The following is a 119,763-nucleotide window of genomic DNA, read 5'->3' on the forward strand; positions in this document are numbered from 1 at the left end:
TTCAGAAAGAGTGGGACATCATGTCAACTGTCGACAGCTTAATCCTGACGCGTTTAATTATTGGTCTGACAAGAGAAAATAAAAACTATTCTTACTAACCCTTGCAGAGAACACACATGATCAAAATCAAATCACATCGTTGGTGTGACATCATAGAAGGACAGAGCACGCGTTAAATAGGAAGCTCACTCTGTGAAGGACACAGTACACTTTTTTTACACGTTTTATTTTGATGTTAAGGTTATAAAACTGTAATAAATAATTCCCTGTGCAACATTGTGATGTAAAATGTGCAAACTGAACTGGTGCATCAAAATATATTTTTAAAAGTTGCTAACATCATTTCAATTGTGTAATTCAGTCATGTGTGTTGTTGTACTATATCCTGTCTTTCTGTTATTAGACTGTTATTTGAGTGAATTCAGAAAAATGTCCATCTTCTGTAACCTCTTCAGACATCTATCCAACATATTTAACCAGAATGTCATACACGTATTAAATCCTCAGATGCTTCCTCATCACACAAAAAATGGAATTGTAATTGGGGTACCATTGGGACTATAATAAGGGTGTCCTAGTTTATCCAATCTGCTGTCCCAGTCTACCACATGATTTTGGCTCAGAGTGCACAAACGGGTGTGTCATGCCTCCTGTGAACATTTGTTTTTTTGTGTGTGTGTGTGATTAGGAAACATCTTAAAAATGTCAGAAATGTATCAGGTGTTGGGCTAATATGTTGGATAGATGATGAAAGAGTTTACAGAAGACATAAATGCCAAACGTGTCCCACTTATTCCAAATTCACCCTACAGAAAGTTTGGCGACTGACTATTTTAGGTCTTGGGTAAATTGTGCATATTTCAGACATACCTAACAGTGATACTTGCAAGAGCAGTGTGCGGGTTTCTCTTTTCTTTTAGATAGGCATAAACCAAACGGAATTTATACTGCAGTTGTTTTCAGATGTTTTTTTATTATTAAGTTTTGAATCTGCTTTAAAAAAGTAAGGCAACAAGAATATACGTAATATTATTAGTAGACGCAACTTTCGATGTTTTTGAGTAACAATTGTTTGAATAAATTGTTCACATAAATAAAGTAAGTCCAGGGAATTAATAATAGCCATAAAAATGTTTTCGATTTTTAAAAATTGAACCATTATTTAACTAGGCAAGTCAGTTTAGAACACATTCTTATTTATAATGAAAGCCTACCCTACTGGGTTAACTGCCTTGTTCATGGGCAGAACGACAGATTTTTACCTTGTCAACTCGGGGATTTCTTTCGGTTACTGGTCCAACGCTCTAACCACTAGGCTACCTATCGGATTTACTGATAATATGATTAAATATGAGTTGATATCACACCAATATTTAGTAAACCCAACATGAGTGTTCACGTGCTAGTCGGAAGTCAGATTTCTCAGATTTACTAACTGGATGAACGCTTTGACTAGCACGTGAACAAGTTATTATTCCACCAGCGGTAGCCTACCTGGAGGTAGAACTGCAAGCATTGCATGATGCTGAATTTGCCCGTCATTAAGAATGGTCATGGTGGGAATGGGTGGTCTCGCCAATGAACAACAATTTGTCAACGGTTTTGATATCCGTTCATCATAATCCAACATATCACAACAAGCTGCTCAATACTAATATAGAAATATAGCCTACTTTTCTTTCTTCAAAAATGCATACAACATTGTGTAAAAAAACAATTGGACCCAAAATCCTCAAAAAAACGGGCAAATTGTTGCAATATCTTAAAATTGTTAAGTTGAGAGAAATATTATTATTATTAATAATATTTACAAAATGTATTAACATTTAGTAAATTAAATCACATACTTTTCTATCTATATTTTTTGGGGTCAAATTAAATGAACAAATCATTGAAATGACCTGATCTCATTTTTATTATGTAGGCCTATATGTGGGTTGTTGTTTTTTGTTGTTGATTGTGTCAATTGACCTCATAATTGTCTTTTACAGTGTTGGTGGATGGATGCACCCTGGCTCAGAAAATGTAGGGGCTATAGACGACAGACAGCTATAATATACTCTCCGTATTTAACAAGGATTGGATATGAGCGCCAGAGATACCGCGCGTTAGGCTTGCATGTAAACCTGTATCACATGCATGGAGGCTGCGTCCATTTACCGCGTCGACATTTCCGAGGCGACTGCCTGCTCTCAACGCACCTGACAACTAATCGCATGTTAATTGAAGTGGACACTGTTATACCGTAATCTCCCCATCCCGGTTGGTCCCCGGGTCAGGATTGGAAAAAACACCAGTCTCTCGAGGCAGGATGATGGGGATCCACGACAGTTACACGAGGGCACGGTATTACATGATCCTGCCCCATGGGTTCAATACCTCTCTGATCTTATAGTATTAATCAGTGTTTAGGGGACAATAAATCCGGTTTAGAATAAGCATCTGTCTATGAATGCGGTACAACAAACACACATGAAAGGCTATGATATGTGTATAGGCTATGGGGAATTGATATGTCCAATTAGCCCATTAGGTTATAGCCTATGGCTTTTCTATTTCATTCAACAGATCTGGGTCTTTATGCACATTGCAGTTTAATTTATTACTGTTTTGTTTAGGGAGTGATGTCAATGGGTTTGTGTACAATGGTGGCTAGCATAGCCACAGGATGTAGGGGTGATAAAAAAGAAAATACCTGACAAAACATATCCCCCCAAACTACTATGATAGCTAGCCTATATGTTGGTGGAGGTGGGTTGGGATCAGTTTAGGAAGATACACATTAAAAATACATCTTGCTATTCTTGAATTGGAATTCCAATAATTCTCCTTAATTGATTGAATTGAAATGGGATTGACCCCAACCTTGCCCCGTACATTCCGAGTCTAGAGTGCCACATGCTTGCCAATCCACCACCACCAAACCAAGTTTATGGGCTTTGTATGCATATATGTTTTAAAATAGAGGTTGTACTCAAATTAAGAGGTCATGGTTTAGAATAAGGTAAATGGATTTAGTCTTGTCTAATAATCTGTCTACACAACACAAATATGGGTTTACTTATCAGACAATGCTGGCTTAGCTGGGGACATTCAGGGTGATGATTGATTATAGAATTAAGTCAACAGACAAGATATTCAGACTTTATTAAGTCATCAGACGGGTAATTCAGACTTTATGCAAAATGTAAGTGTAATAGCTGAGTTAGTAAGTAAATATGTTATTGTATTAGAAGGTTTTTGGTTTTCTTATTTTGTTTTATTGCTTACTCTTTTGTACACCTCTGAAAATAACTAGTCCAATTGAATCAATCAGTCGTGATTTATAAAGCCCTTTTAACATCAGCAGATGTCACAAAGTGTTTATACAGAAACCCAGCCAAAAAACCTCAAACAGCAAGCAATGCAGATGTAGAAGCACGGTGGCTAGGAAAAACTCCCTAGAAAGGCAGGAACCTAGCAAGAAACCTAGAGAGGAATTAGGCTCTGAGGGTTGGCCAGTGCCCTTCTAGCTGTGCCGGGAGGCGATTGTAAGAGTACAAGGCCATTAAATCCAAATCAAATCAATCAAATCAAATTTTATTTGTCACATACACATGGTTAGCAGATGTTAATGCGAGTGTAGCGAAATGCTTGTGCTTCTAGTTCCGACAATGCAGTAATAACCAACAAGTAATCTAACTAACAATTCCTAAACTACTGTCTTATACACAGTGTAAGGGGGGGATAAAGAATATGTACATAAGGATATATGAATGAGTGATGGTACAGAGCAGCATAGGCAAGATACAGTAGATGGTATCGAGTACAGTATATACATATAAGATGAGTATGTAAGCATAGTTAAAGTGGCTAGTGATACATGTATTACATAAGGATGCAGTCGATGATATAGAGTACAGTATATACGTGTGCATATGAGATGAATAATGTAGGGTAAGTAACATTATATAAGGTAGCATTGTTTAAAGTGGCTAGTGATATATTTACATCATTCCCATCAATTCCCATTATTAAAGTGGCTGGAGTTGAGTCAGTGTCAGTGTGTTGGCAGCGGCCACTCAATGTTAGTGGTGGCTGTTTAACATTCTGATGGCCTTGAGATAGAAGCTGTTTTTCAGTCTCTCGGTCCCAGCTTTGATGCACCTGTACTGACCTCGCCTTCTGGATGATAGCGGGGTGAACAGGCAGTGGCTCGGGTGGTTGATGTCCTTGATGATCTTTATGGCCTTCCTGTAACAACGGGTGGTGTAGGTGTCCTGGAGGGCAGGTAGTTTGCCCCCGGTGATGCGTTGTGCAGACCTCACTACCCTCTGGAGAGCCTTACGGTTGAGGGCGGAACAGTTGCCGTACCAGGCGGTGATACAGCCCGCCAGGATGCTCTCGATTGTGCATCTGTAGAAGTTTGTGAGTGCTTTTGGTGACAAGCCAAATTTCTTCAGACTCCTGAGGTCCACAATCATCTCTTTAGTTTTGTTGACGTTGAGTGTGAGGTTATTTTCCTGACACCACACTCCGAGGGCCCTCACCTCCTCCCTGTAGGCCGTCTCGTCGTTGATGGTAATCAAGCCTACCACTGTTGTGGGTGAACAGGGAGTACAGGAGAGGGCTCAGAACGCACCCTTGTGGGGCCCCAGTGTTGAGGATCAGAGGGGAGATGTTGTTACCTACCCTCACCACATGGGGGCGGCCCATCAGGAAGTCCAGTACCCAGTTGCACAGGGCGGGGTCGAGTCCCAGGGTCTCGAGCTTGATGACGAGCTTGGAGGGTACTATGGTGTTGAATGCCGAGCTGTAGTCGATGAACAGCATTCTCACATAGGTATTCCTCTTGTCCAGATGGGTTAGGGCAGTGTGCAGTGTGGTTGAGATTGCATCGTCTGTGGACCTATTTGGGCGGTAAGCAAATTGGAGTGGGTCTAGGGTGTCAGGTAGGGTGGAGGTGATATGGTCCTTGACTAGTCTCTCAAAGCACTTCATGATGACGGAAGTGAGTGCTACGGGGCGGTAGTCGTTTAGCTCAGTTACCTTAGCTTTCTTGGGAACAGGAACAATGGTGGCCCTCTTGAAGCATGTGGGAACAGCAGACTGGTATAGGGATAGATTGAATATGTCCGTAAACACACCGGCCAGCTGGTCTGCGCATGCTCTGAGGGCGCGGCTGGGGATGCCGTCTGGGCCTGCAGCCTTGCGAGGAAATTATTAAGGCAAGATTGGGTATTTGACCAGCAGGGTCAAATAATAATCACAGTGGTTGTAGAGGGTGCAACAGCTCAGCACCTCAGGAGTAAATGTCATTTAGGTTTTCATAGCCAAGCATTCAGAGGTTGAGACAGCAGGTGCAGTAGAGAGAGAGAGGGAGAGAGAGGAAGAGTCAAAAACAGCAGGTCTGGGACAAGGAAAAAAATATGGAATAAATCATTACATAAAAGCAGTGCTATTTTAAATAAAAAAAATACAAACAAGTAACTTCATATACATTATCTCCAGCACCATCCCAACATCAACATATGTGAAAACTGTGCATTTCTATGTTTTGTAGTAAAAAAAGATAGAGGAAGATACACTACATTCTCAAAAGTATGTGGACACCTGCTTGACGAACATCTCATTCCGAAATCATGGGCATTAATATGGAATTGGTCCCCCCTTTGCTGCTATAACAGCCTCCATTCTTCTGGGAAGGATTTCCACTATAAGTTGGAACATTGCTGCGGGGACTTGTTTCCATTCAGCCCAAAAGCATTAGTGAGGTCGGGCAATGATTTTGGGTGATTAGGCCTGGCCGCAGTTGATGTTCAAATTCATCCCAAAGGTGTTTGATGTGGTTGAGGTCAGGGCTCTGTGCAGGCCAGCCAAGTTCTTCCACATCAATCTCGAGTCAACAAACCATTTCAATATGGAACTTGCTTTGTGCACAGGGACATTGTCATGCTGAAACAGGAAAGGACCTTCCCCAAACTGTTGCCACAAAGTTGGACGCACAGAATCTTTTAGAATGTCATTGTATGCTGTAGCTGGAACTAAGGGGCCTAGCCCGAACCATGAAAAACATTATTCCTCTGCCACCAAACTTTACAGTTGGCACTATGCCAACTGACGTGAGACTACCAGATGAGCTAAATGCCATTTATGCTCGCTTCAAGGCAAGCAACACTGAAGCATGCACCAGAGCACCAGCTGTTCTGGATAACTGTGTGATAACGCTCTCTGTAACCAATGTGAGCAAGACCTTTAAACAGGTCAACATTCACAGACGGATTACCAGGACGTGTACTCAAAGCATGCGCAGACCAACTGGCGTGTGTCTTCACTGACATTTTCAACCTCTCCCTGAACGAGCCTGTAATACCTACATGTTTCAAGCAGACCACCATAGTCCCTGTGCCCAAGGCAGCGAAGGTAACCTGCATAAATGAGTACCGCCTGGTAGTACTCACGTCGGTAGCCATGAAGTGCTTTGAAAGGCTGGTCATGGCTCACATCAACAGCATCCTCCCGGGATACCCTAGACCCACTCAAATTTGCATATCACCCCAACAGATCCACAGATGACGCAATCTCAATCACATTCCACACTGCCCTTTGCCACCTGGACAAAAGGAACACCTATGTGAGAATGCTGTTCATTGACTACAGCTCAGCGTTCAATACCAAATTGCCCACGAAGCTCATCACTAAGCTAAGGACCCTGGGATTAAACACTTCCCTCTGCAACTGAATTCTGGACTTCCTGACAGGCTGCCCCCAGATGGTAAGGGTAGGCAACAACACGTCTGCCAGGCTGATCCTCAACACTGGGGCCCCTCAGGGGTGTGTACTTAGTCCCCTCTTGTACTCACTGGCATCTTCATTAAATAGTACCCGCAAAACACCAGTCTCAACGTCAACAGTGAAGAGGCGACTCCGGGATGCTGGCCTTCTAGGCAGAGTTGCAAAGAAAAAGCCATATTTCAGACTGGCCAATAAAAATAAAAGATTAAGATGGGCAAAAGAACGCAGACACTGGACAGAGGAACTCTGCCTAGAAGGCCAGCATCCCAGAGTCGCCTCTTCAATATTGACGTTGAGACAGGTGTCCTGCAGGTACTATTTAATAAAGCTGCAATTTGAGGACTTTGGAGGCGTCTGTTTCTCAAACTAGACACTAATGTACTTGTGCTCTTGCTCAGTTGTGCACCGGGGCCTCCCACTCCTCTTTCTAATCTGGTTAGGGCCAGTTTGCGCTATTCTGTGAGGGGAGTAGTGCATAGCATTGTACGAGATCTTCAGTTTCTTGGCAATTTCTCGCATGGAATAGCCTTAATTTCTCAGAACAAGAATAGACTGATGAGTTTCAGAAGAAAGTTCTTTGTTTCTGGCCATTTTGAGCCTGTAATCGAACCCACAAATGCTGATGCTCCAGATACTCAACTAGTCTAAAGGCCAGTTGTATTGCTTCTTTAATCAGGACAACAGTTTTCAGCTGTGCTAACATAATTGCAAAAGGGTTTTCTCATGATCAATCAGCCTTTTACAATGATAAACTTGGATTAGCTAACAACGTGCCATTGGAACACAGGAGTGATGGTTGCTGATAATGGGCTTCTAAATGCCTATGTAGATATCCCATAAACAATCAGCCGTTTCCAGCTACAATAGTCATTTACAACATTAACAATGTCTACACTGCATTTCTGATCAATTTGACATTATTTTAATGGAGAAAAAATGTGCTTTTCTTTCAAAAACAAGGACATTTCTAAGTGACCCCAAACTTTGAACAGTAGTATATATCATAGGCGGTGTCAGATGAAAGCCCATAAAATTGTCAGAGACTCCAGTCACCCAAGACAGAGACTGTTTTCTCTGCTACCACACAGCAAGCGGTAGAGGAGAGCCAAGTCTAGGTCCAACAGGCTCCTTAACAGCTTCTACCCCCAATCCATAAGACTCCTGAACAATTCATCGAAAAATCCGCCGGATTACTTACATTACTTACTTTAAATTATTTTTTACTCTAGTTTATTTGGTAAATCTTTTCTTAACTCTCCTTGAACTGCACTGTTGGTTAAGGGCTTGTAAGTAAGCATTTCACGGTAAGGTCTACTCTGTATGTACAGGGACATTGTTATTTTAAATGTTTATACAGTATGTCAATATAAAAATATCCAGTTTAACTTTAATACCAACCAAAATATTAAGGTTTCAAAAAGTAAAAAAACGATTTGTGACAAATATAGTATTTTTCAAATGAAGTCAGCAGAAACAACAAGTAGCCCAACTCAAGGAAAGAATACAGATTCCCAGAGGGCAGCGGATGATAACCAGGCAATATGTTATATCCTAAAACTAGATTAGATTATCAGGGCAGTGGGGTGCAGTGTGTGCGTGTGTGTCAGGGGGGATTGTACTGTGTGTGTTCAAGTGGCACACAGCCGGTATTTAGAGGAACAGAGAGCAGGAGAAAGATGAACCGGGGGAAGATCATACCATTAATCTGACCCTGTTAGGTCTCAGACACTTCCCTCCACTGCCACACACACCCCTCTATCCCCCTCACTGAACCCCAACCAACCCCCAATCTATTAAACACTGAGAGCAGACTGAGGGAGCTGAAATCTGATAAACCACTCCCAAGACGTTAGAATGGGATGAATCCTAAAATGAAGACGGGATGAGGGGATGAGGGTGTGTGTGTGTGTGCGTCAGTCAGTATCAGGGTGTTTAAACTGTATTGATTTACTGAATACTATACATTCTTAGAGGCATTGTTTTGATATGATACAGACAATAGCGTGCTGATCGAGCCCGCCAATGTTAACCTAATCAAATTGTTCATATTCTTAACTTAATTATCAGCATTGCACTCTTTGACCTACATAGTGTATGTATTGATATGTAGGCGAAGTGTGCTTTTAAATTTTTTCTATGTACTTCTGTCCTTGTCTATTAATGTTCTGTGTTATGTCATGTGTCATGTTTTCCGTGGATGCCAAGCTGAGCAAGCAAAATTTCCAAGCTGAATCAAACATATTGGGGCTGAAGAGTGGTCATCAACCTTGTAGCAACATTTCTATCTATTTATCCATTTGTTAGCAGAGTTATTTGAAGTGTCAGGAAACAGGTGGTAAACACTTGGGGCTGGATTCAATCTGCATTGCTGAAGTTCAGCAGTATGGCGCGGCTTTGAGCCAACATATGCAACGTTTACTGTGTATGCAGTCTCCGTGAATGCGGGAACATCGCCCTTACATTTCAATCACGCTGTAACTCTGATATTCAGCGCTAGGGATTGAATCGAGCCCTTGGTCTTAGTAAGAGCATGCACTGCGGCTTCACCAAATCTCCAATGTGTTTTGTTCAGCTTGTAAACTAGCAAAAGTGCAATATTGACTATAAAGGCAAGAAAGTTAACAACGGGATGGTTTAGCTACCTGGCCGAAAAAAATGGTCTCATAAGTTATGTGACTAAACAACTATGATCTCAAAGCAGAATGTGCTATAACACCACTACTTCTACAGAGATACAACATAATACATGTGTGTACATTTTGTTCTAATTAATTCTGTGACCATATGCGCATATCTGGACCCCCTTCCCGTACCCCCCTCCCCTCTTCCCCTTTCTGGACAAGACAAGGTCTGCGTTCCAAATGGTACCCTATTCCCTATAAATAGTGCACTACTTTTGATCAGAGTCTTATGGGCCTTGTAGTGCACCATATAGAGAAGAGAGAGCCATTTGTGATGCAGCCCAAGGCATTATGATGGTGGAACCCCACTTGGCATAATTAATTAGGCTTAAGCAAGAAGCCCTGCTTAAAAACTAGCTGTTGGTTTTGCCATCAGGAAAGGCAGGGGGTGTTAGGCCCTGTGGGCGGGGTATTATCCATCCAACCATGCTGTATAAATCCACAACACAACACAATTAACAAGCAACTGGGAGGAGAACTAATTACCATTATTTACTCATCATTGGCCCCAACCCCCATTTTTCCCCAAAGAAAAGGGGGTCAACACACACACAGCGAAACACACGCAGTAAGCACACACACACACTCGCATAAGCATAACACACCAACACAAACACATTAATTCCCTCCCTGCAAGTGAAGTAGGGGCTAATTACAAATGCATTTGCAACTCAATACCAGTATACTCTCAGACAGGTCTAGTGTCCCGCCTGCTCCCCTGTTCCTTCCCCACCTAGCAGGGCCTCCCTCGCAGCACCAAACAAACAATATCTTCAATTCCCCTGGCGCTGTTAAGCGGTGCTATAGAGGTGAAAGAGCAAAAGACAAGGGGGAATCCTCATCTCATCTTAACAGTCAGAAGGACACCGCAGAGCTCTTCTTTTAACCAGCATTTACCACGTGTTAACAACATAGCTGTTTTTGTTGTTTGCATTGTACTAAATATCAGTTGACTTTTTTGTTGTTGTTGAGAGGTACAGTGTATGGCGGGTTGATCAGCTTTTAAATAAATACTTTTCTCCCTGTGATATGATGATATCCACAGGAATAGGTTTTCAAACACAACTAAAAAGCATAAAGGCTATCTTGTCTATGTAACTTTTCATGCTAATGAAAATTAACCCAAGAAATGTTTACCACATTGTACAATATTAAAAGTTACTAACTAACACACATCTCATTTCCAGGAGAGATTCTACAGAAAATCCCTTCTAACTTGAATCAATGGTCAAATTAGTCTAGATGTCACCGGGGGGTCATAAAGCCGAACAGAGATTATATATCATAATGAGATGTTCTTTTCCGCTTCAGTTAATGGCCCATCCTCCTAATAAAGTCCCAGAAAGTACTCCACCACCCATAGAAGTTGAAGCACGAGCTCTGGCCAGCCATCATGGAATCGCCACTTGGATGGAGATGCCCGCTCTCTAGTAATACTATTTCTATGGATCCACCCTAACGAAGGCATCATCCACTGCTGTGTGTGAAGATTAGTTTATACAAGGGGATCTCCTCTCGGTGGCTAACCGACCAACTGACGACACATTCTAATTTAGGCTCTCTGCAGGAGAAAATAGATCCAGAGACGGATGGGTGGGTGGACGGATCACTTTCAGGGTTTGTTTGTTTAATTACTGGGCTGGCCATTGGCCCTTGTGCTCTGAATCTGTCATTAGTGACTAGCACCAAAGGCTACAAGAACTACATATTTACATTTGTGTAATTTAGCAGATGCTGTTATCCAGAGCAACTTTCAGTAGAGTGCATACATTTTCATACTTTGTTTTGTACTATAGGAGATGATCCTGGTGGCTATTAGTGGTCATGGTGATGTCTGTCTTGACATTTTTAGAAAGGTAAAGGTAAAGGTCATTTACTGCATTTGTATGCAATTTAAAAACTCTAAAATGCTATTAGGAGCACAGCAAAAACAAGCACAAATGACCCCAGCCATTATCACATTGGCTGCTGAAGCTTCATTCACCTCAGTTGATCTTCAGACACACAGCTTATGAACTATACTATTAGCCGCTACACAATAACTCACATTTATACAGTACTGGGATTAAAAACTATAATGTAATACGTACAGAGGGATCTGTTAGCAGAAAAAGTATTTTATTGAGAAAAGGTAAACAAATATATTTGCTTTACAAGACTCTTTTGTTGCTACATTTGTACATTTCCTGTAATTCTACACACTTTGGCATGATTTATGCCATATAATATACAAGTGAGAGTGACTAACAAAATCAATGGGTGGCCCCTGGAGGTCAGGGCCCCTGGGCATGTGTCCTGCAAGCATATGCCAGGTAGGTAATATGGCCATGATTACTACTGGTTTAGAAAGCTGGCTAAACTAACTCATGTTATACTGACATGGGCTGATTGAGTGACAGAACAAGAGGAAAACTGCTGATGCACAACTAAGTTTCAAAATGTCACCTTATGTATTCTACTATTCTAACCCCAACTGAGTCTGTATGTATATTTTTTTACAAAAAAAAATGACCCAGGTCCGGACCTCAGTGTCCTCATATGTAACTACAGCCACCCTGCCGCCATGACATCATCACCCAGAGACTAGAAGATAATAGCCAAGGAAATGAAAGAAGTCTTACAATTCTTTGAAATCTTAGAAGCCCTATGTCAAAAAAACTATTCACTGTTCGCTTCTTCCATTCTGTCTGCAACTCAATACGCAGTTCTGTGGATTTGGTTTGGAGTCTCAATTCTATTGGTATTGAGTTATATTTGATGGTTTTCACTCCTTTACCAATTGTAGTCAAATTGAATATCATACTCATAAACATCGTGTTTAAAATGTGTACTCGTCTCTCAAGTCTCCATACCTGCGAACTCACTGATAACTTTTCACTCACCAGTTTGGCCATCATGTCTTTATTGTCTTAGGTGTCTCTCAAGGGGAAATCATTTCATTCTCATGCTATGCAGCCTCGCTGCGATTCAATGATATAACAGGTGTTATTGGAGTTGTTTAGAAATGCTAAATGGCTTAGAGGTAGGACTTATTCTCACCTAATACTTTAATACTCATTAATTCCTGCTTCAGTGACTTACCTCTTCTGATCCTCCCTCCCGCCTCACCCACAGCCACGCCCGTCAGAGGAGAGGTGGTCAGCCAACGGGCCCCGCGGGAGGGACAGGTGGACAGAGTGAAGAGTGGGGGAGGGATGAAGAGGATGGTGATTTAAGAGTGCTTAAAGGCTCATGCATAACATTTGTTTGTGTGTCATCTAGAGGCACTGATAGGAGAGTACTACATACACACTGACCTGAGCTCATAATTACTCTAAAGAGCACCGAAGAGACTTAAGTAATTGATTGATGGATAGATACTCAGAGATACACATTTTGAGACACATTGTTAGCATGGTTATAATTAATTCATAACAAATAGAAATGTTTTATTTTCCAGCAAGTGAATGTCTTGTTTTACATGGTCATCCCATGGTAGTACAATGTCCCCGAAGCAAAATAGTGTTAAGTGCCTTGTTCAAGGGTACAGACAGATTTTTCACCTTGTCGGCTCGGGTATTCGAACCAGCGACCTTTCGGTTACTGACTCAGCACTCTATAATTGTCTTTATTCTTGAGTGACGTTGGAACAAATGGAAACTATTTCTACTGCTTTTTGTTATGGAAAAAAGTGTGCACCACAGTGTGTACCAGAGAGGTTTACTACAAAGCAGGATCAAGGAGTTAGCCAGTCAGCTAATTTACCTAAATAATCTAAGTGTAGCTTTTTCAATGAACCAGAAAATCCTTGTTATTTCTGGTTGTTTATCCAAAGTTAGCTGGCTAACTCATTGATCCTGATTCATTGTATCCCCTCTTGGTGCACTCGCCTCCACTTAGTCTTAATGCAATACGACATGTATCATGTCAAATCCTAACTGGGGTCCCAAGCTGAGGGCCCAATGAATGTGCAGCTGGTGTACAAACACAGTCAATATCATGTCATCCTTCATCTGTTACTAAATGATTGTGATAGAGGATCTTGCATTAGCGCATCGATCGAGGAGACAGGTTTCATTTAGCTCCGTGTGACCAGTGTCAGGTCAGTAGGTTCCTGCTCCAACTTGTTGGTTCCTTGTTGTGTGTGTGTGTCTGTATGTATGTGTTCGAGCCTCAGAGCACGTGACAGTGTGCAACTATGTGTCAGAGGGGGACGCCCTGCCCGCCACCGTCCGTCTGTTCGCTCTTGATGAATTCATGCGACAGCGAGGAGGAGGGGAGAACTTGGAGGCTTCTAGGAAGCCGTTGGGCAGCGGGGAAGACGACTTGAAGGCGAAAGAGGCGAGGAGGACTTGGAGGACTTGGAGGAGGCTTCTAGGAAGCCGCTGGGCAGCGGGGAAGACGACTTGAAGGCGAAAGAGGCGAGGAGGACTTGGAGGCTAAAAGCAAGGTGCTCGTGAGGCTCGGTGAGAGAGATTACCGTGATCCGTTAGGCCTGATTGTCTTTGCCCCCGGTCAGTGTCATGCCCTATAAGAACTGCCCCTACTAGCTGGATACCAGGGGGGCGGAGGGTGGAAGGAAGACGTGTTAGCAGGATACGTTTAAGGTGCTAGCAGTCAGGGTGTCCAAGAACACTCGACTTAACTGGCCAGAGTAATCTGGGTGCGTGCATCGGTGGGAACTCGTTCCATAAGCAGACATAACCTACTCCTGAAGCTGCCATTTGATGACTGATAAGCTCACACTCGTCTAAGTGAGACAGATCACTCCCTCCCGGAGTTCAGTGTTACCAGGTGACAAAAGCTGACCTGTTCCTCTCACCCCTCAGACAGATGTCTCACCTTTTTGGGGGAAATGTATACATTGTGTTTGACCGGTTCCTCTCACCCTGAGACACAAGCACTTCTCACATTTTACTGAAGTGTAGTCCTATTTGGTTTATAGTTAGGATATTACTTAAGTAATTAAAAAAAAACATTTCCATGTAGTCAAAAGCTACTTTTGATTTAAAAAAAAGAAGAAGTCATAGTTAAGTTTTAACATGTTGTTGATCGGTCATGACCTATCAGCTTGAGAGTGACCTCAGTTGAATTCAGGCAGACCCGTCAGACATGGAACACTCAACAACTTGTACTTGGAGAGTGTAGGGCAGATTTGATTTCCCTTTTCTAGTTGGTGACATTTTATTTAAACTTACCTCAATGTTGTTTCAATGACACACAATGACTCAAAATGCACCTTGAGATAACCAGACAGCATTTATCCTGTACTGCATCATACAGTTATGTTATTCAACTCTGCATACAGAGACAGAGTCGTGGTTCAATTCAATTCCATACAACTTTACTTAAGCCCTAAGGGGCAATCAATTAAGAAGGGCATTGATTGATTGATTGATTTACCAGTCAAGTGCACTCTAATGGTCAATCAACAGAGGTAGCCTGTCATTAGCAGCACGCAATAAGGTTTTAATGGTGAACCTTTTCAATGACTGACTGTTTAACATGCTGTGTCCATAGACAACAGGTCATTCAGCACTACTTTAATATATGTGTACGTCCCAAACGGCACCCTATTCCCTTTACAGTGCACTACTTTCAACCGGGGCCCATAGGGCTGTTAAAAGTAGTGCACTATAAAGGGAATAGGGTGCCATTTTGGGACACACATTGACTCTCCAGTCCTAGTTTTGGGGTCACTCCTTCCTCACTCCGCAAAAAAAAAAAAAAAAAAAAACACCACTAGGCCGGGGTATCCAGCTGGTCTGGCCTCTCCCCCCGTAGTACAGAAGCTGTCCACACACACACACTGTGTGAAACACACCTCCTCTCCTCCTTGCTAATCCAGTGGTAGGCCTCCTGCTAGCTCCACATAGAGGCCAGCCCTAATTGCTCTTGTCGTAAAGCTCCCTGACCCAAATAAGCTGCAGCTCTCCAAAGCTGTGGAGATAAACCCCACTTTACCTCACCAAACCTGCTTAATACCACCACCCCCCCCCCCAAACACCATGGATGGGACGAGGTGGGGGTTACTAAGGAGGGGGCTGAGGGAGACACTGAGGAGAAGGGTAGGGAATCAGAGAGAGAGGAAGAGACAATATGCTAATAGTCATTGGTCCTGTGAGATAAAGGAGAGGAACACAAAAAATAAACAACAAAAGAAAAGGATGTTGAAGGAAGATTTTTTTTTTTTAAATGATATGGTTGTGAAGTGGAGTTATTGGGGTGAGACAGTTTAGATAGGAAGACTTCCAAGAAATGTTCAGCTGGTGTTGAGATTATGAGCTGAACTGGTGGGTATGATGAACCAAGTGTCCAGCAGCAGTGATAGCGTGTTATTCACTTTGTCTCTCCACCTGGTTCGGGAACGCAAGGCGGCTTAGCCACAAAAATGTCACTCTGTCACGAACGTCCTCACGTGGCAACCGTCACACCACTAGTCTGCTAACCTCATTAACTTGTGTTGTTGCTATTAAATTTCTCTATAAAACGGAGATGAGAGATTGTCATATAAATGTATACTTTTTATACCGTAATCCCTTGCGACAGACTGTTTTGCAAGTCTTTAGTCCCTACTCGTTATGAAAAAATATAGCATTTCCAGTTTGGTTTTCAGATATGCCTATACGGCTGTGTTTACACAGGCAGACCAATTTAGATTTTTGTTGCCCAGTTATGGGCAAAAGAGCTGATCTGATTGGAAAAAAAGACCAATATTAGTGAAAAAAATATCAGATTCCCCCTAGAAATACATTAGGTTAGAAAAAAACCAAAACACCACCATGAAGTGAAAAACATCACTTGCGGCTGGGCCATTCTAGTGTTGCTCTGTAGTTCCCTCTTATTGGAAGACATCTAGGCTACGTCCCAATAACATCTCCTTTGTTCACTTCACTGATTTGAAAGGACATTACTGGTATAATAAGAAATATGGTGGGGACTTCCACTAACCCTGGACTCCACCTCGCCCACCCTCCCAATGCTTCCAGATTTGTGGGAAACTAGTGAACGATCGCACATTTCAAAATAATTTGATATTATTGGGACGCAACCCTACTAGATGTGTGTCTGCCTTACAGATCTAATTCAACATACCCCTATCAGGCGTTAGGCAAATCACAGGGCTCGGTAGAGTTTACTTCAATACAGGTCATGTTGATTAGTAAAAAGGGGCCTTTAATTGGATGTTAGGCCGAATCACCTTTGGCGTCAGCTCCCATCGGTTTAGGGATATCTTTTAAACTCAGACATGTTGTGGCCTCACAAGCTGTGAACAACACCACACTACAGATACGGTTTGCTCGGATGGAAAGACACACGTTCACTTGCAAATTCATGAATGGATGACTGTCCATTGTTTTATACATGTTGACTTTTCCACTTCCTGAATTGACAACGGAATTCATTAAAAAACGGGAGAGAAGTTGAGATATACCTAATGTGTAGTTTTTGCATCCAATCATCTAAGTCAGTACCCCCAACAGCACACATTTTAATTTTAGCCCTGTGACAAGCACACCTGACTCAGCTAATCATCAATCCCTCAATGAGTAGAATCAGGTGTGTTTGTCCAGGGCTCCAACAAAAATGTGTGCTGTTGGGGGTACTGGAGGACTGGAGTTGAACACTTATCTAAGATGTAAACACCTTCCCAATCATCTAAGAAGTATATGGTTAGCATGAAAATCTACTGGATTGACGTACTCAGGAACTTGATTTAGAATCAACAGAACAAGAACTGCAGTCCTACAAGATATATCCTCTGAACATAGAGAACCTTCCCTCCATTGCCTTCTGCTGGTGTGTGTTGCTACTACACACAAGTGTGTGCCAAAAAAACGTTCTACATAGCAAATTGAAATGGTCAAAAAATATTTTGATCGTTTTAAATAATGTAGTAACATAGTTCAGCCAATTATCTTCCACTCCAAATAGGACATTTAATGAAAAGCAATTTAAGAATTAAGTTAAAGTTGTATTTTAATAGGAATCCAAACAAACCATGGACATTTACTTTCAGACAACTTGAACCACTCTCAAGTCAGGGAGAAAACATTACATTTGAAAAATATCGCACTAATATGTAAACTTTCAAAACGTAATTAAAAATGTACTCCCAAATAACTAAAAACAACATTTATTAGTGGTTGGAGTACAGAGCTTCTCTGTGCTACAGTAAGTTCTTCACAGGTCTAACGAGTCAGTGCAGAAAATAGTAGTACTGTACCACATGTTCACACGCCAAATATCCAGGATGCAGACTATGGGTAGGTCCCGATTGGCACCCTATTGTTCTATTAGTAGTCTATAGGGAATAGGGTGCCATTTGGGACGGACGCTAGGGCCTACACACTGAACGTGACCTGAACAGCTGATCACCTTTAAGAAAACAACATCAGTCACAAAGCACTTCACACTTCAAATATTCACAAACCATAACAATCTAACCCTTTATAAATAAGTGAGCATTTCAATTAAATAGAGTATCTATGTCAGTAGTAGTGAATAACATGTATATTATCCATTGCTTTTACAGTCTCTCTAAACATTCATCAGTGTTTGTAAATCCTGCAGGTATTAAATAACTAACTTTTTCCAGTTAACACACTGGTATCATAACAGTGGTAGACCCAGACCACTCACTCTTTCCTGCTACATAGACTGCATCTCTCTATGGTAGTGTCCCAACTTATATAGAACATGGTCATATTTACAAAATATTCTGTGCCACAAATACTCTAAGTAAAAAGTTTCAATGTTTTGTTCTCCTTGAGCTGGATGAAGGTCAGAGGGCACTGGAAACCACTGGAAATGATAGGACCACCCTCTGTAAATACATAGGTAACAATGATGAAGAAACCCTAGTAGTCAGGTGTCTCTCCAGGGGTTGAATGAAAGAAAAATTTGCAGAAATTGATGGACCAGACTGGCTCATGTTGTAGTGTAGGGAGTCATTTGTTGATTTCTTGATGGACAAAAGTCTTGTGAACTTCTCCAAATCAACCCCTAGAGCCATACATAGGGGAGAAGTGATCCAATGCTGAATCACACTATAGGGCCAGACCGTACTGTTGGCTTGGATAGCATCCCTAGCACGATACCAGCAACTACGGTGGCTGCGTAACCAGGCCAACCCATTGATTCACCGTATAGTGTCAATCAGGCACCAGTGTTCTCACCTGGTCTCCTCAGCAGCGTCGAGGGGAGGAGGGGTACTTGGTCTTCAGGCCCTCCTTGAAGCTGCGGAAGAGCAGGCGGTTCCTTCGGTTCTCCTCGTCTTTCCTGCTGTGGAACTCGCCCTGAACTTTGAACCCTTTGTGCACCACGAAGGCAGAGTTCAGCACGGAGAACCTGTAGCCTGCCACATGGAGCTCACAGGCCTAGGGAGGGGAGAGGAGAAGGGGGAGAAGAGGTAAGGGGGACAACATGAAATGGAGATTACTTTATTCAGCTAAAAGTTTCTCCAGAGATGTTCGATCGGGTTCAAGTCCAGGCTCTGGCTGGGTCACTCAAGGACAATAAGAGACTTGTCCCAAAGCCACTCCTGCGTTGTCTTGGCTGTGTACTTATGTAACAGTATAACTTTAGCCCGTCCCCTCACCCCTACCCGGGCTCGAACCTGGGACCCTCTGCACACACCGACAACAGTCACCAATGAAGCATTGTCACCCATCGTGCCACAAAAGCCACGGCCCTTGCAGAGCAAGGGGAACAACTACTTCAGGTCTCAGAGAGAGTGACATCACCGATTGAAACGCTATTAGCGTGCACCACCGCTAACTAGCTAGCTGTTTCACATCGGTTACACTCACCTCCCTTTTGACCTCCTCCTTTTCTGCAGCAACCAGTGATCCGGGTCAACAGCATCAATGTAACAGTTTTTAACTTCAGTCCGTCCCTCGTCCCTACCCTCTGCACACATAGACAACTGACACCCACATAGCATCGTTACCCATCGCTCCACAAAAGCTGCAGAGCAAGGGGAACAACTACTTCAGGTCTCAGAGAGAGTGACGTCACCGATTGAACCGCTATTAGCGCGCACCACCGCTAATTAGCTAGCCGTTTCACATCGGTTACACTTAGTCATTGTCCTGTTGGAAGGTGATCCTTCACCAGTCTGAGGTCCTGAGCGCTTTGGAGCAGGATTTCATTAAGGATCTCTTTACTTTGCTCCATTCATCTTTCCCTCAATCCTGACTAGTCTCACAGTCCCTGCCAATTAAAAACATCCCCACAGCTTGATGCTGCCACCAGCATGCTTCACCGTAGGGATGGTGCCAGGTTTCCTCCAGACGTTATGCTTGGCATTCAGACCAAAGAGTTCAATCTTGGTTACATCAGACCAGAGAATCTAGTTTCTCATTGTTTGAGAGTCTTTAGGTGCCTTTTGGCAAACTCAAAGTGGGCTGTCATGTGTATTTTACTGAGGAGTGCCTTCTGTCTGGCCACTCTACCATAAAGGCCTGATTAGTGGAGTGCTGCAGAGATGGTTGTCCTTCTGGAAGGTTCTCCCATCTCCACAGAGTAACTCAGGAGCTCTGTGTCAGAGTGACTATCGGGTTCTCTGACCAAGGCCTTTCTTCCATTTAAGAATGGAGGCCACTGTGTTTTAGGGGACCTTCAATGCTGCCAAAATGTTTTGGTACCCTTCCCCAGATTTGTGCCTCGACACAATCCTGTCTGAGCTCTAAGGAAAATTTCTTCGACCTCATGGCTTGGATTTTGTTTGGACATGCACTGTCAACTGTGGGACCTTATATAGACAGGTTGTGTCTTTCCAAATCATGTCAATTGAATCGACCACAGGTAGACCCCAATCTCAAGGATGACCAATGGACACAGGATGTACCTGAGCTCAATTTCGAGTCTCCTACCAAAGGCTCTGAATAATTATGTAAATAAGGTATTTCTGTATTTATTTTTTATAAATTTACAAAAATGTCTGAAAACCTGTTTTCGCTTCATCATTATGGGGTAGTGTGTGTAGATTCCTGAGGATTTAAAATATATATTTTAGAATAAGGCTATCACATGACAAAACATGAAAAAAGTCAAGTGGTCTGAATACTTTCCAAAGACACTATATATTTTACTGCAGTGCAAGGGTTCTGCAGTGTACGGTGTCAATTGATGTAATGAAGCCCTAACTGTGTGCAACCATACACACACATGTGCCGCATCTCCCCTGCAATCTAGAATACCCGGTTACCCGTATCCATATAGCACATACCTGGCTGATGCGGTTGAAGCCGTACTGCCTGAAGTTCTCGTCATACAAGGGCACGGTGCGGTGCCCGATGTAGAAGGGCTCCCAGGGGTCCACCCAGGATAATGTATAGGCCACATCCAGGGGGCCCAAACCCTGACTGTGTCTGTTCACCCACTGAGAGTAGTTTGTGGGGGCCTGGCACCGCGGGCATAGCTCCTCGTAGAAGGGCCTCACCTCGCCCACCTGATACAGCTGCACCAGCTCCGACTTGGTGGCAGGCATCTTGCGTACGTGGCGGATCTCGAAGGCGGGCAGCACGAAGACCTCGTCCGTGGCGGGTTCACGTCTCATAACCAGTGCCAGAAACTGCTGGTGGAGGTCAGCACTGGGCGCCATATCGATGTCGATGACCAGGATATAGTTGGCTTCCGTGCCGCCACGGGCAACGTTCCGAAGGAGATTATTCGGGTAGGAGACGTTTCCATTTCCACCAATGGCGTAGTTCTGGTATTTGTCTCGGTGCGTCTCGAGCCTGGCAAACACAGCGGCACAGTCCTCAAGCCCGGTGAAATGCTCCCGGTCCTGCTCTGGGAAACTGGCCATCTGTCCAGAGTGGCACACCAAGTGAAAGTCCACCAAGGCCTGGATCTGAGGGCAGAAGATGGTGAGGGCATAGACCAGGGCTGTGGCAAATTTGACATCTTGGCCATGAGCGAATATGGCCACAGAGAGAGGGTTTTGCCACCTTTCCACTAAAGAATTCAGGTGGTGCAAGTTGTTGATGGATGTGTGCGTTGCTAAGGCCAAGAAGTGAGAGCTGGCATCCGCTCCTGGTTTCTGATTGGTAGAGAAATCGCTTTTTATCAAGTTCTTGTACACGCGGTATTGTCCGCTGGGATCAAAGATACCCCCTGTGGACAGAGAGTACCTGAGACGCTCTTTCCGTGAGTTTTTCTCCGGGTTGGCATTTTTCTTGCCAGAGCTCCCGAAGAGCTCTGAGTATCGGTAGCGCTGCTGCTTACCGTGCAGTTTCGATAGGAAGGAGAGGTAGATCATTTGTAAGAGTGCCACGAGCACCAGAGCGCCGAGCACCACTTTGAACGCGGAACATTTCTTAGATAAATGCATTCCCGACCTTTACATGTACACCACATGCAGCAAGTCAAAAATACTTGAGCAATTTTCCCCCTTGAAGGTATCAAATCTACCACTGCTAGTTGGCTAGCTAGCTAGTTAGCTACACGGCGCTAGCTAGCTAATTTGGCAATTTGGGTACGTGGGGGAGCTCGAATATCTCGTGTCGTTGACACCACGCAGTGCTGCCACAGGGTTCGATTTTAGATCGTGAAATCATTGTACGTGCCTCCTTCATATCTGATGCTTTGCGGTTCTGTCTATCTCATAGCGTTTCAGGAACATCAACAAGACGTTAGGACGTGTTATTCTTCTTCGATGGGGTTTATCAGCGATTGGCATCCAACTTTATGGTGCATTACCGACACCTACTGTACTGGAGTACGGAGAAACCAAATCATACATGCCAGCCCCGTTGCTCTTAAAAATATAAAATATGTGTGACTATATCTAATGACGTTCTACTCAATCTACTCAATATACTCTAAACTAATTTCCTGTATCCCCTTCTCCCTCATACTGGATCTCAGCCTCGCTCCTTCCCACACTAGCAATACATGCTCCAAGGTGTGTGTTCCCTGGCAATAATCACATCTTCCTGTTGGATGCTTTCCAATCACATTTAAGTTCTTATTAAACTAGCCGTGTCCCACCCTTAATCTTGTAAAAATAGCCTCCTCTCTTCTGTCCCTTCCTCTCGACCTCCCCTCCCCGACTTTCCTCTGTACTGGAAATAAATGCCTTCCCTTGGTATCTGTAGTCTCTCCAACACTTCCAGATCAACAACTGGAGGCAGGAGAAGCCATGGTGGATGTACAGGAATAGCTACTATTAGACTAAACTCCCTTGCATACAGTCCCATCTCCTTCACCTGGGTATTACCCACCCACCCACAGCTTGTGTTCTGCCTTCGCCAATTCCAATTCCTACTTTGGCTGGCCACTTTTCCTTCCAGTTCTCTGCTGCCAATGACTGGAATTAATTGAAAAAAATCACTGAAGCTGGAGACCAATACTTCCCTCACTAACTTTAAGCACCAGCTCACAGATCACTGCACCTGTAAATAGCCCATCCAACTACCTCATCCCCATACTGTTTTTCCCCCTCCTTTACACCCCAGTATCTCTACTTGCACATTCATCTTCTGCACATCTATCACTCCAGTGTTTAATTGCTAAATTGTAATTATTTCCCCACTATGGCCTATACCCTTATCTTACCTCATTTGCACACACTGTATACATACTGTTTCTCTATGATGTTATTGACTGTATGTTTGTTTGTGTGTGTCCAATATCTTACAGGGGTTTTAGTAGTTCACTACCACTAGCACCCGTACTTGCTTTTAAAAGGTAGCACATCACCCCACTCCCCCTACATCTCGGTCTTTACGAACCACAAGTGGTGCAGTGATCTAAGGCACTGCATCGCAGTTGCTAGCTGTGCCACTAGAGATCCTGGTTTGAGGCCAGGCGCTGTCTCAGCCGGCCCATTAGGCGGCGCACAATTGGCCCTGCGTAATCCGGGTTAGGGAAGGGTTTGGCCGGCAGGGATGTCCTTGTCCCATCACGCTCTAGTGACTCCTGTGGCGTGGCAGGCTGGGCGCATGCACGCTGACACGGTCGCCAGGTGTACAGTGTTTCCTTGGACATGTTGGTGTGGCTGGCTTCTGGGTTAAGAGGGCATTGTGTCAAGAAGCAGTGCGGCTTTGTTGGGTTGTGTTTCTGAGGACTCAGGGATCTCAACCTTCGCCTCTTCGGAGACCGTACAGGAGTTGCAGCGATGAGACAAGACTGTAACTACCAATTGGATACCACGAAATTGCAGATTTTCTTTACAAAAATATCTATGTATACCATATTGCCGCCCAACTGCCCCGTAATCCCCGGTCTAGATGCTCCTAACCATCTCGCCCTTGAACATGTATCTCCCTGGACCACCCTCACTGCCTCAGCATATGACTCCCTTCTCTCCACTCTCACTTGTTGCACCTCCACTGCCTGCTTCATTGCCTCACACCCACTATGAGCACCACCACAGCTGCAGCACTTTGGTTGTACACCATCCCAACACTTCCCATACTCATGCTCCCCTCCACACCTGACACACCTCTTTTTCTCTTTACAGACTGTTGCCACACGCCCAAACTTCTGGCAGTTATAACATCTTAAAGGCTTTGGTACATTTTTTATATTTTATTTTACCTTTATTTAACCAGGCAAGTCAGTTAAGAACACATTCTTATTTTCAATGACGGCCTGGGAACAGTGGGTTAACTGCCTGTTCAGGGGCAGAACGACAGATTTGTACCTTGTCAGCTCCGGGGTTTGAACTCGCAACCTTCCGGTTACTGTGCCCTCACATAATAACTCATATATCCTATGGTTAATATATTTGGCAGTACCCAGTCCTTGAAGTGTAACAGAATAGACAGTAACAGAATCTACCATAACTCCACCCCTTGTTGCTTGCAATCTTTGAACACACTAGAACGCCTCCTCTCAAATTGTACCTCATTAGTGCTAACACTCAAAGGCACTCCTGTTATCACCCCTTTAATCCACTGCTTCCCTGCTTGATCAGTCCAGCTGCTCGACACCACTTTACACTTCCCTATTTGCGCCACTCTGAGAGCGTTTTCCCTCTGGGCCATGTCCTTACAGAATACCAACAAGCTCCCATCTCTTAACACTTTAGCATTGACAACTTCCCCAATCAACTATTTTATCACAGCCGTCAACCTTATCGTACTCATCGCCCCAACTTCTCCTTCCTCCCTAAACTTCAGGATCACTTTATGGTCCTCACCTCCATGCTCCCCTCGCGATTTATCTTGCCCTTCCTCGGCACTTTCTACCTCCGATCTGCGGCTAGCTTTGGAAACTATGTTGCTCTCCTCAAACTTCCTTTTCTGCCCCATAGACCTCACGCTCCCCTTCAAACCCCTTCTCCCTTTCTATCCCGCTTTATTTTTCCTACTACATCCTTCATTCGTACCACTATGCTTCACTTTCTTATCCATCACTATCTCCTACAATCTCTGACCCAATCTCAGCACAGCCGTGACGAGTAAAGTTTGATTGTTTTTTAAAATCAAAGATTGATCGCTAGCCTCAAACTCAGACTCGAAGCCTTGTGTGTTTGGAGTAGGGGCAACTGTGATATTGTCTATGCGCTTTTCATGTTACGGCAAACCCTAGAATAGAAGGGCATATAGAGTTTGACATAATGGAGCATTTTTTGTGTTCCTAGCAAACAGCTGGACGTTCAAATATGCTGTGCGGTTAGCTAGCACTTTTATGAAAATGGTACCTTGAACATGAAAAGCCAATATAGCAAAATTAATAAATTTAGATAAATTGTATTGTTGCTTCTAAAGTATACGTAGAGGACGAGGTGGCCGAGTGGTTAAGGCGATGGACTGCTAATCCATTGTGCTCTGCACGCGTGGGTTCGAATCCCATCCTCGTCGGCAATTATTTTCCCATCTCACGAATAGTAGTGCTACAAACACTATCTGCTAAATAGTCCACATCCGTGTTTGTTGAAATTAAGACGATCTTCGTCAAAACCACCAGCCTCCTATGAAACTATTCTAACGTTACATTAAAACATGTTGCGAATTAGTATAGCCAAACTATTTACTTTACTAAATTGTGATAGATGTATAAATGATCGATTATATACAGTAAGTACCAAGAGCATGTTCATGTTGCTGTGTACAGTTCCATCACCTACCCTGGACACACAATCCAAACCTTTTTTGTATGGGTACTGTATGAACGTCATTAACGCACCCTTCTAACAGGTACTGTATGGTTTACTTACTTGCGCCGGGGGATGGCATGCCATAGCTCTGTTCATGACTGCTGGCGGCTTCAAGACGCTTGAAACAGTGACCACCAGCAAACCGATTGTATAATATGACATATATTATGTATATACAGGCAAAAAGCAGCAGTCATCAGAAACCATGTTTAACATTTATTTTTATTCCTAAACATTCACACAAAAAAACTAATTTTCTCCACACAAATACATGGTGATAGATTATGTAGTTTAGGGCTGTGTGCTTCAGATACTTTGGGGGCACTTAAGACTATACCAATACATCAGCTGTCAGAGACTGGGCGTGTCTGAAATGGCACCCTCAGCAAAAGTAGTGCGCTATATAGGGAACAGGCTGCCGTTTGGGAGGCTGATTTTACGTTATCCAGATACTCTGGGCACACTGTTTTTCTTTCTTCTCAAATGCACATAGAAATGAGAGTTATAGATCTGTCATTATCATTGAACACAAGTGTAAGAAGCAGCAAATATGTTCTGTGCACACACTTTCTATGCACCCTGATCTTAAGCTTCATTTTTTGCCTCTTTTAATTTAGGTTTTGTACACCAGCTTCCAACAGCTGGAAATACAATATTTTGGTTATGGAAAAATATATTTCACAGCAGTTTAGAGCGTACAATGATTTTCTACACTTTCTTGTTGTCACAAACTGAAATTAGGAGAACTACTAGAATTTTAGCAATGAGGAAATAGCGGAGCTATTTCTGCACAGTGCACCTTCAAGAAAGATTGAAACAATACAGTGCGTTGTTAAGAAGTGTTTTTTCCAATCAGATTGTCATTCCTTTTGCAAGCATTATTTTACAGCATGCCAGAGACAAACCTCAAAAACAGAGCCCCCAACAACAGGATCATAATATACATTGAAATATGACTGACAATAGAGTATAAATAAACTTCAAATCAATACATGGTCATCAAGAAGGCATGTCTTACAACAATCATCCCGTAAGATTTTGATGAAACACTGTCTTGAGTAAAAGGCGAAAGGCTTGTAATTAAACCAGAGTAAGTGAAATGTTGGTTTAAGTTTTGTTGAACTACAGGTGAAAAGGGATCACTTTGATCTGAAATGAATGTTCTGGATAATCTGGCCCTTGTGACATTGGTTAATTATAGAATTTCTTTCATGCAAGACACACGTCAAACTCTGCCTTTGAAATGCCTTCCAGGATCTGTGCTGACTCGATGCTCGGTGGCATTCCACACAATTTCCTATCGTACTAAAGTCTCCACACACAAAGCTACGAAACTAGAACGCCGGCACCGCCTTTAGACCCACCCCATTGGAGGTAGCTGCTGATTTGCCCTGTCCTTCCTCTCCTTCTCCCACCAATCGGATATTGTATTTTTCCCGATACTCAGTGAGCTCCCGGCCTTTTGTCTGCATCTGTATGTTGAGGGACTCTACAATCTTTGATATCTGTAAGGAAAAGAGAGGGGACAGCAGAATTATAATCATGATGTATGATCAGCAGTGATTTAGTTTCACAAGATAGTATTGCAACAACCTATAGCATTGGTAATTATGTTAAAGGAAAGACGCACCATAATTAACGTTGATCGTGTGCAGTTGATTATGTGCTGGGTGTCAACGAACGGTAGTGATTTAACATGTAGAATTGTCAGGAAATGAAAATAAAGTAAAGGCCGGCATTCTTGTCGGAGGCGATAGGACAGCCACCTACTATTTTTAAGTTTACTTGGCCGTCAGTTGCTCCTAGGGCTTTTTCTTTATTAAAAACACTTCCAAGCGAGATTGCCCTCTTGGGAACGTTATGCGACTGGAGTGTTTGGACTGTAGTGTGGCTGGAGTACTTTGGAACCAGAAGGTTAGAGGTTTTCTTCCCCAGTCGGACTATGCTCATGGCCACCACATCATGTACATATTGACAGTTGATATATTAATGGCATCTTCACATCAAGCAATCTTATTGTAGACAACCCTTTTTACAACAGCAGTCATTACAAAGTGCTTTACAGCAACCCCGGATTATACCCCAAAGAGCAAAGCAAACAAAAGCTTACCTGTTCTTTATTGCTTCCCAGAGCTGGTAAGACTTCCTTAACCGTCCTCTCCACGAGAACCCCGCCCACCAGTCGGAAGCACTTCCTGGTTGGATCCACGTCTTTTAGGGTCTCGATGACTAGGCTGAGAAAAAAAGAGGGAAGTTGTGAGAGGAATGTAATAAGGGTGAATATCAAAAATAAAAAAGTTAAGACATTATGCTCCTCCCTTTGGACCCTTTTTGCATTTTGAGAGGGAGGCGAGGAGAGGAAATGAGGAATCCAGGGAAGACTTGATTCACCCCCCAGTGTCCAAATCTCTCATCTCTTAACACCTTACAGACTGATCAAAGATCATTCCTCTCTGTGGCCAAGTCCATAGTTAAGTCCACAGAGGTGAACAGTGAGTGAAATAGAAGCGGTAACTAGTACTGTAGTTACCTGTGCTCGTTGATCTCCATCTCCAGCTCTGCAGCCTTTGAGGCCATGCTGCGCTGTTCTGAGCGCATCCTCTGAAATGCAGCCACAACCTTTTGAACACACCAAACAGATCACATTAAAACATTATCTCATTATAATATATGCCCTTTAGCAAACCCTTTAATACAAAGTGACTGGAAAAGCTGGTGACCTGCGGGAAGGCCTGCGTGGGCAACAACGTTAGTCAGTGTCAAAGCTCTCTTACAGTAGTGCATGCATACATACATATTCATACCCGGGTCCCTAGTGGGAGTCGAAACCATGATCCTAGCGTTGCAAGCACCATGCTCTACTAACTCAGGGCAGCCACAACACACACAGATTTCTGAACTTACATTAGATTGAACAAAGTTGCAAAAAGCCTCGTTATATAGGCCTACCTGGAAAAGGAAATATTATCAGATCGTTTATTGATTACAAGTAAATTCAATAGTCGTTTATTTGTGATTTGTCAAACTGGCTGTATTACTAATGCGGTTCTGTATGCCACTGGTTGGCAAGGGAGAGCGACGCTAATAGCACGAACTGTGACAGGCAGAAATAGTTTCTCATCTGCTCGACAGCACAACTAATCCCTTCCTTGCAATTCGCCTGAGTATTTTACGTTAATGAATACTGATAGAAACCTAGTCAGGCTAAAAGATTTCAGTTAACTAAAATTATTATAAACTCAATGAGGTATTGTGAATACGACTGGTCCCAGACTTGGCCTCTAAATCATAAAATATCAGTTGAGGAACACACTAGTAGGAAGCAGACGATGGGAGCGAGCTAGCTAGATAGCTAGCTTGCTAACGTTAACTAGCCAGATGCGTGACTGGCAAGTCCAGGTTTGTATCTCAAAGCCCGCAACTATTAAACAGCATTTGCTAACAACACATTAATATTCGGACAGTTAAGGAGTTAAAGGAGAGTGGGGATACCTGCTCGGCCGACGGCCCTGATTGTTTCCCCCCGATAATGTTGCTGGGTTTGCTAACCGTGCTGCTACTGTTCGCTGCCATCTTGGAATGGTGTCGCTAGTGGTGGGGGCTGAGGGCCCAAGGCTTACCATCTTGAGCTGTCTCATGTGATTGCCTGTTAGGAAAATCGTAATGAAAACAACACATGAAGAATGTTGTACTAGCTTGTCTCGTAGTCGTGCGATTTGGCGCCGCAAACACAACGTAGGTAGTTACATTGTTGATGTTTTGATACTTTACTGACTGGATTTTGCATTAACTTGAAATTAAAACAGAGTCCAAAGTACAGCACGAGCAAAGAATATACTTTCTGGTGTTGCTCAGTCGGATACAGACAGATTTGTTTTGACACGTCAAGCCAATGTTCGTGCTCAGGTGCAGTTTGAGAAGAACTCGGGTGAAACATTTACTGGACTGTCATTCTCCTTGGGGCTCGAGCTGCATAGGGGTGCATCAAAGGTAACGACACCAGTCAACCTTTTAACGTTGTTTACAATGCATGTGTCTGTTAACATAGCCCATTAAATGGGGGGTTAGGATTGAATAGGTTATTCTAAAATAAAAATGTATTGCCTTTAATTCATTTTCTGTCAAGGTCTACTAGTGTCACTGACTTGTGAATGTAGGTCAATTAGGAATGTTCAGCTATTATAACTAGCCACATATTTTTTTACCTCTTACACTAACCCTTTAGATGCTTGACTTTAAAAAAAACTAGGCAAGTCAGTTAAGAACAAACTCTTATTTACAATGTTGGCCTAGGAACAGTGGGCTAACTGCCTTGTCCCGGGGCAGAATGCCAGATTTTTACCTTGTCAGCTCTGGGATTTGATCTAGCAAGATTTCAGTTACTGGCCCAATGCTCTATCCACTAGGCTACCTGCCGCCCGACTTAATGTAAACTCAAGTTTCTTTCTTACCAGGATGTCATCATCATCGACTCATCCAGTGGCAGCGGTGTGCCAGGTGTCCGCAACCCCTGATAAGGAGGCCAACTTCACTGCCTGCAAGCGATTGGTGCAGGCGGCAAAAGAGGGTGGAGCCAGCATGGTTTTCCTACCTGAGGGGTTTGACTACATCGGCTCTAGTCGAGAGGAGACCCTGAATCTGTCTGAGAGGCTAACGGGAGACATTATCTCACGCTACACACTGCTCGCCAAGTGAGTACTCCTAGCTACTGAGTGTGGTTGTCTATTCTATTCATTTCTATTACATCCTCGTCTAATAATAATTATTGAATGGGGGACTTCATCTCATCTTGTTCTGTTATTGATGAGTGTTTTTCCACAGTTAATCCACATCTGTCCTTTCTTAGGAAGCTGAGCGTGTGGCTCTCTCTTGGAGGGTTTCATGAGAGAGGGCATGACTGGGAGACGGACAGGCGAATCTACAACAGTCACATCATCATAAATGAAAAGGGTATGAACACACACACACACACACACACACACACACACACACACACACACACACACACACACACACACACACACACACACACACACACACACACACACACACACACACACACACACACACACACACTGAAGTGCTGACACTTTCACTTAACCCTACAGGTGTTATAGTGTCCGTATACAGGAAGTCCCACTTGTTTGATGTGGAGCTGCCAGGAAGAGGCGTGTCCTTAAAAGAGAGTGCCTTCACCATACCTGGATCCAGCCTCATTCCTCCAGTTCAAACTCCCATTGGCAAGGTCATTCTATGATTCCACCAATCCTGCTCTCATTGAATTGTTATTGCAACTAACATCCATCTTTGTACACCAGATTCTTAGATCTACCACCCCAGTATTCTGTCACTGTATTGTGTTCCAGGTGGGACTGGGTATCTGTTATGACCTGAGGTTCCCTGAGCTGTCATTGGCCCTGCTGCGACAGGGGGCGGAGATTCTGACCTACCCGTCAGCGTTCACTGTGGCCACAGGAGCTGCCCATTGGGAGGTGGGATAGATTTTTGCAGAAACACACATCTTCCTCTGTCTTGTACTATAATTTCTACTAGCTACTATTTCTAGCACTGCTATTTCTATGTTTTAATACAAGTTATAACAGTGTTGTTTGAACATGGTCTTGGGGACCCACAGGGTATGCAGGCTTTTGTTCCAGTCCAATACTTACACACCTGATTCAAATCATAAACTTCATTAGTTGATTCAGGTGCCTTCGTACTGGGCTAGAACCCCTGTGGATCCTACTCTTTAGGACCCGTATTGAAGAATGTGGACCAATATAAAACACTCTGCTCTTCTAATCACAGGTGTTGCTTCGCGCCAGGGCCATTGAGACCCAGTGCTTTGTCCTTGCTGCAGCCCAAGTGGGCAGTCACCATGAGAAGCGTTCGTCGTATGGCCACGCCCTTGCTGTGGACCCCTGGGGGGTGGTGATGGGGGACTGTGGAGGAGAGAACACAGGCATGGTTCTGCTGGAGATTGACTTGGAGAAGCTCAGGGACACACAGAGAAACATGCCTGTGCAGCAACATCGCAGAGACACTAGCTTCTACTACAGTTTGGGTGGAAAGGACTGACAATCAAAGGTGTGTCCTAATTCTCCACACTTTTTCTTGAAGTGTGCACTTGTGCACTCCCCCACATAGATTTAACAGCATAGGATTGGAGTAAGCATGTGGCCATTACACCAATCCTATCATTTTTAATCCATGTGGGTACAATCAAATTTCAGGGATAAGGGTGGAGAATTGAGACATAAGCACGTTCCTATCAGAAAAAAAACACTGGAAGAGCAGATTTACCATGTTAATGATGTCAACATTGGTATGCTGTATACAACCAGTAGATGGTGATATTGGTATGAGGATTTTACACTCTTTTTTTTATATACCACAAATGAGTTATGATGCTGTAATCAAGAAGTTCACCATCTTTTAAAGATGTGATTGACTTTCTGGCTTTTTGACCTTTCAAACAAGAGAAACTAGATTTTCTAGCCACAATCCAATGTTCGCCATGACCAGAAGATATTCCTCTCTTACCAAATGCATGGGGGTTTCCAATGAAGCTTTGTATGTATGTGTTATGATGGATGAAATGAGGACATGGATGAAAGAATCTGTTTAATAATACATTCATTATATAGGTCATTATATAGGTCAAATCCTTTGTTTGCTAGAATTATCTCTGTGTCATATGATCTTGTTTGCCTTCAAATATAAAACATTGCACTCTGACTATTCCCAATCCAATGTCATAGTTTTGGCTTTTAATGTATATTGTTTTATTGTACTTGATGAAACATTTTAATAATAATGTCAAATCCAGCCTCTTTGCTTCTTCTCTCGCTCCTTACGACGGCGGGCGATCAAGAAACCGGATGTTAACGTCACCGGTACAGGATTTCCCCCCACTAGACAGTACAGCCACAAAGTCTTTAATATTATGAAAACTAAAAATAACTTTTGGTCTTAATTTAACGTTAGGGTTAGTCATAAGGTTAGCAGTGTGGTTACGGTTAGGTTTAAAAAATAATCGAAATTGTAGAAATAGGCGGGGTTTATTACTTTATGTATGTATGAATTAACTAGTGACGACCCACAGGAGCGGGACAAAAAACATGGGAAGAATGTCAAATATATTTGAGTAAAAACTCTCCGTTTCTACTCAAGAAAAGGATGATTCGGTATGTCCCGGGTGGAATAGGGATTGCAAAGGTAAAGTATGTTGCTGGTGCACACCGCGATGTGATGAGGTTATATTTTACACACTATCGTAACTACCGTTGGCAATTTTAACTGTGAATACATGTTGCACATCTCTCCATGCACTATGCTTTAAATAATTGCCACCATAATGATGTTGCACATATTCAGCATATGATGCATTTATAGAGAAGTTTGACAGGTCAGTTATGCATATAATAAGAAATCGCTTTGTGAAATTCACCATACCAAATGGTGGAGTTGCATCAAAATCGATCAGGCCCCCCTTAACCAACTGATGCTATGGAGGAGCGCTCGAGCCCCTGCCAGTCGTAGCTTGTTAGCAAAATTCTAGTTGGCTTTTATATCATACTACGAGACAGTTATTCGCAGATAAATCGTACTTATTTGTGCTTCTAACTAGCTCGCGGCATCTTTTATGTGACATTTAGGAAGATGTCATTGTAAGTTATAACATTTGTTGTATAATGCAGAAACACTGCTGACCTAGCTTTAAAAAAATGTCATAGCACCCCCATGGCATGATACATCAGAAAGGCGCGTGATGACAGATACTGTAGTTGCAGTGGAACTTGGTATTTTCATGCTTATTTAGTGGCATGGTAGCTTACACAGCAAAACAGAGATAAATATAGTTTGTGTTGCATGCAGATGTTATGGCATAAATCTATATGGAGGTATTGCATAGTGATATTTATTTTTCCTTCCTTACTTTTCACCCATGCGTTGTCCTGAATGGAATGTGTCAGCTGTGTTCTACATACTGCAAAATATGATGCTAGGGTGAGTATGGGGCATAGATTGGCCTCTGCATGTGAGCAACAGGAAAGAACCTCAGGCCTCACAACACAATTTCTTTGTCTGAACATTTGCTTTTTCAGGATAAGTGGATGTCTTTTTCTAGTTTCTGCTCGTATTCATTTGCCCCATGCAGCTACAGGTAACTGCCAAAATAAAGGAACCACCAACATAAAGTGTCCTAATGGGGAATTGGGCCACCACGAGCCAGAACAGATTCAATGCACCTTGGCATAGATTCTACAAGTGTCTGTAACTCTGGTGTCACATCCCTCCAATATTCTTGCACAAAAAAAAATCCATAATTTGGTGTTTTATTGGGGGTGGAAAACGCTGTCTCAGGCACCGCTCCAGAATCTCCCATAAGTGTTCAGTTGGTGACTGATTCGGCCAGGGCATATGATTTACATCGTTTTCATGCTCAGCAAACCATTCCGTGACTAGTGCCCTGTGGAGGAGGGGATTGTCATCCTATGGGGGCATAGCCATGGTAAGCAACATAATGGCCCGCTCATAATTTTATACATGACCCTTAGCATGATGAGATGTAATTGCTTAATAAACTCATGAGCCACACTTGTCTTTTCAGTGCTGCATGATTAAGTTAGCCTTCTGGAGCTCTTGACCAGAGCATCGGTTGTAGTCCATTGTGCTTGAAGTGGACTGAAATAGGTGCCTGCTGGTACTCTTTATATTATTTAAGTGCAGGGTGGCATTCATAGTATTTAAGAGACAATATTCATGTCCATATTTGGTGTTCCATCTATGACAGTGCTGACATATTATAGAAGAATCATCCGTTTTTAACTCTCACTTCTACGTGACAACACAAAGTTCCTTTTATTTAAGGTTTCTCACAACTTGCAATTGAACAGTTTTGCATTATAAGGCTATATCCTTGATTATTACAGTAGGTAGTAGGGAAGGTATAGTAGTTAAAAAGTTGTTGTTTGGAGGTGTGTCAAGTCAACCTGTAGTGTTGGCAGTGGGGACTACTGCCTTACAGGAGATGTGATTATATCACCTGAGGGACAGGCAAAACGCTGAGTCATATCTCAGCAACAGTCTCCCCTGGCAACGCTTAGCTCCTTGACTACTGACAGAAGAGAACCCTTTCTCCTCTACTCTATAAGTTGTAGGAGGTGGCAATAATGCTGTTGCCATTCAAACACATATGTTCTACACAACTCACTCCTCTCACACATTCTAAAATGTCAGAGTGAAAATTGATAAGGAACAAGTATCCATTGTAGCAGGGTTGGGGGTGTAACGGATGTGAAACGCTAGCTTGGTTAGCGGTGGTGCGCGCTAAATAGTGTTTCAACCGGTGACGTCACTTGCTCTGAGACCTTGAAGTAGTAGTTCCCCTTGCTCTGCTTTTGTGGAGCGATGGGTAACGATGCTTCGTGGGTGACTGTTGTTGATGTGTGCAGAGGGTCCCTGGTTTACACCCGGGTATGGGACGAGGGGACGGTCTAAAGTTATACTGTTACAGGGGCAATTCCATTTAAATTCCAGTCAATTCAGGAAGAACACTGAAATTCCAATTATCTTCAAAGCTTTTCAATAAATATTTTTCATTTGGTTTGTTTTCTGAATTGACTGGAATTAAAATGGATTTGACCCCATCACTGTATTTTAGTAGCTGTTTATAAAGTCATCATCCTGTCAACTTTAACCTAATGCTGTATTTGTTCTGATACGAGATCAAAAGCTTAGCCTTAGTGTGCAGTAAGCAACTTCATGTACCTGACATCTGTTGGATTGAAGTCTATAAAGATACTTAGCCAATTTATGATTGATCATTTCATACATGTTTGGTTTGTCATGTCAGGCTGGTTCTGAGACTCCCCTGGGAGTGTTAATTTCACTATTGGCTCTTATTGGGCTGTTGTAAACTAAACATTTCCCTCTGTTGATAATGAAGCCTGAAGTTTGTTAAATTGACCAATAATGTTCACGACTTTACCTGAACCTTGTGAAAAGGTGAGAGGAAGAAACATGCACCTCTCCAGACTGGGTAGGAACAGACAGTTCCATGTGAAAATGTAACAAGATTTAAATTACTAACATATGTCATACGGTACCAGTCAAAATTCTGGACACACACTCATTCAACGGTTTTTCTTTGTTTTTACAATTTTCTACATTGTAAAATAGTAGTGACGACATCAAAACTATTACATAACATATATGGAATCTTGTATTAATCAAAAAAAGTCTTAAACAAATCAAAATATATTTTAGATTCTTCAAAGTAGCCACCCTTTGCCTCGTTGACAACTTTGCACACTTGGCATTCTCTCAACCAGCTTCTAAAAGCAAACAGAATTTAATTTCATGCTTTGATTTGATCCAGCTCAAATTGATTTCTTCATTCAAGGTGAGAGGGAGTTGTTAGCCTAGTGGTCCAGACTGTTGGTGTATTGGCATGACGACAATAGAAAATAGTAGGTGACTGTATATGAAGTTTTGGGACCAGGCTAGTGAAATGTAGGCTCTCTGGTGTGTTTCTTCCTGTTGATGTGACAAGATGTGTGTCTCACAACGTGGTGTTCACAGAGTTGCGTTTGCGATGATTTATACTTGAATGAAACATAAGCTGTAGTGACATCAGTTAAGCTGTCATGTCCTTTTGCTTTCATTGTTGAATGCTGATGAGTGCAAATGATCTGGATCAGGCCTAGGAGAACTTCTGACTCTTTCTTCCTGTCATAATGAGCTTGTGACTTGTGTGACTTGCGTCTGTATATGTCCAAGTTATCATTACTCATTGTGTATTTATTACTTAAAAATTAAAACGTTTCTAAAATTGCTCTATTTTCTTTCACTCTGCATTGTTGGGAAGGGCCTGTAATTAAGCATTTCACTGTTAGTCCACACCTGTTGTTTACAAAGCATGTGACATAAAATTGGATTAGATTTTAATTTCTGTTTCAAGAGAGAGGATACTAGACTACATCTAATCTCCCCAGAAGAGTCAGTGATACAGCTGCCAGCCTAAAATAAGTTATCAGAACAATGCGTTTAATAGAGGATTACGCCTATAGCCAGTGACTCTACCCTGACTTTATCCCTCAGGCTCTCTGGCTGTTACTTGGTGACTCGTCTACAGATGAAATGCCTTTTGATTTCATATGGTTCACTTTTGGATTCATTTAGTTCATTGGGTCTGGTTGGGATGATGATACACTAGTTCGATTAAATTTAAACATATCGTTAGCTCAACCTGCTTCCATTTCAACTCATAGGCCTAGCTTGTTTTACCACATGGAAAAAGATCACGTCTTGCTAGATAAGACCAGAAACCATTGTTAGACGAATCATTAACCTGCGTATTCACAGTCATATAGGGTAGCTAGTGAAAAAAGATCACATCTTGCTGCATTAGACCAGAAACCATTGTTTAGAATAATCATTAACCTGGTTATTCAGTCAGATAGGATAGCTACTATCTTTGATGATCTAGCTCAGATGTTGGTGTATCTCCCCTTCCTCTCTGTTTCTCTACTAACTCATCACATACGCTGTTGCTACTGTTTATTAACTGTCACTTTATTCCTAGTTATATGTACATATTTACCTAGTACCCCTGTACCTCGACTCTGTACTGGTTCCAAGTGTATATGTACAATATCTATCGTTACTCATTGTGTACTTATTATTACTCTTATTTTTACGTGTTTTACTTTTCTATTATTTCTCCTTTCTTTCTCTGCATTGTTGGTAAGGGCCCGTAAGTAAGCATTTCACTGTTCGTCTACACCTGCTGTTTACGAAGCATGTGATGAATACATTTTTATTTGATTTCTGATCTGGAAGGTGTTGTTTTCCCCTGCCAACACTAGGGGGCACAATAGTGAAGTTACTGTGCTCTATGAGTGTTGTTCTAAACCAGCATCACATCACTGTACAGTGGACAGGATGTATCCACTCCTGTTCACGTGTGTCACTCTGTTCATCCTAATCCCCAATCTAAAAATAGGACTGCACACTCCTGGCTAGTTCTTCCCACACAGAAATGTTTTGTTTGCATTCATGTGTATCCTCAAAACGAATGCAGCACAAATGCCCCACATAACTGATGGACTGGAGAGGTATAGATATTTCAAGTAGGAATGGATATCTCCATCTGAGTGGGGACCATATAAACAAAGGAACAAACACAAAACGACAGAGTTCAGAGACGTGTCGTGCACAACGTGCAGGGCATACAGACTCGTTACTACTATCTAGCACACACTCGGACAGACAGATGGAGGTAACGAGATACATGGGCTTTAGGATGTTCACAACCAGGGCCCTCCATCATCAGTCCTCCATACTGACAGTAGAGGTACAGCATATGGGTTTACTGCTACTGCTGTTCTTCCTCATCCATCTTCCTCTTTAGTGAAGTGTCTGGGTCTGACGGCTCACACATGTCTTCTAATAACCTCCGCTCCTTCCTCCTTCCGTCACTACTAGAAACAACCCTGCACTGAGGTTGGCACCAGGTTCGGAGTCAGACCTAATCTGAAACCAAAACCTTTACCAGACTCGGCCCTCTGGTTCCAACTGCCTAATCAGCCAGCCCGTGGACTTCCTTGTCTGTCTGAGTGTGTGTGTGTTACTACAGGAGCCACTACACAGGAACAGCTACAACGGCATCGCCACAGTGCCCTACCCTGTGATCTGAGTGTGTGTGTTCCCTCCACCCAGGGCACTGCGTGTGTAGCGCGTAGCTAAATGGAGTCGGAGCAGCTCTTCAACAGGAGCGGCTACTACAGGAGCGGCTACAACAGTATCACCAGCGCCAGCAGCGACGAGGAGCTGCTGGATGGCACAGGGGTTGTCATGGACTTCCACACCTCCGAGGATGACAACCTTCTGGATGGAGACACCACCTCACCAGGTAGGCCCACTGCTAATTGCTGCTGACTACGCCATCAGACCCCCACAACTGCCCATGGCGCTGGGTTGCTGTTCCCAACGGAGAAAGGGTCTGGCTGGGCTGACTTGTTCAGATAGAGGGTCCGGAAGCTGTGGGTCCATCCATGGATGGGTGTTGTGAGCTGTGTTGTTGTGACTGTACTTCGTGTCCTGGCTGGCTTGCCCAATTTGCACTGATGATCCCATTCAATGCTGCCTTGGCCGTTGAGTCGCTCACTACCCTAGCTGAGATGTGACATATTTTCCTGCCCCTGCCTGCTGCTGTGCCGTTGATTCACCCCCCCCATCCCTGTTTCAGCTCCCAACATACAACCATCTCCATTCATCCATGCCACCTGATCCCAAACCATCCTCCATCAGATGTCTCCTGCCTGCTGTCTCATCTCCATACCATCTATTGGTGGTTGCAAACTTACCTGCCATCTTGTTTTTGTTTTATGCTTACAGCCCAGTCCATATTAGCCTGGTTCCAGATCAACAAACATGTTTTTGCATGACAACGGCCATAGGACTGGGCTAATATAGTACAAAGAAACAGATCTGGAACCAGACTGTCCATTCCTGTTTTGTTTTGATACTTTCTCTGCTATCGCCATCCATGCGGTACCTCATTCACTACTCTATTCATTGTGCTTCACTTCCTGTTTACTTTGCGGTCATGACTTGTGGCGTTACATTTTGCAGTGTTTATGATTGTGCTGCTTTTGTCCTTATTTGCTGCTTTAATAGGTTTTCATTTTCCTGCTTGTTTCCTGTTGCTGCCTGCTGGCCCGATGCTTGATTTGCTGCGTCATGTCTTGTTACCGTAGTTACACTGGCTTCCTGCTGCTGCTCTAGGTTTGGGTTCTAGTAGCTGATCAAAAGAGAACCAACTCCCTCATATCTGATATGATGTTTGATATGACAAGTCCCAGAGAAACAACTCCCTCATATCTGATATGTTTAATATGACAAGTCCCAGAGAAACAACTCCCTGATGTATCTGTGATATGATGTTTGATATGACAAGTCCCAGAGAAACAGCTCCCTCATATCTGATATGTTTAATATGACAAGTCCCAGAGAAACAGCTCCCTCATATCTGATATGATGTTTGATATGACAAGTCCCAGAGAAACAGCTCCCTCATATCTGATATGATGTTTGATATGACAAGTCCCAGAGAAACAACTCCCTGATGTATCTGTGATATGATGTTTGATATGACAAGTCCCAGAGAAACAGCTCCCTCATATCTGATATGTTTAATATGACAAGTCCCAGAGAAACAGCTCCCTCATATCTGATATGATGTTTGATATGACAAGTCCCAGAGAAACAGCTCCCTCATATCTGATATGATGTTTGATATGACAAGTCCCAGAGAAACAGCTCCCTCCTATCTGATATGATGTTTGATATGACAAGTCCCAGAGAAACAGCTCCCTCCTATCTGATATGTTCAATATGACAAATCACAGAGAAACGACTCCCTCAACTCTGTCACGCCTTGGTCTTAGTATTTTGTGTTTTCTTTAATTATTTGTTCAGGCCAGGGTGTGACATGGGTTTATTGTATTGTCGTATTGTTTTTTTTGTAGGCATTGGGATTGTGGTTGATTAGGGGTGTGTCTAGTATAGGCTTGGCTGCCTGAGGCGGTTCTCAATCAGAGTCAGGTGATTCTTGTTGTCTCTGATTGGGAACCGTATTTAGGTAGCCTGGGTTTCGCTTTGTATTTCGTGGGTGATTGTTCCTGTCTCTGTGTAGTGTTCACCAGATAGGCTGTAATAGGTTTCTTGTTCCGTTTGTTGTTTTTGTATTTATCAGTTATTTCATGTATCGTTCCGTTTTTCTTCATTAAAGACATGAGTAACCATCACGCTGCATTTCGGTCCGACTCTCTTTCAACAAACGAAGAACGCCGTTACAAACTCCCTTAATATGACAAGTCACAGTTGGCTCCAGTGACAGTGCAAGCTTCCCTAATTACTATTCACAATCTGAAGTAAAAAAAAAAGAAGAAATTGAATCGAAAGCTAAGCTCCCTCACCTATTTCAGGGTTTTTGTGTGACAATTTTAAGTGCGTCTGAACTGAATATGTGAGTCTGAAAGAAGGATTAGAAATGGATTACCTGTATTAAACCTCTTCTGGAAAGGACCCTTCATCCCAATTTCTGCCTAAAATGACATCTAACTGCCTGTACCTCAGGACCTGAAACAAGGATATGCATATTCTTGATACTATTTGAAAGGAAACACTTTGAAGTTTGAGGAGATGTGAAATTAATGTAGGCGACTATAACACAATAGATCTGGTAAAAGATGAAACAAACAAAAAATGTTTTCTATTTAGATTTTTGTTGCATCATCTTTGAAATGCAAAAGAAAGGCCATACATTGAAATGGGAAGCTGTCAAGGTTAGGGAGTAACGGATTAGAAAACGTTACCAGCAAAAATATTGTAATCAGATTACAGCGTGGTTAAATGTGGAAGACACATTTCAGTTGAAGGCATTCAGTTGTACAACTGACTAGGTATTAGAGGTCGACGATTAGGATTTTTCAACGCCGATACCGATTTTATTGAAGGACCAAGAAAAGCTGATACCAATTCAATCGGCCAATTTATTACTATTTTTTATATATAAATATATATATATATATATATATAATAATAATGCTGAATGAACACTTATTTTATCAGAATATAATCCATAAATCAAATCAATTTAGTCTCAAATAAATAATGAAACATGTTCAATTTGGTTTAAATAATGCAAAAACACAATGTTGGAGAAGAAAGTAAAAGTGCAATATGTGCCATGTAAGAAAGCTAACATTTAAGTTCCTTACTCAGAACACGAGAACATATGAAAGCCGGTGGTTCCTTTTTTAACATGAGTCTTTAATATTCCCAGTTAAAAAGTTTTAGGTTGTAGTTATTATAGGAATTATGATGCGGTGACTATTTCTCTATGTACCATTTGTATTTCATATACCTTTGACTATTGTATCTTCTTATAGGCACTATAGTATTGCCAGCCTAATCTCTGGAGTTGATAGGGTTGAAGTCCTAAACAGCGCTGTGCATCAAGCATTGCTAAGAGCTGCTGGCAAATGCAGGGAAGTGCTGTTTGAATGAATGCTTATGAGCCTGCTGCTACCTACCACCGCTCAGTCAGACTGCTATATCAAATCATAGACTTAATTATAATAAACACACAGAAATACGAACCGTAGGTCATCAATATGGTCAAATCCGGAAACTATCATTTTGAAAACAAAACGTTTATTCTTTCAGTGAAATACAGAACCGTTCGGTATTTTATAGAATGGGTGGCAACCCTAAGTCTAAATATTGCTGTTACATTGCAGAACTTTCAATGTTATGTCATAATTATGTACAATTCTGGCAAATTAATTAGGGTCTTTGTTAGGAAGAAATGGTCTTCACACAGTTTGCAACGAGTCAGGTGACCCAAACTGCTGCATATTCCCTGACTCTGCTTGCACTGAACGCAAGAGAAGTGACACAATTTCCCTAGTTTATATTGCCTGCTAACATGAATTTCTTAACTAAATATGCAAGTAAAAAAATATATATATACTTGTGTATTGATTTTAAGAAAGGCATTGATGTTGATGGTTAGGTACATTTGTGCCTTGATTGTGCTTTTTTTCGTGAATGCGTTTTTATTTATTTTTTAGATCGTCACCCGTTTGGCGAAGTTGAAGTAGGCTGTGATTCGATGATAAATTAACAGGCATCACATTGATTATATGCAACGCAGGGCAAGCAAGTTGACCTAGTAATATCATCAACAATGTGTAGTTAACTAGTGATTATGTTAAGATTGATTGTTTTTTATAAGATAAGTTTAATGCTAGCTAGCACTTACCTTGGCTCCTTGCAGCCACAAGGTCCTTTTGATGCTGCACTCGCATAACAGGTGGTCAGCCTGCCACGCAGTCTCCTCGTGCATTGCAATGTAATCGGGCATAATCGGCATCCAAAAAGGCAGATTATCGATTTTGTTATGAAAACTACTAAGCTATTTGCGCCTTACGGATTGTGCTTGATGTGGATGGCTGTTCACAAATCTATATGTGTATTTGAACCTAAACAATGGTTGAATTCAAAAAGTTTAAGCTGCCTATCAATCATTGTTTTTGAAACCATTGGACAGCCAACTTCACATGGAAACATGTTGTAGCCAAAAAAGTGTTAATATATTTGAATTCGTTTATTTGAGGTTCTTCAAATAGCCACCCTTTGCCTTGATGACAGCTTTGCACACTTGGCATTCTCTCAACCAGCTTCACCTGGTTTGCTTTTTCAACACTCTTGAAGGAGTTCCCACATATGCTGAGCACTTGTTGGCTTCTTTTCCTTCACTCTGCGGTCCAACTCATCCCAAACCATCTCAATTTGGTTGAGGTCTGGGGATTGTAGAGGCCAGCTTGTCTGATGCAGCATTTCATCATTCTCCTTGTTAAAATAGCCCTTACACAGCCTGGAGGTGTGTTGGGTCATTGTCCTGTTGAAAAACAAATGACAGTCTCACTAAGCCCAAACCAGATGGGATTGCGTATCACTGCAGAATGCTGTGGTAGCCATACTGGTTATGTGTGCCTTGAATTCTAAATAAATTACAGACCGTGTCACCAGCAAAGCACACCATAACACCTCCTACTCCATGCTTTATGGTGGGAAATACACATGCAGAGATCATCCGTTTACTTGTTCAGTTTTGAGAAAAGTTTGTAGAAGAGAATGAACAGCTGTGTAATGTAAACTACTGTGCGTCCTGTTTGCTTTCCCCTTGAGAATGAATACTGTTGCCCACAGCTCTAGCATGATGGTTGTTTGTTGTACAAAGGGCGTTGACATACTTCTGTAAAGGCCAGCTCATTGGCTATCAAGTTAGCTATGTTTCAAAACGATAGGTGGTCATTGGACCATGACACACTCAATCAAGTGAACATGCTCGTCTCATTGTTGCGTAATGATGGCTTACCTTCATGGGCTAATTGACATGTTGTGTAGCCAATACGTAATGTAGAATGACGAAACATGTTCGGTTGCCTTCTAGAGTGTCTGAGGATTGCAAAGAAACCGAACTTGACCGGGTTAAGCAGCGTTTTGTGTGTTAGGATATCAAAATTAATTTTGTCAAACAAAACTATGCTACATTTTATCTCTGGGACCCTAAGGATGACAAATCAGTGGAAGGTTACTGAATGTAAGTACATTATATACCAACAGAGGTGAATGTATCAAACCAGTTGCCTTGATAAGTGTTTTGTTGTTGTGCACTATCCTTAAACGATAGCATGTTCTTTTTCTCTCTCGCTGTAACAGCTACTGTAAATTGGACACAGCAGTTAGATTAACAATCACTTAAGCTTTCTGACAATATAAGACATGTCTATGTCCTGGAAAATTGGTTGTTGTTTACAACGCTATTCTATTCTAGTCACATATCGTATATTGAGCAACAACTGTATCAAACCATGGATGTAAGGAGAGGTCAAGGAAAGCCAAAATATGGACAGTCTTTTGTTTATGTTGATTGAGTCTGATTAGATGTAATACTAGTCGAAACTAGTTATTTAAAAAAATAATCTAATTAAAGTTGTGCTTAGGGGCACACAGTGCTTGACATTTTTACTCTGCTGCACAATACTCCTTATCCACTGTCTCTCACCAGTGTGTACAAGGACAGAGTTCCTTCTGTGTTTACATGTTTGTGTGCGTGCGTGCGCCTCTGAAGGCAGTTATAAATTGCTGAGTACAGGGCTAGTTTTTCTCATATTAAGCTCCCTCACAGAGTTCAGAAGTCATTCATCCGAACTTCCGAACAACCAGAGAATGGACCAGCACTAACGCTACTGCCAATACGGCACAATGTGTGAATACCAAGATGTAGCCTAACGCCTGTTTTGCTGCCTGCTGAAACGCTTGGGAAACCAGGTTAGTGAGTCTGAATGCTTTAATGCAACATTGCTGGAGCCTCAGGGCATGTTAAGGCTACATTGCTTCTTTCTGGGAGTCCTCACAGCCAGCGAACTAGGAAATGTTATGTCAAACTAGCGCACTCTGCTGTTGTTGATAACATCAATCAGAATCCAATCTTGTTTATTTAACAGGGAGACACCTCCAGAGCAGAAGCCGAAACAAATTCTAACGGGCCTTCTCTGAGAATACCCTTCTTCTTAATCACACCGCACCTAATGTTCTGTAAACACCAGCCGAGAGGCTTGTAAGATGTCACAACATCAGCTGCTACAGAATCACATAGTGTCACGGATATATTATCAGTGATCCCTTGACTCAGTCTGGAGTCTAACTTTAACCATAACATTCAACACTGGCAGACATTTCATACTGGCAGTTACACAGGTCAAAGGTCAGTACTTTGTTACAAGATAATTATAGAAAACTACTTAACCATGTATGTTTTAAGTACCATATTTAATAAAGTCCTGTTTCCCTTCCCCCTAGGGAATGAGTGTGAGTTGGGTTACAAGGTCACTCTCAGTAATCTCTGCCCAATCAGTGGTCTCCATTCTCCAAGTCTGCAAACGTTCTCAGTGAACCTTGGTGTAAGCTACTGCCTGTAGGTGTATCCACATGTTACTAAGTAACAGGCTACCCAAGTCAGTGTTCATACACATGCCCACATGAGTATGTGAACACCTGCTCGTCATCTCATTCCTAAATAATGGGCTTTAATATGGAGTTGGTCCCCTCCTTTGCTGCTATAACAGCCTCCACTCTCCTGGGAAAGATTTCCACGAGAACATTGTTGCGGGGAGTTGCTTCCATTCAGCCACAGACACTAGTTAGGTTGGGCACAGATGTTGGGCGATTAGGCCTGGGTCTCAGTCGGCGTTGCAATTCATCCCAAAGGTGTTTTGATGGGGTTGAGGTCAGGGCTCTGTTCAGACCAGTCAAGTTCTTCCATCAATCAAATTAATTTATAAAGCCCTTCTTAGATCAGCTGATGTCACAAAGTGCTGTACAGAAACCCAGCCTAAAACCCCAAACGGCAAGCAATGCAGATGTAGAAGCACAGTGGCTAGGAAAAACTCCCTAGAAAGGCCAGAACCTAGGAAGAAACTTAGAGAGGAACCAGGCTATGAGGGGTGGCCAGTCTTCTTCTGGCTGTGCCGGGTGGAGATTATAACAGAGCATGGCCAAGATGTTCAAATGTTCATAGATGACCAGCAGGGTCAAATAATAATAATCACAGTGGTTGTAGAGGGTGCAACAGGTCAGAAACTCAGGAGTAAATGTCAGTTGGCTTCGACACCCATCTTGACAAACCATAGGCTGAAACAGGAAAGGAACTTCCCCAAACTGTTGCTACAAAGTTGGAAGCTCAAAATAGTCTAGAATGTCATTGTATGCTGTAGCATCAAGATTTTCCTTTAATAGAACTAAGGGGCCTAGCCCGAACCATGAAAAACAGCCCCAGACCATTATTAGTCTTCCACCAAACTTGACAGTTGACACTGCATTTGGGAAGGTAGCATTCTCCTGGCGTCCGCCAAACCCAGATTCATCCGTCAGACTCCAGAGAACGCGTTTCTAGTGCTCCAGAGTCCAATGGTGGCGAGCTTTACACCACTCCAGCCGACACTTGGCATTGCGCATGGTGATCTTAGGCTTATGTGCAGCTGCTCGGCTATGGAAACCCATTTCATGAAGCTCCCAACGAACAGTACTTGTGCTGACGTTGCTTCCATAGGCAGTTTGGAACTCTGTAGTGAGTGTTGCAAATGAGGACAGATGATTTTAATGCTCTCCAGCACTCGGCGGTCCCATTCTGTGAGCTTGTGTGGCCTACCACTTCGTGGCTGAGCCGTTGTTGCTCCTGTACGTTTCCACTTCACAGTAACAGCACTTACAGTTGACCAGGGTAGCTCTAGCAGGGCAGAAATTTGAAGAGCTGCTTTGTTGGAAAGGTGGCATCCTATAACAGTGTCACGTTGAAAGTCACTGAGCACTTCAGAACGGGCCATTCTACTGCCAATGTTTGCCTTTCAGTGTCCCTGTGTAAGAATTTCCACAACACTCCATAGACAATCTTAAATGAATCATTGTGTATTGCCAGCGCACTGGCGAGATTTCAACCAACTCAATGCACACATGTCAGTCAGGAGCTCTGCTTGGGTAGTCCCAGCAGTTGCCTTATATATGGCTATTCTAGTTTTGTTTCATTCATGTGTCCGACCAATACTTGTTCATAACATGTAACAATGCCTCACAAGGCTTCTTCTCTCTAAGCTGAGACCCTGAAACTGAGAAATCTTTCGCTCTCAAAACAAGGTCTGGGCGTACTGCCAAATTGCAGCTACTGATGGTGAAGATTCAGTCAGCCACTTACATTAACACAGAAATTGGTCATTAGAACAGCACATGAATAGAACACATAAATTAGTCCTAAGAGAAGCACATGAGTATAACATTTCCATCACAGGCGATTGCATGGCTGTGTGCTCAATTTCTTTTATACACCTGTCAGCAACGGGTGTGGCTGAAATAGCCAAATCCACTAATTTGAAGGGGTGCCACATACTTTTGTATATATAGTGTAGGAACTGGATGAAGTGACTAGGGGAGTGAAAAAGAAATTCCCATGAACCAGTTTGGCAGCTTGATGTCCAATCAGCACTTGCCTAGTGGCAATCCATGAAGTGTAAATGCCGGGATCTGTCAGGATTGTGCCTGTAGGTTAAGCTGCCTTTCTGTGTGTCTCGTGCTATTTATATGCACTGTGTGTTGGGGGTGGAAGTGGACCCTTGTCTGGCCCACCTGGTGTGCTGTGTCAGGCAGACGTGGGAATGTTCTGTAGTGGAACCGACTGGAACTACCTGATCCAGGCCCTGAACAGAGGAATTACATATTGGAACTGTGGAGATAGAATATACTTGGTTCTGGAGTGCTGGTTCATCTGATCTCTAGAACCCTGGTGCCACGTTAACTTGGTACTCTCTGTTGGGATTTACTTCCAAACTCCAGATGGTTGATTTAGCCTGTGCCACCACCTAGCAACAGGAGCCGTGCTAAAAGGTAGGGGCTTCATTGGTTGGTTGTTTGGTTTGATGGTGCCAGCACAGCAGTCAAAATGTCATCTTTCTTTAGGGTGACAAGTGGAATATTCCTGCTGGAGCTCGTGCTACAGGTGGGTGCTGCTATGGTGACCAGTGAGCTGAGATAAGGCGGGGTTTACCTAGCAAATACTTATAGATGACCTGGAGCCAGTGGGTTTGGCGACGAATATGAAGCGAGGGCCAGCCAACAGGAGCATACAGGTCGTAGTGGTGGTGAGTATATGGGCTTTGGTGACAAAACGGATGGCACTGTGATAGACTGCATCCAATTTGTTGAGTATTGGAGTGTTTGATGCTATTTTGTAAATGACAACGCCAAAGTCAAGGATCGGCAGGATAGTCAGTTTTACGAGGGTATGTTTGGCAGCATGATTCAAATCAAATGTATTTATATAGCCCTTCGTACATCAGCTGATATCTCAAAGTGCTGTACAGAAACCCAGCATAAAACCCCAAACAGCAAGCAATGCAGGTGTAGAAGCACGGTGACTAGGAAAAACTCCCTAGAAAGGCCAAAACCTAGGAAGAAACCTAGAGAGGAACCAGGCTATGTGGGGTGGCCAGTCCTCTTCTGGCTGTGACGGGTGGAGATTATAACAGAACATGGCCAAGATGTTCAAATGTTCATAAATGACCAGCATGGTCCCATAATAATAAGGTCAGAACAGTTGAAACTGGAGCAGCAGCACGACCAGGTGGACTGGGGACAGCAAGGAGTCATCATGTCAGATAGTCCTGAGGCATGGTCCTAGGGCTCAGGTCCTCCGAGAGAGAAAGAAAGAGAATTAGAGAGAGCACACTTAAATTCACACTGGACTCCAGATATAACAAACTGACCCTAGCCCCCCGACACATAAACTACTGCAGCATAAATACTGGAGGCTGAGACAGGAGGGGTCAGGAGACACTGTGGCCCCATCCGAGGACACCCCCGGACAGGGCCAAACAGGAAGGATATAACCCCACCCACTTTGCCAAAGCACAGCCCCCACACCACTAGAGGGATTTCTTCAACCACCAACTTACCATCCTGAGACAAGGCCGAGTATATAGCCCACAAAGATCTCCACCACGGCACAACCCAATTGAAGGAGGTTTTGTTGCAAAATAGGAAGCCAATTCTAGATTTAATTTTGGATTGGAGATGCTTAATGTGAGTCTGGAAGGAGAGTTTACAGTCTAACCAGACTCCTAGAATATGTGGACAACTACAAATACCTAAGTCAGAACCTTCCAGAGTAGTGATGCTGGACGGGCCGGCAAGTGCGGGCAGCGATCGGTTGAAGAGCATGCATACATTTAGTTATACTTGCATTTAAGAGCAGTTGGAGGCCACGGAAGGAGAGTTGTATGGCATTGAAGCTCGTCTGGAGGTCAGTTAAGTGTCCAAAGAAGGGCCAGAAGTATACAGAATGGTGTCGTCTGCGGTGGATCAAAAAATCACCAGCAGCAAGAGCAACATCATTGATGTATACAGAGAAGAGAGTCGGCCCGAGAATTGAACCCTGTGGCACCCCCATAGAGACTGCCAGAGGTCCGCACAACAGGCCCTCCGATTTGACACACTGAACTCTGTCTGAGAAGTAGTTGGTGAACCAGGCGAGACAGTCATTTGAGAAACTAAGGCTGTTTTGTCTGCCGATAAGAATGTGGTGATTGACAGAGTCGAAAGCCTTGGCCAGGTCGATAAATACAGCTGCACAAAATTGTCTCTTTTTGATGGTGGTTATGATATCATTTAGGACCTTGTGCGTGGCTGAGATGCACCCATGACCAGCTCTAAAACCATATTACATAGCGGAGAAGGTACGGTGGGATTCGAAATGGTCGGTGATCTGTTTGTTAACTTGGCTTTCATAGACCTTAGATAGGCAGGGTAGGATAGATATAGGTCTGTAGCAGTTTGGATCTAGAGTGTCTCCCCCTTTGAAGAGGGGGATGACCGCGACAGATTTCCAATCTTTGGGGATCTCAGACGATACGGAAGAGGTTGAACAGGCTAGTAATAGGGGTTGCAACAATTTCGGCTGATAATTTTAGAAAGCGAGGGTCCCGATTGTCTAGCCCTGTCGATTTTGTAGGGGTCCAGATTTTGCAGCTCTTTCAGAACATCAGCTATCTGGATTTGGGTGAAGGAGAAATAAGTGAGACTTGGGTAAGTTGCTGTGGGGGGTGGAGGGCTGTTGACCAGTGTTAGGTAGGCCGGGTGGAAAGCATGGCCAGCCGTAGAGAAATGCTTATTGAAATTCTCAATTGTGGATTTATCAGTTGTGACAGTGTTTCCTAGCCTCAGTGCAGTGGGCAGCTGGGAGGAGGTGCTCTTATTCTCCATGGACTTTATAGTGTCCCAGAACTTTTTGGAGTTTTCTGCAGGATGCAAATTTCAGTTTAAAAAAAGCTAGCCTTTGTTTTCCTAACTGCCTGTGTATATTGGTTCCTAACTTCCCTGAAAAGTTGCATATCGTGGGGGCTATTTGATGCTAATGCCGTACGCCACAGGATGTTTTTGCTGGTCAAGGGCAGTCAGGTCTGGAGTGAACCACGGGCTATATCTGTTCCTGGTTCTACATTTTTTGAATGGGGCATGCTTATTTAAGATTGAGGAAAGCACTTTTCAAGAATAACCAGTCGTCTTCTACTGACGGAATGAAGTCAATATCCTTCCAGGATGCCTGGGCCAGGTTGATTAGAAAGGCCTGCTCGCTGAAGTGTTTTAGGTGTATCAATACACCCAGTCACTACACTAGGCTAAATAAAATAAATACAAAGATACAGGCGTCCTTCCTAACTCAGTTGCCGGAGTGGAAAGAAACCGCACAGGGATTTAACCACAAGGCCAATGGTCACTTTTTAAGAATGTTTAATGACTGATTTAAAAAAAAATCCTGTTTGCAACAAGGCACTAAAGTAAAACCAGGCATTGGAACCTAAATTATTTTACAATCGTTTTGTTCTGAACTGAACCATAATCTTTTTATTTTACGTTCTATTGTTACTAACAAGCTAGCTAGCTAACAAACTTGTGTGTTCAGAGCGGCACCAGAATTCAAATAAAAACACGTCTTACCTTTAGGTAGTTAATACATCTACTGTGAAACACAATAACTTTGTTATCCTTAACTAGCATTGAAAAAGTTAATCAATTGTTCTCTAATAAAAAAAAATCTCCCCCTAATTTCTGCATCACGCCTGTAATGTCAGTAGCTACAGTAGACTTTGCATGCTTTGTAGGGAGGGGGAGGGGCTATAGTCTACACACTCACATTGGCAAAGATTTTCAGCTGGTAGGCACTGGAATGCACTTCTGAGTGACAGTGAGGGCTTTGCATAGGCGTTTGTTGTGGGACTGAAAAACATGCTCGGAACGTAAAATAACATTAACCGGTTCCCATACTTTTAAAATAACGTTTCTGTTCCAGAACAGTATAGATCACTTTTGTTCTCGGACTGGTTCTGTTCCTTTAAAAAATGTAGTTTATTTTTCAGTTCTGTTCCCTGAACCGGTTACAACCCCTGACTAAAACTGCAAATAACGATTTGTATTCAGGACAAAGTTTATGTTTGGGGCAAATCCAACACAAAACATTACTGAGCACTACTCTTCATATTTTCAAACATGGCGGTGGCTGCATCACGTTATGGGTATGCATGTCATTGGCAAGGACTAGGGAGTATTTTTATTTAATAAAAATAAAAATTAGGATGAATGTTTTGCACAGGCAAAATCATAGAGGAAACTTAGTTCAGTCTGCTTTTCACCAGACACTGGGATATGGATTTACCTTTCAGCAGGACAAGGACCAAGACGACATTGAATTAGTGGCCTAGTTACAAAATGGCTGTCTAGTACTGCTCAACAACCAACTTGACAGAGCTTTAAGAATTTTTAAAAGAATAATGTGCAAATATTGTACATTCCAGGTGTGCAAAGCTCTTAGAGACTAACCCAGAAAGACTCACAGCTGTAATCACTACCAAAGATGATTCTAAAATGTATTGACCTGGGTGTGAATACTTATGTAAATTACATTTTTGTACTTCATTTTCAATAAATTTGCAAACATTTCTAAAAACATTTTCACTTTGTCATTATGGGGTATTGTGTGTAGATAGATGGGTGAGGGGAAATGTATATATTTAGTCAATTTTGAATTCGGGCTGTAACACAACAAATGTGGACTAAGTCAAGGGATATACTTTCTGCAGGCACTGTTGGTAGCTATGAACCCTTCAGATGAAATCTCGCACATGGCTTCATATCCTCTTTGTGCATATACGTGTTTGAGAGCAAAAGAGAGAAAGTTCATGTGTTTGTGGAAAGGGAAGGAGAAGGTAGAGGAGAGTGTCTGTCTCGTACTACTGGTTTCACTCATTTGTTTATGGTAGTTTTCATCTTCTGGTTATTTCTCTTGCTCTCCCCTGCTGTGGCTTTTGCTCTAATGACATTTTGGTGTGTGTGTGTGTACACACTGTTCTGCCTCTGAGAAATTGCTTCATTTAAGTCAATTAGGCCTATTGATTGTGTAGAAAAACAGTTTTTCTAACATTAATATATTAATTTGTTAATTCCTTGGTAAGCAGCAAATTAAAACTGTAATGTACTGTATAGTGCTGTGTTCAATACAGATCAATATGATGCCGGCAGTACTGGCTCAGCCAGTTGTCTACCCTAGGAACCAACCAGTGCGAGCCGATAGTCTTTCCTGTGACGACATCACCGGCCCCTTAGCAGTCAACTGCTGAGAGCTTGGCTCACACACACACACAGTCACAAATAAGCCTACGCACACAGCCCGCTACACTATTCGTGGCTGCTGTAAATCATGGAGGCTGCCTCCATGGTAAACAGTTGCCTAGAGACGAGTAGCTAACGCGCAGTGAGAGAGCTAACGCAAGCTTAGCGACCAACTGTCAGTCAACCATGGAGGATATCTCAGCCGAGACCGACCCCTATCTCCCTTACGACGGGGGAGGGGATACCATTCCCCTGCAGGAGCTGCCTAAAAGAGGTATGCCACGATCCCCGCACCTTTCCTTCCTTCTGAATGGAGGTTGGAGGTTCGTTTCTGTCGGTCTGTCCATCTGGCTACAGTTAGTCATGGAGCTGGATAATCTAATGCTCAAGCTCCCAGCTGTTGTTATAAAGACTAAAGTGGTGTGGCGCTTATGATTTAGGACAGATAGGAGGGCTGTAATGTATGTGTGTGTGTGTGTGTGGGCGACAATATTATCTAACTAACGTTAGCTGGCTGTTATTCTTCGACCATTCCCCTGCTCGTTGATGATTAACTTTGGCAGTTTGTGAACCAATATCTGGGCTGTGTGTTTGCGTTATCTGCGTGGTGAATTAGCTGGGTGTGTTTTTCTCACAGGAAGGCTTAGCTGGGCTGGATGAAGCAGTGACCGAGGAGTAGCAATGTGTGCCACCGCCTCCACCTTTTAGTCTCTTGACTTTAAATGTTTGTGTGTGTTCAAGAGAGAGACACGTGTTTGGTGTGTGTGGGAACACCTCTATAACAGCCTCCAGATGTTGGTCTCAGTGTGGTGCTGATCCATTTAACATTAAAACAGTGTTTGAATATTTTTTTTATTTTGTAAATTATTTTTATTTTTATGAATTCCTAACAGCACCTGATTTTAAACACATTTTGTCAAGGGTTCACGGGAAAACGTTTGCATGTTTAATACAATACATTGTATTGTAATATTGTTGATATACAGTTGTTTTTAACCCAAGGCTTTATGGGCCTGGGAGGCTCCCAGGGATATAGGTATCCACAGTAGGCTTACTCCAACAATTATACATTTTTCATCGCAATACATAGTGTACATAATACATAGTGTAATCCCACTTTATTGTTATTAAACTGCTAAGTTTTCTCTGTAAATTGTCAGGATAATTAGCTTGAAAAATGAAAGATTTACTCACTAACTCACACTAACACTAACTCACACTAACACTAACTCACTAACTCACTAACTCACACTAACTCACACTAACTCACACTAACTCACACTAACTCACACTCACACTAACTCACACTAACTCACACTCACACTAACTCACTAACTAACTCACACTAACTCACACTAACTCACACTAACTCACACTAACACTAACTCACTCACACTAACTCACACTCACACTAACTCACACTAACTCACACTAACTCACACTAACTCACACTCACACTAACTCACACTAACTCACACTCACACTAACTCACACTAACTCACACTAACTCACACTAACTCACACTCACACTAACTCACACTAACTCACACTCACACTAACTCACACTAACTCACACTAACTCACACTAACTCACACTAACTCACACTAACTCACACTAACTCACACTAACTCACACTAACTCACACTAACTCACACTAACTCACACTAACTCACACTAACTCACACTAACACTAACTCACACTAACTCACACTAACTCACACTCACACTAACTCACACTAACACTAACTCACACTAACTCACACTAACTCACACTCACACTAACTCACACTAACTCACTAACTAACTCTAACACTAACTCACACTAACTCACACTAACTCACACTCACACTAACTCACACTAACTCACACACTAACTCACACTAACTCACACTCACACTAACTCACACTAACTCACACTAACTCACACTAACTCACACTAACTCACACTAACATCTATAAAGCATCTGCATCCTTATTACCTGAACAAAACCTTTACATTCTCAACATGATTCAATGTTGTGTGGATATATATTTTTTTTCACAGTTAACTAATATATTGTGCTATCTTCCCTAAGGCCTTCGCCGTTAATGGCCCACCGCTAAATAATATCCTTGCTTTCAATATAGTGCTGAGCAATTAGTGCTTTTTGAGGTTGTTTCAGTTTGATTATAAAGAATAATCACTTCCATTTATTTTTAAAATAAACTGTGCATTATGTGGGTTGAATGCTATGTAAGCGCAGAATAAAACCATTAACTAAAACAATTGTAGTGGCTGCCCATTACTGCTTTAACATAATTTATTCACATTACTTTAATACAATATTTGTTTACTTTGATGACTTGATTTCATTCCAAGTCCTCATCTCATCTCTATAGAGCTGCTGCCTGTGCTGTCTGACAAAATCACTATTTCAGTAGTTCTTCAAAGTAAATAAGGCATACTTTTATGACTGCTGAATGCCAACTATCAATCACTTAGATCATGTATTTTCAGATGACAATACCTCTCAAAGCAGCTGCTTTCTATCCCTCTAGATTGAGAGAAGAAAAAGCACACGGTCTCTGTCTGCTCCACACCCATTCTTATTATAGCTCCGTGCTCCACACGACCGGACAAGTATGCAGCACAATGGGTTGTGGTAATTGTAGTTGCCACGTTTTCTGCGCTAAACTATCGAGAATATTGGCCTGTTGGCAATTACAGCTCTCTACTACATCGCACAGTTCAGGCTTGATCTGATTTGATCTCTACAGAAACTGCATTGAGCTCACAGCAACAAAAAAAGGAACGAAATGGAATTGAAGTACTTTACCCAAAGTTGGTCGATTAGTTGTTTACAAAACTAAAAATAACCTACATTTCGATTAATTGCTCAACTTAAACTTAACCTACCAAGTCACTGATTATCTCAAAAGAGAGAAACTACTTAACAGATCATGGTTTGTGTTGGTGTAGTCCTTGTTCATTACTTTCCCTTGCTGAATGAAATACACTGGCAAAGGATTCTCTCTCTGTCTCTCATTCCCCCTCTCTCGCTCCCTCATTCCCCCTCTCTCGCTCCCTCATTCCCCCTCTCTCGCTCACTCATTCCCCCTCTCTCGCTCACTCATTCCCCCTCTCTCGCTCGCTCATTCCCCTCTCTCGCTCCCTCATTCCCCCTCTCATTCGCTCATTCCCCCTCTCTCTCGCTCGCTCATTCCCCCCTCTCGCTCACTCGCTCATTCCCCTCTCTCGCTCACTCATTCCCCCTCTCTCGCTCGCTCATTCCCCCTCTCTCGCTCGCTCATTCCCCCTCTCTCGCTCGCTCATTCCCCCTCTCTCGCTCGCTCATTCCCCCTCTCTCGCTCGCTCATTCCCCCTCTCTCGCTCGCTCATTCCCCCTCTCTCGCTCGCTCATCTCCCCCTCATTCCCCCTCTCTCGCTCGCTCATTCCTCTCTCGCTCCCTCATTCCCCCTCTCTCGCTCACTCATCCCCCTCTCCCTCATTTTTTTCTCATTCCCCCTCTCTCGCTCAGTCATTGTTCTGAGCTCACTAGGCTCCCTCATTTTTTTCTTCTCTCTAGTCTGTTATGAGGTAGGCCTTTCGGTCGCGTTTCTTTACTAGCCTCGTGCAGTCCAGGGTTAGTTGCAGCCTGCTGTTCTCCAACCCCAGTCAGTCCAGCTGCTGAGCTGAGCCTCCTTGATCTGCTTTGCAGGACTGGAGTAATGCTGGAGTAGCCTGATGCTGGAGTAGCCTGATGCTGGAGTAGCCTGATGCTGGAGTAGCCTGATGCTGGAGTAGCCTGATGCTGGAGTAGCCTGATGCTGGAGTAGCCTGATGCTGGAGTAATGCTGGAGTAGCCTGATGCTGCAGTAGTCTGATACTGGAGTATTGGTGGAGTAGTCTGATACTGCAGTAGACAGGTAGTGGTGGAGTATCCTGATGCTGGAGTAATCTGAAACTGGAGTAGTGCCTATGTGCACTAAACCTTGACACTGAATGGTCTCACTTTAGGCATGTAACTGTGCACTTTGTGTGTTCAGTTACATGCCTGTGTGTGTGTTGTGAACTCATTGATCAGTGTTGCTGTTGTGGTTGAAATCAGTCCCTTGTAGGATTCTGTTTCCATAGTGTTATCATTCAGCTGGATGCTGTGTGTTAGCCTACACAGGTCGGTGAAATCAAAACATGAGGTGCCTGCTGCACTGCAGGACCAGGACCCCCTGTGGATTTCACTCACAAATCAGGTTGGTTGGAAGGTAGAATGCGATAATGTCCATCTCAATGATTGACTTGACTGCCAGCTCTGTTTGCCAGGTTTCAGCTGACTCCACAAGAACAAGCCATTTCACATTGGTCTTCCTCACAAAGCACCAGATGAAAGCTATTAAACTAGTGTAACACACACACACACTAGTTCCTGCGGCTCTCTGGGAAATGCTTATTTCTCTCTTCTCTCTTAGACTTCTTCTTCTTCTTTCTACATCAAAGGGCTTCATATAGACCCAATACTGTAATTGGAATGGCTTGGCCTTCTAAAATCAGGTTAGAGGTCTGAGAAATGCTTTACTCATTTCTCTACTCCTAGTGGTAGCAAGTAGTGTAGTGAATGCACACATTTATAGCATCTATGTTATTAGTGTTAATAGATTAGTTTACTTCTATTTTCTCAACCTCACCATGGTCCTACTTTCCTCAAAATCAAATGTTATTGGTCACATACACATATTTAGTAGACGTTATTGCGGGTGTAGCGAAAGGCTTGTGTTCTTAGCTCCAACAGTGTAGTAGTATCTAACAATTCACAACAATGCACACACATCCTAAAAGTTTAGAAATATATAATTATTAGGATGAGCAATGTCAGTGGCATTGACTAAAATACTGTATATACAGTGCCTTAGGAAAGTATTCGGGCCCCTTGACTTTTTCCACATTTTGCTAGGTTACAGCCTTATTCTAAAATATATTTTTTTCCCCCAGAGCAATTCTCATCAATCTACGCACAATACACCATAATGACAAAGCAAAAACAGAATTTTAGACATTTTTGCTAATTTATAAAATAAAAACATATCACATTTTATTCAGGTTCTTTACTCAGTACTTTGTTGAAGCACCTTTTGGCAGCTATTACAGCGATTACAGAGTCTTCTTGGGTATGACGCTACAAGCTTGGCACATCTTTATTTGAGGAGTTTCTCCCAGTCTTCTCTGCAGATCCTCTGAAGCTCTGTCAGGTTGGATGGGGAGCGTTGCTGCACAGCTGTTTTTCAGGTCCCTACAGAGATGTTTGATTGGGTTCAAGTCTGGGCTCTGGCTGGCACACTCAAGGACATTCAGAGACTTGTCCCGAAGCCACTCCTGCGTTGTCTTGGCTGTGTGGTTAGGGTCGTTGTCTTGTTGGAAGGTGAACCTTTACCCCAGTCTGAGGTCCTGAGAGCTCTGGAGCTGGTTTTCATCAAGGATCTCTCTGTACTTTGCTCTGTTCATCTTTGCCTCGATCCTGACTAGTTTTCCTGCCCCTGAAAAACATTGCCACAGCATGATGCTGCCACCACCATGCTTCACGTAGGGATGGTGCCAGGTTTTTTCCAGAAGTGACGCTTGGCATTCAGGCCAGAGAGTTCAATCTTGGTTTCATCAGACTAGAGTATCTGGTTTCTCATATGGTCTGAGAGTGTTTAGGTGCCTTTTGGCAAGCTCAAAGTGGGCTGTCATGTGCCTTTTACTGAGGAGTGGCTTCCGTCTGGCCAATCTCTACCATAAAGGCCTGATTGGTGGAGTGCTGCAGAGATGGTTGTCCTTATGGAAGGTTCTACCAACTCCACAGAGGAGCTCTGTCAGAGTGACCATCTGATTCTTGGTCACCTCCCTAACCAAGGCCCTTCTCCCCCGATTGCTCAGTTTGGCCGGGTGGCCAGCTCTATGAAGAGTCTTGGTGGTTCCAAACTTCTTCCATTTTAAGAATGTTGGAGGCCACTGTATTCTTGAGGACCTTCAATGCTTCAGAAATGTTTTGGTACCCTTCCCCTGTGCCTTGACACAATCCTGTCCCTGAACTCTACGGATAATTCCTTTTTGACCTCATGGCTTGGTTTTTGCTCTGACATGCACTGTCAACTGTGGGACCTCCTATACCACAGGTGGACCTCGTACCACAGCTGGACTCCAATCAAGTTGTAGAAACATCTCAAGGATGATCAATGGAAACAGGATGCACTCAAGCTCAATTTCGAGTCTCATGGCAAGGGTCTGAATACTTACATAAATAAGGTATTTATGTTTTTGCGTTGTCATTATGGGGTATTGTGTGTAGATTGCTGAGGGTTTTTATGTAATCAATTTTAGAATAAGGCTGTAACGTCACAAAATGTGGAAAAAGTCAAGGGGTCTGAATACTTTCCGAAGGCACTGTACATATGAAATAAGTAAAACAGTATGTAAACATTATTAAAGTGACTAGTGTTCCATTATTGAATGAGTGACTCATCATTCACCAGTGTTTGAACTTTGATCACGTTCCCACTTCCCACAGATCAGGTGACAGTCCCAGGTGTCTAGTATTTTATGTTAGCACTTACCGCCTAGGATTGATATCCTTAGTTAGCTTAGCAGTTAGCGCCTTGTTTCCTAGCATTGATATCCGTATTTAGCTTAGCAGTTAGCACCAACTGCCTCTCCTAGGTATCGTTATAGGCTAACACTAGGCTCTACAGCTTTGGATGTCATTGTGCCAACTGTGCCAAGCCACACAACGTTAGCCCCTGGATGACATGGTTGTACTAAACAGCCCCTGTGGCTGTATGCCACCCCAGCACCATATCACACACTGCCGGGAAGTTCAGCAACTACACATCAGTGGTGTGTCCCTGACCGCATGCCAATGGAGAATGGTTTCGAAGGTCAGCAAACCATGAATCATCGTAAATGAATCACATACCCGTGGCTCAGTTGGTAGAGCATGGCACTTGTAACGCCAGAGTTGTGGTTTCGATTCCCATGTGGGACCAGTAAGAAAAAGTCTGAAAAAATGTATGCATTCACTACCGTAAGTCGCTCTCCATAAGAGTGTATGCTAAGTAAAAAACATCTATAAAATGTGTTTAGCTGTAACTTTGACAACGACTTGTCATTAGCTTTGCATCCATCTTCTGGAGATTGTTAGGGTTAAATCGGGTTATGACAGTTGACGTGATGTCACAGAGGGCTTTAGGTGAATACTTTCTCCTACAAGGCCAGATTATCAACAGATTTGAGCTATGCCGGTATTGCTTTGCAGTGTATTCCTATTTCTCTCTCGCTCGGGTAAAATGTCTCTCTGTAAAAATACACAATACACTGTATTTGTATATCAGAGAGCTGGAAAGAAGAATTTGCACAACAAAGAATGGGTCTAATATCATGCATGCATGCCTACCAGTTGTTTAAAGCACATGCTTGAGGAGACAACATTTTCTTCTGATGTTTTTTTGGGGACACATAGTGACTTTGTTCATTCCCGGACACAATCCCACAGACCTATACAGTTGTCGGAACGATGTGGGAGATTTCCCTTTTTGTTGGTGGAGTTGTATGGGTAGATGAATGTAGGCTTGTCTCTGTGCCTTTGAAAATGATATGTAATCCCTATCATACTCAGAGAATACTGCAAAACAATCCACTGAATTGGATAGTGATCTTACAATTAGATTTTTATAAGGTATTAGTCACGTGCCGAATACAACAGGTGTAGTAGACCTTACAGTGAAATGCTTACTTACGAGCCCCTAACCAACAATGCAGTTTAAAAAAAATAAGAATAAGAGAGAAAAGTAAAAAGTAATTAAAGAGCAGCATCTTTGACGACTACGTGCCGTTGTCCGGTGATACTTCGCATGAATGTGTCTTACTGTAGCAGTGTTTGTTTCTCTCAGATCACAGGCACTGCAGAGAGAGATTACCTTTTTCAAAATGGCGGTTGGCTGCCCAGCTGAGTTGTAGTGCTGTGACACTACAAGTCACCTCTGCTCCAGCTCCGCCTTTCGGTGTGTGTGTGTGCCAGCCAGCCAGCCAGCCAGCCAGCCAGCCAGCCAGTATAATCTATTTAACTATCCTTGTTAGATGCACTTTAGCACTGTTACCAATCAGCACAGTCGAGCATGACTGGATCTGGGATATCAAGCATTAGCAGTGATCATCAGGCATTGTTCTTGATTATCGTCATGAAGGACATCGTTTTGGAATATATCTTTTTGGAAATGCAGTCAGTTTTTCTCCTATACTGCATCTCTGCCAGTTGAAACATTTTTAAGTGTTGTAATGCAATTTCAAATATTGCTACGTTCTCTGTGCTTTTTGATCATGTTAGAAGGGTGACCAGAGCCGTGTGTTCAAATCCCTCATGGTGAACAGAACATCAATTGAATTGAACATCAACATTATTGGTGTGGTGTAGCCTACTGCAGGGTTCACCAACTGGTGTCTGTCTTTCTGATCTATGCCTGAGGCCTACATCCTGTATTAACACAAGCGGACATAGACCGAGAAGAATGGCAGACTGTTGTAATCCTTGGCCAGTGTTCACTTTACAGTCACACGTTAGTACTGTGCCTCTGTTTCCCCTGCCACATTTGTACTACAACATAACACAGCCTGTTGTGTACACAGAGGCATGTGACTGTAGAAAGGTCCTTGTGGCAATTTTATGGGGAACTGTTATCAGAGATTGTGAAATGAGATTTGAGGAAGAAAACCTCATACTTGTAAGTAAACATTCTCCTTTAAACCGGAACGGTCCTTTTTGAATGAAGTCTTTAGATTGTAAATGAACCACTGTTCTGAGACCAACCTCCATGACCAGTGAGTGATTCATTAAAGGGAAACGTAGAGCCCTGGCTCAGATTCTACCCCCTGTGTTCAATCTGCAATTGAACGTCTGCAACTGCACCTACATTTTGGCTGTGAGCTGCAGGTTTACCCACAGTGCTCTGGTGGTGAGGGGGTAAAGGGAGTAAAGACGATTTAGTCCTCTGATTTATTACGGAGCTGTGTGTGTACACGGGTCAGCAGTTTTTTCCACTGTGTCTGACTCTGGTTGAGATGCAGCAGGCAGCCAATGGATGGTTGGATGGATGGGGTTTTCCCCGGTGTGCCACAAGTACCAGTCAGTCAGACAAACTCTTGTTTTCATATGCAAGCAGGCAGCATGTGCAATGCAGTGTTCCTAATGGAGTAGATATTTACCACTTCCAGGTTGACGCACACCGTGTAAAGAAGAAACGTGAAACTGGGGTTGGTGTAATTTGATTTCGGGGATGATTATCGTGTGAGAAGCAGAAAAGGCTACAAGCACACTGTAGTTATGCCTCTGCTGGTGGGTTTTATGTACAGTAGCAGTGTTTCTGTTGTCGGTCCTTGTCAGGGCGGAGGGAATCATATCTTCTGTGTCAGATGTGACTGTGTTACTCAGAGTGGGAGGTTTTCTCTGACGCTGTTACTGTTGCCTCCTTTTACCTGGGTTTTTCAGTGGCGGCTGACAGGGAAGATCATTACGTCACTGTCTGTCTGACTCAGATGGCTTATTCCTAACAGCATTTGGCCCATTCAGACTTCTAGCAGGCTATGAAGGAACTAGTATGCCATTGTCTGGTCTCTCATAAACTCTCTCTCTCTCTCTCTCACCTGTAGGATCTAACTACGTCATGTCTAACGGGGGAGGGGTGCTGAGCAGCACCACCCACCTGCTGGACTTCCTGGAGGAGCCCATTCCGGGGGTTGGCACCTACGACGACTTCCACACCATCGACTGGGTCCGGGAGAAGTGCAAGGACCGGGAACGCCACCGCAAGGTGAGGACGCGTTTACATTTTGGAAACTAATTTAAGGAAAGAATAGCTGCACACTAAATATATATATAGAATTTGAGTAATTTAGCAGACTGACAATCAGTGTATTCAGCTAGGGTAGGTAAAATAACCACAAGGGTGTCCCCAAGGACTCTGTGCTGGGCCCCGTACTCTTCATCTACATTCTACTCACAACTTCTCTTACCACTGTGCAGTGTAGTTTTGTGTCTGAACAGATGTCTTATGAGCATTAATGTAATTTCCAGGTCAGGTCTTCATCGTTGCCTGTGTTGTTGTCTTGTGGGATGAGTGGGGGGGGGAGCTATTCTCCACAGTGTCTGCCACAAGTCAGGGCTCATGTTTGTTGTTGTGTAGTGAAAGAAATCAAATCAAATGTATTTATATAGCCCTTCCTACATCAGCTGATATCTCAAAATGGTGTACAGATCCCAGCCTAAAACTCCAAACAGCAAGCAATGCAGGTGATTAAGCACGTTGGCTAGGAAAACTCCCAGAAAATGGCCAAGATGTTCAAATGTTCATAAATGACCATGGTCAAATAGTAAGTCTGGGACAGGTAGCACGTCTGGTGAACAGGTCAGGATTCCATAGCCGCAGGCAGACCAGTTGAAACTGGAGCAGCTGCACGGCCAGGTGGACTGGGGACAGCAAGGAGTCATCATGCCAGGTAGTCCTGAGGCATGGTCCATGGGCTCAGGTCCTCCTCCGAGAGAAAGAAAGAGAGAATTCGAGAGAGCATACTTAAATTCACACTGGACACAGGATAAGACAGGAGAAGTACTCCAGATATAACAAACTGACCCTAGCCCCCCGACACATAAACTACTGCAGCATAAATAAATACTGGATGCCCATCCGATGATACCCCAGGACCGGGCCAGACAGGAAGGATATAACCCCACCCACTTTGCCAAAGCACAGCCCCCACACCACTAGAGGGATAACTTCAACCACCATCCTGAGACAAGGCCGAGTATAGCCCACAAAGATCTCCGCCACGGCACAACCCAAGGGGGGGAGCCAACCCAGACAGGAAGATCACATCAGTGACTAAACCCACTCGAGCTATGCACCCCTCCTAGGGACGGCATGAAAGAGCACCAGTAAGCTAGTGACTCAGCCCCTGTAATAGGGTTAGAGGCAGAGAATCCCAGTGAAAAGAGGGGAACCGGCCAGGCAGAGACAGCAAGGGCGGTTCGTTGCTCCAGAGCCTTTCCATTCACCTTCACACTCCTGGGCCAGACTACACTCAATCATATGACCCACTGAGGAGATGAGTCTTCAGTAAAGACTTAAAGGTTGAGACTGAGTTTGCGTCTCTCACATGGGTAGGCAGACCATTCCATAAAATGGAGCTCTATAGGAGAAAGCCCTGCCTCCAGCTGTTTGCTTAGAAATTCTAGGGACAATTAGGAGGCTTGCGTCTTGTGACGTAGCGCACGTGTAGGTATGTATGGCAGGACCAAATCAGAGAGATGGGTAGGAGCAAGCCCATGTAATGCTTTGTAGGTTAGCAGTAAAACCTTGAAATCAGCCCTTGCCTTGACAGGAAGCCAGTGTAGGGAGGCTAGCACTGGAGTAATATGATCTTTAAAAAAAATTCTAGTCAGGATTCTAGCAGCCGTATTTAGCACTAACGGAAGTTTATTTAGTGCTTTACCCGGGTAGCCGGAAAGTAGAGCATTGCAGTAGTCTAACCTAGAAGTAACAAAAGCATGGATTAATTTTTCTGCATCATTTTAGGACAAAAAGTTTCTGATTTTTGCAATGTTACATAGATGGAAAAATGCTGTCCTTGAAACAGTCTTGATATGTTTGTCAAAAGAGAGATCAGGGTCCAGAGTAACGCCGAGGTCCTTCACAGTTTTATTTGAGACGACTGTACAACCGTTAAGATTAATTGTCAGATTAAACAGAAGATCTCTTTGTTTCTTGGGACCTAGAACAAGCATCTCTGTTTTGTCCGAGTTTAAAAGTAGAAAGTTTTTCAGCCATCCACTTCCTTATGTCTGAAATGCAGGCTTCTAGTGAGGGCAATATTGGGGCTTCACCATGTTTCATTGAAATGTACTGCTGTGTGTCATCGAATGACATCACCAAGAGGTAAAATATATAGTGAAAACGAGTGGTCCTAAAACGGAACCTTGAGGAACACCGAAATTTACAGTTGATTTGTCAGAGGACAAACCATTCACTGAAACAAACATATCTTTCCAACAGATAAGATCTAAACCAGGTCAGAACTTGTCCGTGTAGACCAATTTGGGTTTCCAATCTCTCCAAAAGAATGTGGTGATTGATGGCATCAAAAGCAGCACTAAGGTCTAGGAGCACGAGGACAGATGCAGAGCCTCGGTCTGATGCCATTAAAAGGTCATTTACCACCACAAGTGCAGTCTTAGTGCTATGATAGGGTCTAAAACCAGACTGAAGCATTTCGTATACATTGTTTGTCTTCAGGAAGGCAGTTAGTTGCTGCGCAACAGCCTTTTCAAAAGATTTTGAGAGGAATGGAAGATTCGATATAAGCCGATTTAAAAATAAATAAATAATAATAAATAAAACGTTTTTTTTGTATTTTCTGGGTCAAGGTTTGGCTTTTTCAAGAGAGGCTTTATTACTGCCACTTTTAGTGAGTTTAAGCTACACATCTGGTGGATAGAGAGCCGTTTATTATGTTCAACATAGGAGGGCCAAGCACAGGAAGCACCTCTTTCAGTAGTTTAGTTGGAATAGGGTCTAGTATGCAGCTTGAAGGTTTAGAGGCCATGAGTATTTTCATGAATGTGTCAAGAGATATATTACTAAAACACTTGAGTGTCTCTCTTGATCCTAGGTCCTGGCAGAGTTGTGCAGACTCAAGACAACTGAGCTTTGAAGGAATACGCAAATTTAAAGAGGAGTCCATAATTTGCTTTCTAATAATCATGATCTTTTCCTCAAAGAAGTTCATGAATTTATTACCGCTGAAGTGAAAGCCATCCTCACTTGGGGAATGCTGCTTTTTAGTTCGCTTTGCGACAGTATCAAAAATACATTTAGGATTGTTCTTATTTTCCTCAATTAAGTTGGAAAAATAGGATGATCGAGCAGCAGTAAGGGCTCTTCGGTACTGCACGGTACTGTCTTTCCAAGCTAGTCGGAAGACTTCCAGTTTGGTGTGGCGACATTTCCGTTCCAATTTTCTGGAAGCTTGCTTCAGAGCTCAGGTATTTTCTGTATACCAGGGAGCTAATTTCTTATGAGAAATGTTTCTAGTTTTTATGGGTGCAACTGCATCTAGAGTATTGTGCAAGGTTAAATTGAGTTCCTCAGTTAGGTGGTTAACTGATTTTTGTCCTCTGATGTCCTTGGGTTGGCAGAGGGAGTTTGGAAGGGGATCTCTTTGTGTTGTCTGTGAATTTATAGCATGACTTTTGATGCTCCTTGGTGGTCCGATAGTCCAGGATTATGAGGAAAAACATTAAGATCCACAACATTTATTCCATGGTACAAAACTAGGTCCAGAGTATGACTTTGACAGTGAGTAGGTCCAGAGACATGTTGGACAAAACCCACTGAGTCGATGATGGCTCCGAAAGCCTTTTGGAGTGGGGCTGTGGAGGTCACCAAAAATTAGAATATTATGTGCTATGACTACAAGGTCCGATAGGAATTCAGGGAACTCAATGAGGGACGCTGTATATGGCCCAGGAGGCCTGTAAACAGTAGCTATAAAAAAGTGATTGAGTAGGCTGCATAGATTTCATGACTAGAAGCTCAAAAGACAAGAACACATTTATTTTTATTTTTTGTAAATTTAAATTTACTATCGTAAATGTTAGCAACACCTACGCCTTTTGCGGGGGATATGGTCACTAGTGTAACCAGGCGGTGAGGCCTCATTTAACAGTAAATTCATCAGGCTTAAGCCACATTTCAGTCAGGCCAATCACATCAAGGTTATGATCAGTGATGAGTTCATTGACTATAATTGCGTTTGAAGTAAGGGATCTAACATTAAGTAGCCCTGTTTTGAGATGTGAGTTATTACGATCTCTTTCAATAATGACAGGAATGGAGAAGGTCTTTATCCTAGTGAGATTGCTAAGGCGAACACCGCCATGTTTAGTTTTGCCCAACCCGGGTCGAAGCACAGACACGGTCTCAATGGGGATAGCTGAGCTGACTACACTGACTGTGCTAGTGGCAGATTCCACTAAGCCGGCAGGCTGGCTAACAGCCTGCTGCCTGGCCCGCACCCTATTTCATTGTGGAGCTAGAGGAGTTAGAGCCCTGTCTATGTTGGTAGATAAGATGAGAGCACCCCTCCAGCTAGGATGGAGTCCATCACTCCTCAGCAGGAGTTGTGAAAGAAATGGTGCCCTCGATCCCTGTTCTCTGTGGTGGCTCAGTGTGCATGTACAAGTATTTTTGTCTCAGTACCATTTATTTTATAACACCTAGTCTTTCTCTACTGGGCTTGGGCAGTATATAAATAGTCACATCTTCATACCGACCTTGTGCCATACCGGGATATTTGGTAATATCCGAAGGTTAGCAATGCTAATAAGTACATGTAACATCCCATAGAGAGTGCTAATGAGTGCATTGCAAACATTTTTATACAGTCTCTGACCTAGAGTATTTGCAGAACAAACATCCCAGCTCATAAAAATTATACAAGTAACTCCAAAATGCTACTCAGTTTGCTTCACTCACAAAACAAATTTTACACAGGCTTTTGATCCAGGAGGAGATTCTTCGCTGTTGCCAAAAAAACAGTTCAGCAAAACTTAATTTTGGAAAAAGCTAACCACTTAGCTAGAGAGCTAACTAGCTGCTAAATTAGCAAACCAAATGCACAACTGATGAGCATGTTGCACATTTTAGACAGTTAACTTAATAGTTAAACAGTGGCAAGAAAAAGTATGTGAACCCTTTGGAATTACCTGGATTTCTGCATGAATTGGTCATCAAATTTGATCTGATCTTCATCTAAGTCACAACAATAGACAAACATATTAGTTTAAGCAGATAAATGATTATATTTTTTCTTGTCTAGATTGAATACATAATTTCAACATTCGCAGTGTAGTTTGTATGTGAACCCCATAAGTCATTACTTCTCCAAAAGCTGTTTTGAAGTCAGCAGTCAGCTAACCTGGAGTCCAATCAATGAGACGAGATTGGAGATGTTGGTTAGAGCTGCCTTGCCCTATATAAAACTCTGACAAAATGTGAGTTTGCTATTCACAAGAAGCATTGCCTGTGATCCATGCCCCGAACAAAAGAGATCTCAGAAAATCTATTTTTCCACCGCGTTCCTGGCAAACTATTCAGTGGACAGAAGGAACTACAGCTGAGTTGTTTAGGAGGAACACATAACACTATGTGTGGAGAAAAATGGCACAACACACCAACATCAAAACCTCATCCGGACTGTAAAGTATGGTGGAGGGAGCATCATAGTTTGGGGCTGCTTTGCTGCCTCAGGGCCTGGACAGCTTGCTATCATCGCCGGAAAAATGAATTCCCAAGTTTATCAAGACATTTAGCAGGATAATGTTAGGCTATCGTATCTGTCCACCAATTGAAGCTCAACAGAAGTTGGGTGACGCAACAGGACAACGACCCAAAACACAGAAGTAAATCAACAACAGAATGGCTTCAACAGAAGAAAATACTCCTTCTGGAGTCCTGACCTCAACCCGATTTGAGATGCTGTGGCATGACCTCGAGAGCAGTTCCCACCAGACATCCCAAGAATATTGCTGAACTGAAACAATTTTGTAAAAAGGAATGGTCCAAAATTCCTGCTGACCGTTATGCAGGTCTGATCCACAACTACAAAAGTGTTTGGTTGAGGTTATTGCTGCCAGAGGGTCAACCAGTTATTAAATCCAATGGTTCACATACTTTCCCACCCTGCACTGTGAGTGTTTACACTGTGTTCAATAAGACATGAAAACGTAGAATTGTCTGTGTGTTTTATGTTTAAGCAGACTGTGTTTTGTCTATTGTTGTGACCTAGATGAAGATCAGATCCAATTTAATGACCAATTTTTTTTGCAGAAATACATGTATTACCGAAGGGATCGCATACATTTTCTTGCCACTGTAAGATATCTAGCTGGCAACATGTTAGTTGTGAATTCCATACTGTAACGTGATCACCTGGCGCGTTGCTGCACAATGGTGTGTGACTCACAAGTCTCCGGTCTCTCGTCGTTGTGTGCATGTAAACACACCACATGACTGAGGATTACTGGGAAACTTCATAATGAAATATTGTGACAGGTGAGGTGAAGAACGCAATCTGCTTCATCTCCTAACGTATTGCACAAGTTGACTGCAGGTATTCACTTAAGTAGAAAGAAAACGCCAAAATAAATAGAAGAAAAAAACAAACATCCCGTGGCTGTTTCCAAATACCCCGGTATACAGCCCAAGTCTCTACAGTGTCTGCCAGGGGTCATATTTGTTGTTCTTGTTGAGGAGGTGTTCCCTCCTATGCTCTCTGGTGGCTCTGTGTGCATGACTGAACACCACAAGGAAAACCTTTTTGTCTTTAGTGATATGAATCTGGGTTGCATGGTTCCTCAAGGTTCCATTCACTCTCACATTTGAATGTCATTTGAATGTTGCCTGGAGTCTTTTACATTTTTTTTTAATCACCCGACAAACAGGAACACATAACAATTGTTCTGAATTTGAAAAACTGCAGTAGCAGCAGTTCATGAATGGCTAGGCCATGGCTAGGCCATTTCTCTTAAAAGGGGAGAACCATATACATTGTTTCATACTTTTAACTGTGTGTGTGTGTGTGTGTGTGTGTGTGTGTGTGTGTGTGTGTGTGTGTGTGTGTGTGTGTGTGTGTGTGTGTGTGTGTGTGTGTGTGTGTGTGTGTGTGTGTGTGTGTGTGTGTGTGTGTGTGTGTGTGTGTGCAGATCAACGCTAAGAAGAAGGAGTCTGCGTGGGAGTTCACCAAGAGCCTGTATGATGCCTGGTCTGGATGGCTGGTAGTGACGCTGACAGGACTGGCCTCAGGTAATACAGACACCTGACCTCACCTGTACTAGTAATGTGAGAGCAAAATTCCAAGATTATGTTATAGTACTGTTATTGCATCAAATGGTTGTTTTATGCAACAGAATAGAGGGTTTTTATTACACTCATCTCTGTGTGTTCTACTGAGAATGGGCCTCTGGAGGCTTAATGCTGACAGAATTTACAATGTCTTGGGTGATAAACCTAACAAGACCACATTCCATAGCATGAGTTGGTGTTTCTGTTCTATGAGGTACCAGGGTGGCGATGCCTCCAGTATGGATAATGGATTATGAGAGGAACGTTGTTTTGGGGGCCAGACCCTGGATTCTACACAATGAGAACAGTCTTTACAGCAGATGCTGTTTACTGTGAATTATTAGTATGTTTTCATACGAATCCTAACCTTGTGACCCATTCCATGCATCTGTTGTTTGGCATGAACATTCAAGAGAATATACGTTGCTATAAAATGCTGTGGCTCAAATCCCCTCGTTGACAAACTTCATTATTGCAATAATTAATTGATGTTATTAATACGTTTTGAATAAGGTAATATCCTGATTGGTGATTGACCTTGTCTTTCCTTATTATTGATTAGAATTTTCACGACAGTAGTCAAGATTATTTACGTTAAATACAGACTCGTCATTGACAACGTGTTTGTTGTTCATCTTGTTTTTTATGTCACACTGGCACAGGCTTAAACTATTGTTTCCTTCTCATCCTCTTTGTCCAATCAGGTGCCCTGGCGGGTCTGATCGACATCTCTGCTGATTGGTTGAACGACATCAAGGAGGGGGTGTGTCTGAATGCCATGTGGTTTAATCACGAGCAGTGCTGCTGGGGCTCCAACGAGACCACTTTCGCTGAGAGGGACAAGTGTCCTCAGTGGAAGAGCTGGGCGGGGCTCATCCTGGGCCAGGAAGAGGTGGGAGGGATTTAAAAAATATAATGTCAAAATGTAGATTTCCACCTAAACAGACATTTATCATGAGAGGGCCATAAAAAATACCAAGTAATGATTATACTGCCAGAATGATTAAAATCTCACCTTTTCTAGTAAAAATGGTTAATAAATTGCTAAGGCGTAGTCACTTTTGAGGATACAAGTACACAGTACAAATATGAGGAATAGGGCTTAACATGTTTGTGGGAATAGGGCTTAACATGTTTGTGGGAATAGGGCTTAATATGTTTGTGGGAATAGGGCTTAATATGTTTGTGGGAATAGGGCTTAACATGTTTGTGGGAATAGGGCTTAATATGTTTGTGGGAATAGGGCTTAACATGTTTGTGGGAATAGGGCTTAATATGTTTGTGGGAATAGGGCTTAATATGTTTGTGGGAATAGGGCTTAACATGTTTGTGGGAATAGGGCTTAATATGTTTGTGGGAATAGGGCTTAACATGTTTGTGGGAATAGGGCTTAATATGTTTGTGGGAATAGGGCTTAATATGTTTGTGGGAATAGGGCTTAATATGTTTGTGGGAATAGGGCTTAATATGTTTGTGGGAATAGGGCTTAATATGTTTGTGGGAATAGGGCTTAATATGTTTGTGGGAATAGGGCTTAATATGTTTGTGGGAATAGGGCTTAACATGTTTGTGGGAATAGGGCTTAATATGTTTGTGGGAATAGGGCTTAACGTGTTTTGAACTGCTTTCTAAATATAGTGACAATCAAATTATAACCAACTTTCTATAAGATTTCACCTTATAACTGTAAAATATGTGTTTCTCCCCAATTTCCTGATATCCAATTACGATCTCATCTCATCATTGCAACTCTCCAACGGGCTCGTGAGAGGCGAAGGTCGAGTCATACGTCCTCCGAAACATGACCCGCCAAGCCGCACTGCTTCTTAACACCCACTCACTTAACCCGGAAGCCAGCCACACCAATGTGTCAGAGAAAATACTGTTCAACAGGCGCCCGGCCCGCCACAAGGAGTCGCTAGAGCGCTATGAGCCAAGTAAAGCCCCCCCGGCCAAACCCTCCCTTAACCCGGACGACGCTGGGCCAATTGTGCGCCGCCCTATGGGACTTCCAGTCACGGCCGGTTGTGACACAGCCTGTGATCGAACCCCTGCTGTGAAAGAGCATTTTCTGCTCCGCGTCCTCTTAGCGACACACAGACGCCATTCATATGCATGCTGACTTGTTACAACTTTAGTTTTAAGCACAAAGGGATTTTGTCTCTCTGTGACCAAGAGAATGTGGTCTTGTTTAAATTTTACTAAATTATTATTTAAAATGTTAATGTTGAAGTCTCTAAATCCATCTGAGAGCATCATCGCGAGATGAGACTGTTGCTGTAATCACTAGGCTCTCCCGTTTCATGTGCCGTATTCTAAGCTGTGAGGTTCACGGCCAGGGGTTCGATCCTTCGTCTGGATAGGCCAGAAAATGTATCACTCCCTATTCAAATGAGGTTTGAGATTTCACATACTGCATCTCAGATGAGAACGGCAGGCGAAGCAGGATAACCAGAGCTGTCACATACTGCATCTCAGATGAGAACGGCAGGCGAAGCAGGATAACCAGAGCTGTCACATACTGCATCTCAGATGAGAACGGCAGGCGAAGCAGGATAACCAGAGCTGTCACATACTGCATCTCAGATGAGAACGGCAGGCGAAGCAGGATAACCAGAGCTGTCACATACTGCATCTCAGATGAGAACGGCAGGCGAAGCAGGATAACCAGAGCTGTCACATACTGCATCTCAGATGAGAACGGCAGGCGAAGCAGGATAACCAGAGCTGTCACATACTGCATCTCAGATGAGAGCGGCAGGCGAAGCAGGATAACCAGAGCTGTCACGAAGTGCGCCGTTCACAGAGCACAACAAAAATGTTGGTTCGGAACCAGTCCAGAACTGCTCAGTCCCCTAAATAAGGGACTTAACATTTGAAGAGGTTTTACGTGTCATATAGGTGTTATAAGCTAGTAGTTTCCATTGCTGAGATGGACAAGTGTCATCAGTGGAAGAGATTGGGTGAACTAATACTTCTGTGTTCCAGCAGTAGTTCACCACTCTTTTCCAATACCTTTTCACTCAGAATATTTCAAACTGTCTCAATGTAGTAACGTTAAAGGGATAGTTGGGATTTTGATGCTAGCTGTACCCAAAACGTTTCCCTTTTTGTGCTAAGCTAGTTAGGATCAGCTCGCAAAACTAGCTTTAACTTCCTTCATGCTGGATGGATTTAATTTTTTTTTAAATGGTATTCATGAGTTCTGATTGCCAAAATCCCAAACTATCCCTTTAATGGCAGTTGTAAACGTGCTCCTCTCCCTCCTCTGACTGCCCTCTCTCCTCCTCCTCTCTCTTTCCTCATCTCCCAGGGTCCTGGTTCCTACATCATGAACTACTTCATGTACATCTACTGGGCTTTGTCCTTTGCCTTGCTGGCTGTGTTACTGGTTAAGGTGTTCGCCCCCTACGCCTGTGGCTCAGGCATACCTGAGGTAAGACCGCACGCACACACATGCACGGATGCAAACACTCACAAGTTTACATGGCTACACACATACACTATGTATTGTAATTCAGGCGGGTTCTGTACCTGCTTTGTAGGAAAAATTCATGTTGAGGTGAGGTTGTCTGCTCTAGTCTAGCACTCGAAATCGCACTTTCTAGTTGCCATGGCAACAGGAGAGCGAGCGAGATGGGGATGAGCACTGCGGAGCAGTTGGATTTTTAATTTCTTCAAAATTCTTAGATCGTGACATTGACCATATCTGGCAAGCTAGTCGCTGTGGTCTCAATAAATATGATTATTTGGTTCTAAGACTGTCAACACATTTTGCCCTTAGAGAGAAACGATTTGTCAGAGTATATCGTTTATATCAGGGTGGCTTTTCAGGAGCAGTTTGGAATATGTTTGGATATTTGCCTTATTTCTTCAACAGACCAAATCATCTACCTCCTCTACCCTCAGTGCTTCTCCAGATTAAACCTAGAAATAATTTCTCCAGTAGTATATTTACCTAATTTCCCCCCATCTCTCTGTCCCCCAGATAAAGACTATCCTGAGTGGGTTCATCATCCGGGGTTACCTGGGGAAGTGGACCCTGCTGATCAAGACTGTGACCCTGGTGCTGGCTGTAGCGTCTGGGCTGAGCCTGGGGAAAGAGGGACCCCTGGTCCATGTGGCCTGCTGCTGTGGAAACATTTTCTCATACCTCTTCCCCAAGTACAGCAAGAACGAGGCCAAGAAGAGAGAGGTATATATGATCTACTGTTCTATTAGGTGTGGAGATATACAATATAACTTTGTCCAAGTAGAGTAGGAATGAGGCCAAGAAGAGAGAGTGTATGGTTTGGTGTATGTATCCATTGTATTACATTACAAAGTTTAGCGTTTTGTTATAAGACATTCTTTTGGTGACCTTTTCTGTTGTATGATTTAAGACTGTGTTCTGGGTAAATACCTGTCACTGTTTCAGCTGACTCGGCCTGTGTTTTGGGTAAATTCCTGTCGGTGTTTCAGCTGACTCGGCCTGTGTTTGGATAAATTCCTGTCAGTGTTTCAGCTGACTCTGCCTGTGTTTTGGATAAATTCCTGTCAGTGTTTCAGCTGACTCTGCCTGTGTTTTGGATAAATTCCTGTCGGTGTTTCAGCTGACTCGGCCTGTGTTTTGGGTAAATTCCTGTCGGTGTTTCAGCTGACTCGGCCTGTGTTTTGGATAAATTCCTGCCGGTGTTTTAGCTGACTCGGCCTGTGTTTTGGATAAATTCCTGTCAGTGTTTCAGTTGACTCGGCCTGTGTTTTGGGTAAATTCCTGTTGGTGTTTTAGCTGACTCTGCCTTTGTTTTGGGTAAATTCCTGCCGGTGTTTTAGCTGACTCGACCTGTGTTTTGGATAAATTCCTGTTGGTGTTTCAGCTGACTCGGCCTGTGTTTTGGTACTAATCTTTTTTATTTGTTGTCTCTGCAGGTCCTATCTGCAGCATCAGCGGCTGGGGTGTCTGTGGCTTTTGGTGCTCCCATAGGAGGAGTACTCTTCAGCTTGGAGGAGGTACATTTTATATTGTGTGTGTGTGTTTCTATGAGTGTGTCCGTATGAGTAAGCACATCACACACACTATAGCCTCGTTTTAGGCCGAGTTTCTGTGTAAGCACTTTGACAACTGCTGATGTAAAAAGTGCTTTATAAATACGTTTGCTTGATCTGTTCATGCACGCTTGTGCCTCTGTATGAGTTAATGCATCCCACTATAATATCCCCTATTCACCCGTCTCTCTAGGTGAGCTACTACTTCCCTCTGAAGACTCTGTGGCGCTCTTTCTTCGCTGCGCTAGTGGCAGCCTTCGTCCTCCGCTCCATCAACCCGTTTGGCAACAGCCGTCTGGTCCTGTTCTATGTGGAGTACCACACCCCCTGGTACCTGTTTGAGCTTATCCCCTTCATCCTGCTGGGGGTGTTTGGAGGCCTCTGGGGGGCCTTCTTCATCAAGGCCAACATCGCCTGGTGCCGAAGGAGGAAGTCCACCCGCTTCGGGAAATACCCCGTCCTGGAGGTCATCTTCGTGGCAGCCATTACAGCCGTGGTGGCGTTCCCCAACCCCTACACGCGACAGAACACCAGCGAGCTGATTAAGGAGTTGTTCACTGACTGTGGGCCCCTGGAGTCGTCCCAGCTGTGTCAGTACAGGAGTCAGATGAATGGGAGTAAGGCGTTTGTGGATACGTCGCCTAACAAGCCGGCGGGGCCCGGGGTGTACACGGCCATGTGGCAGCTGTGCCTGGCGCTCGTCTTCAAGATTATCATGACAATATTCACCTTCGGACTCAAGGTGAGGTAGGGCAGGTTGGGTACTACCGTCTAGTTAATGTAGCCCGGCAGTTAAAGGGGAAGTTCAGACAAAAACATCCTTTATAACTACTATTGCCTGGTCGTTTGTCATTACCCCAGACAGTTTTTAGGTCCATTGCTTGCGTATTTAGATGTAGGTAATACGCTGATTCTACCCCCGCCTTCCCCATAGAAACCCCATGCAACGTGATAAGTCCATCCTAAATACCTCCTAAACACACCGCTCTGGCCTCCCATGATCGAAATAGTCCTTTTAATGACTTTCTCTGCACAATTTTTCTGCTAACTTATTTCAGTAGGCACATTTTTACCTATGAATGTCGTCTCGGGAATTTCAGCATTTCGATAGAAAAATACATGCGTTATAAAGAGCCCAGAAGTGTTTTTGGGTGAACTTCCCATTTTAATGTTATGGTATTGGATATGCATGTCTCTCAGATTGTGGTCTAATCCAAATCTTAGATTGTAGTCTAGACTTTAAGAAATGCTGATCAGGGTTAGTTAGGGTTGAGAAACACTGAGCAAAATCAGAATTGGAATTTCAGTTCCGGATAGTTTTTTTGTGGTTCCTGTCCCCAGGTTCCGGCAGGCCTATTCATTCCCAGTATGGCCATCGGGGCGATCGCCGGGCGGATTGTTGGCATCGCCGTGGAGCAGCTGGCGTACTACCACCACGACTGGTTAGTGTTCAGGGAGTGGTGCGAGGTAGGCACCGACTGCATCACCCCGGGACTCTATGCCATGGTGGGGGCCGCTGCATGTCTGGGTGAGTTACACTGACGATGTGGGTGTCTGTAATGTTATGGTCACGTCTGATCCTCCTACTCGATGTTCATTCTTGTGATCCATTGACAAACACAGTCTATATAACAATGGATCACGGAAGCTGTGTGAAATGTGATCTGTCCTGTTGGATGGCTTTGGTCCTCTCCCATTCAAACCTTTCCTTTTGTCTGTAGGTCGTTGCTGTAAAAATAATAGGTTCTCACTTCTGTCAAATTACCTGGTAAAATAAAAGGTCAATAATATCTATATATATTTTTTCAGGTGGTGTGACTAGGATGACAGTGTCTCTCGTGGTTATTGTGTTTGAGCTGACTGGCGGTCTGGAATACATTGTGCCCCTCATGGCGGCCGTCATGACCAGCAAGTGGGTGGGCGACGCCTTTGGGCGTGAGGGCATCTACGAGTCACACATCCGCCTCAACGGGTATCCTTTCCTGGACGCCAAGTCAGAGTTCACACATACCACACTGGCGCGGGAGGTGTGTCAAAATCAAATGTTATTTGTCACGTACACAGTTTACAGCATGTATAAAAGGTGCGGTGAAATGCTTGCATGCTAGCTCCATCAACATATTGTGTGTGTGTGTGTTAGGAACAAATGTTTATTATGGACAGATTAAATTAATACATTGGCACACTGAATCATTAACAGTTAGATGCAGTACCATTGACATCAATGTATGATTAAGTAAAAAGTTGACTTCTTGGGGTCACAACTTCTTGGTGACCGAGGGGCAGTATTGAGTAGCTTGGATGAATAAGGTGTCCAGAGTAAGGTGCCTGCTACTCTGTCCCAGATGCTAATATATGCATAGTATTAGTAGTATTGGATAGAAAAGACTCTGAAGTTTCTAAAACCTTTTGAATGATGTCTGTGAGTGTAACAGAACTCATGGCAGGTGAAAACCTGAGAAAAATACAACCAGGAAATGGGAAATCTGAGGCTTGTAGTTTAAAGGTGTCAGTTAGGGTTCAGCCCTAAACCACTTTCTGTGTGTCTTCAGGTGATGCGCCCGCAGCGTAGTGATCCGCCGTTAGCGGTGCTGACACAGGACGACCTGACGGTGGAGGAACTTCAGGTGATCATCAACGAGACCGGCTACAATGGCTTCCCTGTCATCGTCTCCAAGGAGTCTCAGAGACTGGTGGGCTTCGCCCTGCGCAGGGACATCACCATCGCTATAGGTGAGGAGAAACTGAGATGGCAGGTTGTGGGGGGGCACACACGTACTCAATTCAATGCTTGCTTACACATACGGACTTGTACACACACACACACACCTGATCTCTCACCTGATCTCTCTCTCACCGTCATAGTTGCTATGGAAATGCTGGGATGTGTTTTTCAATTATGTTAAAGGTAATTATAATGCAACTATGACGGTGATACGATATGGATTACAATTATCATCATGAATATTAAGGCTATACGCACTACATGTTACACAGACTGAGGTTTGTTTTTCAATATAGGTAATTCTCTTATAAAATGGGTAAAAATAATGTATAGCAACCCCAGGTGTAAAATAGTCAATAACGGCTACTTCTCAGAGTTTTGAATTGACAAGAGGAGTTAAACAAGGGAGTCCACTGTCACCATATCTATTCGTTATGGCCATCGAAATGCTAGCTATTAAAATCAGATCCAATAACCACATTAGAGGATTATAAATCCAAGGCTTAAAAACAAAGGTGTCCATGTATGCCGATGACTCAAGTTTTATGTTAAGTCAGCAAGCTGCAATATCTCATTGAAGATCTAGATAACTTTTCTGTACTCTCTGGACTAAAACCTAATTATGATAAGTGTACAATATTATGTATTGGATCCTTAAAAAATGTAACTTTTACATTACCCTGCAGTTTACCTATAACATGGGCTGATGGTGAAGTAGACATACTTGGTATTCATATCACAAAATATATAAATAAGCTCCCCACAATGAATTTCAATAGAAACCTTGTAAAAATAGACAAGATCCTGCAACCATGGAGAGTTAAATAGACAACAAAAAATGCCCTGATTAACTCCTTAGTCATATCTCAGTTTACTCACTTACTTATGGCGCTGCCTACTCCTGATGATTCATTTTTCAAATCATATTAGCAAAAAAATATTTTGCTTTATCTGGGACCCTAAACCAGACAAAATAAAAGGTGCCTATCTATATAATGAATTGGGTGGGTTGAGATTATTAAATATAAAAGCACTAAACCTCTCTCTAAAAGCTTCACCCATTCAAAAGTTTTATTTGAACCCTAAATGGTTCTCAAGTAGATTACTAAGAAAAGCTCATCCATTTTTTTTTTAAATGGCCTTTTTGCCTTTGTACAGATTGCCATGTCTCATTTTTGATTAATTGAAAATGATACCTTTTTCAAACGAGCATTGCAGAGCTGGCTCCATTTTCAATTTCATCCCCCTGAAAAGATAGAACAATTAATACAACTCAAATGTGCTGGTTGATAAAATACCTGTATTTATGGGAAAGATGTTTGAAAAGGGTATTTTGTTCTTAACTCTACTATTCCAATATAATTTTATGTCCTGATAACATGGAGTTATCAGAATTGTACAGAAAGGTCGGCTCAATCCACAAGTACAAACAATTGATTACAGCATTACCCCAAAAATGGAGGAGGTGGGTGGCAGCAGGAGGAGGTAGGGAACTGGTCTGTCTGCCCAATATAACGGATCAAAACTGGCAGAGGAATAAAAAATAGCATAAATAGGAAAGTTACCAGTTTCATTTGAGGACCAGGATGTTGACAACTGTGCCATACAGATTGCAAAATAGTTGGGAAGAGATTTGATGTACCGATTCCATGGTACAGGGTGTATGAGTTGATATATAAAACAACGTAAGATTCAAGACTTCATGCTTTTCAGCTAAAATTATTATATAGAATTCTTGCCACCAATTTTTTTATATTTTTTATATTTGGGGCATAAAATCATCGACGCTCTGCAGATTTTGTTGTGAGGATACAGAATCAATAGACCATTTATTTTGGTATTGCCCTCAGGTAGCCTGTTTCTGGTCTCAGGTTCGGGAATGGCCTGAAATGCATACCATTGATCTAAAATTGACCCTAGAAATAGTACTGTTAGGAGATCTGGAGAGACCGGGTCAGTCAATTACTAATTATCTTAGTAAAAGTATTTATCTTCAACTCGCAATCTGTGGATTAGATGGATTGAAATTGTACATTAAACATCACAGCAAGATATGTGTTGTGTGGAAACCTGAAGTGGGTGGCCAGCAGAGATGGGCTGAGGGTTGGTATGTGGAATTGGAGACAAGTGGGAGTGGAGTTGCTGTGTGGGAGATAGAATGATAGAATGAAGGTAAAAGTCCAAATAAAACATAATAAAAAGCATTTGAATGACACCTAGTGGCAGTGTTTTTACAACTAATGCCAGTTTCCCTGAGGCTGATGCCGTGTAGGTGTTTGTACACATGCATATACACACACTCTCATTCAAATGAACACATACAAGAACACACACAAACATATACAGTTGGCATTGCTGTTATGATTTTAGTTGTCCTTGATGTCCTATTAATTTTATAAAATATATTTTAGTTTAAAAAAATAGCTTTTGCGGTTTTCTTCTCTCATCCTTTCTTCTCTTGAGTTCATTCTCTTGGTTGTTGGAGCATTTGGGGGGTTCTTGGGGGTAGGGAATATAATTAATTGTATTTTTTATTTTCCTTCCTGGGCGGGACTGTGGGAGGGGTCTCGAATGGTTGAGGGACAACTATTGGGGATCTTGGAGGGTTCAGGTTCATGTTGTTTGGCCTGGTGGTAGATCGGTCAACATGCCCTTAAGCAGGGCATTGACCCTGGATGCTTCTGCGTGTCACTGAATGGGAGTCTGTTGGATGACTGGTATGATGTAGTTGTTGAGCGGCTTCACCGCAAGTATATTGTATGTTTTGAATATTCAATAAATAAAAAGCTGGCGGGGGGTGCTCAGACCTGGGTTCACAACTTCAGATAGTGCTTGTTTTTTTATACTTTAGCTGCACTTGACTTAGCTTGCCTGGCTAGCGAGATGGAACCACTCCTTCCACGCTAATCTTTCTCCCTCCACCTTTTCACAGAAAACGCACGGCGAAAGCAGGAGGGTATCCTGCTGACCTCGCGGGTCTACTTCACGCAGCACGCCCCCACGCTGCCCGCCGACAGCCCGCGGCCCCTCAAGCTGCGCTCCATCTTGGACATGAGCCCCTTCACCGTCACTGACCACACGCCCATGGAGATAGTGGTGGACATCTTCCGCAAGCTGGGACTTCGCCAGTGTCTGGTGACACACAACGGGTGAGAGGAAAGGGGCTTGGGGGAGAGGGGGAAAGGGGTAGGGTGGCATGTGAAGAGGGAAAGGGGCTTGGGGGAGAGGGGGAAAGGGGTAGGGTGGCATGTGAAGAGGGAAAGGGGCTTCGGGGGAGAGGGGGAAAGGGGTAGGGTGGCATGTGAAGAGGGAAAAGGGCTTCGGGGGAGAGAGGGGGAAAGGGGTAGGATGGCATGTGAAGAGGGCAAGGAGAGGGAGGAAAGGGGTAGGGTGGCATGTGAAGAGGGAAAGGGGCTTGGGGGAGAGGGGGAAAGGGGTAGGGTGGCATGTGAAGTGGGCAGGGAGAAGGGGGAAAGGGGTAGGGTGGCATGTGAAGAGGGCAGGGAGAAGGGGGAAAGGGGTAGGGTGGCATGTGAAGAGGGCAAGGGGAGGGGAGAGGGGGAAAGGGGTATGGTGGCATGTGAAGAGGGCAAGGGGGGGGAGAGGGGGAAAGGGGTATGGTGGCATGTGAAGAGGGCAGGGAGAAGGGGGAAAGGGGTAGGGCGGTATGTGAAGAGGGCAAGGGGAGGGGAGAGGGGGAAAGGGGTAGGGTGGCATGTGAAGAGGGCAAGGGGGAGGGAGAGGGGGAAAGGGGTAGGGTGGCATGTGAAGAGGGCAAGGGGAGGGGAAAGTGGTAGGGTGGCATGTGAAGAGGGCAAGGGGAGGGGAGAGGGGGAAAGGGGTAGGGTGGCATGTGAAGAGGGCAAGGGGAGGGGAGAGGGGAAAGGGGTAGGGTGGCATGTGAAGAGTGCAAGGGGAGGGGAGAGGGGGAAAGGGGTAGGGTGGCATGTGAAGAGGGCAGGGCGAAGGGGGAAAGGGGTAGGGTGGCATGTGAAGAGGGCAAGGGGAGGGGAGAGGGGGAAAGGGGTAGGGTGGCATGTGAAGAGGGCAGGGAGAAGGGGGAAAGGGGTAGGGTGGCATGTGAAGAGGGCAGGGAGAAGGGGGAAAGGGGTAGGGTGGCATGTGAAGAGGGCAAGGGGAGGGGAGAAGGGGGAAAGGGGTGGGGTGGCATGTGAAAATGGCAAGGGGAGGGGAGAGGGGAAAGGGGTAGGGTGGCATGTGAAGAGGGCAAGGGGAGGGGAGAGGGGGAAAGGGGTAGGGTGGCATGTGAAGAGGGCAAGGGGAGGGGAGAGGGGGAAAGGGGTAGGGTGGCATGTGAAGAGGGCAAGGGGAGGGGAGAGGGAGGAAAGGGGTAGGGTGGCATGTGAAGAGGGCAAGGGGAAAGGGGTAGGGTGGCATGTGAAGAGGGCAGGGAGAAGGGGGAAAGGGGTAGGGTGGCATGTGAAGAGGGCAGGGAGAAGGGGAAAGGGTAGGGTGGCATGTGAAGAGGGCAAGGGGAGGGGAGAGGGGGAAAGGGGTAGGGTGGCATGTGGGGAGGGGAGAGGGGAAAGGGGTAGGGTGGCATGTGAAGAGGGCAAGGGGAGGGGAGGGGGGGAAAGGGGTAGGGTGGCATGTGAAGAGGGCAAGGGGAGGGGAGAGGGGGAAAGGGGTAGGGTGGCATGTGAAGAGGGAAAGGGGTAGGGTGGCATGTGAAGAGGGCAGGGAGAAGGGGGAAAGGGGTAGGGTGGCATGTGAAGAGGGCAGGGAGAAGGGGGAAAGGGGTAGGGTGGCATGTGAAGAGGGCAAGGGGAGGGGAGAGGGGGAAGGGGTAGGGTGGCATGTGAAGAGGGGAGGGAGAGGGGAGAAAGGGGTAGGGTGGCATGTGAAGAGGGGAGGGAGAAGGGGGAAAGGGGTAGGGGGCATGTGAAGAGGGCACGGGGAGGGGAGGGGGAAAGGGGTAGGGTGGCATGTGAAGAGGGCAAGGGGAGGGGAGAGGGGGAAAGGGTAGGGTGGCATGTGAAGAGGGCAAGGGGAGGGGAGAGGGGGAAAGTGGTAGGGTGGCATGTGAAGAGGGGGAGGGGAGGGGGAAAGGGGTATGGTGGCATGTGAAGAGGGCAGGGAGAAGGGGGAAAGGGGTAAGGTGGCATGTGAAGAGGGCAAGGGGAGGGGAGAGGGGGAAAGGGGTAGGGTGGCATGTGAAGAGGGGAGGGGGAGGGGGAAGGAAAGGGGTAGGGTGGCATGTGAAGAGGGCAAGGGGAGGGGGAGGGGGAAGGAAATGGGTAGGGTGGCAAGGGGAGGGGAGAGGGGGAAAGGGGTAGGGTGGCATGTGAAGAGGGCAAGGGGAGGGGAGAGGGGGAAAGGGGTAGGGTGTCATGTGAAGAGGGCAAGGGGAGAGGGAGAGGGGGGAAAGGGGTAGGGTGGCATGTGAAGCGGGCAGGGGGAGGGGAGAGAGGGGAAGAGGTGATTTTAAAAGTGATCTTGGATGAGAACAATGGGGAGGGAATCACTGCCTCAAAATGGGGGAATGTGTTTTGGTAGGGTGGGGGTGAAAGAAGAGAAGGAACACTGGATGGAGTCTTCCTCAGTCCTCCTAACCTCAACATGAACTAACAAATACCTCAACAGGCAACAGACTGAGTTCCACCAGCACACACTCAAGTTCTGTTCCAATGTACACACTACTACTTAGAATGAAGCAGTGTATTGGCTGTCACCTATTCTAAGTGGTATGCTAGTGTGGATATTGGGATGTAGTAGCATCCCCTCACATTCTTACGGAAAAAGATTTGGTTAAGAATTGCGTTTTGTGCTGCAAATACTGTGTCTGAAATCATGTATTTTTTTTTTTACTTCAATAATGTTGTAGTGTGACTGCAGTTACAGTGCAGTACACTACAGTTATTCTACAATTTCTATGTCCAAAATACCACAGTCGACTGCAGTTACTTCACTTTTACTCTAGTTTCAAAACTGCAATTTTTTTTTTGTAAGGGATAGAGTGATGCATGGACACTGGGACTGGAAACCCTGGGAATATAAACTGGTACGCTGCATGGCTTTTCAGCTAGATGCTAGCTGCGCTATGCTAACCAATATAACAACTCTGATCCCGCTTAACAAATAGTTGGATAGTTTTATCCAATATTTGAGAGACTTATGATGTGTTTAGAAGTTGGTGGTCATCGTCAATTACTGTGGATGAGCTCACTGGTTGAATATGACACTTCAGAGACACCTGGTGGTTCAAATAGGAATTAAAGGATCATTGGATAAACCCTTGTTCTGTAACTAAGTAAAAATGCTGAAGTAGTTTTTTGGGGTATCTGTACTTTATACTATTTTATATTTTGGAAAACTTTTACTACACTCAATTCCAAAAGACAGGGTTCGTACGTCATGAAAATACTGGAAAAGTTAAGGAATTTTAAAATAGTGTTTTCAAGGCCTTAAAGTTTTGGAAAATGATGGAAATGTATTTAATCAATTCTGTTCATGTCATTTATTTAGGCACAGTTTTTAAATATTTTATCAATCAAGTAAAAGTCGACGGAGATTTAACCGCGCACCGCTACTGCTTGTGAGTAAGGCCATACAAAGTTGAGTCATTTAAATGGCACATACGGAAAACAAACGATTCACTTCGCTAATGTATTAGTTGTGATTCGGTTCAATGCAATGAATTGAAGGTGAATCTAAATAATAATTTGTGAATCGCGAACAGTAATGTTAGGAAAAAAGGTTTAGATGTAGCCTTTCTTTTGGATTATGTGGCTTCAAAACTAGTTTTGTAGATTCTTCCAGTTGATTTGGGCATCCAATGTATGGGACATTGCAACTCAATACATGCCAGTCAGCCTGCAAAGTAAACACTTCTAAGATAAATGACTAAATTAAAAGGTACATTTCCTGAAGAAAATCCGTGGGCTTGGTTCAGCTAAATAAAAAGATTTGTAACCTACCATAGCCATTTGATATGTTAAATGAGTGAATTATTTCAGAAGGCATGAAATGTATTTGGTTGCAATGTTCTACATCAAGGGTGGTCAACCATCCTCCAGGAGAACTAATGGGTGGGCAGGATTTTATTCCAGTCCCCCTCTAACAAACCACATTTTAGAAATGAGCTGCCCAACCGGACCTTGATAAACTGGCTCTGATGTTTTGGAGCAGGGCTTGATCAAAAGCCTGCACCCCCAGTAGCTCTCCAGACTAAGGGTTGACCACGTGTGTTTTATACCGTTGCCTAACAGGTATTCTACTTTGTGCTTTGCACAACGACAGGAGATGGTAGATGGGCTCAGAGAGCAACCTCCCGGTGTCAATACCACATTGCGCATACATTTTTTTCTACATACACGGAGACGCTGCCAACGGTTGGTCATGGAAATGTGGTTCAAAGTCACGGAGAAGTCATGAATTTCCATCTGTCAAAAATGTGTTTGAACCCTGTAAAGAGAATATGTATACTTTTTACTCCCATACATTTTCCGTGACACCCAAAAATACTCATTACATTTCGAATGCTAAGGCAGGACAGCAATATGGTCCAATTCTCGCACCATCAATATAACGAGTTGTCATCCCTAATGCCTCTGATCTGGCGGACTCACTAACCACATTGTCATCCCTACTGCCTCTGATCTGGCGGACTCACTAACCACATTGTCATCCCTACTGCCTCTGATCTGGCGGACTCACTAACCACATTGTCATCCCTACTGCCTCTGATCTGGCGGACTCACTAACCACATTGTCATCCCTACTGCCTCTGATCTGGCGGACTCACTAACCACATTGTCATCCCTACTGCCTCTGATCTGGCGGACTCACTAACCATATTGTCATCCCTACTGCCTCTGATCTGGCGGACTCACTAACCACATTGTCATCCCTACTGCCTCTGATCTGGCGGACTCACTAACCACATTGTCATCCCTTCTGCCTCTGATCTGGCGGACTCACTAACCACATTGTCATCCCTTCTGCCTCTGATCTGGCGGACTCACTAACCACATTGTCATCCCTACTGCCTCTGATCTGGCGGACTCACTAACCACATTGTCATCCCTACTGCCTCTGATCTGGCGGACTCACTAACCACATTGTCATCCCTACTGCCTCTGATCTGGCGGACTCACTAACCACATTGTCATCCCTAATGCCTCTGATCTGGCGGACTCACTAACCACATTGTCATCCCTAATGCCTCTGATCTGGCGGACTCACTAACCACATTGTCATCCCTAATGCCTCTGATCTGGCGGACTCACTAACCACATTGTCATCCCTAATGCCTCTGATCTGGCGGACTCACTAACCACATTGTCATCCCTACTGCCTCTGATCTGGCGGACTCACTAACCACATTGTCGTCCCTACTGCCTCTGATCTGGCGGACTCACTAACCACATTGTCGTCCCTAATGCCTCTGATCTGGCGGACTCACTAACCACATTGTCGTCCCTACTGCCTCTGATCTGGAGGACTCACTAACCACATTGTCATCCCTACTGCCTCTGATCTGGCGGACTCACTAACCACATTGTCATCCCTTCTGCCTCTGATCTGGCGGACTCACTAACCACATTGTCATCCCTAATGCCTCTGATCTGGCGGACTCACTAACCACATTGTCATCCCTTCTGCCTCTGATCTGGCGGACTCACTAACCACATTGTCGTCCCTAATGCCTCTGATCTGGCGGACTCACTAACCACATTGTCGTCCCTACTGCATCTGATCTGGCGGACTCACTAACCACATTGTCGTCCCTTCTGCCTCTGATCTGGCGGACTCACTAACCACATTGTCGTCCCTTCTGCCTCTGATCTGGCGGACTCACTAACCACATTGTCGTCCCTAATGCCTCTGATCTGGCGGACTCACTAACCACATTGTCGTCCCTAATGCCTCTGATCTGGCGGACTCACTAACCACATTGTCATCCCTAATGCCTCTGATCTGGCGGACTCACTAACCACATTGTCATCCCTAATGCCTCTGATCTGGCGGACTCACTAACCACATTGTCATCCCTAATGCCTCTGATCTGGCGGACTCACTAACCACATTGTCATCCCTAATGCCTCTGATCTGGCGGACTCACTAACCACATTGTCATCCCTAATGCCTCTGATCTGGCGGACTCACTAACCACATTGTCATCCCTAATGCCTCTGATCTGGCGGACTCACTAACCACATTGTCATCCCTACTGCCTCTGATCTGGCGGACTCACTAACCACATTGTCATCCCTAATGCCTCTGATCTGGCGGACTCACTAACCACATTGTCATCCCTACTGCCTCTGATCTGGCGGACTCACTAACCACATTGTCATCCCTAATGCCTCTGATCTGGCGGACTCACTAACCACATTGTCATCCCTAATGCCTCTGATCTGGCGGACTCACTAACCACATTGTCATCCCTACTGCCTCTGATCTGGCGGACTCACTAACCACATTGTCATCCCTAATGCCTCTGATCTGGCGGACTCACTAACCACATTGTCATCCCTAATGCCTCTGATCTGGCGGACTCACTAACCACATTGTCATCCCTAATGCCTCTGATCTGGCGGACTCACTAACCACATTGTCATCCCTAATGCCTCTGATCTGGCGGACTCACTAACCACATTGTCATTGTCATCCCTTCTGCCTCTGATCTGGCGGACTCACTAACCACATTGTCATCCCTTCTGCCTCTGATCTGGCGGACTCACTAACCACATTGTCATCCCTAATGCCTCTGATCTGGCGGACTCACTAACCACATTGTCATCCCTAATGCCTCTGATCTGGCGGACTCACTAACCACATTGTCATCCCTAATGCCTCTGATCTGGCGGACTCACTAACCACATTGTCATCCCTAATGCCTCTGATCTGGCGGACTCACTAACCACATTGTCATCCCTAATGCCTCTGATCTGGCGGACTCACTAACCACATTGTCATCCCTAATGCCTCTGATCTGGCGGACTCACTAACCACATTGTCATCCCTAATGCCTCTGATCTGGCGGACTCACTAACCACATTGTCATCCCTAATGCCTCTGATCTGGCGGACTCACTAACCACATTGTCATCCCTAATGCCTCTGATCTGGCGGACTCACTAACCACATTGTCATCCCTAATGCCTCTGATCTGGCGGACTCACTAACCACATTGTCATCCCTAATGCCTCTGATCTGGCGGACTCACTAACCACATTGTCATCCCTACTGCCTCTGATCTGGCGGACTCACTAACCACATTGTCATCCCTACTGCCTCTGATCTGGCGGACTCACTAACCACATTGTCATCCCTAATGCCTCTGATCTGGCGGACTCACTAACCACATTGTCATCCCTAATGCCTCTGATCTGGCGGACTCACTAACCACATTGTCATCCCTAATGCCTCTGATCTGGCGGACTCACTAACCACATTGTCATCCCTAATGCCTCTGATCTGGCGGACTCACTAACCACATTGTCGTCCCTTCTGCCTCTGATCTGGCGGACTCACTAACCACATTGTCGTCCCTAATGCCTCTGATCTGGCGGACTCACTAACCACATTGTCGTCCCTAATGCCTCTGATCTGGCGGACTCACTAACCACATTGTCGTCCCTTCTGCCTCATTGTCACTAACCACATTGTCATCCCTAATGCCTCTGATCTGGCGGACTCACTAACCACATTGTCATCCCTAATGCCTCTGATCTGGCGGACTCACTAACCACATTGTCATCCCTAATGCCTCTGATCTGGCGGACTCACTAACCACATTGTCATCCCTAATGCCTCTGATCTGGCGGACTCACTAACCACATTGTCATCCCTAATGCCTCTGATCTGGCGGACTCACTAACCACATTGTCATCCCTAATGCCTCTGATCTGGCGGACTCACTAACCACATTGTCATCCCTAATGCCTCTGATCTGGCGGACTCACTAACCACATTGTCATCCCTAATGCCTCTGATCTGGCGGACTCACTAACCACATTGTCATCCCTAATGCCTCTGATCTGGCGGACTCACTAACCACATTGTCATCCCTAATGCCTCTGATCTGGCGGACTCACTAACCACATTGTCATCCCTAATGCCTCTGATCTGGCGGACTCACTAACCACATTGTCATCCCTACTGCCTCTGATCTGGCGGACTCACTAACCACATTGTCATCCCTAATGCCTCTGATCTGGCGGACTCACTAACCACATTGTCATCCCTAATGCCTCTGATCTGGCGGACTCACTAACCACATTGTCATCCCTAATGCCTCTGATCTGGCGGACTCACTAACCACATTGTCATCCCTAATGCCTCTGATCTGGCGGACTCACTAACCACATTGTCATCCCTTCTGCCTCTGATCTGGCGGACTCACTAACCACATTGTCATCCCTTCTGCCTCTGATCTGGCGGACTCACTAACCACATTGTCATCCCTAATGCCTCTGATCTGGCGGACTCACTAACCACATTGTCATCCCTAATGCCTCTGATCTGGCGGACTCACTAACCACATTGTCATCCCTAATGCCTCTGATCTGGCGGACTCACTAACCACATTGTCATCCCTAATGCCTCTGATCTGGCGGACTCACTAACCACATTGTCATCCCTAATGCCTCTGATCTGGCGGACTCACTAACCACATTGTCATCCCTAATGCCTCTGATCTGGCGGACTCACTAACCACATTGTCATCCCTAATGCCTCTGATCTGGCGGACTCACTAACCACATTGTCATCCCTAATGCCTCTGATCTGGCGGACTCACTAACCACATTGTCATCCCTAATGCCTCTGATCTGGCGGACTCACTAACCACATTGTCATCCCTAATGCCTCTGATCTGGCGGACTCACTAACCACATTGTCATCCCTAATGCCTCTGATCTGGCGGACTCACTAACCACATTGTCATCCCTAATGCCTCTGATCTGGCGGACTCACTAACCACATTGTCATCCCTAATGCCTCTGATCTGGCGGACTCACTAACCACATATTGCTTTTGTAAATGATGAGTTAAAAAAAAAATTCATGCATATGGTTTGCTTAATGTAAGGAATTCGATGTATAGCATTTACTTTTACTACCACTGAAAGGCAGTCAGTGTGTAAATGTATGTTTAAAGACGAGTGTTTAAACGCCCCATTAGGAGAGGAGAGCGCTGAGAGTGAATGAGATTACAGATGACAGCAGTCCTTTGTTTTTATACTTTTTCATTTTTTGTCATTTTATCCTTTTCTATCGTTTGGTTGTCAATGAATTCATCATTCACTATATCAATACATATAACAGCCAAAACAGCAGACATATTTCATGGAATCCTTGGTCATTTGCCTACCACACTTGAGTCTACTATTGACAACATTAGATACCATTACAAATCAATAAGGAAGTTGTTGAAACTGACAAAGATGAATGATATGCAACGATAACAGTAGTTGGCATCCAACTGACATGCACTTATACACACTCACCATCAGTACAAGTGGTATATTTATGGACAAGTCAAATATATTGCAATACTATTAGAATATATTAGGTAGGTTGTGTTATGATTTGCCACTTTATGATGTCATTAAGTTGTTTATATAAGTTTATTTTTTGTGTACTATGCTTTGTGCTGCTCTGTGTGTGTGTGTGTGTGTGTGTGTGTGTGTGTGTGTGTGTGTGTGTGTGTGTGTGTGTGTGTGTGTGTGTGTGTGTGTGTGTGTGTGTGTGTGTGTGTGTGTGTGTGTGTGTGTGTGTGTGTGTGTGTGTGTGTGTGACGGGCAGTCTCATGAGTAACAGGTGTGTGTTTGCACAGGATTGTATTGGGCATCATCACTAAGAAGAATATATTAGCGCATCTGGAGGAGCTCAAGGAACACACGGAGCCCCTGGTGACTAGCCCCGCCCCCTGTCTCCTCCCATTCCACTGACCCCTTCCCCTCTCCCATTTCCACCTCTTAGGCCCGCCCTCCTAGGAGCGACGCATGTAACTGACAGTTCCCGTTTCCAATAGCAACCCACTCATCTTACTGTGTCTTTTCAACTCACTCATGACTACACTTTTTTTTTGAGGAGGGGTTTGTTTGGCTTGATTTGGTTGGGATGTGTGCATCCACTTTCTCCTCACTGGATACCTACCTACTGTGCCACACTATCACTGATCTCCCTATTCATTCCCTACTAGTCATTAGTAAGATTAGATAGTAAGATTGCTGTTTATTTTTTTAAAGATCTACTCTATATGAGTGTTTATTATGGGTCCTGTAATGTTGGACTTTGATGGGAACTGTCATTTGAACCTTGATTAGTTAGATATCCATAATTTACTATTGCTCCACAGCCATTCCTTTCAACAACATCCTACTAGCTATTAGTCCCTTCATCAGTAGTGTGGGCTGTTTCATCCGCTATAAGAAATCATTCCAGAATATAGATATATAAGCATGAATATACTGATTACATACAGTCATGTAGCCATGCCTGTGTTTTTAGAGCGTGTGTCTCACTCGACACTTAGAAAACCTTCACACACACACTATTACATAATTTCACTCTAAAATCATTTCACTCCAACAGATCGACATCTGACCCACGTAGCGCTTCCGGTATTGCCTTTACCGAGCAGACCGTTGGTTGATGTTTTTTCCTGGGAGGGGAGATTTCGCGTCTAGTGTCCCTCCCACCCTGCCGTAGACCTAAAAGAACCACCCTCCTGTAGTGAGAGAGGAAACTCCCTCTATGGTGGTGTAGCGATGGTGGTGATAGTAGTGTGTTGGTAGCTAATACCTCCAGTAGCGGTAACTAGCCAAGCCACACCCCCCCCCCCTTCCAACACCCACCCTGATCCTAAACCATACCCACCCACCCACCCCTCCTTCACCCCCATCCAACCTGATCTCAACCCCCCTGCCTCATCCGGTGCCTCCCACCTCAACACCTCCCTTCACTTCCTACAGTACTAACTCTAGCTCTACCCTGGACTGGAGCTGTGACAGACAGGCATACAGCCACTCCTCACCACTCTCTCTCTCTCAGCTCAACTCTGCCCTCACGCTCTCTCTCTCTCTCAGCTAAACTCTGCCCTCACCGTCTGTCTCTCTCAGCTCAGCTCTGCCCTCACCATCTGTCTCTCTCAGCTCAGCTCTGCCCTCAGTCTGTCTCTCTCAGCTCAACTCTGCCCTCACCGTCTGTCTGTCTCTCTCAGCTCATCTCTGCCCTCACAGTCCGTCTCTCTCTCCAATGTCTCCAGATGTTTCACTAAATCTCAAGCTTTCGTCATAGCTGAATTCAAGAGCACAAGTCATAACAAAAAGTCAATTCTAGGAATACATTTTGTGCTGTTGACGGACATCTAGTTGTTATGCAGCTGCACACTCTTACAATGTCGTAATTTACACTTTCTGTGTTAGCAGAACTCGTTTACATTTCAACCAATTGTGACCTGGGAGTACCTATAGCGATGACCCACGTTGTATTTTAGATACAAGTGCTCTTGAATTAACCAGAAATGTTGAGTGAGCGTTCCAGTATGTGTATCTGACAAGGTGAAGGGTTGGTTGGTCGGTCAGTAAGGCAGAAGTGTTCTACCTTGCAATTCCTATAGTGTTCATCTCACCTGCTCTTCCTGTAGGGGTTCAGTAAATCTCCTCCTCAGGCTTCCAACGAGAATCACTCACTCACCATTCTCCCCTGGTCACTCACCATTCTCCCCTGGTTACTCACCCCCTCCTCTGGTTACTCACCCCCTCCTCTCCTCCTTCTGTCCTTCCTCGGCACCAGTGGGACTTGTTTTTGTTGGCCTGGCTGCATTGACGGTCACAGTCGGCTGAGTGGTTGCTAAGTATTACTACGTTCCCTGTATCACCTTGGGCTAAAATACAGATCCAGTGTGGTAGTAATGGTGCGTTACTTCACTTAACTCAAATGTAGCACTATTTTGTTCATTTTTATTTATGACATCTTATCATTAAGCTTCAGATCCCAAAATAATGAGTTTCCTCTGACATGAAACACATTTCCATAATTTTGTCAGTTGGTTAACAGAGCCCATTATTTAGGTTATTGGTGCGTTATCATTCTGTGTTGATTGATTCCACGATATTGTATCCCCCGCCAAAACCACCACTGACTGACTGACCGCACGAGCCAACAAAAACTTGTAATTCTCTCCCACACCAACCAGACTGTGCTCCCTGCCAGCTCCTCCGTGAATAACTATTTTCTCTCTCCTCTCTCTATCAATCTCTCCCCCTGCAGGCGTCTCCTTGGTATTATCACAAAAAAAGATATCCTTCGTCATATGGCCCAGTTGACCAACCAAGATCCCGACAACATAATGTTCAACTAGTCACCTCCTTCCCAGGTCGTCACGATGATGAGGAGGAGAACGAGGAGGAGGTGGTGCACCTACTGGAGGGTCGAGGCTCCTCTCTATGACAAACAGCCCCCCCCCCCCCCCCCATGGAACCCTGTCCCTAACCATAGTGACTGAGAGCCTTAGTGACTAGGGACCCTCCCACAGAGCCCTAGTGGCCACAGGAAGGATGAGAGAGACAGATTAAAGGGATATTAAATGGCTGTTTTTGAAGGATGTTCCGGCCACAAAGTCGCAGCTACTACGGACTGGGACATATATACCCAAGGAACACACATTTAACACACACACATACAGGAGCTCACACTCACTCATACAAACACAGATGCCAGACAAGAGCACACACTTGACCTCCTACACACACACACACGCACACACACACACCCTTCATGCTCCTCCACCCATGTCCTATTCCTATTGGTTTATACTAGCAGACATTGCTGTGAGCCTAATGCCTGGCTGCCAGGGTGAGACGTCAGAATGATCCTCTAGGACACAAGGAGGGACCTTCAGACACACCGATTTGCTGTCTGCCAGATGCCCTGCCAGGCTCCGACCCCACTCTGTCCCTCCCTCACACCCCGTCCATCCTCAAAATAATTGTTTACCTGGGAACTGTGTGTGAGAGCAATCAAGAGTGCTTGTGTGTGTGTGTCACGAGCACCTCAACATTCCATTCAGGTTGTTATAGTAACCCCCTAAAGACAACCCTTGATATTAGACTGGGCCTCGATCCAAGGGAGATTTGCTTTAATGTGAGCGAAGGAGAGAGAGCTAGAGGGTTGTCAAGGATACAAGCAGGATGTACTGTAGTAGTTCATGTCTGAGTGTATGGATGTGTGTTGTAGTTCAGTATGTGAAAACAGATGCAGTGTTGTACAGAAGAGTCTGATACTCATCAGTTACTCCCTGTTGAACTAAAGAACTGTGTGAGCAGGTCCCATTAGGATGGAGACCTAGCAACACTCCGACAGTGAAGGTGGGGAGAGTTTGTAGAAGAAAATATTAAAAGGTTGAGTTACTCTAACTGGAGATAAGTTTTTTTTTTACTATTGCTACTACTTTTAGTATTGATATCTACATAATGAAGTAACGAGACAAAGTCAAGACTGGAGAACTGCACTTTGTCTTTCCAAGTGAACAACATAAATGATGATGATGATGATGTCGATGGTAATACTACACAGTAACCGTGTCTTGAAGATTTGACTTTGCTTAATTAAGCTGTTTCATGGTGTGAGAAATGTATCTTTCAAGGCTCCTCTTCCCAGTCGTCAACAAGAACAATTCAACATACTTTTCTCTGTATGTCGGTTTTAACCAATATAAACCATTTTAAATCGACTTCCAGCATTCCATGGTTGCGTCACAAATGGCACCCTATTCCCTATATAGAGCACTACTCTTGAACATGGCACCCTATTCCCTATATAGAGCACTACTCTTGAACATGGCACCCTATTCCCTATATAGAGCACTACTCTTGAACATGGCACCCTATTCCCTATATAGAGCACTACTCTTGAACATGGAACCCTATTCCCTATATAGAGCACTACTCTTGAACATGGCACCCTATTCCCTATACAGAGCACTACTCTTGAACATGGCACCCTATTCCCTATATAGAGCACTACTCTTGAACATGGCACCCTATTCCCTATATAGAGCACTACTCTTGAACATGGCACCCTATTCCCTATATAGAGCACTACTCTTGAACATGGCACCCTATTCCCTATATAGAGCACTACTCTTGAACATGGAACCCTATTCCCTATATAGAGCACTACTCTTGAACATGGCACCCTATTCCCTATATAGAGCACTACTCTTGAACATGGCACCCTATTCCCTATATAGAGCACTACTCTTGAATATGGCACCCTATTCCCTATATAGAGCACTACTCTTGAACATGGCACCCTATTCCCTATATAGAGCACTACTCTTGAACATGGCACCCTATTCCCTATATAGAGCACTACTCTTGAACATGGCACCCTATTCCCTATATAGAGCACTACTCTTGAACATGGCACCCTATTCCCTATATAGAGCACTACTCTTGAACATGGCACCCTATTCCCTATACAGAGCACTACTCTTGAACATGGCACCCTATTCCCTATATAGAGCACTATTGAACATGGCACCCTATTCCCTATATAGAGCACTACTCTTGGAACATGGCACCCTATTCCCTATATAGAGCACTACTCTTGAACATGGCACCCTATTCCCTATATAGAGCACTACTCTTGAACATGGCACCATATTCCCTATATAGAGCACTACTCTTGAACATGGCACCCTATTCCCTATATAGAGCACTACTCTTGAACATGGCACCCTATTCCCTATATAGAGCACTACTCTTGAACATGGCACCCTATTCCCTATATAGTGCACTACTCTTGAACATGGCCCATAGGGCTCTGGTCTAAAGTTATAGACTGTGTACAACACATTAGGAACATCTTAATATTGAGTTGCTCTCCCTTTTGCCCTCAGAACATAGACTCTACAAGTTGTCGAAAGTGTTCCACAGGGATGCTGGCCCATGTTGACTCTACAAGTTGTCAAAACATGGGCCAGCATCCCTGTGGAACACTTGACTCCAATGTTTCAGTTGTCAAATTGGCTTGATGTCCTTTGGGTGGTGGACCATCCTTGATACACACGGGAAACTCAAACCGCTGCGCCTGGCACCTACTACCATATGCCATTCAAAAGGCATGTAAAGCTTTTGTCTTGACCATTCACCCTCTGAATGACATACATAAATAATTAATGTCTCAAAGGTTAAAGGTTTTTAAGCCATCTCCCCTTCATCTACACTGATTTAACAGGGGATCATAACTTTCACCTGGTCATTGTAAATCATGGAAAGAGGTGTTTAATGTTGTGTACCTTCAGTGTATAGGGAATAGGGCGTAATTTGGGACACAGCCCATATGAAATTCTAAAAAGCATGAATTGAAGATACAACATGGCGTACCACATTGAGTTGTGCCACCAACTCCTTTAAACTTATAAAATAAATGTGTATATTTGAGTTGTTGAAACGTACAGCACACCAAAGGCAATCATTTTGAACCAGCCATGTGTAAACCTAGACTCATGAAAAACTGTAAATAGGATCTTGTCTGCTTCACCCTTTGTGTGGCCCACCACACAGGAAGCAGTGACCTCAATTGTGTGCACCAGCCAAAGGAGTCCCCCTTCTCTCTTACTGCGTTTCCATGACACGATGCATAGAGTAGCACCTTACCTGCTGAGTGAAGGATAAGGGTTGTGTCAATAATGCCACCCATTTCCCTATAATAGTGCACTACTTTTGACCAGGGCCCAAAGAAGTACACTTCATAGGGAAGAGGGTGCCATTTGGGACACATTCTAAAGGGGGAAAGGCAGGTGATGACTACCGCTGCCAATGATTTTCGCTCTAGTTCCTTAGTATTGCAGTGACTGTCCTAGGTCATATTGATTAGGGACCAAACAAAAGAAAAAAACAAAGGGAGACTAGCTGGACCTATTTTACATTGCCAAACGTTCCGTTGCTTGCCCTAATGGGTACGACCTGCTTTCGGTTGAAGAGCGCATCGTCCCCTGTGGTGGTCATCTTCTAGCACTGTGGTTGTCTTCATACTGATCAATGTTTTTCCTTTTATGGTAGTTGTTTAGTTGGTCATTAGGCAGAATTGTATGTATGATTACATTGATTGTACATTTGAACTATATGTAAAGATTAAACATTTTGTTTAATTAAATGTGAATTGCAAAAAAAGTGACTGGGTTCTTAAATGTTTTAAACATTTAACAAGCATGTACTGAGGTAAAAGGCTGAACAAACCTCAGTTACTGTCAGGCCGGTATTCTGCTATACAACTAAAATGTGTCAAGCTTTTCCAGTGACTGATTAAGTTGACGGTACAGCACACCTAGGAACAAAGATCAAGATCATCTCTGTTCCCAGCAGTACACTAAACACCACCTATCTTTTCACTGGTGTAGAAGAGACAGAGAGCGGGAACACTGGTGTAGAGCGAGAGGATGGGTTCTGTCACCAACCCAAGGAGGCCCTATAGCAGCAGCACCTAGATCTTCTCCACAAATTCTGTCAGACCTGGGCCCTGACAGTAAATCTCAGTAAGGCAAAGAATAATGGTGTTCCAAAAAAAGTCCAGTTCCCAGGACCACAAATTCCATCTAGACACCGTTGTCCTAGAGCACACAAACTATACCTCGGCCTAAACATCAGCACCACAGGTAACTTCCACAATGCTGTGAACGTTCTGAGACGAGGCAAGAAGGGCCTTCTATGCCACCAAAAGGAACATAAAATTCAACATACCAATTAGGATCTGGCTAAAAACACTTGAATCAGTTATAGAATCCATTGCCCTTTATGATTGTGGAGGTCAGAGGTCCGCTAACCAACCAAGAATTCACCAAATGGGTCAAACACCAAATTGAGACTGCATGTAGAATTCTGCAAAAATATGTGTACAACTTAACACCAAATAATACATGCAGAGCAGAATAAGGCCGATATCCTCTAATTATCAAAATCCAGAAAAGAGATGTTAAATTCTACAACCACCAAAAAAGAAGCGATTCCCAAACCTTCCATAACAAAGCCATCACCTACAGAGATAAACCTGGAAGAGTCCCTTAAGCAAGGTGGTCCTGGGGCTCTGTTCACAAACAGACCCCACAGAGCCCCCAGGGCAGTAACACATTTAGACCCAACAAAATCATGAGAAAACAAAAAGATTAAATTACTTGACACATTGGAAAGAATTTACAAAAAAAGAGCAAACTAGAACGTTATTTGGCCCTAAACAGAGAGTACACAGTGGCAGAATACCTGACCACTGACTGACCCAAACTTAAGGAAAGCATTGACTATGTACAGGACTCAGTGAGCATAGCCGGTCTTGAGCCAGGTCAGCCTATGTGCACACTACCCACAACATGTGGAAACAGCTGCACTTCCTAACCTCCTGCCAAATATGACCATAGAGACACATATTTACCTCAGATTACACAGACCCACATCACATGACCGGTTGCCACAAGGGCAACCACTGAAGAACAAACACCATTGTAAATACAACCCATATGTTTATTTTCCTTTCTGTACTTGAACTATTTGCACATATGACATCTCTTCATTCTTCAGGAACTTTTGTGGGTGTAATATTTACTGTATATTGTTTGTTTCTCTATTCCACCTGCTTGAGAGAAAATAAACACTTGGTTAAAGAACAGAAAGAGGGACTATGCCACCCAGACTTCCAACACAAACCAGTCTCTGTGAAGGCCTCCTTTCCTGTGAGAGTTGGAAGCAGTCCAAAGCCTAAAGTCAGCTTCTAATGCCAGTCAGTTTACACTGTCAGCTCTCTCTCTCACACGTCTCCTATTACAGGGATCGTTCAAGCTCTGTCAGTCACTGGCCTAGGACTGGTTTTCCATTCAAATTCTTATCTGCTCGACAAGCCTTTGTGCCTGTCCTTTTAACATCCACTGGGCTATTTCTATGCGTGTGCACACTGCCCTCGGTATGCGTCACATTACGCATGCTTAGGTTAGTTTGCTTCCCTTGAACATTCCTTCCTGCCAAGATGAGCAGTGAGCTAAAACAAATGTTTTCTTGCTAGCTTGCGACCCATCTATAATGACCACCAAAACTGTGGTTACAAGAACAAAATGGGTGCCTTTTGTTTCGGTGTAGTGGGAGCCGGCGAGGCTGATTGGGGGAATGAATCAGGTGACGATTAGGTGTCCTTGGACCTCAGAGAAAGAGCGAGGAAGGGAGAGGCCTAGGATGGCCCATAATGTTTTGTTACTGCACAATTCAAACCAAACTGGAGGAAACCATGGTAACACACAGATTTTATTTTCACTTCAAAAAAAGAGAGCATAGTTTAAAGCAGAGCAACATCAACCCCCCACCCAGTCTATTAAGCAGATAAATTATTTTAGTCCTGTTAAAAGACTAATCCCAATATGTCGCACTCATTTCACATGCATCAGACTGTCAATGAAGCCTCTAATTTCAAACACGTACAGAGGGGAAGGAGGCTGGGGTTTGAGACCCAATTAAAACGAGATAAGAAAATTCACATATTACAAAAAGGAAATGGGAGAAAATAAGATGGAAATATTGGAAACACAGACCGTATAAAGGCGGCAAAATTGTAAAACGTCTAACATCTAGGAAGTCAAAACACCACAGGGGCATCATAATAATAATAAATGTAATTTCTCAAAATGTTTCAATGAACCACACTAGAAGGCTATAGTGGCTATGCAATTGTTAATTACGTGCATCACAGACCAGAAGGCCTGAAACATCTAGGTCTTCAACCACATCCTGAAATATTATTCGTGATCCAATAATTCAGCCGTTACAGAAGTTATATATCAGTCTATATAAATCACTTGTATAGAGTTTAACTGACTAAATTTGACTATTGACCACACTTTCAAATCCATATTTTTTCTCAGAGTCCAGCATGCATTTGACGTACTATAACATGACACTGAAACTTCATGTCGGTTGGTTGAAACAGTGGTAGGATAATGTGCAGTCTTTTCAAGCTGAAACAAAAGAAGCCTTGGTGGTCTGTTTAGTAACAGTGATTTGCACAATGTCAGCTTGAAGAGCTAATTGATGAATTTATCATAAAACGGAATAATACTGCAAAGAGATAAAAGCATAACCGTCAACAAGTCGATCGTTTTTTTTCTTCCTGAAATCGATTGAGGAAATGCTTGAAACGAAAAACAAACAGCTCTTTCGTCTGCTTACTAATACTAATTAAACGGCCCTTTACAATGCTTTATACTTACGCATATCACTTGTTGGTTATCCTCTCCAGCCACAATATATTCAACATGAAGATCCATAAGCATGAAGGATGATGATTATACTCAATGTCTTATCAAGTTGATTTATTGGAATCCAGACTAGGTTATTAGAATATAATCCAGATGGACCTACATACGTAGTATCTAGGTTCCAGTTTTAAGCTAGTTCTGTTGAGAAGTGAAATAAAATGACCTTTTCTTGACATATTCTATGTTTTTGAGGGTGGGGGAGGGAAATGCATAGGACAGGATCGTTCATCCCATTCTTTTTTCCCCTCCTGTTGTTTACACATAGCTTTCGTAAATCACCTGACCAGGCTGTAGCTTAGTAGTAACCTCTGGATCTGGCCCAGCCTCCAGCTCCACCCCCAATGCCGCCTCCTCCACTGGCTCCTGCTCCGGCTCGGAACCCTGCTCCTCTTGCTCCTCCTCTAGGTGCAGGGGAGCCAATGGCGGAGGAGATGAAGGCGTGGCCTCGGCCAGAGCCGGGGCCTCCATGGGCAGCGGGGGGTGGATGGACACCTGGATGGCGATGTGCTGAGGCTGCTCGTGCAACGACGCGTCGTCAGAATCCGCTGCAGGGGATCCAGAACGCTCCCTCTCTCGCTCCCTATCTCTCTCCCGGAGGATGGTGAAGACGTCGCCGGGCCCCACCCCGACCAGGGCCCCCTGCACCAGGGCCGCCCGGCATCCCAATGCCCCGCCCATGTGGTGCCCCTCTGGGGCCTGGCGGAGGAACGTGTGCCTCATCTCCTCAACCCCCACCACTTCCAGGATCTCCTCCATGAAGGTACGGCAATTCATGATGAGCGGGGGCAGCGGGATGCTGCGGGCCAGCTCCTCGATGTAGCGGGCAAACTCCATGGTCTTGAACTGGGTCACCTTGGCCAGCTCCAGGGTCTTGGCTGACGTGATGATGGGGATACGCTTGGCGATTTCAAACGCCTTCTGGAGCTTTAAATAGAAGAGAATAGATTGGAATTGAACTTTATTGGACATTAATTATCATGGATGGAAATGTTTCGATTCTTATTTTATTAAAAACATCACCTATGTACATTCAAAACAGTTACACACTCACTCACCCACCCACAAAGTTACTAGCTATGTCTTTGTACGGTCTTCACAAGTATAGCCAAATGCGACACAAACCTTCTCGGCGCCCTCAGTGCGGAAGAAGTCGTTGATGGCCTTCTCAGTTTTCTTCAGGTGGCTGCTCATCATGCAGAGGCGCGTGATGTTGAGGATCATGATGATGGTGAAGGTGACGAGGCACACGACCACGTAGTAGGCCCCCAGGTCCCCGCTGTGCAGGACCACGCGCATGGTCACCGTGCAGTTGGCGCTGCCGTGCATGTTGGACGCCATGCACGTGTACTTGCCACGGTCGGCGAATGTGATCTCTGTGATGTTGAGGATGCCATCGTCCGTCAGCAACCACTTGTCACCTTTCGGAGGAGAAAGAGACAGACCGAGACAGTCATTTAGAGGACTGTAGCTTCAAAATCGGTCCCCACCAATTAAACCCAAAATTCACCCAAACCAACTGTAGGTTTTTCACATTAACAATGGTAAAGGCCAGACTTAACTAGAACAGCTCATGATACATTGCTACAGAAAGAAATATCATACCATAGAAACAGGGTCGATTTTCCTTCAAGGAATGGGCTATCCTTTCTATGGATCAATCAAGTCACAGGAGGCTGCAGAGGGGAGGACGGCTCATAATAATGGCTGTATCGGAGCGAATGGCATCAAGCACCTGGAAACCATGTGGAAACTATGTGTTTGATGCCATTCCATTAACACGAGCCCGTTCTCCCCAATTAAGGTGCCACCAACCTCGTATGATTCAAGGTTAGTGCAATATGAATTTCCTGGTTGCAAAGACAGCAGCCAGGCCCAGGCTATGACGGGAAGGTATCTACTAGTTTTTCCAAGACAGTCACATGCAACAGCTTTTTATAGCTAGCTGCCTTTGGGTTTGCACTGCATAGAAATAAAATTAATAGAAATTCCCATTCAACCCCCCCACCCCCAAATTCTAAAATCATTCTATTTCTATGCTTCCAATGTACTTCTTGGGTCCTGAAGCCACTTTATAGCTTTCCCTCATCACATTACATTTGGAATCAGGCTAGGCCACTAATGAAATGCATGTTTTTGGCACAGAGCTCGATTCATTCATTATCCCCCATAATCTAGGCCTATAAAGGACTCCTGTAATTAATTTATTGCAACAAATAGCGATTCATTAGGTTGCATAATTGATATTATTGAGTGATAATATTATGCCAACTACAGGACTGTCCTCGAGCCTGCAATCCAGCAACCAGCTATTTTTAAACATACTTTGGATTGGAATCCTCGACCCCCCCGAAGCGGACCAGTCTTCCCTTTTTATTAGTTACTGAGAAGCCATCTTTGTTTCATTCGTCCACTGTTGATACAGTCCAAAAACATGTTGCATGTCAACAATCAAGTTTTCTAGATATAGAACTTTCAAAATACAGTGTCACAGTACGATGCGTTTTGTTCCTTGTTTATTTAAAAATCTCCATTCCAAATGGCACCCTATTCCCTATTTAGTGCACTACTTTTGACCAGGGCCTATAGGGCTCTGGTTAAAAGTAGTGCGACTTAATAATAATAAATCGGCCTTTGTAGTGCTTTTCAAGGACCCAATGTCGCTTTAAAATTTATAGAAATTAAAAAGAAAACAGGAGTCAAAAAACAAGAATAAAGAGAGGGTTGGGCTCAAAGAAGGGAAAGGGTAGGCCTTTTCAAAGAGGTGGGGCTATAGGAGGGACAAAGATAGTGATGAACGCCAAGTCCCGGATGGCTAGAGGGAGGGAGTTCCAGAGCCTAGGAGCAAACCTGGAGAAGGTCCTGTTTCCGAAGCATCGACCTGGGGATGACAAGGTGAATAGAGAATAGGGTGCCATTTGGGATGTAGACTGGTCAATATTTAAATAGAGAGTGGGGCTGAGGGAAGCTGCATTCTGTCTGGGAAAATACCATGTGGTGCTTGCTGGTGAACAGTGAGACAAACGCCTGTGGCGGAACACAAACAAACAAGCTATCATGTAAATGTTGAACCAAGGAAGTAGCCAGCCACACATTAAAGCGTGTTACAAACATCTGTCGACTGTCGAAATTGGTTCGTCTTCCTCTACTACTAGGCTACTACTACTGCTGATACAACTAATCTTGGTATAATATCCAATTTATTAAGAAGCTCTTTTGTTATACCTATCAAGGCTAAATATCCTGAACAAAAATATTAACGAAACATGCAACAATTTTACTGAGTTACAATTCATATAAGGAAATCAGTAAATTTTAAAAAATGAATAAATTAGGCCCTAATCTATGGATTTCACATGACTGGGTAGAGGCCCACCCACTGGGGAGCCAGCCCAGACAATCAGAATACAGGAGTAATGAATACTCCTCAGTTTCATCAGCTGTCCGGTTGCAGGTCTCAGACAATCCTGCAGGTGAAAAGCCAGATGTGGAGGTCCTGGGCTGGCGTGGTTACATCTGGTCTGCAGTTCTGAGGCCAGTTGGACGTAATGCCAAATTCTCTAAAACAATGTTGGAGGCGGCTTATGGTAGAGAAATTAACATGAAATTATCTGGCAACAGCTCTGGTGGACATCCCTGCAATCAGCATGGCAATTGCACGCCCCCTCAAAACTTGAGACATCTATGGCATTGTGTTGCGTGACAAAACTGCACAATTTAGAGTGGCCTTTTATTGTCCCCAGCACAAGGTGCACCTGTGTAATGATCATGCTGTTTTATCAGTTTCTTGATATGCCACACCTGTCAGGTGGTTGGATTATCTTGGGAAAGGAGAAATGCTCACTAACAGGGATGTAAACAAATTTGTGCACAAAACTTGAGAGAAATACAATATTTGTTCTTATGGAACATTTCTGGGATTCTTTTTATTTCAGCTCATGAAACATGGAACCAGCACTTTAATGTTGTGTCTATATTTTTTGTTCAGTATAAATGTCATCCCGGCTATATGTCACCATGGTCTACATTGACCACTATTCTCCTGTCGCTGCATGAAGTGGCATCATCTGACATTGCGTTAGAACATCAACGTGCGTAGGCATGTGGTGAGACAGTGGATGGATGGATGGATGACTTCGCGTCTTTCTCTCTCTCCAGATTCTGACAGCTCATCCTGAGTGGGTGGGTGACTCAGAAAGAGAGAGTCTATCACAGAATGCGAGAGAACATGAAACCAATTCTGGAGGTGAGTAGTGTTAGGCTTAAGACAGAGCATGAATAGACTAGTACACACACACCTTCGCTTCCCACACACTTAAATCCATCAAGCCTCCAGCCTCTCTGTCGTGTCTCTAAAAAAACTGAATGCGTAAAGGAAATGTACCGGGGAACCTGGACATCAATTTATTTCCATGAGACTAGAGAGACTAAGCGTATACACCCCTGCCCCCGTGTGAAGTGTTTCAAGGCTTCCTTCGAAAGTACGTGAGTGTGTGGAAAGCAAAAGCTCTCTAAAAAACAGGTGTCGACAGCTATAAAAGAAAAGTAATGCGCAACAGGGAAGAAACAACTGTTGTGTATGTCGTAACAGGTCTGTGACAGAGCCTTGTGGAGCATGAAGTCTTCTACTGACTGGCTCACCGTCATCCATGAGTAAAATAGCCCCAGCTATGACCACAACAAACATCAATCTAAACATTGACAAATGTAACGATGTTGTTTGCATGCTACAGGTAACAGGCCCTAGTGGTTCAATAATGATTGTTGTGCCAGAGCAAGTTCCAACAGGTCTGTTCAAAATGGAACCCGCAATGCTCATTTAGCATTCCTGTTTTATAGCAGGTGACTCACACGGTTAAAAGCTTAGACCCAGACAGTATGCTCTCTACATCTTTTCTACCCAGACAGTATTCTCTACATCTTTTCTACATACAGTATTCTCTCTACATCTTTTCTACCCAGACAGTATTCTCTCTACATCTTTTCTGCCCAGACAGTATTCTCTCTACATCTTTTCTACCCAGACAGTATTCTCTCTGCATCTTTTCTACATAGACAGTATTCTCTCTACATCTTTTCTCAATTCCTTTTTCTTTCTCCCCCCCAATCTCCTCTTTTCTCTTTCCAATCTGCCTCCACATATAGCAGATAGATTAGGACTGAATGAAAGAAATTATCCTATTAGTATCCTACCTGTTAGTATGCTATTAGTATCCTATCCATTTGTATCCTACCTGATAGCATCCCATTAGTATCCTCCCCGTTTGTATCCTACCTGTTAGTATGCTACATGTTAGTCTCCAATTAGTATTTTACCTGTTAGTATCCTATTAATATCTTACCTGTTAGTATCCTATTAATATCTTACCTGTTAGTATCCTATTACCTCCTTCCACCTGTTAGTATCCTATTACCCCCTTCCACCTGTTAGTATCCTCCTATTACCCCCTCCCACCTGTTAGTATCCCCCTATTACCCCCTCCCACCTGTTAGTATCCCCCTATTACCGCCTTCCACCTGTTAGGATGATCCTATTACCCCCTCCCACCTGTTAGTATCCCCCTATTACCCCCTCCCACCTGTTAGTATCCCCCTATTACCCCCTCCCACCTGTTAGTATCCCCCTATTACCCCCTCCCACCTGTTAGTATCCCCCTATTACCCCCTCCCACCTGTTAGTATCCCCCTATTACCCCCTCCCACCTGTTAGTATCCTATTACCCCCTCCCACCTGTTAGTATCCCCCTATTACCTCCTTCCACCTGTTAGTATCCTATTACCGCCTTCGACCTGTTAGGATGATCCTATTACCCCCTCCCACCTGTTAGTATCCCACTATTACCTCCTTCCACCTGTTAGTATCCTATTACCGCCTTCCACCTGTTAGGACGATCCTATTACCCCCTCCCACCTGTTAGTATCCTCCTATTACCCCCTTCCACCTGTTAGTATCCTATTACCTCCTCCCACCTGTTAGTATCCTCCTATTACCCCCTTCCACCTGTTAGTATCCTATTACCTCCTCCCACCTGTTAGTATCCTCCTATTACCCTCTCCCACCTGTTAGTATCCTATTACCCTCTCCTACCTGTTAGTATCCTATTACCCCCTCCCACCTGTTAGTATCCTATTACCCCCTCCCACCTGTTAGTATCCCCCTATTACCTCCTTCCACCTGTTAGTATCCTATTACCTCCTTCCACCTGTTAGGATGATCCTATTACCCCCTCCCACATGTTAGGATGATCCTATTACCCCCTCCCACCTGTTAGTATCCTATTACCTCCTTCCACCTGTTAGTATCCTATTACCTCCTATTACCCCCTCCCACCTGTTAGTATCCTATTACCTCCTTCCACCTGTTAGTATCCTATTACCTCCTTCCACCTGTTAGTATCCTATTACCTCCTCCTATTACCCCCTCCCACCTGTTAGTATCCTATTACCTCCTTCCACCTGTTAGTATCCTATTACCTCCTCCTATTACCCCCTCCCACCTGTTAGTATCCTATTACCTCCTTCCACCTGTTAGTATCCTATTACCTCCTTCCACCTGTTAGTATCCTATTACCTCCTTCCACCTGTTAGTATCCTATTACCTCCTTCCACCTGTTAGTATCCTATTACCTCCTCCTATTACCCCCTCCCACCTGTTAGTATCCTATTACCTCCTTCCACCTGTTAGTATCCTATTACCTCCTTCCACCTGTTAGTATCCTATTACCTCCTTCCACCTGTTAGTATCCTATTACCTCCTTCCACCTGTTAGTATCCTATTACCTCCTTCCACCTGTTAGTATCCTATTACCTCCTTCCACCTGTTAGTATCCTATTACCTCCTTCCACCTGTTAGTATCCTATTACCTCCTTCCACCTGTTAGTATCCTATTACCTCCTTCCACCTGTTAGTATCCTATTACCTCCTTCCACCTGTTAGTATCCTATTACCTCCTTCCACCTGTTAGTATCCTATTACCTCCTTCCACCTGTTAGTATCCTATTACCTCCTTCCACCTGTTAGTATCCTATTACCTCCTTCCACCTGTTAGTATCCTATTACCTCCTTCCACCTGTTAGTATCCTATTACCTCCTTCCACCTGTTAGTATCCTATTACCTCCTCCTATTACCCCCTCCTGCCTGTTAGGATCCTACTAGTATCCTGTTAGTCTCCTGCCTGTTAGAATCCTGTTAGTCTCCTGCCTGATAGTATCCTACCTGATAATTCTATCCACTAGTATTCTACCTGTTAGTATGCTAATTGGATCCTCCTACCGGTTAGTATCCTATTAGTTTCCTACCTTTTATTCTCCTATTAATATCCTACCAGTCCCCTACCTTTCAATCTCCTATTAGTATACTATCCGATGCCATTCATATTAACTAACAACCTCCCTCTTTTATGACCTATATTCAGCTCAATACTGTATTATGTATCTACAAACAGTTAGGTAGTGGCAGTGACCACCGATCTGCCTCCATATAGGTACCAGTAGATTGTTTTCTCTTTCAGTTGTAATCTATGACAATAGTATCCTATCAATGCCAGCAATATTATGTACTTTATCTAGTATCTGAAGTTAAGTAGTGGCTGTAACTTTTTAACTCTGAGGTTTTGGAAAAAAAAGAGGGGACAGACCAGCTTGTTTGGTTTGTTATCATCATAGCTTTGGTGTATGATTATGCTTATCTGCTGGGTTGGCATTGCATAATCGCAGCAAATAATCCCCCTTATATATATATATATATCATCATAGTCTGTCATAATGCAACTACTCAATGTGACCTTCCAATGAAATCCCCCCACCCCTCTGTTCTTCCTCCCTCCGTTGTACACAGCACACATTTTTTTTGACTGTAGTCTACAAATGCTGCCCTTTGGCCATACAAAAAACAAATACAGGGGGATTCAGTCAGTAGTTTACAGAGATTGAGGCTATTTTAACTATAAATCATAATGCCGGATGGACACTGGCAGTTCAAATTGGTGTTGAGAGCTGCTGATTCTGTGGCTAAAGCCACATCAAGGACATTATTGATACCTGTACATTCAATTAGCTTCACTTACTTGTCTCCGTGTCCAGCAGGTCTCCATGCGAGTTGAACCACTGTATATTCGGTACAGGCTCTCCAGTGACGTTGCAATCAATCAGCGCGCAGTTACCTTCGCGGGCGATGATCTGGCTTACTTTCGAGAACACCAGGGGGACAAATCCACCATCTGCCACCGTGCCGTTTTCTGTGCTGTTTCTATCTGAAACCGCCGATAGAACCCCGGCGGTGTAGAGGCTGATAGTGGACAGTAGCAAGAGGCTAAAACCGTAGCCACTTGACCGACTCATTTTTTCCCCTTCTTCCTGACGGTGGCTTTCCCCGGAGGATAGTTTGTCATGCCACTCGCGTCTTCGTGTTCAACACATACTGGCTATCTCCTGATTGCGGTAATGAAAGGCAATTTGGTATTCTGCTCCAAATCTTGAAGCATTCCACTGGAAGAGGAAAACAATTAAAGAAAGAAAATCACTCATGAACATTCTGAACAGTTGGTTTGTTTAGATAGTAATGATTTCTCTGCTGAACCAAAAGATAAGGCCAGGGACCTTCGGTTGGTAAATGACGCCCCGACCCGTCTTTGACTCCGACAACAACAAAGAAACACTACCAAATACAATAACAGTTTAAAAAAAATGTAAAACCAACAATGAATGTAATATTGTCGTTACAGCAACAGTATCTGTTAATGCATTGTTACAACATAGAGCTGCAATGTTACAGACATGATATTATAATTATAATATTGACGCCTACATAATATTTATTTTCGGTCTATTTTTATTAGCTAACGTTAGGCCTAACGTATTGTCTAAAATCAGTTGCTTGATAACAATAAATGCTGTTAGTTAGTAGTATAAATATATTTATTTGACCGACAATTTGAATGCAAAATAAAGTAGCTAACCTAGCTAGCTATTCTGGGCTATTTGCAATAGTAAGCTAATATTGGTCTGGATGCAACATAGTGGAGGCTTGCTAGCAATCTAACGTTACCGTCGCTAGCCAGCCTGGAAAGGACACAACGGGTTGGCTAACTAGCTAACTTCTTTGATATAGCTAAACGGCCAAGTAGCTCACATAGTATAGTTCGCTAGTTAAATGTAATGTTTAATGTAGTAACGTTAGCTATCTAACATAAAAATAATCAACCGTTACTGTAGCTAGTAACGTTACTAGGTACAGGGAATGATGAATGCTAACGTTAGTAGCTAACCATCATCATAGCTAACGATAACGCTATCTCGATTAATAACGTTTTCCAACATCTGATTGCATACTTACACAATAGTCGTCCACTGTTATGTTTGCGGAGCTAGTTACTAAAGATGTTTTTATCGTTATGCGGTCAAGAAGGAGAACGCCGTCTGTCTTTCGGACACCGCTGCGTTCCGCTATTTATTCGACATCCTCAAATCTCTTGTCTTTTGCTCAGCTGGCGGCTTGACACAACATTCGTTCGCTGCAGCGTTCAGCTTCCCTACCCTAGTCAAATTACAAGCAAGCAGCAAGAAAACTAGGACGGTCATTGGCAACGCACCAACTTTATTTGATCCGACCTGAAGGGGTGCACATGGCAATCATGAATGTGTCATTAGTGGAATTAAATGTAGCTAGAAAAGTATGATGTTTATTATTTTTTTCTATTTTTTTTTGTTGCAATAATTGAAAAGAACACCATCACTTCTTTTTATTTTTTATTTAACTAGGCAAGCTTGTTAATAACAAATTCCCTGGCCAAACCCAGACACTGTGCCAATTGTGCACCGCCTACAGCCTGGAATCAAACCAGGGTCTGTAGTGACACCTCTAGCACTGAGATGCAGTGCCTTAGACTGTTGCGCCACTCGGGAGCCCAAGCTTCTTCCAATAACTAAAACACAGCAACTAAAACATGTCGTTTTTTCATGAATGAATGAATGAAGTGCATTTATGAACTAAACTGTAGGCTACATTTAGGGCTTACTGCTTTGTGTCTGCCCTTTGTCTTTCTATGAAGTCTAGGACATTAACATACAGTTCTCCAGACAGTAAACAGAGGCCAGTGTCTCACTCTCTCTGAGATCCAGGCAGTTTGCCATCATCAACCACTGCATTGTTCAATCTGATGGATGTAACTACAGTCCTGAAGACTGACGAAGAGGCCAAATGTGGTTCTATTTCATCCTCGGCCTTCCCTTTGTATATATAAATGACCAATGAGATGAGTTGTATTCAGAACACGACTAATTTGAATAGGCAAAATAACTAGGATACAAACAAATTAAATCAATGCTATCAGTAGCTTACTGTATACATTGCAGGCACACTCTCTTCACACATTCTCTCTCCACACACTCACACACAAACGGTTGTAGTCAAAAGAGAGCGTATAAAGTTCAGGTAAAAATAACAAACTGTTTGGCTCAACGCAAGTAGGTCATATCTGCCTTCCGGAGTGGATTATTGACCGACCTTGTCGGTACTTTAAAAGCATGAATCAATCTCTGAAATGGACACATGCTATTAAAAGACTCCATTCATTAATCCATAACCCTAGCTATCTCACATTAGCAAGCGTTGATATTGTGATATTTCCGAATAAATATACACAGCAGAGTTTCAATGAACTGCAAATTCAATTCTAAGCAGAGTTTCAATGAACTGCAAATTCCATTCTAAGCAGGAGTGAGACATAGGGGTTGCTTCAGATGAAACACAAACACATGGCCAGCTGCCTAGGTGCCTCTCAAGTTAGAAAAACATTTAAAAACAATTCATATTTTTTTGTTCAGAAATGCTTGGCTCAAATAATGCTGATTTAGTTGCAAAGATGTTAACAGAGTTACACAGTGCCAGCTACTAAACTAGGCTGATGACTGCCACATGGTGATTACATTTACAGTTATCTCCAAGGCAAAATGCGTATCTTGTCCGAGGTAAGTTAGCGTCTCTGTGATTCAAGTGTGAATTAGTGTACAGTTTTTGAAATATATATATATCTCTGTCAATGAAAATAGTTAATATTTTTGTTATCTGAAGTACTCCTTACAAAGCTTCCTTGATGAGTGCAGAGCCTCTTGAAAGCCAGTGTAAAAAGGGAGAGAAGATATATTTATTCCTCATTTATTGAATTCAAGTGTGCGTGTGTGTCTGTGTGTGTGTTTCTTCACCTCATCGATCTGTTGCGGTGTGGAGAGGGAGAAGGCCGCTCTGACATAAGGACAAGGGTCTGAGCTGTTGATCATGAATACACCTCTAGGGACGAGCAGCACCTAGGACAACAGACAATATTCAACACACCAGGACCTACATACCAAATCTCATGACAGAGCCAAAACTGTGGTGGTGGTGGTGTGGTGATGAACTTATATCATAGCCCGGAGACTCCATTTGCCCTCACACTCTCACACTCTCACACACACACACACACACACACACACACACACACACACACACACACACACACACACACACACACACACACACACACACACACACACACACACACACACACACACACACACACACACACACACACACACACACACACTCTTATCTTGAAGCTCAGAATTATGTGTCTTAAAACTGCTGCTTATAGATTCTGTGTGCTGATATTAGAGTTGCTCTTTGTTTCTTCCTCTCCCAGTCCCACTCTGCACATAACAAGCCTAATAATCTACTGCAAAAAGCTTAAATTGTTTCGTGCTGTGAGGGAAAATCCTGCATGTTAGATTATAAAATACAATCTGAAAGTGTTCGCTGCTATTTTCACATAGAAACAGACCAATCAGAGTGGATTTGGACTGTTCTCGTGTGGGAGGGGAAATGGTGGGTTTTTAAATCCGTTTGCCTTGGTGAATACTGGCTATTTTCCATCCTATCCCACATCCTATTCCTGACAACACTAGCCCCGCCCTGCAAACATCCTGCTGCTGATCATGATGCATGAGTAGAACTAGAAACCTAGACAACCAAATAACACAAGACACACAGTAGGGTTACCTGTAGCCAACCTGTCCTTAATATCCTAAATATAGATCATTTTAATGACAGGAACCTCTCAAAGATGCATGACTTCAGTATAAATTGACCATTTTAGAACCCCAAGCATAATCTCATTCAGTCAAACAGGCTGTATTAGTTTAGTCAGTGTATGTGTCAGCTGTGGTGAGCCTGAGGTAAGGTGTGTGCGCGTGTTTGTTTGTGTGTGCACCTTCTCCTCCAGAGCTTTCTAAATGATTAGATGCTGGGTGTCTGCAATGCCCTTCAGTTTGATCCACAGGAACATGCCTGCAGCTGGAGTGCGCCACTCTGTCACATCTACACACGCACGCACACACACACACACACACACGCGCACGCACGCACGCACACACACACACACACACACACACACAGGAAAGAGAAACAGAATGGTTGGGTCTGGGTGCAGGGATTGTTTCTTGTATTATGCCTTTAGCAAAACGCTAATTTCTCTATAGACTTTTTTAGTTATAACCTTTTAACAAGCTGAACTTTAATAATTATTATAACTTTAATAATTATTAATCATTAGTTGTAATAGAGACCTGAGGGGTGCCATAGCCGAGGGGCTATGCCAGAGGTGAAGGGTTATCTGTAGGGGGAAGGTCCTGAGAATAGGAAAAGCGATCCCGTGGCAGGCATTGATAAGGGGAGAGAGCCATGGATTAATGATGAAGGGGGTCCAGGTCAGGTCACGTTCAGGGAGAAAGAATGGCCCATATCACTTAGTTTCCTGCCTAGCAATACAGATCCAACATCGCTAAACATTGTGTTCTGAGAATATGAAACATACTTATTCATGTCACTGAGGGAAAGAGGGTAATGTATAACGTTTACATTATGACGGGATATGTTGTTGTTAGCCATCAGGGATCCTATAGGAGGGATCCTCTGGGAGGAGAAGAGACACAGCCTGGAACTAGTCACCATGACAGCCGTGCGTTGGGGAGGAGTGAGAACTTTGGGTTAGAGGTCAGGTCAGATGAAGTGAGGGAGAACAGATATCACTAAGGTTCTGTCTAGCAACAGAGATGTATTGGCTGTTCAGATGTGTAGGAGGAGACTCAGCATAGGAGAAAGGGTTAAATATCAATGCTTGTGTGAATTTCCTGCAACAACAGGGTGATCAAATTAAGACCCTACATCTGTAGGTGTGTTATTTATTCAGGTGACATTGGTACGACCTTTGACCTACCCATCTATGTTGTTGAGGACACCATCCTGACCCCAGCCATGCAGCAGTTGGGACACAATGAGCTGGAGAGGGGGAGATGGAGAGAGAGATAGGAGACTGAGAACCAGGCCAGGGTGTAGTAGTCAAAGGTAGAAGTCACCACAATCTCTACACCAATAACCAAATCTCGTGCGCACGCTGGCAAGCTACATTTGAATGTTTTGGTAGTCATGCGAGACTTCTCACCAGCCCCCACTGAGCAATAATGTAAGGTACTACCAACCTTTCAGAACTTGACCATGGAAAAGGAATATACAGTATAGCTATGTCATGGCCGTATTTTTGATTTATTTTCTTCTCTCACATTGTAAACAAATGGAATGAACTCTTTCTATATTCCATATTGTCTATAACATTCCATACTTCTGTATCATGTACATGTACTGAGGAGAAACTGAAGTGACGATCAGACCGACCGATGTAATTCCATCTATTCTAGGGCGCTAGACAGTGTGCTTGTTCTTTAATCACACATCCTCATTTATCTATTCCCTAACTTCCTCCTGCGTGTGAGTGAATAACCCACAGGTGTCACGATGACATGCCGTTGGTCTACAAAGAGCAGGCAGTGACTGAGTGGGACTGGCTCTTCCAGCCAGTTCATGAAAGGTGAATTAGCATTGTGTTAACCTCGGTGATGATGACACTGATTAAACTACCAACACTTTCTGTCTACTCTCATCTACAGGGAAACGTGGGAGTGTCCGCCTATTGGCACCCTATTCCCTACACAGTGAACTACTTTTGACCACCCTGGTCAAAAGTAGTACACTATATAGGGAGTAGGGTGCCATTTGGGAGGTAATTACAGACAATTATGTCACTAATCTATACTGAGAATGTTACAGTACATTCACACAATTAAATGGAACACTTGTAAATCTCTCTCTCGATGATTGCATTTGTCTCATTAAAACCCAGCCAAATGGTCTCTTCTGGGAAAAGCACTTTAAAATGTTTTTTAATCATGGTGCTATTCACTAGGAACCAAAGGGAAGCAAACGGACCAAAATGGGGAGGGACTACCTAAACTTGTCCAATAAGAAACGCTTGTTCTCGTTTTCTGTTGCGAAACATGTTCCGACGGTGTGCACTGATGAATATCACCCAGGAGCTTTCCAGTTTTGCTCTTATTACAGTCACAGGAAAGAAGACTCTTATGGTATTTAAAAAGTGACTAGAGACTAGACACAAAGTAGAAAATACAATCACATGAAATGAAAGATGGCTAAAGTTTTCATTACTACCTACCATGCATTTTAAAGGCGGGTGGTAATGAACGTTTACTAAGACTGGCATGCTACATGTACATAATAGGAGTTACTTGTTTATTTCTACATTTATTTTAAAGGGGATGGTGGGGTAGTTTACTACTAGGCCTACTTTTAAAGGGGAAGGTGGGGTAATTTATTACGACATGTATTTTAAAGGGGGTGTTGGGGTTGGAAGTAGAGGTTCATTCACCTGTGTGAAGGTGCTGGTGTGCATCGTAGAAGCCTGGATGTGTAGTACCACTCTGTCCACCAGCAGCTTGGGCCCACAGAGCCTATTCTCAGCCTACACACACACACACACACGCACGCACACGCAAGTACACACACACACACGCAAGCACACACACACACACACACACACACACACACACACACACACACACACACACACACACACACACACACACACACACACACACACACACACACACACACACACACACACACACACACACACACACACACACACACACACACACACGAGTCCCTGTGGTCCATATTGACTAATACTGAAGAGAACACTCTCTGCTTTTGCATCCTGTGTGTGTCTGTGTGTGTGCAATTAAATTGTCAAACATAAACTGGAATATCAAGGTGCCACTAACCAGCTGTTTACACACATTCTGACTTAATCCCTCTGTAAACAAGTTCAGACGTGTAAATAGACAACCACATAGCCAACGTGTCTCATTGAACACTCTGACCTCAGAGGGAGAGAGACTACTACAAAATAGTTACACTGATATAACTAGTAATAATGTAATAACTGAAACTAAACGTTTATCTTTTTTTAACTATATTTTTAAAGTCTTTGTATGTTTATTGGATAAAGGGAGATAGAGGTGAAAAGTAGGAGAGAAAGTGCTGATTCGAATCCATTCTGGCAGTGGTACAACTGACCTCTGCTCCAGAGGCAGCAGCATAGACCACTAGGCCACCCCAGACTACTGAACAGGCCTCTCTTGCCAAATAGATTATTATCTCAATGAGATTAACCTGCATTAATAAAGGTTCAATGAAAACAGTTAACTTCCTACTTCCTCCCGGACTTCTAACCCCACATGGTTGCTTTGGAGATCTGACAGTGTGCCTCACCATAACGACAGGACCTTTGAGAAGGAGTCTGTCCTGATGATCCGCCCGTCAAAGTCCATGGAGAAAAACGTGAGAGCACCGGGCGACAGACAGGCAGGCAGGCAGGCAGACAGGCAGACAGACAGAAACACATGAGCAGCCTGTTTATGATATACAGTAGGGGTGATGCCAGTGCTGTGTCCCGATAAAACACACAAAGTCAAAATACATGAAACAATTACACCATTTTTACCTTTTTAAACTGTAGGAAGTAATAGGGGTCATCCTCGAGAATAAGGAGGTCATACTGTCTGGCAAGCTGTCAAAACGAGAACAAAAGCTGATTAGTTCTGGTGAATTAGACCTTTAGGGAAATCAATTTTCCACTCAAGTCAGAAAAGAACAAGCACAATCATTTCGCTCCCATATGCATAAGTCATTGTTTCAGTGTCAGTAGTTTTTACTGGCCCTGTGACCTGACCAGGACCGTGTCAAACTCCAGTCCCGAGTCATAAGCTGGTCAACATGAATCAGACCGTTAGGGAAATCATTAATGAGAACTAGAACAATGGATTAAGATTGGTTCCCTCTTTTCTTGGCTAATGCATAGCCCTGTTTAAATACTTTATAAATCCTTCCTTCCTTGTTTCCTTGAGGTAAGCACTGATTTATAACTGATTCAATAGATGAAAGCAAGGTTACCAACTTCTTACTTTCACCAATTCAACCAATTCAAATCTGTGATTACTTCAAGGAAGGAAGGTAGAAAGGAAGGGTGCATTTTCAAGTATTTGAACAGGGCCTATATTCTCAGAAAAGGAGTGATATGTGGCACCACTTGTCCTCTTAGGGGATCCCTCTGAAAAGATAGCTCCAGATAGAACTCTTTCTGGTTCCAAATAGCACCCTTTAACAGGTTCTACTTGAAACCCAGGTTCTATTTAGAACACAAAAGGGTTCTCTCTGACCTGAAAAAGGAAGCCTATTTTCCAGGGGTTCTCCTACAGGGCTCCCGTGTGGCGCAGCGGTCTAAGGCACTGCATCTCAGTGCTAGAGGTATCAATACAGACACCCAGGTTTGAATCCAGGCTGTATCACAGCCGGCTGTGATTGGGAGTCCCATAATAGGGTAGCGCACAATTGGCCCAGCATCGTCTGGGTTTGGCTGGTGTAGGCCGTCATTGTAAATAAGAATTTGTTCTTAACTGACTTGCCCTGGTTAAATACAGGGACAATTGGTGTTACTTGGCACTTTTTTTCTGAGAGTGTATGGGTCTGCACCTCCCTCTTCCTCTGGGTGGTCAAGGAGGCCCCGGTGGGGTTTCCTCCATTGGGGATGGTGTAGAGGACCCTGGGTACGGTGCTGTGTGGCTTGTGGACATCTGCCAGGTCCCAGCGGGACAGCACCTCCTTCAGACCCCCCAGGATCATACCGTGCTGGTCACCGGAGGGAGGAAGGGCAAAATGGTGAAAGAGAGGGAGAGGGAGAGAGAGTAGGAGGGGGACAGAGAGAGAAAGAGAGTGAGAGAAAGAGAAGTGCTTCTTACTGCAGTGAGAGTTCCAGAGTAGGTAGATGCGTGGAGTAGAACGTCTCCAGGATTGACAAGCATTTCAAAAACCTACCAAAAAAAGGGAAAATAATGATCCCGTACCCAGAATCAAAACATTCCCTTCAACATAGACAAAAGTATACTGAACACAAATATAAAAGCAGCCTGTAAAGTGTTGGTCCCATGTTTCCTGAGCTGAAATAAAAGATCCAAGAAATGTTCCATACACACAAAAAGCTTACTTCGTTCAAATTTTGTGCACAAATATATTTACATCCCTGTTAGTGAGCATTTCTCATTTGCCAAGATAATCCATCCACCTGGCAGGTGTGGCATATCAAGAAGTTGATTAAACAGCATGATCATTACACAGGTGCACCTTGTGCTGGGGACAATAAAAGGCCACTCTAAAATGTTCTGTTTTGTCACACAACACAATGCCATAGATGTCTCAAGGCTTGAAGGAGCGTGCAATTGGCATGCTGACTGCAGGAAAGTCCACCAGAGCCGTTGTCAGAAAACTGAATGTTCATTTCTCTACCATATGCCGCTTCCATGTCATTTTAGAGAATTTGGCAGTATGTCCAACCGGCCTCACAACCCCAGATCACGTGTAACCACACCAGCCCACGACCTCCAGATCCGGCGCCAATAATTAATTGCAATATGAGTGAAATTGAGTGAAATTGTTTTCCTTCCAAAAAACATTGTAATTAAGTTTGTTAGAAAGCAGCTTTTCTGTGTTGGAATGGTGTGGACGTACCCCAACATCAGAATGGTGTGGGCATCTGTCATGAAAAATATTAGGAGAATGACATCATCCTATATGAGGAAATAGAAAGCATTTTTTGAACAGTCTGAAGTGTTTTTTCTCCAATTTATGCTTTGGCCACAAATACGAGTATAAGACGAGAGTCAACAACATTGCTTGGGTATGAGTTAACAGAATATAAACTTTCAAAAGTCTGATTTTCACTGGGACAGTTACTTCAACCTTTCCATTCATAGGGGCGAATTCCAAGTTTAGTTGAATTTTTATTTAAGTCAATGAGAGGCGAAGTGAAGGACGTGAAATTGGAGGTTAGGATTCATTCCATTCAGAATAACCTACAGTTACAAAACCTCACCCAATTCTCTTATCTTTTTTTGAAAAAAGGAATAGGCCTAATCATTAATAATTACATTTGTATAGCAGCCAAGGTATGGATTAATAACATATTCAGTATTTGATGTGTGTATTGGATCCTGGGCTGCATAATAGGATGCCATTTGAGACTCAACCTTGGCTTTATTGTCCCGGCATCTCTTATCAGCTGTGATTGAACCAATGCAGACCACACACACACACGCACACGCACACACACACACACACACACACACACACACACACACACACACACACACACACACACACACACACACACACACACACACACACACACACACACACACACACACACACACACACACACACACACGCACACACACACGCACACACACACACAGGTTGAGAGAGATATAGACCAATACGAGACACTATTTATACAGATAGTAATAAAGCTAGATAAGGAGCCATTAGAGAGATAACCTCCCTTCTAACACTGCCATTGACTAGTATAGGTGTCATGTTGTCCTAACCTTTTCAATGTTGAACAGCACTGTGACAGGTCAACAGTTTAAACAGGCCAATGATTTTACATTGTAAACTTAGCCAATTCCTGACCATATGAATTGTGTGTTAGAGCTAGCCATGTACTATATATTATACTCTGTTTGTGTCAAGGGGAGATTTTGGAGGCTATGTTCTTGTTGACTCTCCTATATTGTAGCAATACGAGGGTAGCCCTGACCACGACACGAACCAGTAACTGTCAACCCAACACCTTAGCCGTTACGCCAAGAGATCCGAACCTCTTGACGAGGTCACTAGGTGTTGGGTTAAGGTTGTTACAATATCATGCTCTGAAGAAGCTTCTAGGATCTTTTAGAAGACTAGCCCTTTCGTGGGCTAAAATACTTAAAGGGGGTGTGGTATATGGCCAATATACCACGGCTAAGGACTGTTCTTAGGTATAAACCCCCGAGATACCGTATTCCTATTATAAACTGGTTACCAATGTAATCAGAGCATCAAAAATAAATGTTTTGTCATACCCGTGGTATATGGTCTAATATACCACGGCTTTCAGCCGATCAGCATTCAAAGCTCGAACCACCCAGTTTATAAATCATAATAAACAATATCCTGGTCAAAAGTAGTGCAGCATATAGGGAATTGGGTGTTGTTTCGTACACACCCAGTGTTTCCCGCTGGAGGCAGAGTACTGTCATGGTCATCATGGTCTCGTCGAAGGTGATCGTGTCACCATTCTGTCCCCATTCTTCACCTGGATGGAGCAGGACTGGAAGGGGAAGGTGTTGGGAGCCCCTCCGGCCAGGGAGATCATGGAGGGGGAGACCTCTGCTGGAGCTCAGCTTAGGGGTGGAAGAGAGAAAGACAGGTTGGTTTCTCAAGTCTCATATAATGAAATTGTATTGTGGCTTACACTGAACCAAATTATTTTACCCCAACACTTTAGGAACTGAATAAAATGAAATACATTGAACTGTGGATCAAACCTGAAAACTGACAAAGAACCATGACTTACTCAACATTGGGATGATGGAGGGCGTCCGAGCTGCACTTACAGCTGTCAAAAACCAAGCGTTGTTCATGGGTCCTGTAAAATCAACACGCAGGTAGGTTTCGAACAATTAACACTGACAGAGCCGTCTTTCCTGTGGTATGTCAACATTCCTGAGGAATAGAGATATACAATGTGACAGTGTACGATTGTTAACAGCAACACATGACATCATGCTGCATGATGACACATTTGACATAATTTTCATTTGAGTCATTTAGCAGAAGCTCTTATCCAGAGCGACTTACAGTTTGTGCATTCATCTTAAGATAGCTAGGTGGGACAACCACATATCACAGGCATAGAGAGTACATTTTCCCTCAATAATGAAGCTGGGGGGGGGGGGGGGGCAGGTCGACTTGAGGAGGATAATTATCTAAGATACTGTTTGAAGAGGTAGGGACATATGGACAGATAGGGTATTTACATGCTGTCTACTAATGTTGATTGTTGGGTCAAGTTACAACAAGACATAAAGACATAGTAAATACTGTTCACCCATTCCATGTGAATCATCTTCAGAAAAACGTGATTATGGTATAATGATGAGATGTGTTATACTATGTTTAGTTTGAGTGTGATATCCTTGGCACGTTGATAAAGTACCTTGTATGTTACTGGCAAGACAAGT

At 43.7% G+C, this 119,763-nt stretch overlaps 5 protein-coding genes, 1 non-coding gene and 1 pseudogene across 19 annotated transcripts; 3 read left to right on the top strand and 4 right to left on the bottom strand.

Annotated features, from left to right (window-relative positions):
• Positions 1-17,555: 17,555 nt before the first annotated feature.
• Positions 17,556-22,115, bottom strand: b4gat1 (beta-1,4-glucuronyltransferase 1). Of its 2 annotated transcripts, XM_046319251.1 has the most exons (3): positions 20,668-22,115; positions 18,614-18,814; positions 17,556-18,261 (listed from the first exon to the last, which is right to left on the bottom strand). In XM_046319251.1, exons 1-2 carry the CDS (start codon positions 21,772-21,774, stop codon positions 18,623-18,625), a joined length of 1,299 nt encoding a protein of 432 aa, XP_046175207.1. In that variant the 5' UTR covers positions 21,775-22,115; the 3' UTR covers positions 17,556-18,261; positions 18,614-18,622. The 2 variants fall into 2 exon arrangements, with proteins under 2 accessions (XP_046175207.1, XP_046175206.1); XM_046319250.1 differs by having other exon boundaries at positions 17,556-18,814.
• Positions 22,116-25,170: 3,055 nt separating this feature from the next.
• trnas-gcu lies at positions 25,171-25,252 on the top strand. The gene has a single exon. It is a non-coding gene; the product is annotated as a tRNA-Ser (tRNA).
• Positions 25,253-25,749: 497 nt separating this feature from the next.
• On the bottom strand, positions 25,750-30,521 carry LOC124008201 (prefoldin subunit 2-like). 3 transcript variants are annotated; one of them, XM_046319304.1, is made up of 6 exons: positions 30,000-30,521; positions 29,041-29,194; positions 28,453-28,497; positions 28,079-28,167; positions 27,659-27,782; positions 26,748-27,053 (listed from the first exon to the last, which is right to left on the bottom strand). In XM_046319304.1, the coding sequence occupies exons 2-6, from the start codon at positions 29,119-29,121 to the stop codon at positions 26,883-26,885; spliced, it is 510 nt and encodes a 169-aa protein (XP_046175260.1). In that variant the 5' UTR covers positions 29,122-29,194; positions 30,000-30,521; the 3' UTR covers positions 26,748-26,882. The 3 variants fall into 3 exon arrangements, with proteins under 3 accessions (XP_046175262.1, XP_046175260.1, XP_046175261.1); XM_046319305.1 differs by having other exon boundaries at positions 29,891-30,521; XM_046319306.1 differs by lacking the exon at positions 28,453-28,497 and having other exon boundaries at positions 25,750-27,053; positions 29,041-30,512.
• On the top strand, positions 29,178-31,992 carry nit1 (nitrilase 1). The gene is made up of 6 exons (XM_046319303.1): positions 29,178-29,538; positions 30,003-30,239; positions 30,395-30,498; positions 30,657-30,793; positions 30,915-31,040; positions 31,357-31,992. The coding sequence occupies exons 1-6, from the start codon at positions 29,441-29,443 to the stop codon at positions 31,624-31,626; spliced, it is 972 nt and encodes a 323-aa protein (XP_046175259.1). The 5' UTR covers positions 29,178-29,440; the 3' UTR covers positions 31,627-31,992.
• A 462-nt stretch (positions 31,993-32,454) lies between these two features.
• Positions 32,455-93,844, top strand: LOC124007766 (H(+)/Cl(-) exchange transporter 3-like). Of its 11 annotated transcripts, none has more exons than XM_046318507.1 (16): positions 32,456-32,766; positions 56,042-56,249; positions 56,489-56,573; positions 61,996-62,156; positions 69,104-69,203; positions 69,947-70,134; positions 72,556-72,678; positions 73,231-73,437; positions 74,151-74,231; positions 74,461-75,009; positions 75,609-75,795; positions 76,077-76,294; positions 76,820-77,000; positions 79,925-80,141; positions 89,796-89,871; positions 92,237-93,844. In XM_046318507.1, the coding sequence occupies exons 4-16, from the start codon at positions 62,010-62,012 to the stop codon at positions 92,414-92,416; spliced, it is 2,454 nt and encodes an 817-aa protein (XP_046174463.1). In that variant the 5' UTR covers positions 32,456-32,766; positions 56,042-56,249; positions 56,489-56,573; positions 61,996-62,009; the 3' UTR covers positions 92,417-93,844. The 11 variants fall into 11 exon arrangements, with proteins under 11 accessions (XP_046174458.1, XP_046174463.1, XP_046174460.1 ...); XM_046318506.1 differs by lacking the exon at positions 32,456-32,766 and adding an exon at positions 38,357-38,467; XM_046318505.1 differs by lacking the exon at positions 32,456-32,766 and adding an exon at positions 52,359-52,615.
• A 4,394-nt stretch (positions 93,845-98,238) lies between these two features.
• Positions 98,239-108,827, bottom strand: mfap3l (microfibril associated protein 3 like). Its single transcript, XM_046319776.1, has 4 exons — positions 108,596-108,827; positions 107,328-107,748; positions 100,386-100,681; positions 98,239-100,187 (listed from the first exon to the last, which is right to left on the bottom strand). Exons 2-4 carry the CDS (start codon positions 107,599-107,601, stop codon positions 99,519-99,521), a joined length of 1,239 nt encoding a protein of 412 aa, XP_046175732.1. The 5' UTR covers positions 107,602-107,748; positions 108,596-108,827; the 3' UTR covers positions 98,239-99,518.
• Positions 108,828-112,507: 3,680 nt separating this feature from the next.
• On the bottom strand, positions 112,508-118,895 carry LOC124008897 (annotated as a pseudogene).
• Between the last annotated feature and the right edge of the window lie 868 nt (positions 118,896-119,763).

The sequence above is a fragment of the Oncorhynchus gorbuscha genome, linkage group LG21 (genome assembly GCF_021184085.1).
Source record: "Oncorhynchus gorbuscha isolate QuinsamMale2020 ecotype Even-year linkage group LG21, OgorEven_v1.0, whole genome shotgun sequence".
NCBI classification, from domain to species: domain Eukaryota; kingdom Metazoa; phylum Chordata; class Actinopteri; order Salmoniformes; family Salmonidae; genus Oncorhynchus; species Oncorhynchus gorbuscha.

What these genes read in the sequence shown, in the direction of transcription:
- LOC124007766 (XM_046318502.1), top strand. Translation starts at nt 38,302, where the DNA reads ATGGAGTCGGAGCAGCTCTTCAACAGGAGCGGCTACTACAGGAGCGGC. An exon ending in GCTGACAGGACTGGCCTCAG is followed by an intron (nt 69,204 to 69,946) that starts GTAATACAGACA and finishes TTGTCCAATCAG; the next exon opens with GTGCCCTGGCGGGTCTGATC. An exon ending in TGTCTGGTGACACACAACGG is followed by an intron (nt 80,142 to 89,795) that starts GTGAGAGGAAAG and finishes GTGTTTGCACAG; the next exon opens with GATTGTATTGGGCATCATCA.
- LOC124008201 (XM_046319304.1), bottom strand. Translation starts at nt 29,121, where the DNA reads ATGGCAGCGAACAGTAGCAGCACGGTTAGCAAACCCAGCAACATTATC. An exon ending in CAGGGCCGTCGGCCGAGCAG is followed by an intron (nt 28,498 to 29,040) that starts GTATCCCCACTC and finishes TTCCTTTTCCAG; the next exon opens with GTAGGCCTATATAACGAGGC. An exon ending in TGGGAAGCAATAAAGAACAG is followed by an intron (nt 27,054 to 27,658) that starts GTAAGCTTTTGT and finishes TTTTCCTTACAG; the next exon opens with ATATCAAAGATTGTAGAGTC.
- b4gat1 (XM_046319251.1), bottom strand. Translation starts at nt 21,774, where the DNA reads ATGCATTTATCTAAGAAATGTTCCGCGTTCAAAGTGGTGCTCGGCGCT. An exon ending in GCTTCAACCGCATCAGCCAG is followed by an intron (nt 18,815 to 20,667) that starts GTATGTGCTATA and finishes TCCCCTCCCTAG; the next exon opens with GCCTGTGAGCTCCATGTGGC.
- mfap3l (XM_046319776.1), bottom strand. Translation starts at nt 107,601, where the DNA reads ATGAGTCGGTCAAGTGGCTACGGTTTTAGCCTCTTGCTACTGTCCACT. An exon ending in CCTGCTGGACACGGAGACAA is followed by an intron (nt 100,682 to 107,327) that starts GTAAGTGAAGCT and finishes CTCCTCCGAAAG; the next exon opens with GTGACAAGTGGTTGCTGACG. An exon ending in GCACTGAGGGCGCCGAGAAG is followed by an intron (nt 100,188 to 100,385) that starts GTTTGTGTCGCA and finishes TTCTATTTAAAG; the next exon opens with CTCCAGAAGGCGTTTGAAAT.
- nit1 (XM_046319303.1), top strand. Translation starts at nt 29,441, where the DNA reads ATGTTCGTGCTCAGGTGCAGTTTGAGAAGAACTCGGGTGAAACATTTA. An exon ending in CGCTACACACTGCTCGCCAA is followed by an intron (nt 30,240 to 30,394) that starts GTGAGTACTCCT and finishes GTCCTTTCTTAG; the next exon opens with GAAGCTGAGCGTGTGGCTCT. An exon ending in TTCAAACTCCCATTGGCAAG is followed by an intron (nt 30,794 to 30,914) that starts GTCATTCTATGA and finishes ATTGTGTTCCAG; the next exon opens with GTGGGACTGGGTATCTGTTA.